At 44.3% G+C, this 141,721-nt stretch overlaps 3 protein-coding genes across 4 annotated transcripts; 1 reads left to right on the top strand and 2 right to left on the bottom strand.

Moving 5' to 3' along the window:
* Positions 1-8,761: 8,761 nt before the first annotated feature.
* ppp1r3da (protein phosphatase 1, regulatory subunit 3Da) lies at positions 8,762-9,856 on the bottom strand. The gene has a single exon (XM_063031537.1). The coding sequence runs from the start codon at positions 9,854-9,856 to the stop codon at positions 8,762-8,764; it is 1,095 nt and encodes a 364-aa protein (XP_062887607.1).
* A 27,715-nt stretch (positions 9,857-37,571) lies between these two features.
* On the bottom strand, positions 37,572-49,839 carry adtrp1 (androgen dependent TFPI regulating protein 1). Its single transcript, XM_063041543.1, has 6 exons — positions 49,618-49,839; positions 47,599-47,748; positions 47,402-47,503; positions 43,419-43,534; positions 42,627-42,778; positions 37,572-38,258 (listed from the first exon to the last, which is right to left on the bottom strand). Exons 1-6 carry the CDS (start codon positions 49,774-49,776, stop codon positions 38,227-38,229), a joined length of 711 nt encoding a protein of 236 aa, XP_062897613.1. The 5' UTR covers positions 49,777-49,839; the 3' UTR covers positions 37,572-38,226.
* A 27,002-nt stretch (positions 49,840-76,841) lies between these two features.
* edn3b (endothelin 3b) lies at positions 76,842-125,138 on the top strand. 2 transcript variants are annotated; one of them, XM_063041542.1, is made up of 4 exons: positions 100,556-100,940; positions 111,353-111,560; positions 115,438-115,615; positions 124,091-125,138. In XM_063041542.1, exons 1-3 carry the CDS (start codon positions 100,892-100,894, stop codon positions 115,601-115,603), a joined length of 423 nt encoding a protein of 140 aa, XP_062897612.1. In that variant the 5' UTR covers positions 100,556-100,891; the 3' UTR covers positions 115,604-115,615; positions 124,091-125,138. The 2 variants fall into 2 exon arrangements, with proteins under 2 accessions (XP_062897611.1, XP_062897612.1); XM_063041541.1 differs by lacking the exons at positions 100,556-100,940; positions 111,353-111,560; positions 124,091-125,138 and adding exons at positions 76,842-77,004; positions 79,300-83,899 and having other exon boundaries at positions 115,438-115,522.
* Positions 125,139-141,721: the final 16,583 nt, after the last annotated feature.

Below are 141,721 nucleotides of genomic sequence, written 5' to 3'. Positions count from 1 at the left end.
TATCTGAGGGACAGTGATCACTGCTCCCTGGCCTTTAGCATTATCATGGAAAAGGATAGAATCAGAGAGGACAGGAAAATTTTTAATTGGGGAAGGGAGAATTATAAGGCTAGAACTTGTGGGTGTGAATTGGGAAGATGTTTTTGCAGGGAAATGTACTATGGACATGTGGTTGATGTTTAGAGATCTCTTGCAGGATGTTGGGGATAAATTTGTCCTGGTGAGGAAGATGAAGAATGGTAGGGTGAAGGAACCACGGGTGACAAGTGAGGTGGAAAATCTAGTCAGGTAGAAGAAGGCAGCATACATGAGGTTTAGGAAGCAAGGATCAGATGGGTCTATTGAGGAATATAGGGAAGCAAGAAAGGAGCTTAAGAAGGGGCTGAGAAGAGCAAGAAGGGGGCATGAGAAGGCCTTGGCGAGTAGGGTAAAGGAAAACCCCAAGGCATTCTTCAATTATGTAAAGAAAAAAAGGATGACAGGAGTGAAGGTAGGACCGATTAGAGATAAAGGTGGGAAGATGTGCCTGGAGGCTGTGGAAGTAAGCGAGGTCCTCAATGAATACTTCTCTTCGGTATTCACCAATGAGAGGGAACTTGATGCTGGTGAAGACAATATGAGTGAGGTTGATGTTCTGGAGCATGTTGATATTAAGGAAGAGGAGGTGTTGGAGTTGTTAAAATACATTAGGACGGGTAAGTCCCCGGGGCCTGATGGAATATTCCCCAGGCTGCTCCACGAGGCGAGGGAAGAGATTGCTGAGCCTCTGGCTAGGATCTTTATGTCCTCGTTGTCCATGGGAATGGTACCGGAGGATTGAAGGGAGGCGAATGTTGTCCCCTTGTTCAAAAAAGGTAGTAGGGATAGTCCGGGTAATTATAGACCAGTCAGCCTTACGTCTGTGGTGGGAAAGCTGTTGGAAAAGATTCTTGTAGAGATAGGATCTCTGGACATTTAGAGAATCATGGTCTGATCAGGGACAGTCAGCATGGCTTTGTAAAGGGCAGATCATGCCTAACAAGTCTGATGGAGTTCTTTGAGGAAGTGACCAGGTATATAGATGAGGGTAGTGCAGTGGATGTGATCTGTATGGATTTTAGTAAGGGATTTGACAAGGTTCCACACGGTAGGCTTATTCAGAAAGTCAGAAGGCATGGGATCCAGGGAAGTTTGGCCATGTGGGTTCAGAATTGGCTTACCTGCAGAAGGCAGAGGGTGGTGGTGGAGGGAGTACATTCAGATTGGAGGATTGTGATTAGTGGTGTCCCACAAGGATCTGTTCTGGGAACTCTACTTTTCGTGATTTTTATTAACGACCTGAATGTGGGGGTAGAAAGGTGGGTTGGCAAGTTTGCAGACAACACAAAGGTTGGTGGTGTTGTTGATAGTGTAGAGGATTGTCAAAGATTGCAGAGAGACATTGATAGGATGCAGAAGTGGGCTGAGAAGTGGCAGATGGAGTTCAACCCGGAGAAGTGTGAGGTGGTACACTTTGGAAGGACAAACTCCAAGGCAGAGTACAAAGTAAATGGCAGGATACCTGGTAGTGTGGAGGAGCAGAGGGATCTGGGGGTACATGTCCACAGATCCCTGAAAGTTGCCTCACAGGTGGATAGGGTAGTTAAGAAAGCTTATGGGGTGTTAGCTTTCATAAGTTGAGGGATAGAGTTTAAGAGTCGCGATGTAATGATGCAGCTCTATAAAACTCTGGTTAGGCCACAGTTGGAGTACTGTGTCCAGTTCTGGTCGCCTCACTATAGGAAGGATGTGGAAGCATTGGAAAGGGTACAGAGGAGATTTACCAGGATGCTGCCTGGTTTAGAAAGTATGCATTATAATCAGAGGTTAAGGGAGCTAGGGCTTTACTCTTTGGAGAGGAGGATGAGAGGAGACATGATAGAGGTGTACAAGATAATAAGAGGAATAGACAGAGTGGATAGCCAGCGCCTCTTCCCCCAGGGCACCACTGCTCAATACAAGAGGACATGGCTTTAAGGTAAGGGGTGGGGAGTTCAAGGGGGATATTAGAGGAAAGTTTTTTACTTGGAGAGTGGTTGGTGCATGGAATGCACTGCCTGAGTCAGTGGTGGAGGCAGATACACTAGTGAAGTTTAAGTGACTACTGGACAGGTATATGGAGGAATTTGAGTTCGGGGCTTATATGAGAGGCAGGGTTTGAGGGTCGGCACAACATTGTGGGCCGAAGGGCCTGTACTGTGCTGTACTATTCTACGTTCTATGTTAAATGTAGCAATTCTGACGTGATTGTCCTCATTAATTATTGAATCATAAAGTTCAAAACTGTAGTTTCCAGTTGTGTTATCACAGGGATTTCACCAATGCAACTGAAACAAGCACTTAACATTTAAAAGACATTGTACAGATGTGTGCTCAACATATCGCAAATGAGTACCCTGTCTAACCTGTCTGTTTCCTCTTTCCATATTAGACATAGTTAATTAGCTGCCCATCTGGAAATTTGGTATTTTACTGTGTTTCTCTGACTTTGAGAAAATGCTTTTGCTGATTTGGGTCTGTGGGAGGGTCTGCAGAATGTACTTCCTTTCAGGACCACTAAGCAGTCTGCCTTTAAATTATTAAAGGATAGGAAGGGTCCTGACGAAGGGTCTCGGCCTGAAGTGTCGACTGCACCTCTTCCTCGAGATGCTGCCTGGCCTGCTGCGTTCACCAGCAACTTTTTATGTGTGTTGCAAAGGATAGGAAGAACCTGGATTGATGTAGATCACAGCACAATCTGATTTACTAGCAATTTTAAACCTCCTTAATCATTATTATTTCAGATTCGTTTATTTATACTGTATACTTCAAAACATACTGTACAGTGAAATGTGAGTTTATGTTAACAGCCAACACAACCAAAAAATACTTCACACATATTCTCACTATTATGTTAGCCCTGTACCATTTCCATCATTTTGTGAGAGTTTGTACTATGGAGTGGAACACTCATTTCCTGGAACAAAACAAAAATATGCAATAATAAATGAACGATAGAAGTAACACAGGGAAAATGTGGAAGTTGTTTGGGAAGCACTAACATGGGGTTCTGGATAGGATTGTCTCATTGAGGTAGGGAAGGAACCTTGGTTGACAAGAGATGAGGAGCATCTAGTTGAGAGGGAATTAAGGGTTATGGGGAAAAGGCAAGTAGGTAGAGATGAGTCCATGGTCAGATCAGCCATGATCTTACTGAATGGCTGAGCAGGCTTGACGGGCCAGGTTGTCTACTCCTGATCATATTTCTCAAGTAAGAGGAAGAAGGGAGCAAGGTTTAGGAAGCAAGGATCAGACAGGGCTCCTGAGAGTTCCGTGGTAGCCAGGAAGGAGTTTAAGAATGGACTTGGGAGCTAGAAAGGGGCGTGAGAGGCTTTGCTGACTAGGATTAAGGAAAGCCCCAACATATCTATACATGCATGAAAAACAATAGGGTATTGAAATAACAACAAGAGGGAAGGACTGATCAGGAACAGAAAAGAATTGTGGAAGTAGGTAATACTCATCAGTGAGAGGGACTTTGATGATGTGAGGACAGTGTAAAAGAGGCTGAAATGCTGGAACATGTTGACATTAGGAAAGAGGAAGTACTGGAACTTTTGAAAACAGGGTAGTCCCCAGGGCTGGATGGGATTTACCATGGGAACTGACACTCTTAGTAACAAAACATACCTAATTTAGCCCAACAAGCCAGAAATAAAACAAGTAAAAAAGAATATCAAGGCACACAAAAAACTCTAACCTTTAAAAGAAATTACAAAATGTATAGACTCAGCTATTACAAAAGTATTCTTCCTGATTGACAGACCATAAGAGATGGGAACAGAATTAAGCAATTTGGCCCATCAAGTCTGCTCTGCCATTTTATCATGGCTGATCCATTTTTCTTCTCAGCCCCAAAATGCTGCTTTCTCCCTGTATCCCTTCATGACCTGGCCATTCAAGACTCTATCATCCTCTGCCTTAAGTATACATACAGACTTGGCCTCCAAAGCTGCCTTTGGCAACAAATTTCACAGATTCACCACTCTGGCTAAAGAAATTCCTCCTCATCTCCATTCTAAAAGGGTGCTCCTTTATTCAGTGGCTGTGGCCTCTGATCTTAGACTATCACACCATAGGCAATATCCTCTCCACATCCACTTTATCAAGGCCTTTCACTATTGGATAGGTTTCAATGAGGTCACTTCATTTTTCTGAATTCCAGTAATTACAGGCCCAGAGCCATCAAATACTCTTCATATGACAAGCCATTTGAACCTGGAATCATTTTTGTGAACCTCCTTTGAACTCTCTCCAATTTCGGCAGATCCTTTCTAAGATAAGGGGCTCAAATCTGCTCACAATACTCCAGGTGAGACCTCACCAGTGCTTTATAAAGTCTCAACATTACATCCTTACTTTTATATTCTAGACTTCATATTCTCATAAACCAGAAAAAGAAAGTGGGAGGAGGGGTAGGAGCACAAGCTAGTAAGTGATAGGTGAGTGTAGGTGGGGGAGCAGGGATAAAAGGGAAGAATATGAAAACCTAGGAGGGGAAGAGACAATGAGCTGAAGAAGGAGGTATCTGATAGGAGAGGGCAGTAGGGCATAGAATAAAGGAAAGGATTCGTCAGGAAAGAAGTGGACCATGGAATAAAGGGCAGGGAGTGGGGAAACAGAGGAAGTGATGGGCAGATGAAGAGAAAGGGCAAGAGAGCCAGCAGAATGAGGGAAAACAAAGGGAGTAGTTCCCAGAAGTGCCGCCAAAGTGAGCAGAATAGAGCAGGTACAGTTTATTGAGTACCGTATCAGGCAATGACTGTCTCCAACAAGACCTGCTGTTGATGTTTGGTGAAGTTACCTTTGCTGAGTTCCACACTGTGAATATCCTGGGGAGTTACCATTAAACAAAGATCTGACCAAATCAGCCACATGAATACCATGGCTGCAAGAGCAGTTCCAAGTCTGGGTTTCCTGTGGTGTCTGACCCACCTCCTGACATCGCAAGTCTATTCTACAAGGCAGAAGTCTGGAGTGGAAGTTTTTAATCAAAATGAACTTTATTCATAATAAAACTTATTTCCAAACAGTGCAATGCCTTTTAATTCTTTACATTCATAGTCAATACTTTCAGTGCTTACCTACACACCAGTAGCATAGCTGCCTCTCATGTGGCCCCCTTGGGTGGTATTTACAACGGAGAGACTTCCTCACTCAACATGGCCCCTTCCTCTCTAATAGCAGAAGAACCATATATTGTGGCCCTTGCATTAGCTGCATCAAGCTTCCATGTGTATTCCTGCAGTCTAGAATGTGCCAGTTGGTGGCATTGCTCTATGGATATCTCAATTTGCTGGCAGACCAAAGGGTATTTTTGCTGAGTTGATCTGACAGCAGCACTTGACTATGTGTGTCTCTGGGAACAGCCCATAGATCAGAGCGTCCTTTGTCATGCAGCTGCTCAGGATGAAGTGCAACACAAGCCCTTGAGTCTTTCTCCATAATCTCTTTGCAAACCCATAGTCTGCAAAGAGCTGGGCAACCAACTCGTCCAGAGTGGAATAGAATACTCTTCATATGCCTGAACGAGCACAGCACCAACAAATCCCAACAAGCTCAGCACCATCCAGGATAAAGTTCACTTCACTGACATGGCATCTACCATCCTAAACATTCATTCCTGACACCAACTCCAACAGCACCTCCCTATCCCATGAGCTCCACTACCAAGTAGGGCACAGGCAGGAGGTGCACAGGAACACCACCCATATGTTGTCTTCCAAGCCACTAGGAAATGTAGCATGACTCAGTGAACCAAATCCTGAAACTCACTGCCCAATTTCAACGACAGAGTAATGGCTCAAGCTGGCAGATCACTGCTTCCCCTACTACAGAAATTATGGGTAAATATTATAGATTAGCTTTATTTGTCACATACATGGAAACATGCAATGAAATGCATGATTTTGTGTCAATGACCAACACAGTCCAAGGGTTGTACTGGGGGGGGGGGGGCAGCCTGCAAGTGTCAACACACTGCCGGTGCCAACGTAGTATGCCTATAATTCACTAACTCTAACTGTACATATTTGGAACATGGGAGGAACCCCGTGTGGTCACAGGGAAAGCGTACAAACTCCCTGCAGGCAGCAGCAGGAATTGAACCCTGACCGGTGAACACTGGCACTCTACAGCAATGTGCTAACCACTACATTACTGTGCCACCATAGGGGGCAGCACCATGGTATAGTGGTTAGCACAACGCTTTACAGTACAGCCGACCAGGGTTCAATTCCTGGAGTTTATATGTTCTCCCTGTAACCACTTGGATTTCCTCCAGGTGCTCCAGTTTCCTCCCACAGTCCAAAGACATACCAGTTGGTAGGTTAATGGGTCATTGTAAATTGTCCCATGATTAGGCTAGGATTAAATGGGGGAATGCTGGGCAGCATGGCTCAAGGGGCCAAAAGGGCCTACTCCATGCTGTATGTTAAAAAATAAATAAATGCATACCATGAATTTACTTGGACTATAAGTTCAGTTCTTGAAGGTGACACAGATGGTGAAAAATGTTGGGTAAGATAGAGATCAGATGGGAGGACTACTGGAACGTGTTGGATTGGACAATTGAGGGAGTTACTTGGTAGGACATTAGGGGGTGCTATTAAAGAGGACACTGTGGTAGCTTTTGGACAAGATGTTGGGGTAGAAGGTAAAGCTTTATATGTCACATGTACATCGAAACATACAGTGAAATGCATCAAATCAGCAAGGATTGTGCAGGGCAGCCTGCAAGTGTCCATGCTTCTAGCATTAACATAGCACACCCACAACTCACTAACATTAACCATGCAGCTGTGGAATGTGGGAGGAAACGGGAGCACCCAGAGGAACCCTACCTGGTCACAGGAAGAATGTACAAACTCCTTATACAGCAGTGGGAGTCAAACGCCAGTTGGTGATTGGTGGTCACTGGTGCTGCAATAGCGTTACACTTGAAACTGGAGAATCATTGGACAGATCAACAGGGCAGGTTTAGTCACGACAGTTGGTGTCTCAATACTGGGAAAGCTTTTTTCCATTAAGAATTCTGAGCTGTTGGCTTTGCACTCTCAGTGCGGAGAGCTCAAACAGTAATCTCAAGAATGCAGAGCAAGCTCTTCCCCAACAAACTGGAACTGCTGTTGGACAGAACAAAACAACAGGACAGGACAATGGTGGGATGCAATATTCATTCCTGATGGTTGTTCCAGCCCTGGTCCCATGAATAAATGAATACTGAAAACCACACACAGAAACTCAGAGATAGATCACAGCCACAGCGAATGAACAATGGTACATTGAACTTTCCATGAATACTAGTACTCTCCAACACTTTGCCATCAGGTATCAAACAGGAGGCACTTGGCTTCAATATTGTACAATTTTGGCCCACCAGCAATTAATTTCCATCACACTTGGATGTTCAAAGTGCACTGAAAACTGGCTGAAGTTCCACAAACCCTTGTAAATTTAATGTGTACACCCTTGAGATGGCAGCAGTCAGCAACATAAAAGCTGGGAGGCCTACAGTACATCAATCAAGGCTTGAATGGACACCCCAGGTCAGCGTTACCATCCTCACTTAACTCATTTAGAGAATCTTAACAGAGGTGGTGGGTCAATGTTCATCTTACATTGACCACAATAGAGGCATTACTGGCTGTGCAATGTCTGGGTATATTCAAGCGATTACAAACTCATATGTCAGTTAGAACATTTGCCAAGTCCTTTTCAAGTACTCCTCAAATAAATAAAAGTTGCCTGGATCATGGAAAGATTGTTGGCCACGATGAGGTTGTCGGCTGGACAACATGCACTATTGACTGTCCTGGGGAGAGTTGTTAACTAGGACATTGAAATACTTGTAAGGACATTTTAAGCCAGCACCCGTCCGAGTGTTTGTCATTATGATGGTTATGAGCCAACAAGCTACACAACTTTTCACAGAGCAAAACTGATTGTGCATTCGGTACATAAAAAAATTCCCCTCTTGACATGAAGGTGAAATCTGGTGAAAGCAAATGTTTCACAAGGAGAAGATATTTTGCATATCAGTCTGGATAAAACAGAACCCTAAATCTTTGCCTCACACACCTTACACATGTTTGCAGAACAATAATGATTGGTGACAGTCTCAAGTGCCAATTAACTGTTTAATCATCAGAACTTGATAGAGTTGGTTATTCATAAGGTGTTACCCCAACACAAAGAGGATTCGGTGAACTTCTCAACTTGATAAGTGCATAGAAATACTTCTAACATCCTTTCCTTAGATCCTGGAGTGTTACTCAGAGTACAGGAGAACAATTATATTATTCCAATACCAATGTCACTTGGTGAGACGGCTTACTTTTTTCCATGGCCAAACATGATGAGGTGTTAACTGAACCAGTACTAGGCACTCAATTGTTTGAGTGGTCTCATATTTTCTGCAGAAAGCAAGAGCAGGACCTTGCTGTGCTTCTCCCACTCCATTCCAGTCAATGTCAGCAGCCTATTCTGATTCTTGGGTCCCTCAATTAACTCCTGTGATTATCCGCTTGAATTCCCTGTGGAGTGGGGTGGGAGGACGACCACACCCAGTCTCTCATTAACTTTTGCACTGCCGGCAGTTCCTGAATCTCTGGAGCCTCTTGGCCCTAGGGTGATAAGCTTACCCCGATCATACTGCATGCTGCCTGGTTTTCCTCAATTTTTGGTTCTTGCCAATTGTTGGTGGTCAGTTGAAATCGACTGTCCTATCCTCGTTGTCATTGGGGACAGTGACCTGAAAGGACTGGTAGGTCATCTTGTAATTGCTACCACGGTTATTGTCCCAGAACTCTAATCCTTCAGCTTTGTACTTTATAGCAAACTGTAGAGAGCAGCCCGGCTGGAGCAAGTGGATCAATGGATTCAGTGTGAATGTGAAACGATCCATTTTGCCTTCAATGTTGCTTTCAAACAGAGCGGAGACATCAGTGAAGAATTTCCAGTCATTGCAGGTGTAACGGACTGTCACCTCCTTCTGATAGGCCAGGTTTATGACCAGGATGGTACCACTGATCACCAGCTCTGCCTCTGACACTGCCTCCAGGCACACTTTCTGACTGTTTAGTCGCTCACTGAAGTTTCCACCGTCCCGGGGATTCATGAATTCCATTCTGAAACGCTGTATCCATATCACTTGTGCTGTGGGCTGACTGGAACTGAAACTGGACAGTACATGTGCTGGTATAGCTGGCTCCTCTGATGAGTCAAAGCTTCGAACTTCTGCTAACTCCAAACCGACTGAGTCAGCAAATCTCACTCTGCTGCTGCTGCTGCTGCTGCTGCTGCTGCTACTTCTGATGCTCCCCTGCCTCTTTGTTAGGGAGCCCGGGCAGGATTTTGCTCGTCTCCGCACTTTTGGCCATGCCCACCAGTCCCTTTTACCCGGACCAAGGAGGTATCCCAGTCCATCCGTGAGTTGCACTCTAGCACACAGGCCCGAGAAGTGACCCAGGCTTTGAGAGAGAGTGATATATATTTGCTGTTCTAGCCCTACATCTGGAGTGAAGTCTGAGCAGCCCACATCCTGGCACTCGAGAGGCAGCAGCTGTTGACTAGATGCCCTGCTCCCAACCAAGGGCAGATGAAGACACTGTTCCAACTTCTTGTCCCATCCTGATCTCACATCCTGAAACTGGGCTAGCCTGACCCACTCCTTCAACCTTGTGGCTGACAGGTTGTGCTGTAAAGGTGGAAAACGTTTCTCTTTTCCCTGCACCCCTTCTTCCAATTCCAGTTTCAGTCTCATGACACTGCCAGTTCTTGGATCAGGTGCCAGGTTCATAGCTTTCGTCAGAAGGTTAGGCTGCTCTGGAACTACACTGTTACCCTGGGCATGGTGCAGATTGCTTACAATAAATTGGGTCTGTTCTTCTGATTCTGATCTGCAAGCATCTACAGGCTGAATACCTTGGTCCACCTCATCTCTCTGATCCAGCTTACACTCTGTGACCTGCTCTGACCCACAACACTTACTCAGTGCTGAATGCACAATCCAGCCTAAACCGCTGATCTCAGGCAGTGCAGACTGGGTGCCCTGCTCCAAGCTACCATTGTCACCCACAGTGGACTGGATAACCTGCTCTAAACTACCATTCTCATTCAGAGTAAACTGGATGACACTCATACCTAGTGCGGATTGGGTGGTCTGTTTCACACCGCCACCCACACCCGATGCAGTTTGGACGACCTGTTCTAAACCAGCAATCTCATTCCTGCTGGACAGGGTGACCTGCTCTGAGTCACCATCCTTACCCAGGCCTGACTGACTGCCCTGGGTCAGTTTTTTGCCCGGATCAAGCACAGAACTGGCCTTTTCAGTGATGGAATCAAGTACTTGCTGCCTGTTGGATGGCGAAACCAAATTCAGATCCACTGCTTTGACTCTTGGCTCCACCTCAGAAGTACTAACAAATATCATTTGGCCCCTCCCCGGTCTCATCACCTTGCCCAGAGCGAACTGAATTCCTCGGTCCGACCCGCCTCCTCTGACTGGGACAAGCTGGCTGACTTGCTCTAACCCAGGGCTACCCATGTTAGAGTGGATGCTCCTGCCGTGCTCGATAGGGGACTCCCCGGTTGCTGACAGCCGTTTAATTCCTTTCTTCCAGCCAAGCACTTGCTGGATTTGGTTCTTGAAGCCCGTGCAGCGGATTTCTGGCGCTGCCCGGGCTTCGGGCGCTGGCGCCAGCGCCGGGCGGCCCCGGACGGCGCCGGCTTCGCCCAGACTCGGGGAGGCTGTTGCCATTAGCGGGGCGGGCGGGCGGCAGCCAGCGACCCTCGGCGCGGCTCTGTCACCCCGCGCTTTGTGACCCACGGCCCACGTCAGTCGCCCCGGGCCAGCGGTCAGTCCGCACGGAGGGGGCAGCAGCGGCGGTCCGGTTCAGCGAGGCAGGCAGCCCCCACCCACGGGGGCGAGCTGTCGCACAGTACAGTAGTTCTCTGTCCTCCCCATCTCACCCCCCCCCCACACACTCCCTTGTGCTACTCCAGCGGTGATTATACTTCACTCGCCACGTAATGTTCAACTTTCATGATTTCTGGTATCCAGTCATGAATCTCCTAACCAGGATTTCTTGTCTTGCCTTCATTATTCAAAGATAAAGTTGATCTTATTGTCATATGCACAAGTACAGGTGCAGTGAAACTCTTTCTTACAGCAATATTACAGGTACATAGCATAATACTAGCAAAATTCACAAGTAAAACATAAAATAATTTTTGCAGGAAAGTGCACAGAATACAAAAAATGCTGAGGGTAGAGGTGGAGAGGTTCCAGTGCTGTGGGCTGGGAGTGCGCATTATCCTGTTCTGTGCTATTCTTTTAGCCCCACTCTAATTAGTCTATATTTTGTCTCACTTGTTCTGCTATTCCAGTGTCACAATTTTCTCTGTCAGCTGATTGGAGTCTTCACAGCCCATTCCTATCCTCACAAACATGAGAAAATCTGTAGATGCTGGAAATCAAAGTAACAGACACAAAATGCTGGAGGAACTCAGCAGGCCAGGCAGCATCTATGGAAAAGAGTAGACAATCAGCGTTTCGGGTCCTGATGAGGGATCTCGGCCCAGAACGTTGACTGTTTACTCTTTCCCATAGATGCTGCCTGGCCTGCTGAGTTCCTCCAGCATTTTGTGTCTGTTACCATTGCTCCCCTGTTCACATTAACCCCTATGTCAGCCACTAATGTAGAAGTTATAATTTGTCATCAGTTAGGTGTTGGCTTATATCAATAACTGGCATACATTAGGAGAGACGAGAACACAGATGTGGAGGAACACACAAAAGAAGAATTAGATGTGCAATGGTCCCAGCACTGATACCCTGGAAACACCATTCACCAGCCTTGTCAAACACTCAGTGAATGACCTGTTTATTCCATAGGTCACAACTTTCTCAACCAGCTTTTATTTGGGTCTATCACTAACAGCTGTATTTATTATTTTTATATGATCAGGGTAATCAAACATGTCTTGCTCTTAAGTGTGCTGGTTCTCTTTTATTGACTTAAACTTTGCTGGAAAGGACTCATGTCCTCGGGTTAGTGGATTATATTGAAGAGGGAGTAGGGACTTATCGCAGGATGAGAAATCGTATTGAATGGTGACTTTATATTTATGGGTCAGGGCTCTCTTATGGGTTATAGATTTTATACTGATGAGTGAGAAATTATAAACTCACAGTTCCTGGCAAAAGATTTGCTGAGATTTCTCTCACCACAAGGGTTTATACTGAGTGAACAGGTTTTAATAATAAATGTGAGGATTAATAATAATAAGATGCTGTTAAGGATTATACTGATGAGTCAAGTTGTTATATTAGAAGAGTGAAAGGTTGAGGTGAGCAAATTCAACACAAGGGATTATACTATATATTTATGGTTATTTTGATTATTCTAGTGTTTGTTTTGATAGTTAAGGGACATATTAGAAGCGATTTTGTTGATAATTGAAAAGGCTGTATTGATTTAGTGAGAATAACATTGATATTTGAGGGCTTATTATGTTAATGTGCAAGGCACTGTCATGTTGACTAAAAAGGTTTTATCATTATTCTGCTAATAAGCGAGGTGATTAAATCGTACAGAAGTTATATTGATGGGTAGTATGGGTGAAGGATCTTAAGAGAAGTAATTAAGAGAGGTTGTTTATATCATAAGATGTTTGATAAGTGAGGGGTTACATTGATGGGAAAGAATATTGGATCAATGGGAGAAGGGTCCATATTTTAAAGAGAGCGGTTACATTGGAGCAACACACATCAAAGTTGCTGGTGAACGCAGCAGGCCAGGCAGCATCTCTAGGAAGGGGTACAGTCGATGTTTCGGGCCGAGACCATTCGTCAGGACTAACTGAAGGAAGAACTAGTAAGAGATTTGAAAGTGGGAGGGGGAGGGGGAGATCCAAAATGATAGGAGAAGACAGGAGGGGGAGGGATGGAGCCAAGAGCTGGACAGGTGATTGGCAAAAGGGATATGAGAGGATCATGGGACAGGAGGCCCAGGGAGAAGGAAAAGGGGGGGGGGAAGAACTCAGAGGATAGGCAAGAGGTATAGTCAGAGGGACAGAGGGAGAAAAAGGAGAGAGAGAGAGAGAGAAAGAATGTGTGTATATAAATAAATAATGGATGGGGTACGAGGGGGAGGTGGGGCATTAGCGAAAGTTTGAGAAGTCAATGTTCATGCCATCAGGTTGGAGGCTACCCAGACGGAATATAAGGTGTTGTTCCTCCAACCTGAGTGTGGCTTCATCTTTACAGTAGAGGAGGCCATGGATAGACATGTCAGAATGGGAATGGGATGTGGAATTAAAATGTGTGGCCACTGGGAGATCCTGCTTTCTCTGGCGGACAGAGCATAGGTGTTCAGCAAAATAATCTCCCAGTCTGCGTCGGGTCTCGCCAATATACAGAAGGCCACATCGGGAGCACCGGACGCAGTATATCACCCCAGCCGACTCACAGGTGAAGTGTCGCCTCACCTGGAAGGACTGTTTGGGGCCCTGAATGGTGGTAAGGGAGGAAGTGTAAGGGCATGTGTAGCACTTGTTCCGCTTACAAGGACAAGTGCCAGGAGGGAGATCAGTGGGGAGGGATGGGAGGGACGAATGGACAAGGGAGTCGCGTAGGGAGCAATCCCTGCGGAAAGCGGGGGGGGGGGAAGATGTGCTTAGTGATGGGATCCCGTTGGAGGTGGCGGAAGTTACGGAGAATAATATGTTGGACTCGGAGGCTGGTGGGGTGGTAGGTGAGGACAAGGGGAACCCTATTCCTAGTGGGGTGGCGGGAGGATGGAGTGAGAGCAGATGTGCGTGAAATGGGGGAGATGCGTTTGAGAGCAGAGTTGATGGTGGAGGAAGAGAAGCCCCTTTCTTTAAAAAAGGAGGACATCTCCCTCGTCCTAGAATGAAAAGCCTCATCCTGAGAGCAGATGCGGCGGAGACAGAGGAATTGCGAGAAGGGGATGGCATTTTTGCAAGAGACAGGATGAGAAGAGGAATAGTCCTGATAGCTGTGAGAGTCAGTAGGCTTATAGTAGACATCAGTAGATAAGCTGTCTCCAGAGACAGAGACAGAAAGATCTAGAAAGGGGAGGGAGGTGTCGGAAATGGACCAGGTAAATTTGAGGGCAGGGTGAAAGTTGGAGGCAAAGTTAATAAAGTCAACGAGCTCAGCATGCATGCAGGAAGCAGCGCCAATGCAGTCGTCGATGTAGCGAAGGAAAATTAGGGGACGGATACCAGAACAGGTTTGGAACATAGATTGTTCCACAAAGCCAACAAAAAGACAGGCATAGCTAGGACCCTTATGGGTGCCCATAGCTACACCTTTAGTTTGGGGAAGTGGGAGGAGCCAAAGGAGAAATTATTAAGAGTAAGGACTAATTCCGCTAGACGGAGCAGAGTGGTGGTAGAGGGGAACTGATTAGGTCTGGAATCCAAAAAGAAGCGGAGAGCTTTGAGACCTTCCTGATGGGGGATGGAAGTATATAGGGACTGGACATCCATGGTGAAAATAAAGCAGTGGGGGCCAGGGAACTTAAAATCATCGAAAAGTTTAAGAGAGTGAGAAGTGTCATGAACATAGGTAGGAAGGGATTGAACAAGGGGGGATAAAGCCGTGTCGAGGTATGCAGAAACGAGTTCGGTGGGGCAGGAGTAAGCTGAAACAATAGGTCGGCCAGGTCAGGCAGGTTTGTGGATCTTGGGTAGGACGTAGAAACGGGAAGTGCGAGGTGTGGGAACTATAAGGTTGGTAGCAGTGGATGGGAGATCCCCTGAGCAGATAAAGTCGCTGATGGTGTGGGAGACAATGGCCTGGTGCTCCTTAGTGGGGTCACGATTGAGGGGTAAATAAGAGGAGGTATAGAGAGAGGCTAATTTTATTTGGGGTTTGTTGGTGACCGATTTATCCTGATGGATAATGATTGGATTAATTAAAGTCCAGATTGGGGGTGTTATCAATGAAAGTGTTATATTGATTGCTAAATCACTCATGTACATCACTTAATATGTGACACATCAGCTCATCAACCCAAAGCACCTAATCCCATAATGTATCCAAATGCAGATCCAAGTTCTTTTTAAGCGTAATGAGGGCTCTTCATCCACCTCCCCTTCAGGCTGTGAGCCCCTTCATCCATCAGGATAAATCGGTCACCAACAAACCCCAAATAAAATTAGCCTCTCTCCATTAATAAAAGAACATTGCACATCAAACTGACCACTTTAATCATCAAAGTAACCACAATTATCTAGATAACAAATGTTTTCCTCATCTCCCCACTAATTCTGATAATGTTCCTTTATGTCCATTCCTCTGGCTTTTATCATCTCTGTTGAGGAAAATAGCCCTTCCTTTCACAATGTTATGCACCTTTATTTGGTCTCCCCTTAGACTTCCCTGTCCTAGAGAAAACAAACCCATCCGATAAAAAGCTGCTAAATCAATTTCTGTCATCTTCACAAGCCACCTCTGTGCCCTCGCTACTAATGTGGTTACGTCAGTGGTTGAGGTAGGAGGCAGAGGACTTCAAATGGAAGGATCCTGAACCTTCTGGATAGATGTGGGGAGGATGGTTCCTCGTGTGGCAAAGTCAAGTACAAAAGGTCCCAGTTTAAAAATTAAAATGTTCCCCATTTAAAACAATGTAAAATAACATTTTTCTTCCCTCGGAGAATTGTGTGTCACTGGATCTCTCTTCCTTGAAGAATGTGGAAGGAGACACTTTGACGAATTTTGAGCCAGAGTTTGCTAGTTCTTGATAAATGGGAGGAGGGGGCAGTGGTGGGCATCAGGTCGGCTGTAAACTTATTGAATGCCAGAGTCAAATTGAGAGGCTGAGTGGCCCTCTGCTGGTCCTAACCTGAATGACTGACTCTGAAAAAGCAGGTTCGATTAATGGATGAGGTCATTATATTGAGTTTATTTCAGGATTATGGTGCGATGCTAACAGAAGAAGGATTAAACGGTGGTTAGGGCTACATGGATGGATTAAGTGAAGGGTGAGGGAGATTATATAAATGGTTGGGAATGTATCACACAGAGATATACTGATGAATCTCTCAGTGGAAGGTTAATGAGTGCGTGAATTCAGTGAGCGGTATCTTCTCCGAGAGCATCACCTTGTCATGGTGGGGAGCCTTGTAACTTCCTGAGATCCCAAGAGCGATGCCGTCTGGAGTTTAGCCATCTGGTGATTAGTTCTCGGTAGGGTCACCCATGGGAGTAGTGTCAAGGGTGGAAAAGACGAAGAGCGATCCAACCAGAACCTCAGCAGTGGAGCTGGCGAAGTTGATGACACTTCACAATGGTCGTGAAGGCCAAGGAAGGCTGTAGCAGTGAAGAGACCCCAGCCGTCTTGCATTCTATACCACTGAAACTTGACCTCGATTTATTGTAGACCGTGTGTGGCTGCCTCCCCACATTAAACAAAGTCACATGTTCTCCATTAAGGAAATGCACCCTAATACCCTGGATTCACCAATTGACAACCCCTTAGGAGAATACCATAATCAACTCAAGTGATAAGTGATTGCACTATTACTACTATAGGGTTTTATTTGTAGATCAGGGTTTATGTCAGAGTGTGAGGAAGTGATATTAATGAACAAAGTTATTGACAGAAGAATATATTTTATTGATTAAAAAGATTCTATTGATGGCAGGTATAATCAACACAGATGGATTATGTAAGATGTGCGAACAGACACAATTGTGAATAAAATGTTATCGATGAGTGATAGGTTATATTAATCCTTGAAGCTGATGGATAAGAGATTATATCGAAGGGTTAAGTGATTATATTAATGTTGAGGATTTATTTTAATGGCTGGGACCATTATATTAATGGCATAATTTACAACTTGTATAGAGTTTTAGAGTTCACTCTAGGGATTTATTACTGAGACATTATGCAATATGCTGCTTCACTCTTGTAAAAGGAAGAATAATAATTATTACTGCAGTGATAGTTCAGAAGCCAAGTTCAAAGATGACTTGAAGAATGTAAAACTGATTTCTCAAGGAAGACCCTGGGACCCACAACGACACAGAAGAAGCAATGGCATTAATTTTCAGAAAGTCTGCAAACTTTAAAGCTACAAACAGTTCCGACAGACAAAGAACAACAAATTAACAAGAAGACAGACACTGCGGAGGTCTACGTTTGATCGATGCTGTTGCCTGTGATTATGCTTTAGCCATCCTCAAGCTTCAAACACTGAAGCTTCGGTGTGAAAAAGGCTGTGAAAAAAATCACACTGGCAAAGAGAAAGGAAATGATTAAATATACAAGGATGGTAAAACATCTGCAGATGATGCCTTTGCCCTCAGTTCCCATTGGGAAAATAGTAGCATTCTAAAAACTGAAGGAAGCAAAGGTATAGAAATATTGGGGAGAACAACCAGTGCATGTATCAATGCTCAGTGCAGTTGCCAAGATGTACCTGGACAGCTTGAATAGATTCAGAGCAGTTTGTCCCAGATAGATATTTCCCTTACACTGCCCATGCTACAGGCTACAGGAGAGGACAAAAAAGCAATACCCAGCCTTTGAGGTAACGTCATCTGGAAAAGCATTCATGTCTAAAATAGGTAGTGCTGTACAAAGTTCTCTGACCTTTTCCCAATCTGATGAGGAAATCTCATTAGAGTTTATTATAGTAACAATACAAAGTAGGATTTCATTCTTGTGTCTTCCTTTTTGTGCTCGAATATCAGACAGTTTCAGTGTGTTAATGAAGAAAATTGACGCAAAATTAATGAGCCAAGAAGTCTAATAATCCCAATGGCCTGAATCTAGAGGTTCTAAAAAGTTAGTTGCAGATGCAGAGGATCTACGAGTATCGAAAGGCCTAGATAGAGTGGTCATGGAGAGGATACTTCCTATATTGGGAGAGTCTAGGACCAGAGGGCACAGCCTCAAAATCTGATATCCTTAATCATAGTCATAGTCATAGTCATACTTTATTGATCCTGGGGGAAATGGATTTTCATTACAGTTGCACCATAAATAATAAATAGTAATAAAACCATAAATAGTTAAATAGTAATATGTAAATTATGCCAGGAAATAAGTCCAGGACCAGCCTATTGGCTCAGGGTGTCTGACCCTCCAAGGGAGGAGTTATAAAGTTTGATGGCCACAGGCAGGAATGACTTCCTATGACGCTATGTGCTGCATCTTGGTGGAATGAGTCTCTGGCTGAATGTACTCCTGTGCCTACCCAGTACATTATGTAGTGGATGGGAGACATTGTCCAAGATGGCATGCAACTTAGACAACATCCTCTTTTCAGACACCACCGTGAGAGAGTCCAGTTCCATCCCCACAACATCACTGGCCTTATGAATGAGTTTGTTGATTCTGTTGGTGTCTGCTACCCTCAGCCTGCTGCCCCAGCACACAACAGCAAACATGATAGCACTGGCCACCACAGACTCGTAGAACATCCTCAGCATCGTCCGGCAGATGTTAAAGGACCTCAGTCTCCTCAGGAAATAGAGACGACTCTGACCCTTCTTGTAGACAGCCTCAGTGTTCTTTGACCAGTCCAGTTTATTGTCAATTCGTTTCCCCAGGTACTTGTAATCCTCCACCATGTCCACACTGACCCCTGGATGGAAACAGGGGTCACCAGTACCTTAGCTCTCCTCAGGTCTACCACCAGCTCCTGAGTCTTTTTCACATTAAGCTGCAGATAATTCTGCTCACATCATGTGACAAAGTTTCCTATCGTAGCCCTGTACTCAGCCTCATCTCTCTCGCTGATGCATCCAACTATGGCAGAGTCATCAGAGAACTCTGAAGATGACAAGACTCTGTGCAGTAGTTGAAGTCCGAGGTGTAAATGGTGAAGAGGAAGGGAGACAAGACAGTCCCCTGTGGAGCCCCAGTGCTGCTGACCACTCTGTCGGACACACAGTGTTGCAAGCACACATACTGTGGTCTGCCAGTCAGGTAATCAAGAATCCATGACACCAGGGAAGTATCCACCTGGATCGCTATCAGCTTCTCCCCCAGCAGAGCAGGGCGGATGGTGTTGAACGCACTGGAGAAGTCAAAAACATGACCCTCACAGTGCTTGCTGGCTTGTCCAGGTGGGCGTAGACACGGTTCAGCAGGTAGACGACGGCATCCTCAACTCCTAATCGGGGCTGGTAGGCGAACTGGAGGGGATCTAAGTGTGGCCTGACCATAGGTTGAAGCAGCTCCAGAACAAGTCTCTCCAGGGTCTTCATGATGTGGGAGGTCAATGTCACCGGTCTGTAGTCATTGAGGCTGCTGGGGCGCGGCGTCTTTGGCACAGGGATGAGGCAGGACGTCTTCCACAGTACAGGAACCCTCCGGAGCCTCAGGCTCAGGTTGAATACATGGCGAAGTACTCCACATAGCTGAGGGGCACAGGCTTTGAGCACCCTGGTACTGACACCATCCGGTCCTGCAGCCTTGCTTGGGTTGAGACGTTTCAGCTGTCTTCTCACCTGTTCAGCTGTGAAGCCCACCGTGGTGGTTTCATGTGGGAAAGGGGTATAGTCATGAGAGCAGGGTGGGGGACTGTGAGGAGGGGTAGGAGGGGAGAGTGGAATATGTGTTGGTTGGGGGCCAACAACAGATGACTCATGTGGGGGTTGGGCAGGGGCCACAATGTCAAATCTGTTAAAGAACAGGTTAAGTTCATTGGCCCTGTCCACACTGCCTTCAGCTCCTCTTTTGCTAGTTTGCCAGAACCCAGTGATGGTCCTCATCCCCTCCAGACCTCTCTCATGTTGTTCTGCTGGAGTTTCCACTCAAGCTTCCTCCTGTACCTGTCTTTACCCTCCCTGATCCTGGCTTTCAGGTCCCTCTGTCTTGCCTTCAGCTCCTCCCTATTTCCATCTCTAAACGCCCTCTTTTTAGCATTCAGGATGTCCTTAACGTCCTTTGCTACCCATGGCTTGTTATTTGAATAACAAAGGACAGTTCTTGTCGGAACATTGCAGTCCACACAGAAGTGATGTAATCAGTGATGCATTCTGAATAGAGATAAGAAGGAATTTCTTTACCCAGAGGTTGGTGAGTCTATGGAATTCATTGCCACAGACAATTGGAGAGACTAAGTCATTGGCTACATTTAAAACAGAGGTCAATAGGTTCTTGATTAGTCAGGACATCAAAGGTTATGTGGAGAAGGCACGAGAATGGGGTTGAGAGGGATAGAAAATCAGCAGTCATGGAATAGTGGAGCAGACTCAATGGGCCGAATGGCCTAATTCTGTTTGTGTCTCATGGCCTTACAGTCCTATGGATGGATGCTGCCTGAACTAGAGGGTCCGAGTTATAGGGAAACGTTGGCCACAATGGATCTTTATTTCTTGTAGCATAGAAGAGTGAGGGGTGACTTCACAGAAGTTTATAAAATTATGAGGGATATGGATAAGATGGACAGTTATAGTCTTTTCGCCAGAAACCTGAAAGGCAACTTCTTTACACCAAGAGTAATAAATCCCTGGATTAAGCTACTAGAGCAGGTGGTTGAGGTGGGTACAAATGCAACATTTAAGAGGCAATTGGATAGGTACATGAAGGGAAAGAGCTTTGACGATTATTGGCCAAATACAGGCAACTAGGATCTGCGGCGGGGGTGGGGGGGGGGAATGCTGTGGTCGGCATGGATAAGTAGGGCTGAAGGGCCTATTTCCATGCCATATTACTCTATGATGCTCTGACTCTAATTGAAGCAAAAAACAGTAAATCTAAGAGGTTGGAGGGCAGCAAAAGTCATCCTGTTGTTCATTAAAGAAGGGCGAATGAACATCAATTGTATTGGAATTTATTCAACATTAGTAATAGGGGAATTTTAAAGATTTATTTACTTGGTAAATCATAAAGTGATTAGTCATAATGAGCATGGCTTTACAAAAGTAATGCAGCCATTTAACCAGAAGAATATCAAGAGAGAGTTCAGCAAGTAGTGTGAGTCACTCTGCTAGTCGGTTAGAGTCTTTCCCCAGGTAACTGGTATTCCCAGCTGGTCTCCCATCCAAGTCCTGAGTAGACTTTAAACAAAAACAGAAAACATTGGAAGTACACTGCAAATCAGGCAGAATCTGTGGGGAGAGGAACACAGCTGAGGTTTCAGGTTGATGACCTTTCATCATTGAGCATGGAACATAAAACAATCCAGCACAGGAACAGGCACCTCAGACCACCATGTTGTGCCAAACTAACTAATCAGACACTTAATTGCTAGTTGAATTAGACCAGTACAGAAATGAGAAAAGTCAGAAATGAAATTTCTGAGTTCTTGAGCAGCGGCCAGTCAGTGACCAGAAAGTGAAAGAAGACGTAACTCACTCTGGTTCGCCAGTTGAGTTCCTAAGGCATTGAATTGCTGCAGTTTGGTGTTTGAGCAAGGGCTAATCAGTGATTGTGATTGATTGGCAAAAACAGATAAAAATAAGGCAGGGCAAACGGAGAGGGCCATTGTTGGAGTGGACAGTGTTAGAGTGCTTATTTGAGGCTTTAGCTCAACGAGGAGAGGCTCATGTAGAGAAGGCAAAAAAGCTGTAGGTAGATTTTTTTCCCAGTTTATTTATTGTTTCCTTCTTTATATTTGTACAGTTCGAAGGGATGCCAGGCTGGATAGTTGAATGCTCCACTTGCGGGGTGTAAGAAGGCAGGGTCTTCAGCATCCAGCGTCCCCGACAACTTCACCTGCAAGGTGCATCCAGCTGCAGATTCTAACACTCCACACTAAGGAGTTGAAGCTGGAAAAGGGTGAACTCCGGATCTGAGGGGGTGATAGATAGGACATACAGAGAAGTAGTTACATCTGAGGTACAGGACACAGGAGACAAGGTGGGGGTCAGGAAGGGATAAGGGGCTAAACAGCCAGTACCCTGTGGCCAACCCCCTCAACAACAGGTATGCCATTCTGGATATTGCTGGGGGTGTTGGGATGACCTGGCAGAGGAAAATCACAGCAGTCAGGTCTCTGGCACCTATTCTGCCTCTGTGACCAGAAGGGAAGGGGATTTGTTAGTTAGGGGAACAGACAGGAGGCTCTGTGTATGAGAACGAGATTCCCAGACAGAATGTTGCCTCCCAGATGCCAGGGTCTGAGTTATCTCAGATTGAGTCCTCAGCATTCTCAAGTGGGAGGGTGAGGAGACAGAGGTCATGATCCACATGGGTACCAATGACATAGATAGGAAGAGTGACGAGTTTCTACCAAGTGAGTTCGGGGAGTTAGGTGCTAAATTAAAGGACAGGACCTCCAGGTTGTGATCTCAGGATTCCTATCTGTGTCACATGCTAGTGAGGCCAGAAGTAGGAAGATCATACAGTTTAACATATGGTTAAGAAGTTGGTGTATGAGGGAGGACATCAAATTTTTAGATCATTGGGCTCTGTTTTAGGGAAGGTGGGACCTTTTCAGAAGAGATGGTTTGCACCTGAACTGGAGGGGAGCTGATATCCAAGCAAGAAGGCTTGCTAGAGCTGCGGGGGGGGGGGGGCGGGGGAGAGGGGGGGTTAAACTAGAGTTGCAGGGGAATGGGAACCAGAGTACTAGAACAGTTAGTGGAGAGGTTGTGGAGACAGATGTTGTTAAGACCTCAAACAACGTCAAAAATCCAAGAATCAGAAGGTCGAGCATGGTGCAACTAATGTTCTGACCTGTGTACATCTCAATGCAAGAAGTATTTCACATTCTACAACAGATGGGTCAGGCAGTACCCTATGTGATGGCTTATGAGCTGGTGTACTGGCCGCATACATTCAAGAATGAGATCCATACTTCTTTGGGCAATACACTTCAATGTGTGTATAAGGAGGTAATATGGTTTAGCCATGATCTTACTGAATGTTGATATATCTTACATTCTTGTACACCATCAACCACAGATCCTTCATCTGATAGTGGCACATCTATATGCGCACTTACTATCTCTATAATGAGAGACAAAGGTGGCGATAATTTATCTCAGATAAAGTCAGGATATCACTAGAGCAGTTCCCCAGGTCCAATCCCAGTGCTCTCACTTGTGCCGGATAAAATTCCAACCTGTGACGATTTCCCCATTCTTGAAAATTCAGCTTCTCCCGTCCCCTCAAAACTACACTTGGCAAAATGCTACATTGATTCAAGGGCGGCCACTCTCCAATGCAGTCCTGTCACCACATCCCATATCAGTACAACTACCTTCATCTATCTCTGATGCTGATGACTCTTTTGCCTGAATCACAAAATGTTCTTTACACTCAGCACCTTCTCGTCTGCACCCACAATTGCAGAAGCACAACAGTTGCTGGGATGGGGAAAGGACACTCCTTTTTCAATCTTATATAAACTTCTAAGAACAGTGAATGAATTAACTGTGATAGGCTCACCCTTCACATAAGACCGTAAGACACAGGAGCAGAATTAGTCCCTTTGGCACATCGAGTCTGCTCTGCCATTTCATCATGACTGATCGATTTCCCTCTCAATCCTATTCCACTACTTTCTCCATGTAACCTTTCACGCCCTGACTAATCAAGAACCTATCCACCCTAAATACACCCAATGACCTGGCCTCCATAGCCACCTATGGCAATGAATTACACAAATTCACCACCTTCTAGCTAAGAAATTCCTCCTCTTCACTGTTTTAAATGGACATCCCTTTATTCTGAGGTTATGCCCTCTGGTCCTAGCTGCCCCACCATAGGGAGCATTCTCTCCACATCCACTCTATCGAGGCCTTTCAACATTCAGTAGGTTTCATTGAGATCCCCTCTTATTCTTCTAAATTCCAATGAATACAGCCCCAGAGCTATCAATCGCTTCTCATATGATAAACCTTTCATACCTGGAATCATTCTTGTGAACCTTCTCTGAATCTTCTCCAGTGTCAGCACATTGTTTCTTCAATAAGCAGCCCAAAACTGCTCACAGTACTCTGTGAGGCCTCACCAGTGCCTTATAAAGCCTCAGCATTACATCCTTGCTTTTATATTCTAGAGGATATTTTATATCCTCTTGAAATGAATGCTAACATTGCATTTTTGCCTTCCTCATCACCAACTCAGCCTGCAAATTAACCTTTAGGGAAATACTGCATGAGGACTCACAAGTCCCTTTGCAGCTTGGATTTTTGAATTTTCTCCCAGTATACAAAAAAGTTTATGCTTTTATTTCTTCTAGCAGAGTGCATGATCAAACTCTTCCCAACACTGTATTACATCTGCCACTTCTTTGCCTATTCTCCTAATCTGTTTCAGTCCTTTTACAGCCTCCCTGCTTCCTGAACACTACCTGCTACTATCTTTATATCATCAACAAGCTTTGCAACAAAGCCATCAATTCCGTCATCCAAATCATTGACATATAACGTAAAAAGAAGTGGTCTCAGCACAGACCCTGTGAACCACCAACAAACTGGCAGCCAATCCAAAAAGGATCCCTCTATTCCCATTGTTTTCCTCCTGCAACCAGTCACTGATCTATCCATGCTAGTATCTTTCTGTAATTTCATGGACTCTTATCTTGTTGAACAGCCTTACGTGTGGCACCTTGTCAAAGGCCTTCTGCATATCAAAGTACACAACATACACCAATTCTCCTTTGTCTGTCCAGCTTGTTATTTTCTCAAAGAATTCCAACAGCTCTGCCAGGCAAGATTTTACTATACGGAAACAATGCTGACTTTGAACGATTTTATCATGTGCCTCCAATCATGTTTAATAATCACATCCTTAATAATCGACTCCAACCTCTTCCCAGCCACTGAGGTCAGACTAACTGACTAGTATTTTTTCTTCTGCCTCCCTCTTGAAGAGTGGAATGACATTTGCAATTTTTCAGTCATCCGGAACCATGCCAGAATCAATATATTGATTCTTGAAAGATCATTACTAATGCCTCCACAATCTCTTCAGCTACCTCTCTCATGCCTCTGTAATTCCATTACTTCACTGTAATACCGATACCTGGCTTTAGCTTCTCCCTCTCAAATTGCAGAGTGAATTGTATCATATTATGATTACTGGTTCCAAAGGGTTCCTTTACCTCAAGCTCCCCTAATCAAATTTGGTTCATTACACAAGACCCAATTCAGTAGCACTGATCCCCTAGTGGGCTTAGCCATTCTACTAATTCTCTCTTGGAATCCAGCACCAAATGAATTTTCCCAAGCTACTTGTATACAGTATTGAAATTCCCTATGACTATTGTAACATTGCCTTTATACATGCCTTTTCTATCACCTGTTGTAATTGGTAGCCCACATCCTGGCTACTGTTTGGAGACCTATATATAACTCCCATCAGGGTCTTTTTACCCTTGCAGTTTCTTAACTCTACCCACAAGAATTCTATATCTTCTGATCCTGTGTCACCTTTCTAAGTACTTGATTTCATTTTTTTAATCAATAGGGCCACTCCATCCCCTCAGCCTACCTGCTTATCCTTTTAATACAATGTGTATCCTTGAATGTTAAGCTCCTAAATATAATCTTCTTTCATCCATGACTCAGTGATGCTCAGAACATCATACCTGCCAATCTCTAACTCAGCTACAAGATCATTGACCTTATTCTGTATACTGCGTGCATTCAGATATAACACTAGTTCTGTATTCGTCACTCTTTTTGATTTTGTTTGAATGCGAATTTGCCCTCTCACCTGCCTGTCCTTCCTGACAGTCTCATTACACACTGCCTCTGCTTGTAAAACAACAGCCCTCTCACTCCAGTTCCCACCCCCCTGCCTAACTAGGCTAAACCCTCCCCAACTGCTCTTGTAAACCTGCCCATGAGGATATTGGTCCCCTCGGGTTCAGGTGTACAGGTCATACATTCCGCAGAAGAGATCCCAATGATCCAGCGACCTGAGACCCAGCCCCCACACCAATTTCTCAGCCACTCATTCATCTGCCAAATCATCCTATTCTTACCCTCAGTGGTTTATGGCACAGGCAGCAATCCAGGGGTTGCTACCCTGCAGGTCCTGCTTTTCAGCTTTCTACCTAGTTTCCCAAGTTCTCTTTTCAGGACCTCCTCACTTTTCCTACCTATGTCACTGGTGTCAATATGTACCAAGACTTCTGCTTGCTCTCCCTCCCCCTTTAGAATGTCAAGGACCCGATCTGTGAAGTCCCTAACCATGGGACCTGGGAAGGCAACGTACCATTGGGGTGTCTCTATTGTGTCTTCAGAATCCTGTGGTTATTCCTCTAATCATGGAATCTCCTATCACCACTGCAGTCCTCTCCTCGCCCATTCCCTCAGTGCCAGAGACCTGGTTGCTATGTCACCCCCCCACCCCGACCCATGGGTCATCAAAACGGTATACTTATTGAGGGGAACAGCCACAGGGTACTGGCTGCCCTTTTTCCTTCCCTTTCTCGATAGTCACCCAGTCACCTGTCTCCTGCAACCTAGGGGTTACTATCTCCCTGTAGCTCCTATCTATCATCTCTTCAGTTTCCCACACAAGCTTAAGGTCATTGAGTTGCATCTCCAGTTCCTTAGCACGTTCTCTGAGGAGCTGCAGTGTGGGGCTCTAGGCTACGTAACTTGAGACCAGAGACCAGACATGTCCCAGAAAATGTTTGACATTCTCAGCTCAGATTTATTGTTTTATTTAATGTCACTAAACAAATGTCTGTTTTGTTGTTTTGGTTCCCACAGGGAAGATAAATTCAGATTGTCAGGACATGACTGATGATTTGCTGTGGCAGATAAACTACAAAAATCGATAAAGGTAAGGGCCAGCATTTAAAGGAATACAAGGCTTGCAACTCATTTACAGTCCTTTAAGGTACAAAGTAACAACAGGAAAAGTGGTTCAATCATGAATTACAGGGAAAATTAAAGATAGCACTGAAGGTTTATAGATTTGCCAGGAAAACACATAAACCTGAGTAAAACACATACAAAATGCTGGAGGAACTGAGCAAGCCAGGTAGCGAGGAATAAACTGTCGACATTTCGAGGCTATGGAAAGGAATAAACACCAGCTATTTATTCCTCTCCACAGATGCTGCCTGACCTACTGAGTTTCTCCAGCATTTTGTATGCGTTACTCTGGAGCATTAATGAATTGAACAAAAGAAAAAAAGACATTGATTTTGAAAAAAGGGAAAACAGGATGTAAGGGAATTGAACTAATGAGGGCTAGTAAAACCTGAGGACCGGAGCAATAGTGAATTGAACAAAGGATAACCACAAAATTGTTAAAGAAAGGGAAAACAGGATGTGAGGGAATAGAATAGTGAAAGAATTAAACAGGTATGTAAATAGCATAGGACAAATGTATTCCCTTTACTAAAAGAGATGGGAGAATTTACACTGGGGAATAGGGAATGTCAGGACCATTAAACAAATGCTTTGCATCTACCTTCACAAAGGATTTTTTAAATTCTTCCCAGAAACACTGGAGAACCAAGGATTCAGTACAAAGGAGTAAATAAAATAAATTAGTAAAGAAAGACTTAGAGCAAAGTTTTAAAAGAGGTCACTCTAAAGAGTGGATTTTTATAGGCGAATATATTTTATTAATTAAAAATTCAGAAGTACGTAATACAAAAAATTTAAATCAAGATTTTTATTAAAGCAGAGTGAATGAACATTTTTTGGAATTGGTCCAACATTAGTAATAGATCCCACTGGATTTGTTATCTCCTACTCTTGCTGGTCTATGTGTTGAGCAATACCTGACTGCTTTATGGATACCTCAATTATCATCTTTTGAAATTCTGCAGGTTCTGGAGATGGAATTAGGGTTCCTGCAGTTTGGAAGGTAGCAAATATGACACCATAATTTAACAAAGGACAGAGAAAGAAAACTGAGAACTACTGACCAGTTGGGAAAACGCTGGAATTGATAATGAAGTATGCAACGTCAAAGCACTCCACTAAAGTGGTGAGTATGTGGAATGGGCTGAAGGCGATGGTGGTGGAGGTGGATATTCTTTTGAGAGACTCCTGGATAGGTACATGGAGCTTAGAAAGATAGAGGGCTATGGGTAACCTTAGGTAATTTCTAAAGTAAGTACATGTTTGGCACAGCATTGTGGGCCAAAGGGCCTGTATTGTGCTGTAGCTTTTCCATGTTTCTAAATTCCAATAACCTGTTATCCAGAATTCCTGATGGTTTGGCATTGGGTTCAGCAAATGTTTGCTGTGCTCCCTTTCATCTCACTGGTTCCCTTCAAATGTGAAAAATACTGTGGAACATCTACGAAAATTGAGCCATGGGTGTTAAGATTACTAACAGGAAAAATCTTCCACCCTAGCATAATTAAAGTCCCAAGCATGCCAGATTAACAAAGCTGTACTGCAATATGATTCTGGAGAGGCCACATAACTTTACGAAAAGGGACTAAAATCTGACTAATTTTACTGGAGTTCTTTGAGGAATTTATTGGTAAGAGTAGATGAAGGGAAAACTGGTGGAAGTAGTGTATTTTAATTTTCAGAAGGCTAAACAAAACTAGAAGGAATGAAATTGAGGTATTAAAGCAGATAGGGTAATAAATGGACTGAGAGTTAGTTAACAGATAGAAGACTAAGAATAAAGTCCTTCCAAGGTTACAAGCTGTGGCTGGTGGGTGCATCAAGGAGCAGTGGTCAGACGTCATTTATTCACAATCTGTATTGATAAGGAGACCAAATGAAATGTTTCCAATCTTGCTGCGGACACAAAACTGCGTGGTGATGTGGGCAGTGATAAGCATACAAAGAGGCTTCAAGGGGATATTGTTGACTGAAGTGAGGTGCTCCATTTGTCATATTATTGCTCAACTTCAAAAACAGGTTAAAGACAGTAAAATGTTGATATTCAGAGGTAGCTGGGGTTACATATGCAAAACACCAAAAGCTGACATGCAGGTCCAGTAGACACTTAGGAAGGAAAATATTATGCTAGCCTCTATTGTATAAGGACTTGAGCACAAGTGTAAAGTTTTACTACTTGGACCACTGTGTACAATGTTGGTCTCCTTACTGAAAGAAGAATGTATTTGTTGTAGGGAGAGTGCAGGAAAAGATCACCATTTTAGTTCCTGGGATGGCAAGTGTTGTGACATAAAGAGATTGTGTTGACCAGGTGTTTATTCTCTATCACCTGGAAAACTGAGCAGTGATGTCATTCATACAAAGAACTTGAAGGACCGAACAGGATGGATGTGGGCATAACATTTCCTCTGACTAAGAAACTGAAAACTTGAAGGTCAAGTGGGTGAAGGCAATTTATGATTGAAATAAGGAGAAATTTCTTCATCCAGAGGTCAATAAATCCTTTGAATTCTCCACTCAAAGAGGCACATTCACTATATTCAAGACAGATATTGATAGATTTCCTAATATTAAGATGGAGAAATTGTGACAATAGGTGTGCCATGATCTGACTGAAAGGCACAGCAGGCTTCAGGGGCTAAATAGCATATTTCTCCTCTTATTTCACTTCTTCTGTTTTGTGTGTCCCCAGGGATCTGCATATAAACTTGTTTTCACTCCATTTATCAGTAATTTAGATGAGGAAAAGAGATGTGATATACTCAATTTTCCAGAAAAGATAAAAACTGAGAGGTGACATGGTAAAGATATTTTGGGGATTATGGCTGTTTACTGACAGGAAATGAGTGGACAGAAAATGATCCAAGCATCAGTGGGAAGGCCACCATTTACTGCCAATCCCCAATGCCCTTTAGACAGTGCCAGCTTTAAACTACAACACACAATGATGGTACAACTGAATATTGTGCTGGGACATTTCAGAGGACACTGTCACATACCAGTGAGACTTGATAGGTATTTTCTTAAAACTCCAGGTTACTATATCCGAATTAGATTCCACACCTGTTACGGTAGGACTTGAACTCAGACCTTGGATTATTAGTTCTGCAATGTAACCGTAGCACCACCATCAGAGAAGTGGGCTAAACTTGACAGGGGAGATACTTCGTTGGGACTGTTACTTTTTACGTTACGGTCAATGATTTGGAGGACTGAATTGATACTTTGTGGGCAAGTTTGTGGACGATATGAAGACAAGTGGACAGGTAGTTTTGAGGAAGTAGAGAGGCTGCAGAAGGATTTACACAGATTAGGAGAATGGGCAAGGAAGAGGCAGATGAAATACTGTTGAGAAGTATATGGTCATGCACTTTGGTAGAAGAAATAAAAGCGAAGACTATTTTCTAAGTGGAGAGAAAATACAAAAAAAAACTGAGGCATAAAGGAACTTGGGAGTCCTTGTGCAAAATTCCCTTAAATTTAATTTACAGCTTGAGTTTGTGGTGAGGAAGGCAATTGTGATGTTAGCATTTTTTTGAGATAATAAAATAATGGAGTTGATGGCTCTATGGCAAAGTTTGCAGATGATAAGAAGGTAGGTGGAGGGGTAGGTAGTGCTGAGGAAACAATGTGATTGCAGAGGGATTTAGGCAAATTGGAAGAATTGGCAAAAAAATGGCAGATGGAATAGTGTTGGGGAATGTGTGATAATGTATTTTGGTAAAAGGAACAAAAGTGGAGACAATAAGGAGAAAACTCAAAGACCAGAGGTGCAAAGGGACTTAGGAGTCCTCGTGCAAGACTCCCAGGAGGTTAAGTTACAGATAGATCCTGTGGTAAAGTTGGCAAATGCAATGTTGGCATGTATTTCAAGGGGGAATAGATTATAAAAACAAGGAGATAATACTGAGGCTTTATAAGACACTAGCCGGGCCACATGTGGAGTATTGTCAACAGTCTTGGGCCCCATATCTCAGAAAGGATGTTTTAGTCATTGGAGAGAATCCAGAGGAGGTTCACAAAGATGATTCCGGGAATGAAGAGGTTAACATATGAGGAGCCTTTGGCAGCTTTGGGCATGCACTCACTGGAAGTTAGAAGAATGCATGGGGATCTCATTGAAACCTACCGAATGTTGAAAGGACTAGATAAGGTGGATGTGGAGAGGATGTTTCCTATGGTGGGAAACACCATAGGAACTTGAGGGCACAGACTCAAGATTGAGGCGTGACCCATTAGAACAGAGGTAAGGAGGAATTTTTTTTAGCTAGAGAGTAGTGAATCTTATGGAATGTTCTGAAACAGACTGCTATGGTGGCCAAGACTGTGGGTATATTTAAAACAAAAATTGATAGTTTCCTGATTGATAGGGCATCAAATGTTATGGCAAGGTGGCAGGTATATGGGGTTGAGTGGGATCCCGGATCAGCCATGTTGGAATGGCAGAGAAGACTCAATGGGCTGAATGGCCTAATTCTGCCTGTGTCTTATGGACTAGAATATAAAAGCAAGGATGTAATATTGAGCAATATTAATATAAAGCACTGGTGATAGACAGATTGATACTTTATTGATCTCAAAGGAAATTACAGTGTCACCGTAGCATTACAAGTGCACAGATATACAAATACGCAAATAAATAGAGGGGGAGGAGAAGATGGCTGCGCAACGCAGCACGCACTGTCGCTCCGGAATGATATCGTATGTGTTAACTAGGGGTCGTGCACAATCCTGATTTGATGGAGACAGATGTGAGAAGCACGGAGGAACATCTGGAGAAACTTTTGAAATGCCTGTTTCGCTGCCGCTGCTCCTGTGCAATGGAGAATCTCCAGAGGGGAAGGCCCCAAATCCTCGACTTTGTCTATTGCCTGTTGCCGGGTCCGGGGTCAAAACGCTCAGCAGAGGTGGTGCTCGGTGCTCGCTGTCAGAGGGCTGGTCGGAGGCTCAAAGTTTTTGGACGGACTCAAGAGTTGGCTGTGGTCGGGTGCTTCCAGGATGCTGCATCGGCAAACTTGCAGCGCTGGAAGCTCATGGCAGGAAGAGTTTTTTCCCTTCCTTCTACCGTCTGCGTGAGATGATGGGACTTTCAAGAGACTTTGAGACTTTTTTTTACCGTGCCCATGGTCTGTTCTTCATCAAATTACGGTATTGCTTTGCACTGTTGTAACTATATGTTATAATTATGTGGTTTTTGTCAGTTTTTCAGTCAGTTTGTCTTGTATTTCTGTGATATCATTCTGGAGAAACATGGTATCATTTCTAAATGCATGCATTACTAAATGACAATAAAAGAGGACTGTGTGTCCTCATAATCATAATCTAATCTAATTAATAGAGAAGTAAGAAAGAATAAAAAGCAAGTTACCTCAAACAGTCTAACAGGAGGGGGTCATCACTTCCCCGGCTATAGATTGACTCATTGTAGAGCCTAATGGCCAAGAGTAAGAATGACCTCATATAGTGCTCCTTGGAGCAGCGCAGTTGTCTTTGTCTATTCCTAAAAGTCCTTCTCTGTTCAGCCAAGGTGGCATGCAGCGGGTGAGAAACATTGTCTAGGATTGCCAAGATTTTCCATAGGGTCCTTTGTTCTACCACAGCATCCAGTGTGTCCAGTTTGACTCCTACAACAGAGGTAGCCTTTCTAATTAGTTTACTGAACCTGTTGGCATCACCTGTGTTGATGCCATTGCCCCAGGACACCACCACATTGAAGATTGTATTGGTGACAACAGACTGGTAGAACATGTGATTCCTCACTTGGAGTATTGTGAGCAGGTTTGGGCCCTTCATCGAAGAAACAATGTGCTGACATTGGAGAGGGTTCAAAGGAGGTTTACAAAAATGATTCTGGGATTGAAAGGCTTGTCATATGAAGAGCATTTGATGGATCTAGGACTCTACTCACTAGAGTTCAGAAGAATGGGGGGTGACCTCATTGAAACCTATCGAATGGTGAAAGGCCTTGGTAGAGTGGATGTGGAGAGGATGTTTCCTATGGTGGTGAGAGGGAGGGGTCTAAGACCAGAGGTGACAGTCTCAGAATAGGGGGACGTTCTTTTATAACACAGGTGAGGAAGAATTTTTTTAGCCAGAGTGCTGAATCTTTGGAATACGTTGCCACAGGCAGCTGTGGCGGCCAAGTCATTGGGTATTTATTTAAGGCATAGGTTGAGACATTCTTAATAAATCAGTGTGGAAATTGTTGCGGGAAAAAGGCAGGAGAATGAGGCTGAAAGAAAAAAATAATCAGCAATGAAGAAATGGTAAAGCAGACTCAATGGACCAAATGGCCCAATTTTGCTCCTATATCTTACGGTCTTAACGGGCAAACAAGAGACAGGAGGGTACCAACTGCAGTTGCAAGAAAAAGTTTGTGAACCCTTTGCAGTTACCTGGTTTTCTGCATTAATTACTCATAAAATGTGGTCTGATCTTATCCAAGTCACAATAACAGACAACACAATCTGCCCAAACTAATAATACAATTGTACCACTTCTCATCAATACTGAGTACACTATCTAAACAATCACAGGCTAGGTTCAAAAAAAGTATGTAATTCCTTCTGAAAATCTATCTGGAGTCAAGTGTTCCAATTAATGAGATAAGATTGTAAGTGTGGGTTGTAGAGGTGCCATGCTCTATATAAAAAAAGACACAAAGTCAGGTCACTGACAGAGCCTGCACTTTTCAAGGAAGATCTGTTTATGTACATATGTCTCAATCAAAACAACTTTCAGAGGACTTTAGAAGGATTGTAGAGATGCATGAAGCTGGAAAAGACTTCATTTCTAAAGACTCGAGTGTTCATCTGACCACAGTAAGAAAAATTGTCTTCAAATTCAGTACTGTTGCTACTCTCCCTAGGAGTGCAAAAATCACACCAAGAGCACAACGTGCAATGCTGAAGGAGGTGAGTGCGTGGAATGGGCTGCTGGCGGCGGTGCTGGAGGCAGAAACGATAGGGTCTTTTAAGAGACTCCTGGATAGATACATAGCGCTTAGAAAAATAGACGGCTACAGGTAAGCCTAGGTAGTTCTAAGGTAAGGACATGTTCAGCACAGCTTTGTGGGCTGAAGGGCCTGTATTGTGCTGCAGGTTTTCTATGTTTCTATGAACCCAAGGGTAACAGCAAAAGACCTGTAGAAATCTCTAGAACTTGCTAAAGTCTCTGTTCATGTGTCACTCTAAGAAAAACACTAAGCAAGAACGGTGTTCATGGAAGAACACCACGGAGGAAACCACTGCTCTCCAAAAATACATTTTGCTGCATGTTTGCAAAAGACTGCCTGGATGTTCCATGATGCTTTTGAGAACATATTCTGTGGACAGATGAGCCAAAAGTTGAACTTTTTGGCAGAAATGCACACTGCTATGTTTGGAGGAAAAAGGCACACCAACACCAAAACCTCTTAACAACTGTTAAGCATGGTGGAAGGAGCATCATGGTTTGGAGCTGCTTTGCTGCCTCAGGGCCTGGAGAGCTTGCAACTGTTGATGGAACAATGAATTCAAAGTTGTATCAAGGCATTTTACAGAAGAATGTCAGGGTAGCAGTCCGTCACCTGCAGCTTAATAAAGTTGGATAATGCAACAAAATAATGATCCAAAACACAAAGAGTAAATAAACACAAATGAGATGCTGTGGCATGACCTGAAGAGGGCTGGTCATGCAAGGTATCACAGAAATATTGATGAACTCAAACAGTTTTTGTATGGAGGAATGGTCTAAGATTCCTCCTTGCTGTTGTCTAGGTCTGATCAGCAGCTCAGGAAATGCTTGGTGGAGGTTACTGCTGCTAAAAGAGATTCTACCAGTTACTAACAAAGGTACACATATTTTTTCCAGCCTGGACTGTGAATGATTAAACAATATGTTCAATAAAGACACGGGAAGTACAATTGTTTGTGTGTTATTAGTTTAGGCTGATTGTGCTTGTCTATTGTTCTGACTTGGATGAAGATCAGACCACGTTTTATGGGTAATTAATGCAGAAAACCAGGTAATTGCAGAGTTCACAAACTCTTCCTTGCAACTGTAAAATGAGATGACAGTAAAGATGAAAAGTGCAGAAAGCAAATTAACTTGGGAGAGCTTTCAGCATGTAAATCATATGAGCTTATAGTAGCGTAGGAAAAGAAAATTGCCTTACTATGCACGTCTCGTGTTCTCAGGATCACAAATCAGCACTCTACAGTCATGTTTATAGCACTGAAAAAAGTGCAAGAGAGCTTCTGTGTAGCAATCTCTCACAAACAGCAATGTAATGTTGGTTGGTTGAGTGATAAATTTTGGGTAGGATCTGGGATAATTTCCCATTCTTCCTCAGTATAGTGCAGAGGGATCCTATACATTAACTTCAGAAGGCAGATAAATCAATTCAATATCTCAACAGTGGTCTGGGGAGGAAATGGAAGTGATAACCTGACAGATGAGGTTTCAGTTGAGTGTAGTCGTGTGCTGGAGGTCTGGAAAAATATCATTAATTCTATTCATATAAGGGGAGTCTATGCTGGATGGATAATTAAAGGACAGTTTGCAATTCAGAATGAATGCCAGTAAATATAGTTATTTTTATAAGGGGAGACTACAAGATGGGTAATTAAAGGCTTTGTAATGCACAATCTATTTTAATAAAGTAATATAGGGTAGTTGAGCAAATGCTGTACTTCCAAAGATGATGTGCTTTTACCAAGCTCCCTGAGTCTATACAAAATGAGTGAGTGTGAAGCCCATACTTCTAAAAGCCTTGTTACTGTCTCAGAAGGGATTGCTATTCAGTAGGATTCAGTGCTGCCTCTCAGCGATAGGAAGCCAACACAAAGTATACCGAAAGTCAGCCGTGCTCCCTGAAGAATACTAAACAACGGAAACACAAAGGCAGAGCCTGAGAGTTCAGAAGGAGTGTTATGTCTGGTGCTGAAGTTTATGAAGTGGGAATCAATGATCCTGTGGGAAAGAGAACAACTTTCCACACTAATATCTTTCAAACACACACACACAGAAGTCTGGAACTGGTATCAGACCATAGTGGCAGGAAAATGAACCACAGACCAAGGTCATCAAACAGCACCACCTTACACAACAGAACAACATCCACATAGTAAAACCTTTCCTTTTGCCAAATGAATTACAGATCCCTTATTTAAAAAAACATTTTACTGAAAAAGTACCCATTACAGAACGGGGCAATTCTAATCTTGCATCAAAAGTTAAAGAGATGTAGATCACAGCAGTATTCACAATCACCAATATGATCATTTTTAAAATTTAAATATATTAATATTTTGTGATCTGGGCATCACTGGCAAGGCCAGCATTTATCGTCTATCCCTAATTGCCCTGGAGAAGAGGTTGTGAGCTGCTTTTTTGAACTGCTACCGTCGTTCTGGTGAAAGCACAGGTGTTGTTGGGTAGGACACTATAGTAGTTAGACCAGGCTACACTGAAGAACCATTAATATATTTCTAAACCTGAAAGGGGCACTACTTGGCAGATCGTGGTGTTTCTTTGGCTCCTTACCACCTTCTTGCCAATAGAGGCGGTGGGTTTGCAAGGTACTATCAAAAAGGTTAATGACAGAATTCTTAGTGGTGTGGAGGAACAGAGGGATCTTGGGGTCCACATCCACAGATCCCTCAAAGTTGCTGCACAAGAAGGGTGGTTAAGAAGCCGTATGATAGGTTGGCTATCATCAGCCGGGGATTGAATTCAAGGGCTGCGAGGTAATTTTGCAGCTCTATAAAACTCTGGTTAGACCACACATGGGAGTATTGTGTTCAGTTCTGGTTGCCTCATTATATGAAGGATGTGGAAGCTCTAGAGAGGGTGCAAAGATTTACCAGGATGCTGCATACTTTAGAGAGCATGTCTTATGAGGAAAGGCTGAGCGAGCTGAGGCTTTTCTTCTTGGAGAAAAGGAGAATGAGAGGTGACTTGACAGAGGTGTACAAGATTATAAGTATAGATAGAGTGGACAGCCAGAGACCTTTTACCCAAGAGAACAATGGCTAATATAAGAGGTCATAATTTTAAGGTGATTCAAGGAAAGTATAGGGGGAATATCAGAGGTTAGTTATTGATTTTTTTTAAACAGAGCATGGTAGTGGTAGGGGCAATCAACATCGAATCTCTTTGGTTTCACTTCTACCAGGATGCCCCACAACTACCTGGTGTTAGACCAGAACTTCAAATGGAGCAACACTAGTGCCCACTACAACTTGTCTCCAGGAATGAAAGGGTTGGAGCAAGAAACCTGAAGTCAATGTGATATGTATCCAGATTAAACACATTTACTCCTCCCAAGCATGAGGAACCTCTAGCATCATGCATTATCCAATCTCAACGTGACTAATCCTCTCTATTAAACACGTCCCTTCCTTCACTATGAGGAATCTCTGCCATCAAATAATCCCCTCCATCACTCACCCCCTTCAGTATTAGGAGTCCCTTCCATGAAATGCTCTCCTCCATCACTACAAAGTTCCCTCTTCATCACACACTTACATGAGGAATCCCTAAAACTAAACACATCTCTCCAGTGGATTTTCCAGCATTAACCCTTCCCTCTCCTCAATGTGACCAATCTTCTGCGTTGTGGCACGTTAAACTCATTGTGAGGACTGATACAGGACAACATTCTAAGTTTCTCGCCATCAGCCTGAACAACAGGTGTCTCGTGGTACCAGCCACACACCCTGATCACTTCCTCATTTGGATGAATAAGTCCAAGTCATTGTGGAGCAGATATTTTCTGTTTATTAACAAAGACTAGATTAAAACCCACGTTAAAATTACATTAAGAAGATCAGCTGCTACTTCGTGTGGATACGTGATAGTACACAAGGGTCCCAGGTTGAGTCAGTGCATGACGTCAATGGGTCAGGAGTTAGCTGTGACATGAGGCTCAGGTCCACCAGTGGTCAGTGCACAGCATGCGATAGAGTTTAGGGTGCAGAGTGGCTGAAGATCATCCTTCTGTGAGATTATGGATAGTTCAGAATGCGGAATATGAAGAACTGGGCCCTCTCACTCCCCCATGAAATGGAATATAGTCTACCACGTCCTTCTTGCCAGAGTTAAACACCAACTATAAAGGCTAGGTCAGAGGATGGGGGTATCACTAAAGGCAATAACCGGTATCCGTGCCTCATCCCTGATTCTAGTGGCACCAGGTATTACCTCGCTGACTGTTGCAGAGAACAAGTCAGTAGTTGGAGACCAACGTCACCACAGGAAGTGCTAATGGAATTCCATCTTTTCTAGATCAAATAAAATATGACAGAAAGAGAGAAGTATCAGGCTAATGTCAGCCCGTCTTGTAATTGTTCAGTGAGATGGCAGCAATCACCCGGATATCTGCCATCCTCAGATTCTGAATTCTGAGCTGTTCAGTCCAGCTTGTTCATCGACCCCACGGAACCTGCAACAAAACCAAAGAGTCAGAGCAACAGAAAACAGCTTCCGGAACACTAATTGCAACTTAATCAAGATCACCGGAAAACTAGTAAGCATAATCTAAGAAATGCTAATGACGATTATCAGCTATTCACTTAAAGGTGGAAATCCCCAGTAATGTCCTAAAAATGTTGTGGGATATATTACAAATCAGATACATATACAGCATCTCTTAAAATTTAACTATTCCCAGTCCAACACCATACACCTCAGCCACTGTCTGAATATCTACTCTCTGCACGCAATATTACATAGAATCCTAACAGCAAAAATTCAGGGGTTTAGATTTGGTGGTAGCAAGAGACACAAGTTGCATCTAACTTATCTAGGGACGGTGGGCGAGAAGGTACTGAAGGAAGTAGATCGAACTCAGATAAGGGTAGCAGTAAGCTGGTACTGTAGGATGTGTGTCTATCCAAGGACAAAGACTCCGGGGTGAGTTGATGCCACAGAAGGCAGTCCAGACCAGGTATGGAGGGTTATTGTCCAGGTGCAGATCAATGGGATTAGGTAGAACAGTAGTTTGGCGTGGACTAGATGGTCCAAAAGTTCTGATTCTGCTCTGTAGTACTCGAGGATTCTGTTTGCTGAGCAGGTGCTTAAGGAGAGTTCTCCATCCCGTTCTCTGACTGGGCAAGTTGGGCCAAGGAGTCGGGTTTAAAGAAGACCGAAGGGGTAGAGTGAGCTGAGAGGGGTCAAGGGTGAGGGAATGCCAGGGCAAGGTAAGATGAAAGAAGGGCTGGGGTGGGGGGTTTGTGGGCAGGTGTGGAAGGGTCTGTGTGGCATTTATGTTCCACTCTGGGCTCCTCAGATATCTATTCAGCCTCTTTTTAAAGGCATCTTTCCTGTACCCCTGGGGAATGTTTAAATGATATATGGACAGGTACCTGAATACGACCAAAAGACAAAGCAGGAGAATTAGGCCATTTGGCCCATCAAGTCTGTTCCACCATTCAATCATGGCTGATCTTTTTTTCCCTCCTCAGCCCCACCCGACCTTCTCCCCATAACCTTTGATGCCATGGCCAATCAAGAACCTATCAAGCCTTGCTTTAAATACACCCATCAACCTCCACAGCTGCCTGTGGAAACACATTCCAAAACTTCACCATCCACTGGCTAAGGAAATTTCTCTGCATCTGTTTTAAATGGATGACCCTCTATCCTGAGGCTGTGTCCTCCTGTTCTCAACTCCCCCATCATGGGAAACATCCTTTCCACATCTACTCTGTATAGGCCTTTCAACATTCAACAGATTTCAATGAGATCCCCGCACCCCCCCCCCCATCCTTCTAATTTCCGGTGAGTACAGACCCAGAGCCATCAAACGTTCCTCGTATGATAACTCTTCCATTCCCAGAATCATTCTTGTGAATGTCCTCTGAACCCTTTCCAATGCCAGCACATCTTTTCTCAGATAAGGAGCCCAAAACTGTTCACAATACTCAAGGTGAGGCCTCGCCAGTGCCTTCTAAAGCCTCAGCATCACACCCCTGCTCTTGTGGAGTGGCGTCACAGCAAATACCTTGCACTCAATGGCAGTAAGATGAAAGAGCTGATTGCGGACTTCAGAAAAGGTGGAACACATACCAACCCTCAGAGGGATCAGAAGTGGACAGAGTGAGCAGTTTTAAGTTCCAAGGTATCAAGATCTCTGAGAATCTAACCTGGTACCAACATATCGATGCAGTTATAAAGAAGGCAAGACAGTGACTATACTTCATTAGGAGTTTGAAAAGACTTCGTATGTCAACAAATACACTCAAAACCTTCTATAGATGTACCGTGGGGAGCATTCTGACAGGCTGCATCATTGTCTGGTATGGGGGAGGGGCTGCTGCACAGGACGGAAAGAAGCTGCAGAGGGTTGTAAACTTAGTCGGCTCCATCTTGGGTACTAGCCTACAAAGTACCCAGGGCATCTTCAGGGAGCGTGTCTTTGAAAGTCAGTGTCCATTATTAAGGACCTCCAGCACCCAGGGCATGCCCTTTTCTTACTGTTACCATCAGGCAGGAGGTACAGAAGCCTGAAGGCACACACTCAGCGATTCAGGAACAGTTTCTTCCCCTCTGCCATCCAATTCCTAAATGGACATTGAATCCTTGGATACTACCTCACTTTTTTAATATCTGTTGTTTGTTTTTTGCATGATTTTTAATCTATTCAGTATCCATATATTGTAATTGTTTTACTTTTTTATTATTACTTTTTTTTCTTCTTCTATACTGTATAATGTATTGCATTGAACTGTTGCTGCTGAGTTAACAAATTTCATGACACATGCCGGTGATAATAAAACTGATTCTGATATTCTAGACCTCTTGAAATGAATGCTAACACTGCATTTGCCTTCCTCACCACCGACTCAACCTGCAAGTTAACCTTAGGGTGTTGTGCACAAGTCTCTTTGCATCTCAGATTTTTGGATTTTCTTCCTGTTTATATAGTAGTCTGCAGATTTATTTCTACTACCAAAGTGCATGACCATGCATTTTCCAATATTGTATTTCATTTGCCACTCTCTTGCCCATTCTCCTAATCTAAGTGCTTCTACACCTTACCTGTTTTCTCAACTCTAACTGCCCCTCCATCAATCTTTATATCATATGCAAACTTGACAACAAAGTAATCTATTCCATCATCTAAATCTTTGATATACCGCATAAAAAGAAGCGGTCCCAACTCCGACCCCTGCAGGACACCACTAGTTGCTGGCAGCCAACCAGAAAAGGATCCTTTTATTCCCACTCGCTGCCTCCTACCAATCAGCCAATGATCTAACCATGCCAGTAACTTTCCTGTAATACCACAGGCTCTTAACTTGGTAAGCAGCCTCATGTATAGCACTTATCAAAGGCCTTCTGAAAATCCAAATATACAACATCTACTGCGTCCGCTTTATCTGTCCTACATGTAATCTCCTCAAAGAATTTCAACAGGTTCACCAGGCAAGATTTTCCCTTAAGGAAACAATGCCGACTTTGTCCTATCTTGTACTGTGTCACCAAGTACTCCATCACCTCATCCTTAACAATTGACTCCATCATCTTCCCAACCACTGAGGTCAGTCTAATTGGTCTAAAATTTCCTTTCTGCAGCCTTCCTCCTTTTTTAAAGAGTGGAGTGACATTTGTAATTTTCCAGTCCTCCGGCACCATGCCAGAGTTCAACAATTTTTGAAAGATTATTACTAATGCTCCCACAATCTCTTCCACTACCACCGTAGCATGCAGTTCATCTGGTTCAGGTAATTTAAGTACCCTTAGGTCTTTCAGCTTTTTGAGCACCTTCTCCCTTGTAATAGTAACTTCACTCACTTCTCTTCCCTCCCACCCTTCAACATCTGGCCCTCTGCTGGTGTCTCAGGGTTAGGGTTATGAGGGTTACGGACTGAGTGCAGGCAAATGGGATTGGCATAGATGGGCAGCACCGTGAGTAGAGACAGAGTGGGCCAAAAGGGTCTGCTTCTGTGCGTTATGTTTCTGTGATCCTATTTTCATTGGGCTCTGGGAAAAGCAGTTTATTCTGAATTACCCCTTAGATTTCTCTGTGACCTCTAGTTATGACTCTCACCGCAGGCAGAAACATATTCCCCACAGCCATTAAAGAGCTCTGTTAGCCACCACCACCCCCACCACCCCACCACCAGCCATTTCTCAAGGGATAAAAAGGCCCAAGTCTGATCATCCTTGCGGCAATCTGTAGATAATTGAACGCAAGTACCAACAACCTGCCAACACCAGAGAGTGACAGAGCGGAACTAAGAGGTGGGTGGGAGACAGAGAGGAGAGCAGGGAGACACCTACCAAAGCTGTGAAGAATGAGCAGCCAAGGACAAATGTAAGCTGTAGAGGTAGACACAGAAATGTGGAATGAAGTTGTTACAGATATCCAGAGCGATGCATCCTGGCTAAGTTGTAAAATTGCCCACTATACAACTATTAACTTTTCCTGGAGGTACAAGGTAAAACACGTCCTTCAGGTCAGCAGGAACAGGAACCTGATCACAAAGTGGAAGAGCAGCTAACAATGTCAAGTAATAATTGGCTCAGAGGTGTTGGATGATGAACCATTTTCTAAGCACAGGACGATGGATCTCATGAACAAGATTTGTTCGAAAACCACATAAATGTAAGATGAACAACCACTGTGCACAGTGTGATCTACACACCCATTCTGAAGACAAGGAATGTAATGGAGGTTCAACAATAGATCAGCAGGTCAGTGACTGGAAATGACCTTGTACTGTAATGTGATGAAAGGTATAACCTGAATAGACCTCCTCCTGAGACTGAGAACATGCAGAACCTACCTCTGGTCAGTGTAACTTACCCCATCTCCAGTGATGCAGTTTCTCCCCCACAATATATAGTGAGACAGTTATAAGGACAGCAATGGTGAGAAAGACTCCCATGGCAAACGGACTCAGCACCTCCAGAATGGGGTACACCCAGATGGCTGCTATGTGGTGAATCCACAGCACCCTGAGAAGGGGGAATGACAGTATGGTTCATATCAACAAGATCAATCCTTTCCCACACAGTCACAGTCCACTGCTGACACACGAGTGTGTACCACCGACCCGTGGCCAACAACTCCACAGGCCTACAACCCCAAACCTCACCTGTACATGCTCACCAGCCAACTGATCCACAGGAGGGTGGGCGGAGGGGGTGCCGTAAGAGGAGGGGGCAGGAAATGGATTGGAATGGTAGGGGAGAAGGAGAGGGGGGAAGGGGGAGGGAGGGGACGGGGAAAGGGAGTCGGGGGGAAAAGGAGGAGCAATTAGATGCAAGGAGACAGATCAAGAGAGGGAAACAGTGAGTTGATGAGCTGGAGATAATGTGTGCAAGTGAGAATTGGGAGGAAGGGAGGAACAGAAAGGGGATGGAACAAGATAAATATGGGATAGGTTGAGAAGAGCGTGGGTGGAAAAGAGGGTACATAAAAGATTATTTATTCCCCTCCAAAAATGCTGCCCTCTCATCAACTCATGGTTTCTCTCTCTTCCTCTATCTCCTTGCATCTAATTGTCCCACCCCTCCTCCCTCCCTCCCCCATTCACCACTTCGCCCTGTATGAAGTCAGAGCAGTCATAATATACCATGCAAACTAATTACTCACCACAGTAGGTAGCAGCTACAGAACATAACAAGAACAGCAATGCCTCCCTTGCGATTGGGACAGTGATGCGGCACAGTGATTAGCTCCACCATCAATAGCAGCAGAACCAGTGTGTGCTGTAAAGGTAAAACAGGATCAGAGGTTGGGAGTCGACATTGCCTCTGAGGAGGGGTAAATCGTATTACTGTGTTAGGTGAGATAAAAATGGGGCCACATCTCCCCACCCAAACATTACCACCAAGCCAAACTCCAACCATGCTGCAAGAAGTCAAGACCGATTACTCAAAATGTTTGCCACATTCAATCTACCTTTTCTGTGACTGTAAGGAACTCAGCAGGTCAGGCAGCATCTATGGAGTTCCTCCAGCATTTTGTGTATTGCTCTGAATTTCCAACATCTGCAGAATTTCGTGCTTAAGGTATTTTCTCAAACTCCCTTCTCTCTTTCTACCAGTACATGCTCTGATGCTTCAGATCCCTCTCCTGAGGGGAACTATTTATTCCAATTCAGAATTTTATCCATCTTTATTAACTCTTCACCTAGTTTCCTCCACCCAAATGAAAACAACCCCAGTGGAACCGAACCTACCTCAAAGCATCAGTTTCCCAACTTCTGAAATCCCCATTCCCCTTGCTTGCAACTTCTCCAGAGTAATTGTAACTTGCTCAATTGTAACTTGCAGGCAGTGATCAAGCTGTGGTTGAACCAGTGCTTTATATAGCTCTACGAAGCCTCTCAATTTTATACATACTCTACACCAAGGCTATTATTTTACACCACCTTTCTCTCCTGCCCGTAATGTCACCGTTGTTTCCCAGTCACTCATGTATGAGGAAGACCTTCCCCCCGCCCACTTCCAACAGCTTCTAGCCCCATAATCTCCCGATGCTATACACCCCCAAATCAACAAGCAAGACTGTATATTGTTTCAGCCTGTCCATTTGCTCACTGAACCTGTCACCTCCTCCCTTGTACCTGATCTTTCTCTCATAGTTCAGTCCTTTTTCAATTGCATCCTCTGATGTTCATTGGCACTTTAAGTTTCCATTTTCACCATGGACAAGTCTCTCAATTCCACATCAGCACGGTCTGAGAACCTTTCCTTCCTCTGAAACGAGGCCCAACCAATTCTTCTTCCAACTGCTTCACCTGATTGAATATGTCTCACAACAGAGAACTTCACCTTCAATTCCACTCACTTTCTCCAAGTGAATTGGGAGAGCTGTTGGGATAGTTCTCATTCCAGTCATATTCAAGCTCCCTCTCTCAATTCACTCTGTTATATTGATGTTGTGTGCTGCTTTCTTAGCACAGAACTTTTACTGCCCTGCTATCACTTTCACATTATCAGTATTTGACTTTTCCCTACCTTTTTTTGAGCTCTCTACCTCCACCTCAGGTTATAGCCGAGCAACCACTTTAAGGTCACTGACTCCCACAGTTGTCTTGGAGTCACTTTCTTCCACCCTACAACCTGGAAGGACACCAGCTTATTCTACTAGTTTCTCTATATTTATGGTATCTGTTCTGATAACATAACTTTCTACACCCGTGTTTAAGAAGTTTTCTGTTTTCCTGAACAATGGGATCTCCTCTGCCAGAGGTTGCAGTGCTCTCAACAACATCTCCTCAACCAGCCCACTCCTGCTCTCACTCCACCTCCCCCATCAGAACACACAGAGAATTGTCTTTACGTTCACCTTTTACTGTGACAGCCATCACTCATTCAAAGTAATATCCTCTATAATTTTGGTTACCTGTAACAGGATGCCAACATCAGGCACATAGACCATAAATCCATTATACAGGAGCAGAATTAGACCATTTGGCCCATCGAGTCTGCTCTGCCACTTCCTCATTGCTGATCCAATTCCCTCTCAACCCCAATCTTCTGCCGTCTCCCCGTATCCCTTTATGCCCTGACTAATCAGGAATGTATCAACCTCTGCCTTAAATATATTCAATGACCTGACCTCCACAGCCACCTGTGGCAAAGAAATTCCACAGGTTCACATCTATCCTTCCCCTCCTTTTCAGTAGTCTGAAGAGGTTGCTTCCCTTGTTACTCCCTTCTCTACCCTTCAATTACCACCAACATTTACCCATCATGTTCCCACACAAGCAAAGTCGATGCAATATCAAGCACATTTGCTTCATCTGAAACAGGGAGGATTTCCCAGTGGACAGCTATATTAATTCCACTCCCCATTCCCATTCCAATATGTTGGTCCTAGGCCCCGATGAGGCCACTTTCAGGTTGGAAAAGTAACACCTTAGATGATGTTAGGATGGCCTCCAACCTGACGGCATGGACACTGCTTCTTCCAATTTCCAGTAATTTCTTCCCCCTCCCCTTCTCTCCTTCTCCATTCTGGCTCCCCTCTTACTCCTCTTCTCCTCACCTGCCCATCACCTCCCTCTGGTGCCCCTCTTCCTTCCCTTTCTATGGTCCACTCTCCTCTCCTAACAGATTCCCTCTTCAGCCCTTTACCTTTCCCATCTATCACCTCCCAGCTTCTCACTTCATCCTTCCTCCTCTGCCCACATACCTACCTTCCCCCTCACCTTCCAACTTGTAGTCCATTCCCTCCCCCTTCCTTTCCTGTCCTGAAGAAGGGTCTTGGCCCGAAACACCACCTGTTCAAATCCCTCTAAGGACAGTGCCTGACCTGCTGAGTTCCTCCAGTATTTTGTATGTGTTACTCTGGATTTCCTGCATCTGCAAAGTCACTTGAGTCAATGAAATACATGTCCTTTTACATTTTCCCTTTCCACCAACCAGAAATCCATAGTCATTCCAGGTGAAGAAGCAATTCACCACATTTCTACCTATAGTGTTTTTATATGACCCTTGGAGTCAGAGTCATGCAATATTTAATGTTAACTATTTCAAATAACCACTCCTTTATCTCTTTACTGATGTGTCTGCACACTTTTGTTCAATTAAGCATGCACATTCTCTTACTTTTCCAGGTCTGATGAAGGGTCCTTGATCTGAAATACCAACTTTCTCTCTCTCCCCACTGAAGTTGCTTGGCCTATTGAGTGGATCCAGCATTTTCTGTTCTTGTGTTAGATTTTATGCCAGTCTGACAAGTTAATGCTTTCAGAAGCTGTTAGGTGCTTACTGTTCCTTTGTCATCAACACCAGTCCATGTAGGTTTGATCCTACCAAAGGAAATTCATTAAGATCCTTACCCACATCTTCCTCTTCCTCCTCCTCCTCCTCACTCTGATAGGCCCTGCTCTTCACTCTACTCTTGCGCTTTTCACACTTATAATACCTATGACATAGGGGTACAATTACTCCATTCGGCAAGCTGGAAGTTTCCTGCCAGTATTCTTTCATCAAGCAAGACACATCAAAGTTGCTGGTGAACGCAGTGGGCCAGGTAGCAACTTTGATGTGTGTTGCTTGAATTTTCAGCATCTGCAGAATTCCTCGTGTTTGAGTATTCTCTCATACCTTTTTTGCTTTCCCAGTTTCTCTTCACCTGATTCTTTTTGTACTCTGTCAGGATCTTTGTTATATTAAGCTCTTGATGGTCCCACAAACTTTCCAGTATTGCCTTATTTGATGCTCCCGCACCTTGTTCTCTGAGGAAGGGTGACTTGATTTGCCACCTCCACCGTTTTTATTTATTTGTGGGAACATGTTTACACTGAAAGCTCTTAAACGTTCCATTGTTCTGACACTTATTCCAGCAGCTATCTCAGGTACTTTGGTTAAGTACCTTCCCATCTTAGTCAAATTAGACTTGTCCTAATTTTTAAAGTTAGGGTAATCTTTGTCCTTTCCACATCTATTCTAAATTAAACCAAAATATGATCTCTACTATTATAATGTTCCCCCACTAATAGATTTGCAAAGCTCCATTCTCTAAAATCAAATCCAAAATTGTGCAACACCCCCACAACAGCTTTTCCCTTTTTGGCTTGTTATACACAGGTATAAAAATGACTACTCCAGCACACTACTCACCATGGCATGGTTCAGCCACCTTGGGATTATTTGGTCAAGAAACTTCGGGTAAACGAGCTCACGGTCATAGGCGTAAATCAACCAGAAACTCATGACGACAAACTGAAAGACAGAGAAAAGGATCAGCTCCCCATCTCCATATCCAGTGTCTGGATCAGACCCCCATGGAACTGTGCTGATGGCATGCATACACTTACAAAGCCCACGGGGAATGCCAGAGCCGAGAAGATCCAGTCCTGTAGGACAGTCATGTGGCAGGTGATGCGCTGCATTCTTTTACCAGGCTGAGGAAGAAGCCTCAGGAGATCTGTGAGGACACACATTCCAAAAAAACTGGTCTGTAGAACCTGGAGGGAGAATCATATGTATCAGAGAGAGATGTGGAATTGGAATATAATTGTCACATGTACCAGGGTACAGTGAAAAGCTTGTCTCACATACTTATTCATACAGATCAAATTATTACACACTGCATCAAGGTAGAACACAATAAAGTAATAACCATGCAAAATCACAAGTGTAATAAACTCTGCAGATGCTGTAAATCCAGAACACACACAAAATGCCTGAGGAACTCAGCAAGTTAGACAGCATCTACGCAAGGGAATAAAGAGTTGATGTTTCAGGCCAAGGTCCTTGGAAAGGAAGGAGGCAGAAATCAGAACAAGATGGTGGGGGAGGAATACAAGTTGATAGATGAGGAATAAGGTGGGTGAATGGAGAAGGGGAGGATGAAATGAGAGGGCAAAGGACCAAAGAAGAAGTCTCATAAGAGAGGAGAGTGGACCATGGGAAAAGGGAAGGAGGAGCGGCACCAGAGGCAGGTGATGGACAGGTGAGGAGAAGAGAAGGGGTAAGAGGGGAGCCAGAATGGGGAACATTAAAGGAGCGTAGAGGGTGGAGGGAGAAATTACTAGAAGTTGGAGAAATTGATGTTCATGCCAACAGGTTGAATGCCACCCAGACTGGAGAGGGTTCAAAGCAGGTTCATGAAAATGATTCCAGGATTGAATGGCTTGTCATATGAAGAGCATTTGATGGCTCTGGGCCTGTATTCACTGAAATTCAGAAGAATGAGGGGTGACCTCATTGAAACCTATCAAATGGTGAAAGGCCTTGATAGAATGGATGTGAAGAGGATGTTTCCTATGGTGGGAGAGTCTAAGGCCAGAGGACACAGCCTCACAACAGAGATGAGGAAGAATTTCTTTAGCCAGAGTGTGGCGAACCTGTGGAAATCTTTGCTACAGGCAGCTGTGGAGGCCAAGTCTAGGTCTATTTAAGGCAGAGGTTGATAGATACTTGATTAGTCAAGCATGAAGGGATATGGGGAGAAGACAGGAGATTGGGGCTGATTAGAAAATTGGATCGGCCATGATGAAATGGCACAGCAGACTCGACGGGCCGAATGGCCTAATTCTGCTCCTGTATCTTATGGTCTTACAAAATGAAGTATTGCTCCTCCAACCTCGAGAGTGGCCTCATCAGAGCAGTAGAGGGGGCCATGGACCGACATGCCAGAATGAGAAAGATTAAAATAGGTGGCCACCGGGAAAATCCCGCCTGCGGTAGTGGATGGAGTGAAGGTGATTGACAAAGTGGTCCAATCTACGTTGGGTCACACAAATATACTGGAGGCCACACAGGAAGTGAAAGTGCTCCACCTGCCATAAAAGACGGAGAATAACACCGCAAAATAAAGTGCAACAGCTAGTTGGAGTGCAAGTACAGTGACACTTTAGATTGGGAGGTCTAGAGTCCACCTTGCTGTACTAGGAAGACATTCCAAAGTCAAAAGAGCAGACATCGAACTCGAGGGAATCATAATGAGAATTGGAAAACAAAACAGAGCAAGTCACATATATCAATTTTAAAAAAAGGTCAAACACAGATGCTGGAAATTCAAGCAACACACATCGAAGTTGCTGGTGAACGCAGCAGGCCAGGCAGCAACTTTGATGTGTGTTGCTCAAACACAATGCAGCCTTACAAACTGGTCAGTGAGGATGGGAGCAGTGAAGAGGACAGTTGGATAGACGGGGAAGGGATGGCAGGGAGGAAGGTAACTGAGATAGGGGAGATCAGATGGTGGGACACCCATGGAAGGACGGCGGTAAGGCCAGAATGGTCACAAGCGGGACGGCTGGGAGTCAGGAGGGGAGCAGGTGCCAGAAGGGTAAAGTATAGAGGAGAGCGGGGGCAGGAGACTAGCTCACCATGTTGATGAAGGTGAGGTATTTCCAGTGGCCTCCGTAAGAGCTGACACCGAGGTGCCGGCCGCCGGAGGTGACCTGCAAATTCTGATGGACGGCCGCCAGGTACCAGAGCAGCGCCGCCAAGTGCAGGCCCAAGCCGGCAACGCGCTCAAGCGCCATGATCCCGGCCCAGCTTGTCCCTGGGACGGTGTGGGGTGGAGCGGAGCGGGGCCGGGGCGTGTGCCTGGGGCGGGGCCTGAACCGGGTCACGTCGGGGCGAGACTTGAGCGCAGGCCCGCCCGGTGGTTGAGGGCGGGACCACCCGCGTCTGTACAGACTGAGCTCGCACTTCCCGGCTCTCAGTCACACTCAGCGAGAGTCCCAGCCACGATTCCTCCCTCCCCATTCACTAGTGGCGCTGCATTTCCTATTTGTTCTTGCTGTGACCTCCTCCTCAAACAAGAGGAGTAAAACTGTAAACTGTGCTCTAGGTTTGGTCTCACCAAAGAACATTTCCTGACACTTCTCTCCGTCATGCCGACAACAGCCCCCAGCATCCAATTTGCCTTCCTAATAACTTGCTATATTTGCAAATTAACTTACTGTGTTTCCCGTAGGACGGTAGCTCTTGCTAGCACTCATATCCACCTATCACCTGCTAGCTCTTGCTTTTCAAATTTCCCATAACAGGTTTTCCCTGTCTTAGTCCCCCCTTTCCTTTATTTTCTCGCACTTCCTGATCTAACTAACCCCCGTCATCCTATACCTACAAGTGTATCTCCATCTGCCCATCACCCACGCACTCTTCCTATTGGTTCCCCTTCCCACCTCCTACCCTTTATTCCATGTCCCACCCAGAGCATCTCCTATCATATTCCATCATCTTCAGCCCTTTTGTCACCTCCATCTACTCACTTCCACTTCTGATATTATTTCCAACCCATCTGCCTATCCGCTCCTGGATCTACTTATCACCATTATTGTTGTTCTACCCCTTCCCCACCACTTTTGCTTTATATAATTGCTAAATACCCCTTTCTTTCCAGCCCAGATGAAGGGTCTTCATCCGAAATGTCAACTGTACATTTGATGCTGCCTGCTCTGCTGAGATCTTCCAGATCTTTTTGTGTTGCTTCAGATTCCAATCTCTTGTGTCTTCAAACATCAACGTTTCATAATCTAACCTCATTTAAATGTAATTTCGCTTTTTTATACTTCTTACTAAAATGGATAATCTCATTTCCTCATTTTGTTTTTTTTTTATTTGCCACTTTTAAGTCCATGTCCATGATATCTGTATCTCATCACTTACCAGATTTTACCATTAAGCTGGGGAAAGGTGCTGTAAAGAGACATGGACTGGACTCCTAAGAATGTTTCTTGTGTTACTGAATGATAACTCTTGCAAATAATTATAATAGAGTTGACTAAAATAACAAATGGCATAATCTGCTTTATACATGACAAATTCCCAAGTACAAAGTAATTATACATAAAATAACAAAGATTTGCATTTCTGTGGTCTTATTACCTTGGAGAAACATCCCAAGTGGTTTGTAGATGTCAGTACATTCAGATACTAAGCATTCACAGTGTAAATGAATTTTTACTTATCATTTTTTCTAAGAACATTATTCCTACGTCATATCACTAAATACATTATATACTGTCTTTACTGTCTTGTATCAGCTTTCTTTTATTTTTATCAGTTTTCTAGTCTTTAATTTCTAAAATTATTATTGTGTATTGTTTCTATTCTCTGTTTTCAGTTTAATGCCATCTGTAACTTCTTTAGCTAAACGTGATTCCAGTAGAGTCTGCTTCTCGATGGAATGAGTGTCTATTGAGAATCATGACACTTCTCTTCCATGACAGCCACAGTTTTTCTAACCTTTATTTCCATCTGCTGCCATAGTGGAGTTTGGCTTGTGTTTCCATCTCATTAACCAAGTCATGATTGTGCCAAGGTACGATGCCTGTTGAGGTTGTGACTCTGATTCAGTTATTGCTTAAGTTCGTAGGGATGGGAGTTAGACGGTTAGGATGGGGTTTAGGGACGGGTATGAGGGAGAGTTACGGGTCAGGCTGGAGTCCAAGTCGAAGTACTCCACAGACAAAGGTCAGTGATCCCTGTGGATGGATGTTGGGTCAGCAAGTGCTGTGAATGAAGACCAGTGATTCCATCATCAATTGCCAAAATTTGTAGGCCCCATGTACAAGAGCTAGCAACACCCCTCTCAAGCCAACAAATCCCCTCAGGTTGGCAGGTCCGCGACCTAAGTTAGCGAGTTCTGGGATCAGAGGTCAACGCGAGTTCAGAGTTCGTGGCCTGGAGTTTGAGGTCTTGTGATGTGTGAGTCCTGGAGGTGATACCAAAAGTTGAAGCTCAAAGATTGAACTCTGAAGTAAGGCTTGATGACCAATCCCTGGGGCGGTGTTTCCAGAAGTTGAAGGTTTAAACGAGAAGACTAAAGTGAGGATAAATACGTCTGTGGTATAGGTGCTGAAAAGAGTGGAATCTGAATTGCTGAACCCAATATTGAACCTTGAAGGCAAGAATGTGCCTATTAAGATAAATTGGGACTTGTTTCCTGAGATTATGATGGTTTTACTTTGGAGCAGTGTATGAGGGTGTGAATAGGATTGAGTGTGAATCTGCTGGAGGCTTGAGGCCTGAGGCCTGGCCTGGGGCTGTGTGTCTGCGTGGGTGGGAGGAAGGAACAGGCCTTGTTTTGCTGTTGTTGTTTTTGTTGCTTGCTTGTTAGATCATAAGATATAGGAGCAGAATTAACCCATTTAACCATTTGAGTCTGCACTCCCATTACATCATGGCTGATTTATTATCCCTCTCAATCCCATTCTCCTGCCTTCTCCACATAACCTTTAATGTCCTGACTAAACAAGAACCTATCAACCTCCGTTTTAGATATACTTAATGACTTGGCCTCAACAGCTGTCGGTGACAATGAATTTCACAGGTTCACCACCCTCTGGCTAAATAAATTCCTCCGCACCAATGTTCCAAGTGGATGTCCCTCTATTCTGATACCGTGCCCTATCATCCTAGACTTACCTACTATAAGAAACATCTTCTCCATTGCCACTCTATCTCGGCGTTTCAATATTTGATAGGTTTCAATGAAATCCCACCTCATTCTTCTGAATTCCAATGAGTATAGGCCCAGAGCTATCAAACACTCCTCATACATTAACCCTTTCAATCCTGTCTCCAATGCCAACACATCTTTTCTTAGATAAGGGGCACTTATCCACTGGGACTTTCTACAGGGGCACAATGGAGAGCATCCTGACTGGCTGCATCACTGCCTGGTATGGAAACTGTACCTCCCTTAATCGCAGGACTCTGCAGAGAGTGGTGCGGACAGCCCAGCGCATCTGTGGATGTGAACTTGCCACTATTCAGGGTATTTACGAGGGCAGGTGTGTAAAAAGGGCCTGTAGGATCACTGGGGACCCAAGCCATCCCAACCACAATCTATTCCAGCTGCTACCATCTGGGAATCAGTACCACAGCATAAAAGCCAGGACCAACAGGCTGAGGGACAGCTTCTTCCACCAGGCCATCAGACTGATGAACTCACACTGACTTGAGTGTACTCTATATTACATTGACTGTTCTATTTATTATAAATTACTATGATTGCACATTTAGCTGGAGATGTAACGTAAAGATTTTTACTCCTCATGTATGCGAAGGATGTAAGCAATAAAATCAATTCAATTCAAAACTGCTCACAACACTCCAAGTGCAGTCTGTCCAATGTCTTATAAATCCTCAGCATTATATCCTTGCTCTTATATTCCAGTCCTTTCAAGCAGAATGCTAACATTGCATTTGCCTTCCTTTCCACCAACTCAATGTTAACCTTTAGGGAATCCTGCACAAGGACTTACAAATCCTTACACCTCTAATTTTTAAATATTCTCTCCATTTAGAAAACAGACTCTATCTTTATTCCATCTATCGAAGTGCATGACCATACACATCTCTAACACTGCATTCCATCTTCCATTTCTTTGCTCATTCTTCCAATTTGTCTAAGTCCTTCTGCAGACTTTCAGCTTCCTCAACACTAACAGCCCCTCTACCTATTTTTGTATCATCTGCAAGCTTGGCCACAAAGCCATCAATTCCATCATCCAAATCATTGACATATAATATGAAAAGCGAGAGTTACTAATATGGACCACTGTGGAACATCACTGGTCACCGGCAGCCAACCCAAATAGGCCGCCTTTATTCTCACTCTTTGCCTCCTGCTAGTTAATCAATCTTCTATCCATAATAGTATCCTTACTGTATTACCATTGGCTCTTATGTTGCTGATCAGCCTTAAGTCCAGCACCTTGTCAACGGCCTTCTGAAAATCCAAATAAACAACATCCACTGACTCTCCTTTGCCTATCCTGCCTGATATTTCCTCAAAGCATTCTAACAGATCTGTCAGGCAAGATTTCCCCTGAAGGAAACAATGCTGACTTTGGCCTACTTTGTCATGTGACTCCAGATACCCTGAAACCTCATTCTTAAAAATAGAATCCAACATTTTCCCGACAATTAACGTCAGGCTAGCTGACTTATAAATTCCTTTCTTCTGCCTCCCTCTCTTCTGAAGGAGTGGAGTGACATTTGCAACCTTCAAGTACTCTGGAACCATTACAGAATCTAATGATTCTTGAAAGATCATAACTAATGCAATTTCTTTGGGTACCTCATTCAGAACCCTGGAATGTAGTCTATCTAGTCCACATGACTTATCTTCCACAATGAAGACTGACACAAAATATTTATCAACTTCATCTGCCATTCTTTTATTCCCCCTCCCATTACTACCTCTCCTATGTCATTGTCCATCAGTTTAATATCTATTCTCACCTCTCTTTTTCTTGTCATATATCTAAAAACTATTTTGGTATCCTTTTTGATATTATTGGCTAGTTTACCTTCATATTTCATCTTTTTCCTCCTTATAGCTTTTTTGGTTGTCTTCTGTTGGTTTATAAATACTACCCAATCTTCTAACTTCCCACTAATTTTTGCAATATTATACGCCTTCTCTTTTGCTTTTTGCCGTCTTTGACATCCCTTTTCAGCCACAGTTGCCTCATCCTCCCTTTAGAATACTTCTTCATCTTAGGGATGTATCTATGCTGTGTCTTCCAAATTGTCCCCAGAAACTCCAGCCATTTTTGTTCTGCCGTCTTTCCTGGTAGTGTCCCCTTCCAATCAACTTTGGCCAACTCCTCTCTCATGCCTCTGTAATTCCCTTTACTCCACTGTAATGCTGATACATCTGAGTTTTTCTTCTCCCTCTCAAAATGCAGGGTGATTTTCATCATATATTATGGCCACTGTTTCCTAAGAGTTCCTTTACCTTAAGCTCCCTAATCTAATCTGGTTCATTACATAAAACAATCCGGAATTGCCTTTACACTAGTGGGTTCAACCACGAGCTGCTTTAAAAAAACCATCTCATAGGCATTCTACAAATTCCCTCTCTTGGGATCCAACATCAACCTGATTTTCCCAATCTACCTGCATATTGAAATCCTGCATGACTATTGTAATAACACACATCAAAGTTGCTGGTGAACACAGCAGGCCAGGCAGCATCTGTAGGAAGAGGTGCAGTCGACGTTTCAGGCCGTGACCCTTCGTCAGGACTAACTGAAGGAAGAGTGAGTATTGGTCACACATTTTAATTCCACATCCCATTCCCATTCTGACATGTCTATCCACAGCCTCCTCTACTGTAAAGATGAAGCCACACTCAGGTTGGAGGAACAACACCTTATATTCCGTCTGGGTAGCCTCCAACCTGATGGCATGAACATCGACTTCTCTAACTTCCGCTAATGCCCCACCTCCCCCTTGTACCCCATCTGTTACTTATTTTTATACACACATTCTTTCTCTCACTCTCCTTTTTCTCCCTCTGTCCCTCTGAATATACCCCTTGCCCATCCTCTGGGTCCCCCTCCCCCCCTTGTCTTTCTTCCCGGACCTCCTGTCCCATGATCCTCTCGTATCCCTTTTGCCAATCACCTGTCCAGCTCTTGACTCTATCCCTCCCCCTCCTGTCTTCTCCTATCATTTTGGATCTCCCCCTCCCCCTCCAACTTTCAAATCCCTTACTCACTCTTCCTTCAGTTAGTCCTGACGAAGGGTCTCGGCCTGAAACGTCGACTGCACCTCTTCCTATAGATGCTGCCTGGCCTGCTGCATTCACCAGCAACTTTGATATGTGTTGCTTGAATTTCCAGCATCTGCAGAATTCCTGTTGTTGACTGTTGTAATATGGCCCTTTCTACATGCCTTTTCTATCTCCTGATGCAATTTATATCCCATATCCTGGCTACTGGTTGGAGGCCTATATATATATAACTCCCATTGTGGTCTTTTTACCCTTGCAGTTTCTTAACTCTACTCTCAAGGATTTTACATCTTCCATTCCTATGCTACCTCTTTCTAAGAATTTGATTTCATTTTTACCAACAGACCCATGCTGCCCCCTCTGTCTACCTGCTTGTCATTTCGATACAATGTGTCTTTGGATGTTAAACTCCCAACTATGATTTTCTTTCAGCCACAACTTGTCGATGCTTACAAAGCATCAGTCTCTAATATGCATTCAAATATAACACTCCCAGTCTTGTATTCATCACCCTTTTCAATTTTGTCCCCATGTTGCACTTCAACTTATCCCACAGCCTGTAATTTTGCCCTATCTTCTGTCTGTCCTTCCTCACAGTCTCACTACACAATGCATCAACTTGTATATCAACTGCCCCATCGTCAGACTTATTACTCTGGCTTTAATCCCCCTGCCAAATTAGTTTAAACCCTCCCCAATTGCTTTGGCAAACCAGCCCGCAAGGGTATTGGTCCCCGTTGGGTTCAGGTGTAACCCGTCCTTTTCGTACAGGCCAAACCTTCCCCAGAAGAGATCGCAATGATCCTGAGATCTGAAACCCCGCTCCCTGCAACACTTCCTCAGCCACTCATTCATCTTATTCCTGCCCCGGCACTGGGAGTTACCAGGAGATTACTACCTTGGAGGTCCTGCTCATCAGCCTCATCCCTCACTCCCTATTCTCAGTGCGCAGGACCTCTTCCCCTTTCCTATCTACGTGCTCTGTGTTGTTCTGCCGAGCTGTGTTGGTGACACTTGCTTTGGTTGGTTGGTTGGGTGTGTTGATTGTTAATGCAAATAACGCACTTCACTGTGTGTTTCAATGGCCACATGAGAAGTAAACTTGAATCGTCAGATTTAAAATGATCCAGTCTCACATGTGAACTCAACAGAAGAAACACCCAAAGTGGTGATGCTGCCTGGGTTTGGTGGAAGAAGTAAGTCAGTGTGTTCCCTGGAAAGTGTGCTTACACTCCTGGACACCGGGAGTGGGGAAGGAGAAAGATATCTTCTCTACTTGCATGGAAGGTGCTCTGAAAAGAAGATGATCCAGGACAGGGGTGCTGAGCAAAAGGGAAAGTGAAGCTATATTTGGTGGTAGTTGGGGAGACTGATTTCCCTTTATATCTGACCAGTGAACTGCATCAGGAGCCTGAGCTGGTTCCAGTGTTCCCAATCTTAGAGTCGCTGTCAACCCATCAGGTACAAGAACCCTGAGGAATTAATTACTCTACTCTCCAACCCAGAGATTACCAGTGATCAGAAGCAAGAACACGGGCAGACGAGCCTTCTCCACCCAGAGCAGGAAACATGTCTGATGTCCTCCCTACATACCGGTGGGTCGCCCAGTGATCAGGGTCAGGATCCCCGGCTGGTGAATCCTTCTTATTCAGGAATCCTCGGCTTACAGGTTTCTTCATGATTTTTCCTATCTCTCATAAAGACAGGGCTTATGACAGAAGCAAGAACCCTGCCTGACTTCTGGCTGACTGTTTTAGACAGCAGATTTAATTGACCATATCCTTCATTCCTGAGTGAACAGCATTAAACAATATCTTACTAATGCTAACATGCTATTCTTTTTAACTTTAATTACCACATTCCAAGCTTTTTACCATGGAATCATAGAATGACAAGAAAAACAATGCAGTGACAACAGAATAACAAACAAGTCTGTGGAGTAAACTGTTACTCCTGTCTGTAACCCCAATGTCACAGCAGGGTTACCAAGTGAATGATTTCCAGCTTGTTTTCCTCTCTTTTTCCTGTGTATCACTGCTTGGTGGTCAGGAAGAGGAATTTTGACTGTTTCTCTCCTTCTCCAACCCAAGGATAATTGCCAATTAACAGGAGCTAAAAATAAAGATAATGATTAGCTTTATTTGTCACATGTACATTGAAACATACAGTGAAATGCATTGTTTGCGTCAAATCAAATCAGCGGGGATTTACTGGGCAGCCTGCAAGTGTCATCATGCTTCCAGTGCTAACGTAGCATGCCCACAACTCACTAATCTTAACCCTTACGTCTTTGGATTGTGGGAAGAAACTGGAGCACCTGGAGGAAACCCAACCCGCTCGGTCATGGGGAGAATGTAGAAACTCCTTACAGGCAGCTGCGCAATCTGAACCCCAATTGGCAATCGCAGGCGCTGTAACGGTGTAAAGCTAACCCCGGAAACCTTCTTCAACCCCGGCAGAATCCTCACAAGTCCTTCCACGCTCTCTGCCATCACGCCCTCACTGCTGTGTGGCACCCAGAGCGGTTCTCACACAAGGTCCAGCTCATTTTTCATAACATATTTCATAACTTCTTATGGTCTTGGGCAATAGACAATAAAGAATATATTCTGCTAGAATCACTCAACCACATAGTCTACCTGCCCTGTGACCTTACAAGGATCTTAGAAGGAAACAAGCCAGGTATAATCTATTGAGTACCCATATACACTACTCCTATTTTACTCTCCCCACATTCCCATCACCCCCCCGAGATTTTACCAGTTACCTGCACGTGAGAGGAGATCTACAGTAGTCAATTAATCTACCAAATGCGCAGATCTCTGGGATGTGGGAGTAGGCACAGGAAAGCCACATGGTTACAGAGAGAATGTGTCCACTCTACACAGACATCCCTACGGATCAGGATCACTACAGGTGAGGCTGTGGCACGGTGTCACCCTGTGGTACTGACTCGATCGTGCCAAAAGTTTTGCTAAGATCCATGTGGACAACACTAAATATGATATTCTTAGTCAGAAACTGATCATTACTGTTCCTTTAATTGGTAAATTAGTGAATTGGTTTATTATTGTCAAATGTACTGAGGTACAGTGAAAAACTTTATTTGCATGTTACCCATATAGATCATTTCATTCCAACAGTGCATTAAGACTAAACAATAATAGAATGTGGAATAAAGTTTTACAGTTATACAGAAAGTACAGCACAGGCAGACAATAAGGTGCGAGGCCTTGACAAGGTAAATTGTGTGATCAAGAGTCTAACTTTTTGTACTAGGAGACCATTCAATAGTCTCATAACAGTAGAGTAAGAGGCTGTCTTTAAGGCTAGTGGTACATACATTCAGGCTTTCAGTGTTATGATACCATGGACTAGTCTCTCTGTCTCGTTCCTACACTCTGACTCATCTTTATTTGAGATTTGGCCCACTACAGTGATGTCATCTGTAAACTAGTAAATAGAGTTAGAGCAGAGTCTGGCCACACAGTTGTGTATGCACAGGGCTGACGATGCAGGCTTGTGGGGCACCAGTGTTTCAAATAATTGTGGCAGAGGTGCTGCTGTTAGTCCTTCCTGATTGCGATCTGTTGGTCAGGAGTCAAAGTACAAAGTAAATTTATTATCAAAGTACATATATGTCACAACACACTACCCTGAGATACATTTCCTTGGGGACATTCACAGTAAATACAAAAACACATTAGAATCAATGAAGAACTGTACACAACAAACAACCAATGTGCAAAAGACAACAAAATATGCGAATAAAAGAAACAATATGAGAGAGAGAAAGAGAGAGAGAAAGAGAGAGAGAAAGAGAGAGAAAGAAAGAGAGAGAAAGAAAGAGAGAGAAAGAGAGAGAAAGAGATAGAGAGATAGAGAGAGAGATAGAGAGAGAGAGAGAAAGAGAGAGAGAGATAGAGAGATAGAGAGAGAGAGAGAGAGAGAGAGAGAGAGAAACATGAATTGTAGAGTCCTTGAAAGTGAGTCCATAGGTTGCAGAATCAGTTCAGTGTTGGGGTGAGTAAAGTTATCCACAACCGTACAGGAACCTAATGGTTGAGCGGTAATAAATGTTCCTGATCCTGGTGGTGTGAGCCCTGAGGCTTCGGAAGCTCCTTCCTGATGCCAGCAGTGAGAAGACAGCATGGCCTGAATGGTGGGGGTCCCTGATGAAGAATGCTGCTTTCCTGCGATAGCGCTTCTTGTAGATGTGCTTAATGTTGGGGAGGACCTTACCCGTGATAGACTGGGCTGTACTCACAATGTTTTATTCAGCGGGATTGGTGTTTCCATACCAGACTGTGATGCAACCAATCAGTACTATCGCACATCCTTAGCCGTCTGTCAAAATTTTAGATGACATGCGGAATCTTCACAAACTTCTAAGAAAGTAGAGTCAGTGCTGAGCCTTCTTTGAAATGGCACTTACATTGTGGGCCCAGGACAAATCCTCTGAAATAGTAAAACCAAGGAATTTAAAGTTGCTGACCCTTTCCACTTCTAATCCCCCGATGAGGACTGGCTCTTGGGCCTTCGGTTTCCTCCTCCTGTCATCAACAATCAGTTCTTTTGTTTTGCTGACATTGAGTGAAAGGTTGGTGTTGTGGCACTACTCAGCCAGATTTTCAGTCTCCCTCCTATATGCTGATTCATCACCACCTTTGATCCAGCTGACAACAGTGTGTCAACAGCAAACTTAAGGATTTGCAAAGATCTACTTGCAAAGGGAGTTATTGACTCCGACGTCTAGGAATTTGGTGATGAGTTTGGTTGGAATGATAGAACTGAAGACAGAGCTATAATCAATTTTTAAAAAGTCTAATGTGGGTTTCTTTACTGGCCAATGCTCCAGAGATGTGTATAGGTCCACTGTGGACCTTTTTCACTAGTTGGCAAATTGCAGTGGGTCGAAGTTGTCTGGGATACAGGAGCTGACGAGTGCCATAACCATCCTCTCAAAGCACTTCATGATGTGGACATCATAATAAGGTAATGTGCTTTGTATAGTATTCAGGAACGCTACCTTTTTTCCATAGATACCAGGATGACAGTGGGCTTCTTAAAGCAGGTGGAATGTCACATGAAGCAGGGTAGTGTTAAAAATGTTTGTATTTACTCCGGCCAGCTGATCTGCTCAGGATCTAAGGGACAAATGCTTACCGTGGGCTCACTCTTTGGAAGACTGACTTGGTGTCTGTAGCAGTGACTGCTCGAATGCATTGAAGCTGTTGTTGCCGGTGGTAACGTTCCAATCTCATTCTGTTCAAAATGTGCATAGAGCACATTTAGCTCAACAGGAATGGATGTGCTGTTTCAGTGATGCTGTCTGTAATAGTATGTCAGCCCTGCCACAACTGGTGGTTGGTCTAGGGCTCGGTTTTAGACTGACATTGCCTGTAGGCATCCCTAACAGCTTTACGGAGTTCAAATCTCCATTTCTTATGAAGGTCTGATCAGAACGCAGCAGTCCTGGACTTTCGTAGAAAGTGGATCTCTCAGTTCTACCACAGTTTCCGGTTTGGGAACACCCAGAATGACTTCACTGGTACACAGTCCTATACACACTTACTGATCGTGCTGTGATGCTGCTGACATACTCATCGAGGGTAAGCACTGTGTATTGGAACACAGTCCAGTCTACCAACTGAAAGCAGCTGTACAGAAGCTCATCTATTTCCTCAGACTAGCACAGTATGATTTTCTGTAACAGATTCCCATGTTTTAATTTTGGTTTGTACACAGGAAGAAGGAGCAGAGCCTGGGAGTCTGAATTACCAAAGTGTGGCCCAGAGGGGTGGGGAGACTGGGCGGCTCAGTGGTGTCTTTGATTGTTGTGTAGCAATGGTCAAGGCTGCTTGGGCCCCTGGTGGTACAGGAGACATAATCTTGAAGCCATCATTGCATCTAAGTCATGGCTCTCTCTCTCTCCAACAGCCCAAAGGAACCACCTTTCTGGGGACTGCAGCAGGACAACAAGGTGGCTCTGCATCATCTTTCCAGTACGGATTGAGTAAAACTCCGGTAGTCCAACGCCCACGGCAGTTTGGTGGTTTTCTGGACTATTGGACGTTACTCCAATTAACACTTGAACACACGTTTAATGTGTTTCTTTTTCTGATGTTTTATGATACTGATGTTACAGTGAACTCAGGGACCTTAGAGGCAGACTAGGAAACTGAAACCCAGTGAGGCACTTGCTGAACCCCTGCTGGCATTGGGGAGGGTCAGAGGAGGTTCACTACAATGATCCCAGGAATGAATGGGTTAATGTTTGTGGAGCATTTGATGGTTCTGGGCCTATACTTGATGGAATTTAGAGGAACGAGAGGAGATCTAATAGAGACCTATTGAATATTGTGAGGCCTAGATAGACCAATGAGTCTTACATCAGTGGTTGGTAAGTTGATGGAGAAGATCCTGAGAGGCAGGATTTATGAACATTTGGAGAAGCATAATATGATTAGGAATAGTCAGCACGGCTTTGTCAAAAGTAGGTCGTGCCTTACAAGCCTGATTGAATTTTTTGAGGATGTGACTAAACACATTTATGAAGGTAGAGTAGTAGATGTAGTGTATATGGATTTCAGAAGGCATTTGATATGGTACCCTATGCAAGGCTTATTGAGAAAGTAAGGAGGCATGGGATCCAAGGGGACCTTGCTTTGTGGATCCAGAATTGACTTGCTCACAGAAGGCAAAGAGTGGTTGTTGACAGGTCATATTCTGCATGGAGGTTGGTGACCAGTGGTGTGCCTCAGGGATCTGTTCTGGGACCCCTTCTCTTCGTGATTTTTATAAATGACCTGGATGAGGAAGTGGAGGGATGGGTTAGTAAATTTGCTGATGACACAAAGGTCGGGGGTGTTGTGGATAGTGTGGAGAGTTGTCAGAGGTTATAGTGGGACATTGATAGGATGCAAAACTGGGCTGACAAGTGGCAGATGGAGTTCAACCCAGATAAGTGTGAGGTGGTTCATTTTGGGAGGTCAAATAAGATGGCAGAATATAGTATTAATGATAAAACTCTTTGCAATGTGGAGGTTCAGAGGGATCTTGGGGTCTGAGTCCATAGGACACTCAATGCTGCTGCGCAGGTTGACAGTGTAATTAAGAAGACATAGGGTGTATTGGCCTTCATCAACCATGGGACTGAGTTCAAGAGCTGAGAGGTAATGTTGCAGCTATATAGGACCTTGGTCAGAGCCCACTTGGAGTACTGTGCTCAATTCTGGTCACCTCACTACAGGAAGGATGTGGAAACTATAGATAGGGTGCAGAGGAGATTTACAAGGATGTTGCCTGGATTGGGGAGCATACCTTATGAGGATAGGTTGAGTGAACTTGGCCTTTTCTCCTTGGAGTGATGGAGAATGAGAGGTGACCTGATAGAAGTGTATAAGATGTTAAGAGGCATTGATCGTGTGGATAGTCAGAGGCTTTTTCCCAGGGCTGAAATGGCTATCACAAGAGTGCACAGTTTTACGGTGCTTAGAAGTAGGTTAGAGGAGATGTTGGGGTAAGTTTTTTACACGAGAGTGGTGAGTGCATGGAATGGGGTGCCGGCGACGGTGGTGGAGGCGGATATGATAGGGTCTTTTAAGGAACTCCTGGATAGGAATATAGAGCTTAGAGAAACAGAGGGCTTTGAGTAACCCTAGGTAATTTCTAAAGTAAGTACATGTTCAGCACAGCTTTGTGGGCCATAGGGCCTGTATTGTGCTGTAGGATTTCCATGTTTCTATCTAGAGTAGCTTCTAAGAGGACCACAAACTTGTGAGTTTGGAGACCCGTGCCTCAATAACCCGCTTAGCTATGCTGGCTGGAGTTGGGGCTTTATGCTTTTGCTAGGGTCACCCATGCCAAACAGGTCAAAGGGTAGAGGCTGGACTAAGAGTGGTCCACTGATCCTGCAGGTTCAGGGGTTTAGCTCAGGGCTAACAACTCTGACTGGTAAAACAAAACTGTAATGGAAACAGCAATGAAGAATCCTTCTGCATCTATGTGTGACGGTATTCCTGAGTCTCCACCCGGGACTTGTATGATTGACAGTAAACCAAGAGGAAGCCACTGACACGATGAAAGACGCCGTGAATGCTGCCAGAGGTGGCAGACCTTCACTGCTGTGTGAAACGCCAGTGGCCTAATGGGCAAAAAAAGAAGATAGGGTGGACTTTGGAGAGGATGTTTCCTATAGTGGGGGAGTCTAGGACCGGAGGGCACAGGGTCAGAATAGAAGGACTCCCTTTAGAACAGAGATGAGGAGAAATTTCTTTAGTCAGAGGGTGGTGAATCTGTGGAATTCATTGTCACATAGGGCTAGTGGAGGCCTAATCACTTGGTATATTTAAAGCGGAGATTGATAGGTTCTTGATTAGTTAAGGGTGTCAAAGGTTACTGGGAGAATGCAGGAGAATGGGGTTGAGAGGGATAATAAATTAGCCATGATGGGATGGCGAAGCAGACTCAGAGCAGGGCCGAATATTCTAATTCTGCTCCTACATTTTACGTCTTATGGAACCATTGGGATTTCTGAAAACAGGTTATTGGAATTTTAATGTATAGGTCGGGTAGTAAATGCCGGGCTTTCCAGTGATGTCCACATACCTTAAATCATATGAAGAAAAATATTCGCCCTCGTCAGCTTTCTCAACAATTCCATGCACTCATCAATTTTTCCACTAATACTTTTTGGTCGAATCTCCTCTATTTGCTTCTTTTTGAGAGAACAAGGCTTCTGCTTCTGATCACTAATCAGTTCCCTCTGGTCCAAAGAGAAAAGTAATCAGCCAGGATTATTGGTTTTGATCTCTGTCTCCAGGGTTGATGAGAGAAGGAGTCAGTCACGGTCCTTGCTCCTGATCAATGCCGGTTCAAATTTATTTATCACATGTATGTGGAAACGCAGTGACATGTGTTGGTTTGCATTCACAACCGACGCAACACAAGGATGTGCAGGGGGCAGCCCACAAGTGCTACCACACATCCCGGCATAGTCACAGTGCTCAGCAGAACAACACAGAATACAACAAGCAACAAAACAAGCACCATTCCTAAATCCCACCCACCCATGTGGGCAGAGATTGGTGGAGGATCAATGCAAATTGCTTCTCCTGGATCTGCAAGAATGGAGACTACGAACTGGTATTGGAATTGGTTTATTATTGTCACTCGTACCGAGATACAGGGAAAAGCTTGTCTTGTATACTGTTCATACAGAAAAAGGTCATCACACAGAGCACTGAGGTAGAACAAGGTAAAGGTGCATCAGGGTGTCATTGCAGAATACACAGAGGTTGGTGGTGTTGTGGTCAGTGTATAAGGTTATTGTGAGTTACAATGGGACATTGATAGGGTGCAGAGCTGGGCTGAGAAGTAGCAGATGGTGTTCCATTCGGAGAACTGTGAAGTGATTCACTTTGGAATGTTATATTGACATCTGCCAAGCCCCCAGTACCATAGAACAGGTTCTGTTCTATGTTCAAAGAATAACAGAGTGCAGAATAAAGTACAACAGCTACAGAGAAAGTGCAGTGCAGGTAGACAATACAGTGCAAGGTCATACCAAGGTAGATTGTGAGGTCAAGAATCCTTCTCATTCAAGGGAGTCATTCAATAGTCTTATAACAGCTGGATAGAAACCCTGGCCAGTAAACCTTCCCTTCTTAGCTGTCTGTTGAATCCCTACTTACGGTTGTAAGGAACTTGCCATGTTCACAGCTTCTATTGACCTGAAGTGTTATATATATTACTCTCCCCCACCTTCACCCCCCTCCCTCCCCCTCACCCCTTCCTCTCACCCTATCTCCTTCTCTCCACCTCTCCCTCAACTCTCTCTCTCCCTCTCTCCCCCTCTCTTTGCCTCCCCAAATGCTGCCTAGCTTGCTAAATATTTCTGACATTTTCTGATTTACTTCAGATTTTAAACATCAGCAGCACTGACACTCCCTGGTTGGTAGAAATGGTTTGATAATCTCCTCAGTGGTGACCCTGCCATTGACGTGAGTGCCCTTGACTCCACCCCGCAACACAATTTAGCTTTGCTGCTATCCCATACTGACAAGAAAGCCATGAACCATCTGTCAAGGTCTTGGCAATGGATGGCATTCCTGCTAAAGTTCTCAAATTTGGTAAAGAGAAATTTCAATGACTTAGTTATATCTTGGAGCTTGGTGGAAGTATTTGTTTGCTGTGGAAATATGGCTTTGGGACAATCAGATGATGAGGACTACCTCTGGAAGCAACAGTTAAAGGATGTTCTCAGCATCTCCTTGAGAAAGTTTAACTAGTTATCAATTTGTGGGACTCCACAACCCATGACTGGTCAGAATGGAGGAGTACGTGGAACAGTGTTCCATACTCCAGCTGTTGCTAGAACTCACGATGCCCACAGACACCGCTGAATTACCGACCTGTCTGTTTTACATTTCCCTCCACCTTTATTACCTTGAGCACTTCCTGAAATGTTTTGACCACTAAACATCAAGTCTCATGTGTGGACTACAGCTGGCTGCTGTCAGGTCCACAACCAGGAGCTCGAGCCCTTGTATCTGATGCTTCTTCGTGCACCCGAGGGTTTCTGTGCTACAGATATACTTCTGAGTTCTGAGAAGCCCGATCATGCTCTTCAGCGTATTAAATCAACGCATTCAACAAACAAAGGGCTTGAAATACTATTACTGTTAAGTTAATGACCACTTTACTTATAACAATTATAACAATTAAACTTTATTAATTTTCTGACTGTTAAACCAAAGAGATGGAGGAATTCAGCAGGTCAGGCAGCATCAGGGTGACCTGATGAAGGATGTCGGCTCAAAACATTGGCTCTTTATTCCTCCCCATAGATGCTGCCTAACCTGCAGACTTCCTCCAATATTTTGTTTGTGTTGGATTTCCATCACCTGCAGAATCTCTTGTGTTTATAAACCCATCAAAGTTTCTTTTAAACTGTTTCCCTTCTCATGAATTAAGAGGTTCAGGGTCTGTGATCAGGAAACTGGAACCTCCGCAGATTGCTCCCCGCCCTCCCCATCTATCCCAAGGATCACAGGACAGTGATAAGGACAGGGACCCTGTCTGCTTTCCCCTCTCTGCATGAGTGGTCATCACTCAGTAGTGATGAGTAGGATAACCACCATGTCTCCTCGCTCTTGTCCTAGCATTTGACGTCTGGCTCTGCGCTGTACAAGCCAAGCAGTAATGAAGCTGATACTCCAATCCACACCCTGACAGGACCAGGAACATACAACAATACAACAGACAATGGGTCTTCCGGCCCACGATGTGGTGCCAATCTCGTAAAATCTACTCTATGATCAGTTTAACCCCTCCCTCCTACACAGCCCATAACCCTCCATTTTCTTTTATCCTCGTGCCTATCCAAGACGCTCATAAACATCCATAATGTATCAGCCTTAACCATCTGTCCCATCTGTGCATTCCAGCTCCTGCCCTCTGTGTAAAAACACCCACCCCTGACATCTCCCCTACACTTTCCTCCTTTCACTCTGGTGTTAGCCATTGCCGTCTGGGAGAATGGCCTCTGGCTGTCCACGCTATCTTGTTATCTTATATACCTCTATCAAGTCACCTCTCATCCTCCTTCACCCCGGACAGAAAAGCCCTAAGTCGCTCAACCTAAGACACGTTCTCTGATCCAGGCGGCATCCTGAAGGGTTTCCCTGTGTTGGTTTGTCCACGGTTCAGAGTGACATCCTGTCCTACTCTCCGTTGGTAACGTCCAGCCCTTTGGGAGGGGGCAGGGTGTGAAGAGGGTCCTCAGGATTTGACTGTGTTACAGCACAGCTCCAATGCAGCCAGGAAGCCTGAGCCCAGCGCAGGCTGACTGACGCCGTGCTGTGTAGCTGCCTGTGTCATGTCGATTCCTTCACCAGGCCTATCATTGTAAACACCCACACAGTGCTGCTGAAGAACTACTCTCCTGTCTGCTCAGCTTGGCTCTGCAAACACTTCCCACACGTGTGTGGGCAGCCGAGTCGAGGGAATTGAAATAGATGAAGCCGTCAACAACATGAAGCGTGTGATGGAGGCACACAGGGACACGCTGGTTCCTCACCGCGGCAACCGCTAACAAGGCCACTCCTGGCGCCAGGTTAGAGGTGTTGTCTCCTGGTTCCCCTCAACTTCTGGTTTAAACTGTTGCTCTCTGCCAGCCTTCATTGTCTTGTTCTAATTGTGGGTTGCGAATTCATAGGAGCAGACTTAGGTGTGGGAGGGGAAGGTGGAGGGTTACTGAGTGGCAGGTGGGAGGGTAAGTGTGATGGAAGGTAGGAGGAAGCTTGGAGCAAGGAGGGCTAAGTGGAGGTGAAAGGGGAGGGGGTGGGGTGGGAGGGAGAGCAGAGGGGAGGTGGGAAGGGAGGTTGGAGGAAAGGCAGAGGAATGGGGAGAAGAGGTGGGAGGGAGACTGGATTAGAGGTGGGACTGGGAGTTGGGAGAGAGGACAGAGGGGAGGTGGGAGGGAGAGGAGAGGAGAGATGGGAGAGGAGAGATGGGAAAGGAGGTGAGAGTAATGGTGGAGGGGAGGCTGGAGGGGTGAGGAGAGTAATTGTGGAGGGGAGGTTGGGGGAGTTGGGAGGGAGGATGGAGGGGAGGTGGGAGGGAGAGTGGAGGAAATGTTAGGGGAGGTGGGAGGGAGGATGGAGAGGAGGGGAGGTGGAGGGAATGTTAGGGGGAGGTGGGAAGGAGGATGGAGAGGAGGGGAGGTGGGAGGGAGGATGGAGGGGAGGGGAGGTGGGAGGAATTGAATAGGAGCTCAGAGCTCCAGTGGAATTGATTAACAGAACTGACTGCAGAAACCTTGGTTGGTTTCAGTTTGTCACTGAGTGTTTCTCCTGTTAAACAGCTCATAGACTTCAGCTATAAGCAACCTGCAGTGAAACTGCTTAAAGATACTGAGAAAGCAGATAATCGATGGGAGAGAGAACACAGGCAGAGGCAGCAAGATTCAAAGAAGGGCAATGAAAATGATGAAAGGATATGTGAGAGAGAGGGAGGGGGAATAGATAGATAGATATGGATAGATGTTCCGACTGGGAAACAGAGAGATGCAGTTTAAAAAGCAGTGAGGGTAGAATGATAGAGCAAGACAAAGAAAGTAATTGAGAGACAGAGCAAGAGATAGAGAGAGAGAAAAAAAACAAGAGAGGGGTGAGGGGAAAGAATACAGAGAGAGAGTGTGAGAAAGAGAGAATTGGAGACAAATCCAGGGAGAGTGAAGGACTAAGAAAGAAAGGAAGTGATGGTGGATAGAAAATGTCTCAGAGAGACTTTGTAGAGGTGGATTACCAATAAAATATTTCAAAACTAAGGGAGAATTCTCTCAACATCTGCCCACTGCTGTCAATGTTCCTGTTTCCAATAAGTACCATTACTGAACTACCTTTGACAAGGGTATTTTGTGGTGCTTTTTGTACTGAGCAACTCATAATCCTCTTATGCAGAAATTTAAAAAATGCTTGAGAGGGGCTGCTGGTTTATATGGATATCCCTTGTTATACAGGACCTAAATTTCCACTTTGTGAGGCCTTAGACCTAAAGGCTTAGACCATAAGACATAGGAGCAGAATTAGGCCATTCAGCCCATTGAGTCTCCTCCGCCATTCCAACATGGCTGATCCCAGATCCCACTCAACCCCATACACCTGCCTTCTCGCCATATCCTTTGATGCCCTGACCGATCAGGAAACGATCAACTTACACCTTAAATATACCCACAAGCTTGACCTCCACCACAGTCTGTGGCAGAGTATTTCACAAATTCACTACTCTCTGGCTAAAAAAATTCCTCCTTACCTCTGTTCTAAAGGGTTGCCCCTCAATTTTGAGGCTGTATGCTCTAGTTCTGGATACCCCCACCATAGGAAACATCCTCTCCACATCCACCCTATCTAGTCCTTTCAACATTTGATAGGTTTCGATGAGATCCCCCTCATATTCTTCTAAATTCCAGTGAGTACAGGCCCAAGCTGTGAACTTCTCCTCTATGTTAACCCTTTCATTCTTGGAATCATCCTCGTGAATCTTCTGTGGACTCTCTCCAATGGCAATACGTCCTTTCTGAGATATGGGGCCCAGAACTGTTGACAATACTCCAAGTACAGCCCAACTAGTGTCTTATAAAGGCTCACCATTATCTCCTCGCTTTTATGTTCTATTCCCTTTGAAATTGCATTTGCCTTCTTTATCATGGATTCAACCTATAAATTAACCTTCTGGGAACCTTGCACAAGAACTTCTAAGTCCCTCTGTACTTCTGATTTTGAACCTTCTCCCCATTTAGATAATAGTGCGCTCTAGTGTCTCTTTTACCAAAATGCATTATCGTACATTCCCTAACACTGTATTCCATCTGCCACTTTTTTGTCCATTCTTCCAATTTGTCCAAGTCCTGCTGCAATCATATTGCTTCCTCAGCACTACCTACCCCTCCACCTATCTTTGTATCATCCACAAACTTTGCCACAAAACTATCAATTCCATTATCTAAATCATTGACAAGCAATGTGAAAAGTAGCAGTCCCACTACTGACCCCTGAGGAACACCACTAGTCACTGGCAGCCAACCAGAAAAGGCTTCTTTTATTCCCACTTACTGCCTCCTACTTGTCAACCATTCCTCTATCTATGCCAGTATCTTTCCTGTAACGCCATAGGATTTTATCTTGTTAAGCAGCCTCATGTGTGGCACCTTATCAAATGCCTTCTGAAAATCCAAGTAAATGACACCCATTGCCTCTCCTTTGTCCACCCTGCTTGTTACTTCCTCAAAGAATTCTAACAGATTTGTCAGGCAAGATTTCCCTTTACAGAACCCATGTTGATTTGACCTATTTTATCATTTGACTCCAAGTATCCCAAAACCTCATCCTTAATAATAGACTCAAACACTTTCCCGACTAACTGGCCTATAATTTCCTTCCTTTTGCCTTCCTCCCTTCTTAAAGAGTGGAGTGACATTTGCAATCTTCCAGTCCTCCAGGACCATGCCAGAATCAAGTGATTCTTGAAAGATCATTTGATTTGTGTTTTCAGATCCCATAATATTCTCATATCTGCCAGCCTTTTGATCCCCTCTCTGCCTGACAGTACCTCTTAAGAAGTTACACAAGACCACATGTGTGAGTGAGGGAGGGAGGAAAGGAGATACAGAGAGAGTGGGGGTACTTCCCTGGGCTAGACTTTCTGAGATATTACACTTGCTCTTTCATCTCTCCTCATTGTCCAATAACCTAAATGGTCCTTCCATCTGAAGCAGTTTATAACTTGCCACTCTTCCAATTTGGTTTACTGCATTCATTCCTCACAATGTGGTCTCCTCTAAATTAGAGAGGAACTAAATGCAGATTAGGACCATGGGATATAGGAACAGGATTAGGCCATTTGGCCCATTGAGTCTGCTCCAGTCATGTGCCTCCAAGTAGCCTGAGACCTCATCCTTTGTAAAGATCATGATAAAATAGACCATTGGAATTCTTTGAGGAACTAACAGGCAGGATAGACAAGGAAGAGTCAGTGATGTTGTTTACTTGGATTTTCCAAAAGGCCTTTGATAAGGTGCCACACATGAGACTGCTAAACATGAGCCCTTGGTTTTACAGGGAAGACCCTAGCATGGACAGAAGGCAAAGAAGGGGCCTTTTCTGGTTGGTTGCTGGTGACTAGTTGTGTTTCACTGGGGTGGGTGTTGAGTCTACTATTTTTCATGTTATACGTTAATGTTCTGGATGATGACTTTGTGGCCAAGTTTGTGACGATACAAAGATTGGTGGAGGAGCAGGTAGGGCTGAGGAAGCAGGGAGTCTGCAGAAGAACTTGGACAGATTTGGAGAATGGGCAAAGAAGTGGCAGATGGAATATCGTGTATGGAAGTGTATAGTCATGCACTTTGGTAGAATGAATAAACCCATACAATATTTTCTCAATGGGGAGCAAATTCAGAAATTAGAGATTCAAAATGATTTGGGAGTCATTGTGCAGGGTCCCCTAAAGGTTAACTTGCAGGGTGAGTCAGCGGTAAGGAAGGAAAATTCAATGTTAGCATTCGTTTCAAGAGGAGTACAATATAAAAGGAAGGATGCAATACTGAGGTTTTGTACGGCATTGGTCAGACCTCACTTGGAGTATCGTGTGATCACAGTTATGGAAGGATTAACACATGAGGAGCATTTGATGGCTCTGGGTCTGTACTTGAAGGAGTTTCAAAAGGTCAAAGTTCAAAGCAAATTTATTATCAAAGTATATATGTCACCATATACTTCCCTGAGATTCATTTTCTTTCAGACTTTCACAGCAGAACAAAGAAATACAATAGAAGCGATGAAAAACTACAGTGCAAAAGACAAAATGTGCGAACAAAGATAATTTATCTACTGTATGTATTCATTTAATTAATAATACTGAGAACATGAGTTGTCAAGTCCTTGAAAGTGATTCCATAGATTGTCCATCAGTTCAGTGTTGAGGTGAGTGGAGTTATCCACGCTGGTTCAGGAGCCTGGTAGTTGGAGGGTAATTACTGTTTTTGAACCTGGTGGTGTAGGACCCAAGGCTTCAGTACCTCCTTCCCAATGGCAGCAGTGAGAAAAGAACACGGCCTGGATGGTGTGTGCCCTTGATGATGGATGCTGCTTTCTTGTGGCAGGGTTCCTTATAGATGTGCTCAATGGTGGGGAGGACTTTTCCTGGGATGGACTGGGCTGTATTCACTACTTTTTGGAGGCTTTTCCATTGCTGAGCATTGGTGTTTCCATGCTGGGCCATGATGCCATTAGTCAGGATACTTTCTACTGTGGACAGTATCTATAGAAGTTTGTCAAAGTTTTAGATGACATGCCAATTGAGTAGAGCAGAGGTCTAGGCACATAGCCTTGTGGTGCACCTCTGCTGCTGGTGATTGTGGAAGAGATGTTGTTGCCAATCACATTTGGCTGGAGTCCACAAGTGAGGAAATCAAGTATCCATTGCACGAGGAGTTTAATGATTAGTTTCAAAGGGATGATAGTGTTGAATGCTGAGCTGCAGTCAATGAAGAGCATCTTGATTCACTGTCTAGCAGTTCCAAAGTGAAGAGCCAATGAAATAGCACCTTCTGTTGACATGTTGTGATGGCAGGCAAACTGGAGCAGATCCAAGTTGCTCGTCTGGCAGGAGTTGATATGTTTCATCACAAGTGTCTCAAAGCACCTTCGTCACAGTGGATGTAAATGCCACTGAACAATAGTCACTGAGGCAGGTTGCCACAGTTTTCTTCGGCACTGGTATAATTGAAGCCTGCTTGAAGCAGGTGGATACCTCAGACTGGCAAAGTGAGAGTTAAAGATATCAGTAAACACTCCAACCAGCATTGGCACAGGATCAGAAGTGGAGAGAGTGAGCAGTTTCAAGTTCCTGGATGTCAAGATCTCTGAGGATCTAACCTGGTCCCAACAACAGATGCAGTTATAAAGAAGGCAAGGCGTGGCTATACTTCATTAGGAGTTTGAAGAGATTTGGCATGTCAACAAATACACTCAAAAACTTCTATAGATGTACTGTGGAGAGCATTCTGACAGGCTGTTCCACTGTCTAGTATGGGGGGCTACTGCACAGGACTGAAAAAAGCTGCAGAGGGTTGTAAATCTAGTCATCTCCATCTTGGGTACTAGCCTTCAAAGTACCCAGGACATCTTGAAGGAGCAGTGTCTCAGAAAGGCAGCATCCATTATTAAGGACCTCCGGCACCCAGGGCATGCCCTTTTCTCACTGTTACCATCAGGTAGGAGGTACAGAAGCCTGAAGGCACACACTCAGTGATTCAGGAACAGCTTCTTCCCCTCTGCCATCCGATTCCTAAATGGACATTGAACCTGTGAACACTACCTCACTTTTTTTAATATACAGTATTTCTGGGGTTTTTTTGCACATTTTAAAATCTATTCTATATATTATATATATATATAGTAATTGATTTACATATTTTCTATTTTATTTATTAATAGTTTTTCTCTCTTCTATATTGCATTGAAGTGCTGCTGCTAAGTTAACAAATTTCACGTCACAGGCCAGTAATATAAACCTGATTCTGATTCTGGCCAGGTAAACTGTCTGGGCTGTAGGTTCACACTCTTGAAGGATGCTCTTACAGCAGCCTCAGAGACGGAAGTCAAAGGGTGGTCGGGAGCTGTGTGGGTTCATGAAGGTTTCTCCATGTGTCAGCTCATCTGAGACTGAATTCAGGTCAGGTAGCATCAATAGAGAGGAATAAGAAATCAATATACCCTGATACCCTTTTATCCAGGACTCAGAATGGTCTACAGGTTGTGAAAGTGCCCACTTCTACTGCTGCTAATGGACCATAATACCTTGTGGGTTGTTCTGATGAAGGTTCTCGGCCTGAATCGTTGACTCTGGGTGCAGCTTGTCTTGCTGAGTTCCACTAGCATATTGGTTGATTTTTGTCAGTTTGGGGCAATCAGTGACAGATGTTTAGCATCTGCATCGTCAGTACAGTCCACATCCCACAGGTGTGTATTTTTAAAGAAATTAATATTTTAGGGTAGCAGAATAGACTAACAGACTTGGTAATAGTGGTAGAGCAAGAGAAATGGCAAACCTTGCAGCAACAGGCTACAACAGTGCCTATTTCTGCCATAATGCCTCACAGCCCCCGGGACCAGGCTCTGTTTCCGACCTCAGTGCACCATGTAACTTCTCTGGTGCTCTGGTATATTCCTGTGTGACCGTCGGTACGTAAATTGCACTCTGTAAATTGCCCCACAGAAGGTTGGATGGAAGGTGAGTTGAAGGGATTTCATGGCGATGCAAGAGGCAATAAGCTGCAGGGAAGTAAGTGGAGGAATAGGACTGATGGGATTGTTCTGAAAGCCAACATAATCTCGATGGGCCAAGTGGCCTCTTGTCAAGCCATGAGAAATTATGAGAAAAAGTATAACTCACCGCACTCCAAATATGCTCAATTGCTCAAGAGATGCTATCCCAGGGTTGTTTTAGGTGCAATAGAAATTCAAGATTCAAGATTGTTTAGTGTCATTCTCCAATACGTACAAAAATGAAATGATTGTTACCCCGGATCTGATGCAGCATTAAAGAAAATAAGCATAAAGAACACAATAGAAAACACAACAAATATGAAAGCAATTCTACAAAACACAATGCATAAGTAACTTATATACATAGACTGATTGTACATACTGTACATAAAGTGACACTAGGTGATGTGGATGTAGTGGTGGTGGAGAAACGTAGGGTGTTGAACAGCTTTACTGCTAAGGGGAAGTAACTATTTCTGAGTCTAGTATACATGGTGTGGATGCTACGTGGCCTCTTCCCTGATGAGAGTGGGACAAACAGTTCATAAGCAGGGTGGGTAGGATCCTTCGTAGTACTGTTGGACTTTTCCCGGCATCGTTCTGTATATAGGTCCTTGTTAGTGGATCTGCAGGGCCAGTGATACACTGAGCAGTTTTAGCTGCCCATTGTAGAACGTTCCTGTCTGCCACAGTACAGTGTCCACACCAACGGTGATGAGCATGTTAGGATGCTCTCCACCGCACATCTGTAGAAGGTCATGAGTATTGGACTGCATAGACCAGCTCTCTTCTGTTTCCTCATAAAGTATAGGCGTTGGTGAGCTTTCTTGACTGTGGAGGTTGTGTTCTGGGACCATGGGAGAGTGTGTGAGATGTGCACTCTCAGGAGTCTGAAACTGCTTGCAGCTTCCGCTACTGTGCCATCGGTGTGAAGAGAGGAGTGAGTAGTGCAGGTTTTCCTGAGGTCGATAACCATCTCCTTTGTCTTGTTGCCATTGAGGAAGAGATGAGCGAGTGATCACTAGGTTCATGACGCACAGGGATCGCTGAATGACTGAGTGAAAGCCATCTGCATCAGGAGCTGTACCACCCTGCCTGAGGACTGACATCTGACGCCAGGCTCAGTTACAGGTTCAGCTCCAGTGTTTCTGCTGTCAGCTGGCTGCAATAGTCAGGGGCTGGCTGCACGGCTGGGACGTCATCCTTTGGAGTAGACAATGAACTCTGATTGCCATGGGCATGGATATAATGAACACAGGACAATGAAGATCCTGGGGGTGGGGAGGTGGGAAGAGATTTGTAGTTCTACAGCTCAGAACATCACAGAAACCAGTTTCCGGTCTGCAGACTCTATCTATACTTCTTGTTGCCTCAGTAAAGCAGCCAGCGTAGTCAAAGACCCACCTAACCCAGAAATTCTCCCTTCTCCCACTGGGCAGAAGATAGAAAAGACTAAAAGTACATACCACTAGGTTCAAGGACAGGTTCTACCCCTCTGTAATAAGCCATTAAATGGTTCCCTAGTTCAATAAGTTGGACTCTTCACCTCACAATCTACCTTGTTATAATCTTGCACTTTATTCCTTACCTGCACGGCACTTCCTCTGTAGCATCTGCACTTCATTCTGCATTGTCATTGTTTGGGGTACCCGGTTTACTTCCGTGAACTGTGTAATGTTCTGATCTGAATGAACAGCATGCAAGACGAGCTTTTCACTGTATCTCAGTGCATCATATTAAACAAATCCCAATACAGTACCAGTGTGCTATTGACTGGTAACGGTTGGATATTATCGCAGCTTGGTGTGAGGGAGCCTTCCAGCAGCCTGAGGCAGCTTGTGCTTTCACCAGACATACACAGGCCAGTGACAGCTGTGTCTGAACAGTATTTTGGCCTGGGAGTTTGTTGGTTTTTATTTATTTGGTCCCCATATGTGGGTGTCACATTGTAGACCCTGTTGCTTTTGAGAGATTACGATTTCCTCTTTAAAAGCTGGGGACAGAAGATTGAGTTGATGCCTCATGCGTGGCTACCCAGGACTTTACAGTGCAACTTTTGGGTGAGAAACCTGCTCTTTGATACATCCGCAATTTCGGCAACAGTTTACATTCAATCAAGCTGAGGTTAGCTCACTTCCTCCATATCTCATGTCACTTCTGCTCACCGCCCACACAATACTGTTTCACAGGACCAGGCAGTAAACACTTTTCAGAAATAATCTTGCTGCCAGAATTTGCATGGAGACCTTTGGAGGCTCTGCTTGCAGCTCAGCAGTCCCTCAGTACTTCTCCTTCACAGCGTCTACAAAGGGTCGAGGAGGGAGCCTTGCTTGAAGACTGCTTTTCCCAAGGCCTGGATCACCAGAGGGCTCTCACTGGCTTTGGAAGAGCAAGCAAAGGTTGGTGCTGCTCTGTTGTTACTGGGTTGCCTTGTGGAGGAAACACTCATTTGCTCTGCACAGGAGATAGGATCTGGGGGTACCGGGCTCAGCAGTAGAACTTCCTCAGGTAAGTAACCATTAAAGATCACAAAGGAATCTGGGCAAAGCTCTGATTAAAAAAAAATACCACTATAGATAAAGTTAACTATGGGGAACAATGTGTGTGTAGTCGTATTGCAAACTTCATGTGTGTCTATAGTAATTATGCTGCATGTGTGCTGTAAAAAGATTTAACACTTTTCATGTCTTTGGGAATCAAGTGTTCGATCCAATATTAATTCATTTGACTGCAGTTCAGATGTTGTCAGATATTGGGTCCACCCAATGATTGTCAATCTAAGTACCCAAGGAGTGTTTTCTAACAACTGTAGACAACTACTCCATTATCAGACTTGAGAAAGTTAAACGAGCCCATCCTCCATTAACGGAGTTCATCAATCACACCATAACTCTACCCATAGTACATAGGCATCAAGGCAAGCTGAACATAGATGAGAAAAAAAATGCACACCAAATGGACAATTATTATACAATTGTACACAATGACAATTAAAACCAAATGCACAGAGTGTACGAATTGGTATTTGTTTATTATTGTCACAGTACTGAGATATAGTGAAAAGCCTGTCTTGCATTCTGATCGTACATACCAGGTCACTACACAGTGCATTAAGGTAGAAAAAGGTAAAACAATAACAATGTGGAATAAAATGTAACAGCTACAGAGACAGTGCAGTGTGGGTGGACAATAGGGTGCAAGACCATAACAGGATAGTTTGTGAGGTCAAGAGTCTATCTTATCATACTAGAGTGTGACACCTGTTACATATATGAAACCTAAAAAAGGAAAATAAAATTGAGGTATTTAAGAAGCTCTTCGATAGACACAAGAATGTGCAGAGAATGGAGGGATATGGTAATTGCGTAGGCAGAAGAGGTTCGTTTATTTAGGTGCTGAAGTACTAAGTTAATTATTCAGCACAACATCATGGGCCAAAGGGCCTATTCCTGAGCTGTTTTGTTCTATGTTCTATACAAACCCATTATTTAATGGAGTGGATTCAGTGCTAATGAAGATCTAGGAGGGATTGAGGTGGACTCACTCCACTAACAGGGAGGACCCCTGAGAGCAATGGAAACTGGACTAGATGTTGAATAAACAATTATATCAATGAAAGAGGGATGTAGGATGTTCCACAAATAAAAGTCTGAAGGATAGATTATGCCAAATGCAAGATTGTTTATTAAAACTTGATTAAGATAAACTGATGTTGAGAGGAACAACATACTCAAAGTCTGCGTGACCTTGGGCGTTGCCTCATTTCTGCTTCAGCGTCAGTGATTCCCTGCTTCTCCTGTGATCCACCCATGAATTTACACAATATACCACACGACAGATATACAGAGGGAGGCCAGTCAGCCCATTAGCCCAATAACAGCTCAAAGCAGAACAATCCCATCAGCCCTGCTTCCCTCTCCTTATTCTGCTGAGGCCTGCATCATATATTCTCTCTCTCCCTCTCTCACACACACACACCAACTCCTTCTTCATTCTTTTTTACCATTTACCAACACTATGGGATAATTTTACAGTAGACAACTAACTTGCCTTTACAGTAGTCAGAACACTACAACACAGAAACGGGCCATTCAGCCCATCTATCCATGCCTATTATTCTCCCTAATACCTTCAACCCTCATCTCAACCCTCCCATCCTTGAACTTATCCAAATTTCCCTTAAATATTGCATCCACCACTTCTGTTGGCAGTTCATTCCACACTCACACCACCTCCTGTAAAAAAGTTCCCTCTCAGGTTCCCCTTAAATATTTCACCTTTCACCCTTAACCTATGACTTGTAGTTCTAGTTTCACCCAACCTTAGTGGGGGAAAAAAACCTGCTTGCATTTCCACTATCCATACCCCTCATAATTTTGTACACCTGCATTAAATCTCCCCTCATTCTTCTAAACTCCAGGGAGTAAAGTCTTAACCTTTTCAACCTCTCCCTATAACTCGATTCCTTGGCAATATGCTTGTACATCTTCTCTGCATTCTTTCAGTCTTACTGATGTGGGATGAAACTCACTCATTGACAGGGAAAACATTGCACTCACTGCACCTGAGCTCAGGGTTGGACTTGGGTCCCTGGAGCAGTGAGGCTGCAAGATGAAAGGACAAGGGGTCTCTTCTGCAATGGTGTAAATCTCTCGGATTCTCTACTAAATGATAAATATTTGTACTGTACACAGGTAACCCAAGAATACTTCCTGAGACCGGACAGCTTCTGAATGGGAGATGAAAGATGATGGCTGCAGGGACCTGGATGTCGAGGGAGATAGCCAAGGGTCAACATCTCCACCTCAGAGCTCCCTTCCACGGTCTCGCGGACGTGACCAGCCGGGGTCAAGTGAAACACCACCCTCCTCGACAGTTATTGTTCAAGCTGCAAAATCAGTTCACACCCTCTCACCTTCTCGACTGACCTCCCTGCAGATGTGTAGTTATCCTCCGTCTGCTCAGCAGGGGGCTCTCCAGAACTCCTCGGTCCGCCCGCAGGGATCTTCCCAGTTCTGTTACGTTCCTCCAGTCAGCAGCGCATTTCACCTCCAAGCATCACAGTCGGAGAGAATGGACCAGATAGGAAAGGAACCATCTCCAGTTCCTCCCTGTCAGAGGGGATCCAGACTCGACTGTCAAACCACTGTGCTCCAACCTTCCCCCTGCTCACCCAGGGCAAGCCCTATGTCCAACTCCCTTGGACTTGATCCAACCCCTACACCCCCCAGGTTCCAGTCACCTTCCAAAACCACTAACTTCCAGCCTAGCCCTCCTGCCCCCATTCCCCAATCCCCCCTCCATACAATTGGGCTCCAAGTCCCAGCAGTCCAGCCTCCACCCCCTACCTCAGGGTTCTGCCCTCCCCTTCAAACGCACAGGCTCAGCTCTGCCCCCAAAACCCTCGGCCTACAAATTCCCCCCTACAACCCCCGCCCCCAATCTCACCTCCGTCCATCGAGGTTCCACCTCCTCTCCCTACCCGCTGCTATCCAACCTTCCACATTTGCACTCAGGCTCCAAACCGTAGGGCCCCCACCCACCCCTCATCTCCCGGAGCTTCGGCCTCCTCCGGGTGTCCATAGGCTTCAACCTTCCCCACAGACCTCAGTGGCACAAATTGGCACCCGCACTCCAGGGCTTCCAACCCCCCGTAAACCCGGGGTCCAGCCTCCGCTCCAAGCGCCATCGTATGGGGAAGAGCTTCATATAGTCCAACTTTCGAAGAGTATTCAGCAAGTCAGAGCTAAAGGACAGAGAAAGTATGTGTGCGGCGAATGCGGGAGGGACTGTGCAAAGCGCAGCGCCCTGGAGAAGCACCTCCGCTCTCACACTGGGGTGCGTCCCTTTCCGTGTACGACCTGCGGGATTTCTTTCAAAACGCAGAGCAACCTGTACAAGCACAATAGGACACAAAGTCACCTGCACAACTGCCAGGTTTCTGCCGAGTTGCAGAGAAGCAACAGGCCGGAGCCGAGCGCTACCAACTCATCAGGAAGCCTGGTGAAGGACAGGGGCCCTTGTGAAAGGACCGAACAGGAAGCCAGAGGGAATGGCCACTCTCGCCTATGTGTGGCCAGCTCCAGGGGTAATACAAAGCACCAGAACTTGGCACATCGGGATACAAGCTGGTGCGTGGTCGGTGCTACTGAGAAAAGTGAAGATAGCACCATGGATGGAGAGAAACAAGACAAAGTCCAGACGCAACCTGGCCATATTGGTAACAGGCATTTGGTTCTGCAGAGACAGCAAGCAACTTATTTTGCCAAACGATGGGTGAACAAGTCTTCGAGTTCCAGTGTACAAACTAACGAAAGCACAGACTCGGGGTACCTTTCCCACTCGGACAGTCCCGACCAGCCACTGCTGGCGTCGGGCTCGCTACAGAGTCTCCAACGACAGAACACCGAAAGCGAATCAGAGAGGAGCTCTCAGCCGGTCCGGCCGCTGTCCAGCGTCGGGCGGAGTGCCCTGGGATCTGCGGCGGCGGAGGAGCAGCGCACAACCCGCGGGTCGCAGGAACTTGGGGAGTGGATCTCCAAGCTTATCTCCGACAACAAGGCGGTGGTTGATGACAAACACCTGGAAACCGTCAGGCCAAGAAGGACACTTAACTCAAAGCAGGGAAGCATCGATTTACCAATGCCGTACACGTTTAAGGATTCCTTTCACTTTGACATGAAGTCGGTTCAAGTCAATAAGAAACCAAGAGGCGCCTCCAGTTTACCGGCATTCTCAAACCAATTAAAGTTCCATTCCTTACCTGAGCAGATTTCCTCCACTGCTGATTGTTTGCCAGTTATAAGGAGTAATTCTGTGCCTCTCAGTAAGGGGGGCTTGATATGCGGTAACGTGACCAGCAGTTCAAGCTGTCGCCCATATGAGTTACAAAGGGATCCCACCTCGCTGCTGCTCGTCACAAACTCACAATCACATTCGTTGGAATTCCGCCCCCTGCACCATCGGACCCTGGTGAGACAGGCTGCTCTGGAGGGCTTGCCGGCCGGCAATCTCACTGCAGAGCGGGCCGCCCCTGCGCTCGGCAATAAGCTGTGTGATTCCAAGGCCGGAATCCCAAAGCCCAACTGCAAGTCTTCAGGAAAGAACAATGGTCAGAAAAGGCGGAAGAAATTTTCACACGAGCGGTGGTCAATGTATGGAGAGGAAACCTTCCGGAAGAAATACCTAGAGACTAAGGGAGCCACGCACTCGGCACTCACAGCATCTAACAGTGACACTTCAGCGCTCCCAGAGAAACCACATGACATCCCTCTGGTAGCACCTTCTGCGCACAAAATTCCCGTCAAAAAACACTTCTCAGACCCACTTCCGTTAGGGTCGGTGAAGGTCACAACCTTCAACTCCCCAGTGTGCGAGGTAGGGTTTTCACAAATAAATGTGGACCGACGTTCACCGCTACGGAGACATCCAGATCCCTGCGATGTTGCTACGGAGACAAAGACTGCACCAATCCCGGGCCGCGTCGTGGAAGCGCCTGCAGTCACCACACCCAGCTCAGCGGAGATGCTCCCTACCGCGGAAAGGACGGGCAAGGTGACTGCACCGTGCGCAGCCCGAGAAACTGCCGGGGATACGTCGAAGGAACCTCCGCTCCATCAACGGTCAGCCACAGCCAGCAGCCATATAGAAAAGGATGTCACAAGGCCTTTCTCACATCCAAAGCTAGTGAGGCAGCTCAGCGTCCTTGTCCCAGAGAGCAAAGCCAAGCAAGAAGCAAGCAGTCAACAAAAGAGCAAATCTAATGAATTTAGTTTGCAGCAAGGTGAAAATGATATCACAGACATTCCAGCAGGCCATCCTCCCAGGAAGAAACAGAGGCTGCAGTTAGCAGGCGCTGGACAGCTTGCTGAGAGGATAGAGTTTGGTCGTGGTTTGTCAGCTGGGGCTGCTCTTGGCAAGTCACTTGGGTCAGGCCATGTCTTTGACCCAGACACCAGCCACCAACAGTGCCAAATAATCAGAGAGGAAGGAAGCTCTGACCAACAACCTGTGCCACCAGCTGCATCAGGTAGTTCTACTGCCTCTCCTGTCTGCTCTGGATCTTTGCCAGAACACGAGGCTGCGACTTCTACCTCCCTCCCTCTTTATTTCCGGCCACTTTCAGAGAGCAGGAGTAAAGAGAGAGAAGTAATTAGTCATAGGGGGTTTCCAACACAATTACAAACATCAGGAAATGAGATATACCACACTGACAGCAACTTGCACCTGGGACCAACTGTGGGCCAATCGTCAGCACTAGTTTCTCCCCGAGCAGGAGCTCTCCACTTGCAGAAGCAAGATTTTCTTCCTAAGTACCAACTCAAATGGACAAAGAAAGAACCGAGTATGTCGAGCCACCCACCACCCTGAGCCACAAATATATTGGCAGTCCTTCATAATCACTGGGCCTCACTCCCGGTTCTCCCTCCCAACTGCCGTGGAAGTAGTACCTTCACCTGGGGGGCTGCAGCAATTCAAGAAGGTGACTCGCCACCAGCCTTGCAAGGTCATCTCGGATGGGCAATGAATGCCAGCCTTGCCACTAATGCACAGATCATTGACAATGAATACTGTAATTGGGAAGAGAAATGCTCCTCATTGACTGCACACACTGTGGCCGATGAGAGGACAACCACACATCCCAGAGCCCGATGTCCAAGATGTCTCATAATGATCAGCAACACTGGAAGAAAAAAAAACAGAACTATTGTTTGTTTCTTACGTGTGTACCAGGGGAGTGTGGTGGACCGAAATCTGAGGGATACTTGCAAGTCAGTCACCACCAGGCTAGCAACCATTTCCACCAGACAGTTACTGAAATAAACCACCTCTGCAGCCTTTCAGATGCTATTCATTCTGCCTGTACATCTCTGGTGGGACACAGCAGCAGATAGCAGGTTGGCTCCAGTTTGTAATATTACTAATTTATTGGTGAGCCAATGCCAACAAGGTGTTGGCAATGTCAAAAGAAATGGAGAGCCCGTGTAAGCAGGGCATCTAGTATCTCACCTGTCCGATGACTAGGTGCTGTTTAGGAAATGGAACAGTTCTAACCCACTGCAGACATAAGGCTTGGCTGTGAGAGACTCGGAATATTTCTTATTCCCAAGGGTGAATGCTCAGTCTGAGTTTCTGTGGTGTTACCTAGGAAATAGCGTGTTCCTATCTTCTCTGGAGAAAGGCAGAATAGAACATGGGCATTCATGAAGAAACATCTGATGCATCATCCTGATACTGAAGGACACTAGCTTGCAGAGATCACAGCAGGAAGGCCGTGACATTTGTGCTCAGACCGTGAGTATACCTCCAAATTATTCCTTGTACATTTGTATTACTGTATATTCCTCCTTTCTGTTGGTTACCGAAACCATGTTAGAGTAGAGGTTGTAGATTCCACCCTCCCTCAGTTTCTTTCCTCTTCATGGATGTTGCCTGACCTGCTGAGTTCTCCCAGCATTTTGTGTGTGTTGCTCTGGATTTACAGCATCTGCAGAATCTCTTCTGTGTATGTTGGAAGAAATGTTTTCAGGAAGGAAAACAGTAATATGGCAGGGAGACTAGGGAAGAGAATACTAGAGATTACAACCTTGGCTGTTGATGTTACGGAGGACTTTGAGCCTGTCCATCTGATGAACGTGGAGAGGCAGGTGGTGTGAAGCTATGCAGAGAGCTATGAGCCATCCATTCTCTTTCTCATGTCCATATGAGAGTGGCACAAAGATCCATTAGAGTCATCTGGATAAGGAGTCCAAGGACAGATGGGCATGAGTTCAAGAAGCTAAAGATATTCAAGCAATTTCAATAATTCCATTTAATACTAGGGAATGCATATCGTATACATTTGGAGAAGAGATTGGAGATGGGTATGGCAATTTGCAAGTGAGACTTTAGCAACTAATATGAGGGTTAGAGAGGGAAGTTACTTAGTAGAAATAGGAACAAAGGCGCATGATATGGGTCTCATGTGCTTGGGGGCACCCAGGGAGGTTGGAGAGGAAGTGGGAAAAATGTGAATGGGGGCCTAGGGTTGGGTCTGGAGTTTCTCAGGGGTTTAGCCCAGTGGGTGAGTGAACAGGATGAAAGTTCCCCCAGTGGAAACTTTAATGCAGAGACCCTGCCCATGGACGTTGGGGACCTGGGGTGGAAAGAGTTACACAGAACAGTGCCGTGCAATAGATTTAGAGTTGGTTCATTGACTCCAGAGTCACCTGTCACTTCTGTGGCCTTTGGTGAATCATGTGTATATGGAATGCAAGAGGTTGCAGCCTCTACTTGGATATCAGAAGGGGCTATTTGTCAAGTTCTGATTACACTTCAGCCCCACTGTCCTGATCTAAGGTAACCCGGTTTGGAGGGGAGTGGGTTGCTCAGGGGATCTTCTGGTCAGTTTGTTTCTGGGCCTGGTCAAGCCGACCATTCAGGGGTCTGAGCAGTGGGCAGTCAAGGGTCCTGCCTGTCTTCTTGCAGGGTTATGTCTGTGCGTGCAGTATCCATGGGCACAGTGGGTCCTTCGGGGCCTAGAATGTGTTGTAGATAGCAATAATCAGATTTTAATTTAGACCATTGGACATAGGAGTAGAATTTGGCCATTCGGCCCATCAAGTCTGCTCTGCCATTTCATCACAGCTCACCCATTTCCTTCTCAATCCCATTCTTCTGCTTCTCCCCATAACCTTTCACACCCCTGCCTAATCAAGAACCTATCAATCTCCACCTGAAATGCACCTATGACCTGCACAGTCACCTGTGGCAAAGAATTCCACAGATTCACCACCCTCTGACTAAAGAGATTTCTCCTCACCTCCGTTCTAAATAGAAATCCCTCTATTCTGAGGTTTTGCCCCCTGGTCCTAGATTCTTCCACTGTAGGAAACATCCTCTCTACATGCACACTATCTAGGCCTTTCATCATTCAACATGAGTCCTGATGAAGGGTCTCGGCCTGAAACGTCGACTGTACCTCTTCCTAGAGATGCTGCCTGGCCTGCTGCGTTCACCAGCAACTTTGATGTGTGTTGCTTGAACTTCCAGCATCTGCAGAATTCCTGTTATTTGCCTTTCAACATTCGATAGGTTTCAATGAGATTCCACCTCATTCTTCTAAACTCCAGCGAGTACAGGACCAGAGCCATCAATCACTCCTCATATGATAAGCCTTTCTTTCAGAATCATTCTCGTGAACCTTCTTTGAACCCTCTCCAATGTCAGTACATGCTTTCTTGGATAAGAAGCCCAAAACTGCTCACAATACTCCAAGTGAGACCTCACCGGCATCTTCCAAAGCCTCAGCATTACATCCTTGTTTTTATATTCTAGTCATCTTGAAATGAATGCTAATATTGCATTTGCCTTCCTCACCACTGACTCAACTTGCAAGTTAACCTTTAGGGAATCCTTCATGAGGACTCCCAAATCCCTTTGAACCTCAGATTTTTGAATTTTCTCCCTCTTTAGAAAATTCTATGCTTTTGTTTCTTCTACCAAAGTGCATGACCACACACTTCCCGATACTATATTCCATCTACAGTACCACTTCTTTGCCCATTTTCCGAATCTAAGTCCTTATGCAGCTTCCCCCCTTCCTCAACACTACCTGCCCCCAAACTATCTTTGTATCGTCCACAAACATGACTACAAAGCCATCAATTCTGTCTTCTAATCACAAACAAGAGAACGTAAAAAGAAACGGTCCCAACACCAACCCCTGCAGAGCACCACTAGTCACTGGCAGCTAATCAGAAAAGGTTCCCTTTATTCTCACTCTTTGCTTCATGCTAATCAGCCAATGCTCTATCCATGCTAGTATCTTTCCAGTAATACCATGGGTTTTTATCTTGCTAAGCAGCTACATGTGCAGCACCTTGTCAAAGGCCTTCCAAAAATCCAAGTACACAATATCCACCAATTTTCCTTTGTCTATCTAGTTTGTTATTTCTTCAAAGAATTCCAACAGATTTGTCAGGCAAGATTTTCCCTTAAGGAAACCATGTTGACTTTGGCCTATTTTATCATAGAAACATAGAAACATAGAAACATAGAAAATAGGTGCAGGAGTAGGCCATTCGGCCCTTCGAGCCTGCACCGCCATTTATTATGATCATGGCTGATCATCCAACTCAGAACCCAGCCTTCCCTCCATACCCCCTGACCCCTGTAGCCACAAGGGCCATATCTAACTTCCTTTTAAACATAGCTAATGAACTGGCCTCAACAGTTTGCTGTGGCAGAGAATTCCACAGATTCACCACTCTCTGTGTGAAGAAGTTTTTCCTAACCTCGGTCCTAAAAGGCTTCCCCTCTATCCTCAAACTGTGACCCCTCGTTCTAGACCTCCCCAACATCGGGAACAATCTTCCTGCATCTAGCCTGTCCAATCCCTTTAGGATCTTATACGTTTCAATCAGATCCCCCCTCAATCTTCTAAATTCCAACGAGTACAAGCCCAGTTCATCCAGTCTTTCTTCATATGAAAGACCTGCCATCCCAGGAATCAATCTGGTGAACCTTCTTTGTACTCCCTCTATGGCAAAGATGTCTTTCCTCAGATTAGGGGACCAAAACTGCACACAATACTCCAGGTGTGGTCTCACCAAGGCCTTGTACAACTGCAGTAGTACCTCCCTGCTCCTGTACTCGAATCCTCTCGCTATAAATGCCAGCATACCGTTCGCCTTTTTCACCGCCTGCTGTACCTGCATGCCCACTTTCAATGACTGGTGTATAATGACACCCAGGTCTCGTTGCACCTCCCCTTTTCCTAATCGGCCACCATTCAGATAATAATCTGTTTTCCTATTTTTGCCACCAAAGTGGATAACTTCACATTTATCCACATTAAATTGCATCTGCCATGAGTTTGCCCACTCACCCAACCTATCCAAGTCACCCTGCATCCTCTTAGCATCCTCCTCACTGCTAACACTGCCACCCAGCTTCGTGTCATCCGCAAACTTGGAGATGCTGCATTTAATTCCCTCATCCAAGTCATTAATATATATTGTAAACAACTGGGGTCCCAGCACTGAGCCTTGCGGTACCCCACTAGTCACCGCCTGCCATTCTGAAAAGGTCCCGTTTATTCCCACTCTTTGCTTCCTGTCTGCTAACCAATTCTCCACCCACACCAATACCTTACCCCCAATACCGTGTGCTTTAAGTTTGCACACTAATCTCCTATGTGGGACCTTGTCAAAAGCCTTTTGAAAATCCAAATATACCACATCCACTGGTTCTCCCCTATCCACTCTACTAGTTACATCCTCAAAAAATTCTATGAGATTCGTCAGACATGATTTTCCTTTCACAAATCCATGCTGACTTTGTCCGATCATTTCACCGCTTTCCAAATGTGCTGTTATCACATCCTTGATAACTGACTCCAGCAGTTTCCCCACCACCGACGTTAGGCTAACCGGCCTATAATTCCCCGGTTTCTCTCTCCCTCCTTTTTTAAAAAGTGGGGTTACATTAGCCACCCTCCAATCCTCAGGAACTAGTCCAGAATCTAACGAGTTTTGAAAAATTATCACTAATGCATCCACTATTTCTTGGGCCACTTCCTTAAGCACTCTGGGATGCAGACCATCTGGCCCTGGGGATTTATCTGCCTTCAATCCCTTCAATTTACCTAACACCACTTCCCTACTAACATGTATTTCGCTCAGTTCCTCCATCTCACTGGACCCTCTGTCCCTTACTATTTCTGGAAGATTATTTATGTCCTCCTTAGTGAAGACAGAACCAAAGTAATTATTCAATTGGTCTGCCATGTCCTTGCTCCCCATAATCAATTCACCTGTTTCTGTTTGCAGGGGACCTACATTTGTCTTTATCAGTCTTTTCCTTTTTACATATCTATAAAAGCTTTTACAGTCCGTTTTTATGTTCTCTGCCAGTTTTCTCTCATAATCTTTTTTCCCCTTCCTAATTAAGCCCTTTGTCCTCCTCTGCTGAACTCTGAATTTCTCCCAGTCCTCAGGTGAGCCACTTTCTCTGGCTAATTTGTATGCTACTTCTTTGGAATTGATACTATCCCTAATTTCTCTTGTCAGCCACGGGTGCACTACCTTCCTTGATTTATTCTTTTGCCAAACTGGGATGAACAATTGTTGTAGTTCATCCATGCAACCTTTAAATGCCTGCCATTGCATATCCACCGTCAATCCTTGAAGTGTCATTTGCCAGTCTATCTTAGCTAATTCATGTCTCATACCTTCAAAGTTACCCCTCTTTAAGTTCAGAACCTTTGTTTCTGAATTAACTACGTCACTCTCCATGTTAATGAAGAATTCCACCATATTATGGTCACTCTTACCCAAGGGGCCTCTCACGACAAGATCGCTAATTAACCCTTCCTCATTGCTCAAAACCCAGTCCAGAATAGCCTGCTCTCTAGTCGGTTCCTCGACATGTTGGTTCAAAAAACCATCCCGCATACATTCCAAGAAATCCTCTTCCTCAGCACCTTTACCAATTTGGTTCACCCAGTCTACATGTAGATTGAAGTCACCCATTATAACTGCTGTTCCTTTATTGCACACATTTCTAATTTCCTGTTTAATACCATCTCCGACCTCACTACTACTGTTAGGTGGCCTGTACACAACTCCCACCAGCGTCTTCTGCCCCTTAGTGTTACGCAGCTCTACCCATATCGATTCCACATCTTCCCGGCTTATGTCCTTCCTTTCTATTGCGTTAATCTCTTTTTTAACCAGCAACGCCACCCCACCTCCCCTTCCTTCGTGTCTATCCCTCCTGAATATTGAATATCCCTGAACGTTGAGCTCCCATCCCTGGTCACCCTGGAGCCATGTCTCTGTGATCCCAACTATATCATAATCATTAATAACAATCTGCACTTTCAATTCATCCACCTTATTACGAATGCTCCTTGCATTGACACATAAAGCCTTCAGGCACTCTTTTACAACTCTCTTAGCCCTTTTTAATGCTTGCCCTGGATTTGTCGGCCTGCCACTTTTACTTTTCCCCTTTGTACTTTTTGCTTCTACGCTCACTTTACACCCCTCTGTCTCTCTGCACTGGTTCCCATCCCTCTGTTGTGAACTAACCTCCTCACACCTAGCCGCTTTAATTTGATTCCCACCCCCCAACCATTCATGTGCCTCCAAGTACCACAAAACCTCATCCTTAACAATCAGCTCTAACATTTTCCCACCCACTGAGTTCAGGCTAACTGGCCTATGATTTTCTTTCTTCTACCTCCCTCTGTTCTTGAGGAGTGGTGTGACCTTTGCAATTTTCCAGTCCTCCGGATCCATGTCAGAATCGATGGACTCTTGAAACATTATTACTAATGCCTCTGTAATCTCTTCAGCTATCTTTCAGAACCCTGGAGTATGGTCTTTCTGGTCCAGATGACTTACCTAACTTCAGAACTTTCAGCTTCTCAAGTACCTTTACCCTAGTAATATCACTGCACTCACTTCTGCCCCCTGACAGTTTCAAATCTCCCATATGCTGTTAGTGTCTTCCACGGTGAAGACTGATGCAAAATACTTCTTCAGTTCATCCACCATTTCCTTGTTCCCCATTACTATCTCTCCAATGTCATTATCCCCTGGTCTGATATCTACTCTCACCTCTCTTACATTCTTTATGTATCTGAAAAAAACTCTTGGATTCCTTTTTGTTATTGTTGGCTGGCTTACCTTGATATTTTATCTTTTCCCTCCTTATGGCCTTTTAGTTGCCTTCTGTTGGTTTTTAAAAGCTTCCCAATGCTCCAAATTAAACTAATTTTTGCTCCATATATGTCCTCTCTTTGGCTTTTATGTTGCCTTTGACTTCTCTTGTCAGCCATGGTTGCATCATCCTGCCTTTAGAATACTTCTTCTTTGGGATGTATCTATCCTGCGCCTTTTGAATTACTCCCAGAAACTCCAGCTGTTGTTGCTCTACCATCATCGTTGCTTAGTGTCCCCTTCCAATCAACTTTAGCCAGTTCCTCTCTCATGCCCGTGTATTCACTGTAATACTGATACATCTGAATTCAGCTTCTCCCCCTCAAATTGCAGGGTGAATTCTACCATATTGTGATCACTGTTTCTTAAGTGTTCCTTTATCTCAAGCTCCCTAATCAAATCCAGTTCATTAAACAACACCCAGTCCAGAACAGCTGATCCCCTAGAACACTCAACCACAAGCTGCTCTAAAAAGCCACATCCTGGCCTGTATATTGCTCCCATCAGGGCCTTTGTACTCTGCAGTTTCTTAACTCTACCACAAGGATTCTACATCTTCCACCTGTTACCAACAGAGCCACGCCAGCCCCCTGCCTGACTGAATATCCTTACAATACAATGCGTATCCTTGGATGTTAAGCTCCCAACAACAATCTTCTTCCAGCCACGACTCAGCGATACCCACAACATCATACCTGTCAATCTCTAACTGTGCGACAAGATTATCTATCTTATTCCATATTCAGCGTGCATTCAAATATAACACCTTCAGTCCTGCATTCGTCACTCTTTTCAGTTTTGTCCCCCTGTTACACTACAACTCATCCACTGACTTCAATTTTGCCCCATCATCTTCTTGTCCTACCTGACAGTCTCACTACACACTGCCTTTGCTAGTATACCAACTGGCTCATCTTCATCTCCATCACTCCGGTCCCACCCACCTGACAAGTTAGATTAAACACTCCCCAACATTACTAGCACACTTGCCTGCAAGGATATTGGTTCCCCTCTGATTCAGCTGTAACCTGTCTGTTTGCACAGGTTATACCTTCCCCAGAAGAGATCCCAATGATCCAGAAATGTGAAGCCCTGCCTCCCTGTACCAGCTCCTCAGCCACACATTCATCTGCCAAATCATCCTATTCTTGCCCGCACTGGCATGTGGCACAGGCAGCAATCTGGAGATTATTAGCCCCTGAGGTCCTGTTTTTCACCTTTCTACCTGTCTCCCTAAATTCTCTCCTCAGGACCCCCTCCCTTTTCCTACCTATGCCATTGGTGCCAATTTGAAACTGTAATTAGTTTATGAAGCCCTGATTATTGTATAGTGTCTTGCTGTATTATTATAGTCATTGAATAAACATTTGTTTAAAAAAACAGGATGAAAGTGGCAGGAAATGCAGATAAAATCATTTCAGTCTTAACAGCAAAGAAGTTTTTAATGGAGGTGAGGAGAGGCTCACCAGAACTCAGAGTGCACTAGGAAATGGAATATGGCGACAGTGCTCACGAGGGAAGACAATAACAGCCAGCATCGCCAGTGAATGAATGAGAAACAGTGAGGGCAGAGCCTGCTGGACCTTTATGATTTGAAATCTGACCTGCCAGACAGTGCTGAACCATTTCTCTGTCAAATTCCTTCCATGTTATATCCAGGACACATAAAAATGCTGATATGAGGATTGCATTGTATGCCGATTGATTGGGTCAAGGCGGATAGGAGGCCGTGGTTCAGCAGATCAATGCCACAAGATTGTGCTGATCAGTAAAAGGCCAGGCAACTGAGGCTCTGAATTGGAGATGCGACTGAGTCTGGAGGCAGCTTTTCCCAGGAGCGGAAACAAAAAGAGTGTAGGAGGATGTGAAAGCGATTCAAGGAAGTGTTCTGAGCTGGTATTGCGTTTGAGACACTGGGAGCAAAGACGCCACGTGAAATGACTAAGTTAAAGTCAAGCAGGAGCCTGTGAATGCAGATTGGAGTTTTCACAGGGGGAGAATGGGAATAAGTGACAGCGAGCACAGTAAATTAAGATGGTGGTTGAATTTACCGAAGATGAGATGCTGTTTGGTGTAGAAGGAGAAAAACCATGATGGCTTTGAGTTTGAGAAAAGGCTTGCGATTCTTGGGTGGAGATAGTGCCCACATGCAGACACACACAGAGCTATGACTGAAACGTGTCTCTTCTGGGCTGACTCAGATTTGGAAGACACTGTATGTCTTTCAGGCTTGATAAGGTTTTCTACACAATCACAACCCTGTTCATTGAGTTAGTGATTATGGTGCATAATGAAAACATTTTTAAAAAACCAGAAAAGCTAAGCTTATTAACTGTGACTGCAAGACTAGAATACTGGCTCACAAATGTCCTGCAAGTGAGAAGATTCGCCTCAGCTGCCCTATTTGTGCCAGAAAGATAAATCCAGAGCAGTGTAGAACATATGAGTGAGAGCTGATCCTCTATCTTAATTCCACTCTCCAATTCTTTCCCCACACCCCTGGGTTCCTTTAGTGTCTGTAATCCTATCTGTCCTCTTTTTAACTACACTCTGTGGAGCTATATAATTGTTTGGTAGATCAAGAGATTGAAGGTGGTGGGGATTTGACAAGGTGGAGGAGCTGAGGCCTGGGGTGGATTGGTCATGATCTGACTGACTGGCAGGGAGAGGCTTGAGGAGTTAAGTGGCCTCCCACCACTCCACCACTCCACCACTCCTATTTCTTGTGTATCCCTTTTCAATTTTTTACACTCTGATGAAGACAGCTTTGTTGACTCAGTATCGATATAGAGGATATAAAGGAGGACTACACACCCTTACATCTCTTACAAGTAAGCACCTCAGCCAAATGTAGGAGCCGTTTTACACTCTGTTTCATCTGTTTCAGTCTCATTTTCATTGAAAAGTCTCAAGTTCAGAAATCCGCTCTCTGTCTGTTCTCGCATCACAAACCGTTTTGTTTGTTCCCCATCTACTGGCTTCAACAATGAAAATCTTGCCCAGGGCTGCCCTTTGAGAAGTGGTTCAGGTAGTACCTTGCCAGCAGGAGAGGAGGGTGGTCTGGGGAGTGGTGAGGAGGCAGATACCAGCCCTAATGCAGCGAGGGCTGTGGCATGAGGAAGGGGTGGCGTGACGAGCTGTGTGTATGGTATCACTACCTGCAGTGCTGTGAGGGTTGAGGTGCTGGAGTCGTGTAAGGAGACTTTTACCATGAGCTGCATGAGGGGTATTTCTCTAATTAATGTGAAAAATTGGCCATGAAATAAGTTCAATGGTAAGTGACCTTTCCCTGAGACAGCGTCTAGGATTTTCTTGGTTAAGGTATTGGATTACTGGTAGAATCTTTCTCAGACACATCGGTGATGTAAGCTTCTTAATAACTGAAGTGTTGTATTCCTTTGGAATTTTCCTGTAGTATTCTCATATCCTACAAATCTATCAATATCTAGAAACCTACCAATCTCTGTTCTGAATGCCGTAGCCATCAGGGTTAGAGTGATCCAAAGATTCACTTCTCTGTGAATCCCTGATCCTTGTAGTGTCCCATTAGTTCACAGCTTCGCAACTCGAGAAGGATCGCTTTATTTCTATTTTTGCTTTCTATATGTTAACACACTATCATTAATCCCAGCTCTCTGTGTTCTAACTTCATTTACCGATTTCTTGCGTGGGACATAGAGTAATAGGGTCATAGAGCACTGCAGCACAGAAACAGACCCTTCTGCCCACCTAGTCCATGCTGAACTGTTATTCTGCCGAGCCTCATCAACCTGCACTTGGACTGTAGCCCTCCATACCTCTCCCATCCAAGTACTTATCCAAATTTCTCCTAAAGGTTGAAATCGAACCAATATCCACCACTTCCACTGGCAGCTCATTCCACACTCTCACCACCCTCTGAGTGAAGTTCCCCTTAATTATTTCACCTTTCACATTTAACCTATGAACTCTAGTTCTAGTCTCAACTTCAGTGGAAAAAGCCTACTATACCCCTATCTATACCCCTCATATGTAATCTTATGTACCTCTATCAAATCTCCCTTCATTCTCCGATGCTTGTTGAATACCAATACACCACATCCACCAGCTGCCCCTCACCTATGTTACTGGCTGTATACTTTAAGGCATGTAGACGCAGTGGGGAAAGTGCTCCAATAATGGATTACGGAAGACAATATAGTAATTGTTTGTACAGTTGTCAGTAAAGGCAGTAAATATGAGAAAGATGAAGGGCCTCAGTCCAAAACATCAACTGTATTCTTTTCTGCAGATGCTGCCTGGCCTGCTGAGTTCTTCCAGCATTTTGCGTGTCTTGCTTGGGTTTCCAGCATCTGCAGATTTTCTCTTGTTTGTAAACATGAGAGTACCCAGTCACAATCATTCATTTAATTCTGGGCCACTTTTTAACTCAAGCAGCTCTTTCAGCAGATGCAACAACCCTGCCAAATTTGGAATGAATTTACCACACTGGATCATCACTCTCTCAATTGATCTGAGCTCTAAGATGTTATCGAGGGTGGGCATATTCTTGACGGCATCAGCAATAATCAGATAAGAAAGTTCCCCAGTCTATCAAATCAATTACCCAAGTAAATTCTATATCCTTATGAAACAACTGGTTTATTCATTTCCAAACATTGGAGCACTTCATTCAGACTGCTTGGAGCTGAAATTAATTAAGGCTTCTGTTAATCTTGTGAGACCATGGATCTGCACCTGGAAAGTCTTCACTCTCCAGGGTGCAGGCCTGGGCAAGGTTGTATGGAAGACCGGCAGTTGCCCATGCTGCAAGTCTCCCCTCTCCACGACACTGATGTTGTCCAAGGGAAGGGCATTAGGGCCGATACAGCTTGGCACCGGTGTCATCACAGATCACTGTGTGGTTAAGTGCCTTGCTCAAGGCACAACACACTGCCTCAGCTGGGGCTCGAACTCACGACCTTCGGGTCACTAGTTGAGTGCCTTAACCACTTGGCCACGTGCCCATGTGAAATTTGATTCAGTGTTCCCCAAATGGCTCCACAAGTGGAAGAAACATCAAATGGCAAAGGACCCACTCAGTGACTACTTTATTAGATACAGGAGTATACCTAATAAGTGACCACAGGAATGGAACTTCTGCTGCCGTAGCCCATCCACTTTAAGGTTCAACGTGTTGTTCATCCAGAAACGCTCTTCTGCACACCACTGCTGTAAAACATGGTTGAGTTAGTGTTTTGTTCCTGTCAGTTTGAACCAGTGTGGATATTCTCCTCTGACCTTTCTCATTAACAAGGCATTTCACCCACAGAACTGCCACTCACTGGATTTTTTGTTTGCACACCATTCTCTATAAACTCTGGAGATTGTTCTGCATGAAAATGCCAGGAAATCTGCAGTTTCTGAGATACTCAAACCATCCTGTCTAGCAGCAACAATCATTCCACAATCAAAGTCACTTAGATCTCATTTCTTCCCCATTCTGATGTTTGATCTGAACAACAACAGAACCTCTTGACCATGTCTGCATGCTTTTATGCACTGAGTTGCTGCTACATGATCATTGATTAGATATTTGCATTAACGAGCAGGTGTACAGGTATATCTAAAAGTGTGGCCATTGAGTGTATATCAATGGTTAAATAAATTGGTCTCTTCATCACACACCAAGCATGGCTTATCCAATCTAACTTTGAAGATTTGGCCTCCTGCCAAGGTTGTGAACAGTTGGTGAAGTACCACATAGATTATATTTAGCAATAGCTACATTGTTTGTAAGTTATGATTCTGTGTGATTGCCTGTGACAGGTTGTTGCTTGACCAACATGTGTCTCCCAATTTCAATACCAGATACTCACAATGTTTACAAGTGTATATTGTCTATTGTTTTTTGGGCCTTCTTTCATCTTCTCTAAAGAACATGTTCATGGAATTCAGTTGAACTTTGTGATGTTTCCACCTGGAATACATTAATAATTGCATAACTCTCCAGTTTTCCCTTGCAGAAATTAAATGTGTTCATGTACACTTTTAATCCTCTTTTCTATTTTCAGAGCTAGCTCTCTGTGCAGTAGATTCTCACTGAAACGACATGACTCACATCAAATGGTAGTGACTCACAGACTCTGTCATCTTATTGAAAATATTTTTGAATGATTTGAGTCATATTTTGTATCGCTTCCATCGCACTCCTCCAGTCTTCCCTCAATGGCTGAGTGAACCAAGTTTAACCACAGTCTCAGTCTTCTCTGCAGTGCTCTCTCAGGAGTATGGCCACTGTGGAACATGGACTCTTCTTGCAGTTTGTCATTTAAAGTCTCAGCCAATCTTTTAATCTTTGTTCCTTCAGAGCATTTTCAACAACTCCCACTAACCTCTCAGCCTGCATAGGTAATATGGTTTGTGCTTAATGACATTTTGTTTTATTTTATTTAGAGATAATGCATGGCAAGAGTTCCCTTCAAACCCAACAAGCCCGTGCTGCCCAGTTACACCCGTGTGACCAATTAACCCTACTAACCCGTACATCTTTGGAATGTGGGAGGAAACTGGAGCCCTGGGAGGAAGCCCACATGGTCATGGGAAGAATGTGCCAACTCCTTACAGTTAGTACAGACCTTTGCACTACCCGACCCATCATGTTTCACCTCAAAGCATTTTGTGTGACAGTTTACAAGTCCCCAATGTCTTTCTCACAGTAACTAATATACTGTATACATCTCATTAGTCATTTCTTATTCTGTGAATTTGTCTTCGCTGGCTTGGCCCTACAATCAGAATCAAATTCAGGTTTATTATCATTGACATATGTTGTGAATTTTTTTTTGTTCTGTAGCAGCAGCAGAATGCAAAAGATGAAACATTGCTATAAGTCACATGGATAAATAAATAAATAAATAGATAAATAGTGCAAAAGAGAAATAGCAAGGTAGTGCTCATGGGTTCACGGACCATTCAGAAATCTGATGGCGGAGGGAAAGAAGCTGTTTCTAATATGTGGGCTGCTTCAGACTCCTTTATCTCCTCCCTGAAGCTAGTAATGAAGAGTGGGCATGTCCCGTGTGGCAAGGGACCTGAATGTCCTTGATGGTGTAGAGGGTTGTGTCCGTGACAGAACTGGCCGAATCTGCAGCCCTCTTAACTCGCCTTTCAATTCTGTGCATTGGAACCTCCATTCCAGTCAGAATGCTCTCCTTGATACACCTGCAGAAATTTGCACTGGTGACATGCCAAATCTCCTCAAACTCCTAATGAAGTATAGCTGCTGGTGTGCCTTTGTCGTGATTGCATCGATATGTTGAGCCCAGAATAGATCCTCTGAGATGCTGAAGCCCGGGAATATGAAGCTACTCATCCTCTGCACTGCCACTACTTTGTAAATCAACCAGGGTTAATGGAAGAGGACAGGGGTAAGAGTGATTATCGTATGATGAGTTTCAGATTAATAATGGAGGGGAGCACAGAACAATCTAAATGAGTTCCTAAGTGGAAAGAGAGCTAATTTCAGGGGGATTTAGGAGATCTAGTCAGGATGAAATAGATCCAAAGGCTGACAGGAGAAACTGTAACAGAAGAGTGGGTATGGTTTCAGGAGGTCCTGTCTCAGGTACGTATTGAATGCATTCCTACAAGAGAAAAGGGTAATGAACCAAAGCCAAGGTCCTGAGATAATAAGATTGGTGGAGAATGTGATGAAACACAAAAGGGTGTAAAGATCATGTTAGGAGAATTCTTCAAGCAAGAAACAGATTGGATTGAATAAATTGAAAAATAAAATGGGGAACTAAAGCTGATAGAGAAAGGGAACAGATTAGCAGTTTACGTATGAAGGAATTCAAAAATCATTTGCTGTCCTGTAAGAAGTAACCAGGGAGCAAAAGCCAAGGCAGGGGCCAATGAAAGTGAAGTTGCTCATATGGTCAATGAATAAATATTTTTATCAGTGTTCACTAAGGAAGAGGTTAATGATCAAGGGTCAACTTTATTCACCATAGACATTTACATGTATTAGAAATTTGCTATAGTGTGTTGGTATGACATACAATAAAATCAAAAACATTCAACAATTATAAAGAATATATATATATAAAATACAGTTAATGGCAAAATATTGGTGGGGTGCAGATAGTGGAGGTAATGAGTGAGGTGAAATTTGTGTGGCAGGGTTGGTTAGGGTTAGAGTAGATGTCGTCCGGCTCAGGTACTTACACCCCAGGTTGTTAAGAGAAGTGGGGTGCAGAGTGAAAGGACTCACTATAATCTTCCCTTCTCTTCTACATAAGGGAAATGACAGATGATTGAAAAGTAGCAAATGTTGACATCTTTGTTCAGGAAAGTATATAAGGACATTCCTTGTAAGTACAGACCTGGTGAGAAATTAAAAGTAATCTGGGAGAAATGTATCCGGTACATAGATTTAATTAAGGAAAGCTCACAAAAGGCACAATGTGTTTGATTAACTTGATATAATTTTTTGATGCATTAACAGAGTGTTGAAGGAACACAGCAAATGTTCTCTCTAAGGATTTTTAGAGAATTTTGGCAATGTTCCACATATAAGACTGGTTAATAAAATGTAGACTCATAAAATTGGAGAGTGGTAGTGTCAGTTTGGATAAAATAATGGCCGAAGGATAGACAGACAGCAGTGAGTAATGGTAAGTGGTTGTTCTTTTGGACTGGAGGATAATGGACAGTGGTGTTCGCTGGGTGTCAGTGCCAGCACCACAGTTTGTTTTCTGATACATATTGGATATTGGATGACAAGATATGCTGATGAAACCAAACTTTGGGTGTGGTAAACAGTGCAGAGGATCTGAGTTGACTGCAACAGAACATTGGTAGGTGGACAGAGTGAGCAGGCTAGTGAAATCTGAATGGAAGCAGGAAGTGATGCATCTTGACAGAGGCAGCATACTTACCATCACAGTTCTTTAGTGTGCAGAACAATAGGGACAAGGAGGATGTGGGGTTTCATGGGCATAGGTCTTTCAACATGTTGAGTGAACAGTTAGCAAAACCCAGATCTTGGGCTACATAAATAGGGTGCAAAGTAAGGGAAGATATAAAGTTCAGTTTGGGGTAGAAGATTTTGCATTAATTTTTGGTCAACAAACTTTAGGAAGATTGTACAGGATGTTGAGAGGGTGGTGGAGGAGATTTAACAGAGTGGTTCTGGGAACAAGATACTTCAGCCACAGGATGAAGCTGGAATTGAGGGAACGTTTAATGGAAGGGTCAGATACACTAAACAGAGAGAAAGCTGCCAATGGTTCAAGGACTGGTGTGAGTGAGCATGTGTGAGTGTGTGTGTGTGGGTGTGAGTGTGCACATGTGTGTGTATATATGTGTGTAAGTGTGTGTGTGTGTATGTGAGTGAGTGTATTTGTTCTTAATGGAACAATGGTAACAACCTGGATCTTTCTCCTCTGGATGGTGGAAACAGATACAATTAATAAATCAATGGAGGAAATTGGAATGGCACTTGAGGGAACTAATTTGTTGGGAGATTGTAGGAAAATGGGACTGACTGGACACTTCCACAGAGAGCTGACACAAAGCTGATGGGGTGAATGTCTTCTTTCCATATACCATACTGACTTTATTACCTGTGAAACCTTTAAAAATTCCCCAGCATATCTTCATGGTTACCCTGATTGGCGAATATTGCCTCTGGACTCCTGGAAGGTCAGCAAAGGCAGCTCACACCACTTGACTTCTTTGCTGTAGGGATGGAAGATGTCATCCTGAAAGTGTGGGATTATCTTCTCTTGGATCACAAGAGTTCATCCCATTTGTTCCTGAAGGACAACTCCTTATGTTTTAACGGATGGTTCCTATAGACGGGATCCGGGGCCCAGGAAGTCTCCAAGATAGATCACTGGGTGTTTGGTGCATTTTTCCCTCGATCCCAGTCTCAAATGTTCACCACACTGTTGCTGGGGTGATCAGCCGGGGAAAAACGTCCACGCACGCTCTCATCACTGACTCTTTCATCTGGTCTTCATCAGAACCTCTATTACAGGTTGGGCGTTACCCCTGCACCTCCTTTCCCCAAACCCCTGTAAATCCCGGCACCTCCGCCCTAGCGATCCGAGGTGCCCTCCTCCCTCCACCCGCGCCCCCCCCCACCTTCAACTGTGCCTGGGGTTCTCTGCTCTGAGCGTGTGGGCGGGTTCTCCCGACCGACTCGAGTTTGGGAGGCGCGTTCCGAGCCCAGCGCGGCATAAAGGGCAGGAGGGCGTCCATAGGGAAACCAAATGAAAGGGTGGGATCATCGGGATACCGCGCGCGGGAGTTCAGGAAAACAGACTCAGGACATAGAACACCTGGATCGCGGGACAATGACCGGAATAAAGTAACCGGAAGATTCCGGGATACAGAACTCCGAGAAATTCTGGAATACGGGGACAGGGAGACTCGGGAGATTACAGAGACCAGTATACGGACTCTAGGAGTAAGAGACCACGACACAGACTCCGGAACAGAGTGACCGGGTTACAATTTGGTATACGCGGATACTCTGCGCCAGAGAGACCGGGATACAACCCAAGACAGTCCGGGAAAGAGACGGTAGTTCGGAGAGCAAGGCACTGGTTCAATGTGGGTCCTGGCACTTGTGCTACTGGTCGGAATTCTCCCGGGTGCAGGTAGGGAGAACCCAAAGCGAGTAAGGTCGCCGCAGCAGAGGGACAGCGCGGGGGATGAGACGAGCGAACGTGGGACGCGAGAGGCGCCATGCAAAGGTGGATTGAACAGTGTTGAGAGCTGGAAAAGAGCGAGGGCCGGAGAAAGGGAGTGTCAGTAAGTGGAAGAGAGACAGAAAGGAAACATAGAAGGGATGGAATTCACAGGGAGAGAGGTGTACGGGGGGGGGTAGATTGAGAATGTAATACACATAAACAAACTAGAAAGGAGGAGCTAGAAAACGAAGGGGAAAGGGGGGGGTGAAAGGGAAAGCAGGTAATTGGAGATCGACAGCGCGAGGGACCGAGAAAGGAGCTGGGTAGACGGAACGCGGGAACGGGAAGACAGAGAGAGAGAGAGGCAGCGCATAAACAGAAGAGATTATTCAGATGCTGGAAATCCAGAGAATGTTGGAGGACCTCAGCAGGTCAGTCCCCGTCTTGGCCCGAGAGGCCGACTGCTTATTCTCCTCCGTAGACGCCTCGCCCTCACCTGCTGCGTCCTACCGGCATTTTGGAAGAGAGACTGCGCAGGGAGAAGTTGGTAATGATAGAGGACCCTGGTGAGACGCACAAACTGACAAACTTAAGGGAGACACAGAGAGGAAAGACGTTGGGAAACGATTCCCAGAGGCATGGATGTGTAAAACCAGGGTGCTTAGGTTAGAGGGAGGGGTGCGAGTTTTAGAAAGGGTCTGATTTTGCGTACACTAATTGGGTTCGGGAATGTACTGCCCGAGGGTTTCGGTGGAGGCATTTAGAAAGCAGCTTCAGGGGGATTTGAAGCCCCCAATGCACAGAGAGCTGCGGTTCAAGTGGTGGAATATGGGACTTGTATCGGTGGGGACTCCAGCATCACTATGGACCAGGTGGGCTAAAGGTTAGAGTTAGTAAACTGTGGGCATGCCGTGTGGCGCCGAAAGCGTGGCGACAGTCGGGGGTTGCCCAGCGCAGTCCTCGCGGATTTGACGCAAACGGCGCATTTCGCTGTCTGTTTCGATGTACATGTGACAAATAAAACTAAACTTTAATCTGTGCTGTACGACACTATGATTTCTCGCCGAGTGGCCTTGAAATACCGAGAGAGCATCAGATAAAAATGACAGCGATTGTGAGGCAGAGAAAGAGAGCGGAGAGCGTGAGGCAGAGAATTAGGTTTGAGAGTATGCTGGAAAATGGGGGTGCAGAGAGGGAGAAAGGGGACCGAGAGAGAATGTGACGCGGAGAAAAGAAATTGCGAGGGTGACCAGATAAAGGGGACCAAATGTCACGAGACAGAGAAAGGGAGTGGGGGAAAGCCGGAGAAAGTGGTCTGAGAGAGTTAAAGCGGGTTCAGAAAGGAGAAGAGGGTCTGGGAGGACGCATGAGTCACAGCCCAAGGTACATCGAAACATGTCAGGAGCGGGAGTAATTTATCAGCCTTGGATCAGGCCCCACCCTTCAATAAGGTGGTGGATGATCTGACTCTAACCTGTCCACTCGGGTGACCTTTCGCCCCTTTGTTTCTACTAATTCTATCTTAAAGGCACTCCTTTCAGTATTTCAGAGTTATAAGTGACGTTATTGTCAAAATACACGTAGCACGATTCATTTTTTGCAGGCATTTACCGTAGATACAAATAGAATAGAATCGACTCAAAACTGTACAGAAACAAAAACTGACAAATAACCAAAGTGCAAATAACAATAAGTTGTGCAAATACAAAATAAATCAATAAATAAATACATAAATAATATTGAGAACGTAAGTTGAAGAGTCCTGGAAAGTGCGTCCATAGATTGGGGAATCAGTTCAGTGTTGAGGTGAGTGAAATTTTGCACTCTCATTCAGAGCCTGATGCCTGAGGGATAATAACTATTCCTGAATCTGGCAGTGAAGGTCCTGTGAGGCTCCTGTACCTCCTCTCTGATGGCAGCAGTGAGAAGAGATCCTGACCTGAGTGGTGGGGATACCTGATGATGTTGTTGCTTTCCTGCAGAGGTACTTGTAGATGTACTCAATGGCGGGGAGGGTGTACCTGTGTTGGACTGGGCTATATCGACTACTTTTTGTGGAGTTTTCCATTCAAGGGCATTGGCGACCGGGCTGAGATGCAACAAGTCAATATACTCTCCACTGTGTATCTATAGAAGTTTGGTCAAAATTTTAGATGATGCCGAATCTTCACAAACTTCTTTAAAAAAAAAAGTAAAGGTGCTGCCATGTCTTCTTTGTAATGGCACCTATGTGCTGAACCCAGGACAGGTCCTCTGAAATGATTATGCTAAGGAATTTAAAGTTACTGACCCTCTCCACCCCTGATACCCTGATCAGGATTGGCTCGTGGACCTCAGGTTTCGTTCTCCTGTAGTCAGCTCCTTGGTCTTGCTAACGTTGAGTGAGAGATTCAGCCAGATTTTCTATTTCCCTCCTACTGTATATGCCAACTCATCTTCAGCTTTGATTTGGCTAACAGCAGTGATGTTCTCAGCAAATGTAAGTATGGCATCAGAGCTGAACTTAGCCTCACAGTCATGAGTACAAAGCAAGTAGAGCGGTCTAAGTACAGAGCCTTGAGGTGTGCCTGTACTGGTGGAGATTGTAGAGGAGATGTTGTTGCCAGTACAAACTGACTGGAGTCTGCAAGTGAGGTAATTGAGGATCCAGTTGCACAAGGAGTTATTGAGGCCCAAGTTTCTGAAGTTTATTGATTAGTTTTGATGGGATGATAGTGTTTGAATGCAGCACTGTAGTCAATGAAGAGCACCCTGACTTAGACATCTTCATTATCCAGATGTTCGAGGGTTGATTGAAGAGCCAATGAAATGGCATCTGCTGTTGACCTGTTGTGACAGTAGGCAAATTGGAGAGGACCCAGGTTGCTCTTTGAACAGGAGTTGATATGCTTCATCACCAACCTCTCAAAGCTGTACATCAATGTGGAAGTAAGCGGTACAGGATGATTGTCACTGAGGCAGGTTCTTCTTCGGCACTGGTGTAACTGAAGCATCCTTGAAGCAGATTGGTACCTCAAACTGCTGAAGTGCGAAATTAAAGAAACGCTCCAGCTAGTCGATTAGCACAGGTCTTCAGTACTATGTGTTTTCTGTGGGTTCACTCTCCTGAAGGATGCTGTCACATCAGCGTTAGAGACTGAAGTCACAGGGTCATTGAGGGCTGTGGGATTTTGTGAAGGTATCTCCATGTTCTTTTGGTCAAAGTGAACATAAACAGCATTGAGCTTATCTGGGAGTGAAAGCTTGTTGTCACGTATGTATATCACTTGGTTTACTTTGTGGGAGGTAATAGTATTCAAGCTTGCCTTTGAGGAAGATTCACAAGTCTTTGAGAGAAAAACGTTCAGCTCATCTCTTGTGACCACTGAGGTTGAGATTTTCTCACAAGAAAAAAATATCCTTTCAATGCTTACCCTGCCAAGAATGATTGAGATCTTCTACATCTGGATCAAGTCATTTCTCACACTTCTAAACTCTTAATGGATACAAAACTAGCCTACCTGATCATTCTTCATTGAAGGAAACATGCCCATTGCAGGGATTTGTCTGGTAAACCTTCTCCAAACTTTTTCCAATGCAGTTGCATCCTTTCTTGATTAAGGAGACCAATGACCAATGCAGTGCACGATATTCCAGTGAGGCCTCACCTGTGCCCTGCAGATCTGTCACTCAGCCTCTATCCTAATATTGTGGGGTGGAGTGGAGTGTGAAGGTGGTGGGGAGACAGCAGTTTCCATCACATACAACAGGAAGTAATGAAGGAGACTAGTAGGATCTGTGTAGTCTGTTGACTCCTGGAAAAAATGCTTCCAGTGCCAGCAGTGCCCACATTTACTGTGGCAGTCAGGGAGCAGCACAATTCACAGCAGCCCACGAAACCCCAGGCTCTCCACACTAACACAATGTTGGCTTCACCCCTGGTTTATGTATATGCATGCATAATGCTGCATTGTCACCTGTTAGCACAGAATCCATAAGACATTTATTCCTGAGAACATGTGTTAAGAAGCATGTTAAGTACTAGTTCAGTGACCCAATGGACATAAATAGGGTTAGGGGTATATGTAGTGAATCAATGTTTAGAGACGAGGGTTGGGGCTGTCTGTAATGAATCGCTGTATAGAGATGTTGACAAGTTGTGACCTGATGTGTAGAAATGGAGGGTGGGATTATGTGTATATAGTGAATCAATATAAAGAGCTGGGCCCCTAGGACCTAAATGCCCAAGACCCCTACACCTCTGTCCTCGTTTTGTCCACCTCCTCTTGGTTGTCATTAGGGTGTGGCATGGTTGTTTGGGCCATAGGTGACCTTGACAGAGGTGAAGCACTTCATGAAGCACTATATGCAGTGAATCAATGTATGGAAATAGAAAAGGGTTACAGTACTGTGCAGAAATGTTAGGCACATCAATACATAGCTGAGGTGCCTAAGACTTTTGCACAGTACTGTTTTTGTCAACATGGAGCTGAGAGCAAGTTTGTAAATCTGGCAGGAGCAAAAGGTGTTGGGAATGGCGAGGGTGGAGTGCTGCAGGAGGGGTGTGGGACAAGTGGCAGAGAAGGAGTGCCAGGGTGGGGTTTGGTGTGGGTGCAGGCACACCCAGCCCTGAGACACCAGGCAAGGAAATTTGATTCCATACAATTGGTTTATTGATCATTACAAAATGTCTCTCTGGGTGCTTTCTCCCCTTTACCTTCCCCTTTTCCCAATGATGATTCCCTCTCCCTGCTCCCTTCCCACTCTCAGTCTACAATAGAGAGCCATATCAGAATTAGGTTTATCACCACTCACGTATGTCATGAAATTAGTTTTTTTTTTGCAGCAGTATAGTGCAATACATAAAATTACTACAGTGCTGTGCAAAATTCTTAGGTATCATAGCTATATATATGCACCTAAGACTCTTGCATAGTACTGTAAATATATTAATGTATAGACTAAGGGACCATTAATATATATATTAAATTGAAACAGAGAGATGGGTATAGTTATATATATTTAATTGACCTTTAGAGATCAGGGTTGGTTTGTATATAGTAACTGTAGAGAAAAAGCATGAGATGGTTTAAAGTGGATCAAGGTATAGAAATGGGATGGGGTTGTATATCATAAATTGATGAATGGAGATGTTTTACACTCTGTTGCTTCGCCCACTTCTCTCCTTGCATTGGGTACCGCTCCCACTCTCTTCCTCAGTGCCTCTACCCTCTGCTCTCCCTTGCCTTACCTTCCTCAACCTTGGAGGCATCATTTGTGGCTGAGGCAGACCTCCACTCCAACTTCGTAAAAAAAATCTTGGCCTGCATCATCGAGGAACTCAAAGCGATCTGTTTGGGAAAACCCAGTGCAAGAGACGGGAAGGATACAATCCTCTGGCGAAGTGGGATCATCGAGGGAATAGGGAAAGCTAACTCCAATTGAATTCTATCTCTTGACAAGATGCTTGAAGCACAGTTAGCATCCTGTTTTGCCAGAGAAATGAACAAAAGATGCCATGGCTATATCTCTCATCTGGGCACTGGTACCCATTGGTTTCTGTCTTTGTCAAATTAGCGATTCACAAGGATGCCTGCATTGCCCCGGGATAGGGACAGATGACTGTTGCCTGACCACTATCTAATCACCATCAATGTGCGAACTGGGAAGGAGAACAGCCAGAGATCGTGGTAGATATTGGTACCAACAACATGGGTAGGAAAAGGGATGAGGTCCTGCAAACAGATTACAGGGAATTAGGAAAGAAGTTGAGAAACAGCACCTCAAAGGTAGTAATCTCGGGATTACTGCCTGTGCCATGTGATAGTGCGTATAGGAATAGAATGAGGTGGAGGATAAACGCGTGGCTGAGGGATTGGAGCAGGGGACAGGGATTCAGATTTCTGGATCAGTGGGACCTCTTTTGGGGCAGGTGTGACCTGTACAAAAAGGATGGGTTGCACTTGAATCTGAGGGGACCAATATCCTGGTGGGAAGGTTTGCTAAGGCTGTTGGGGAGAGTTTAAACGAGAATTGCTGGAGGGTGGGAACTGAACTGAAGTGACGGAGGAAAGGGAGGTTGACACACAAATAGAGAAAGTTTGGAGACAGTGCGAAAGGGAGGATAGACAGGTGATAGAGAAGGGATGTGCTCAGATCGATGGTTTGAGTTGTGTCTATTTTAATGCGAGGAGTATTATAAGTAAAGTGGATAAGCTTAGAGTGTGGATCAGCACTTGGAGCTATGATGTTGTGGCCATTACAGAGACTTGGACGGTGCAGGGGCAGGAATGGCTACTTCAAGTGCCGGGCTTTAGATGTTTCAGAAAGGACAGGGAGGGAGGTGAAAGAGGTGGGGGCGCGGCGCTGTTGCTCAAAGATAGTGTCAAGCTGCAGAAAAGGAGGAAGTCATGGAGGGGTTGTCTACGGAGTCTCTGTGGGTGGAAGTTAGGAATAGGAAAGGGTCAATAACTCTGCTGGGTGTTTTCTATGGATCACCCAATAGTAACAGGGACTTTGAGGAGGAGATAGGGAGACAGATTCTGGAAAGGAGTAATAATAACAGAGTTGTGGTGGTGGGAGATTTTAATTTCCCAAATATTGATTGGTATCTCCCTTGAGTGAGGGCTTTAGATGGGGTGGAGTTTGTTAGGTGTGTTTAGGAAGGTTTCCTGACACAATATGTAGACAAGCCTACAAGAGGAGAGGCTGTACTTGATCTGGTATTGGGAAATGAACCTGGTCAGGTGTCAGGTCTTTCAGTGGGAGAGCATTTTGGAGATAGTGATCACAATTCTATCTCCTTTACCATAACATTGGAGAGGGATAGGAACAGACAAGTTAGGGAAACGTTTTATTGGAGTGAGGGGAAATAAGAGGCAGGAACTTGGAAGCATAAATTGGAAACAGATGTTCTCAGGGAAACATATGGAAGAAATGTGCAAATGTTCAGGCGATATTTGTACTGGATTCTGAGTAGGTACATTCCAATGAGACAGGGAAAGGATGGTAGGGTACGAGATCCATGGTGTACAAAGGCTGTTGTAAATCTAGTCAAGAAGAAAAGAGGAGCTTACGAAAGGTTCAAAAAATTAGGTAATGATGGAAATCTAGAAGATTATAAGGCTAGCAGGAAGGAGCTTAAGAATGAAATTAGGAGAGCCAGAAGGGGCCATGAAAAGGCCTTGGTGGACAGGATTAAAGAAAAACCCAAGGCATTCTACAAGTATGTGAAGAGCAAGAGGGTAAGACATGAGAGATAGGACCAATCAAGTGTGACAGTGGAAATGTGTGTATGGAACTGGAGGAAATAGCGGAGGTACTTAATGAATACTTTGCTTCAGTATTCACTACGGAAAAAGATCTTGGCGATTGTAGGGATGACTTGCAGTGGACTGAAAAGCTTGAGCATGTAGATATTAAGGAAGAGGATGTGCTGGAGCTTTTGGAAAGCATCAGGTTGGATAAGTCACTGGGACCAGACGGGATACACCCCAGGCTACTGTGGGAAGTGAGGGAGGAGATTGCTGAGCCTCTGGCAATGATCGTTGCATCATCAATGGGAACGGGAGAGGTTCTGGTGGATTGGAGGGTTGTGGATGTTGTCCCCTTATTCAAGAAAGGGAGTAGAGATAGCCCAGGAAATTATAGACCAATGAGTTGTACTTCAGTGGTTGGTAAGTTGATGGAGAAGATCCTGAGAGGCAGGATTTATGAACATTTGGAGAGACATAATATGATTAGGAATAGTCAGCATGGCTTTGTCAAAGGCAGTTCGTGTCTTACGAGCCTGATTGAATTTTTTGAGGATGTGACTAAGCACATTGATGAAAGTAGAGCTGTAGATGTAGTGTATATGGATTTTAGCAAGCATTTGATAAGGTGCCCCATGCAAGGCCTATTGAGAAAGTAAGGAGGCTTGGGATTCAAGGGGACATTGCTTTGTGGATCCAGAACTGGCTTGCTCACAGAAGGCAAAGAGTGGATGTAGACGAGTCATATTCTGCATGGAGGCCGGTGACCAGTGGTGTGCCTCAGGGATCTGTTCTGGGACCCATACTCTGTGATTTTTATAAATGACCTGGATGAGGAAGTGGAGGGATGGGTTATTAAATTTGCTGATAACACAAAGGTTGGGGGTGTTGTGGATGGTGTGGAGGGCTGTCAGAGGTTACAGCGGGACATTGATAGGATGCAAAACTGGGCTGAGAAGTGGCAGATGGAGTGTAAGCCAGATAAGTTTGAGGTGGTTCAGTTTGGTAGGTCAAATATGATGACAGAATATAGTATTAATGGTAAGACTCTTGACAGTGTGGCGGATCAGAGGGATCTTGGGGTCCGAGTCTATAGGACACTCAAAGCTGCTACACAGGTTGACTCTGTGGATAAGAAGGCATCTGGTGCATTTGCCTTCATCAATCATGGGATTGAGTTTTTAAGAGCTGAGAGGTAACGTTGCAGCTATATAGGACCCTGGTCAGACCCCACTTGGAGTACTGTGCTCAATTCTGGTTGCCTCACTACAGGAAGGATGTGGAAACCATAGAAAGAGTTCAGAGAAGATTTACAAGGATATCGCCTGGATTGGGGAGAATGCCTTATAAGAATAGGTTGACTGAAGAAGGCCTTTTCTCCTTGGAGCGACAGAGGATGAGAGGTGACCTGATAGAGGTGTTCGAGATAATGAGAGGCATTGATCATGTGGATAGTCAGAGGCTATTCCCCAGGGCTGAAATGGCTAGCACGCGAGGGCATAGTTTTAAGGTGCTTGGAAATAGGTACAGAGGAGATGTCAGGGGGAAGTTTTTTTACGCAGAGAGTGGTGAGTGTGTGGAATGGGTTGCTGGCGACGGTGTTAGAGGCGGAAATGATAGGGTCTTTTAAGAGACTCTTGGATGGCTACATGGAGCTTAGAAAAGTAGAGGACTATGGGTAAAGCCTCGGTATCTCTAAGGTAGGGACGTGCTCGGCACAGCTTTGTGGACTGAAGGGCCTGTATTGTGTTGTAGGTTTTCTATGTTTCTTTGTCTGTGTTTCTAATGTGTCTCCATCACAAGTTTGGCAACAGAAGCTTTCAATGCAGATGGTTTCATGGACCTTGCAGCTTAAGCTCTTCTGAGCCGGCTCCTTACAGTCTCATTCACATCAGTAAGAGTGTTCAAAGTCCATCATCAAGGAGACACCTTACTTATCCTTCATGTAGTATCTGGTCTGGTTTGATAAGAGTGACCAGGAGATCAGGGGGCTAACTGCACATGCCTCGTGTTCTAAAAGTGACAGCTCCACCATTCCTCAAGGGAAAATTAACACCTCTTCAGGTATTTGAATGCTGAACCTCACAGAAAATCCAGGACCCTATAAGTGGATGGTGGGTGGAAAACACAGGAATTCCTGCAACCTGCCCCTGGGACATGGCCCCCATGAAGTGCTTCACCTCTGTCAAGGTCACCTATGGCCCAAGCAACCATGCCGCACTCTACTGACAACCAAGATGAGGTGGACAAAACGAGGAAGGAGGGGTACGGGTCTTGGGCATTTGGGTCCTAGGGGCCTCGGGAGGCATTGGAGTAGCTTAAGAACACATGCATGTCATGGGGCACCTGCAGGTTGCTGGAATCACCGCTCTTTTCCACCCTCCATCCAAGACTCTATCCTTGTCATTTGCAATCTTGACTTCATTACAAGCTTTCCTGTCCAGACTTGCTACCACTTTTGGCCGACAAGAGGGCGAGGGGCCATATGCCAACTGAAAAACTCTGCTGGGGTTAAGAACTGAAATCTTAAAAGTTAGAGTGGAACCTCCATCAAAGCATCATACATCTCCCACATCTGGCAAGACAAGTCAGCACTTCTCAGGGATGCTATTATTGTGAGCCTCTTCAAGGAGTAATAAAAATCTGACTACAGACTTCTCACAGAGAATCATTTTCAGGGTCATTCTCAATCATCTCCTCCTAGAGGCTAGAGAACTGCTGCCAAAATTCTAGTGTGGATTATCCCAGGAGCAGCACCAAACCCTAGACACGGGCTTTGACTTCCCGAAAACTTTTGACACCCATCAGTTGGGAGAGGTTGTATAATATACTCCTTAAATCTGGCAGTTCACAGAAATGCTATGTCTCTTCTGTGATCCTGTGCGAACTGTGGTTGTATACAGTGTGTGTAATGTATAAAGGTGTATAGCTGTTGTGCTGGGTGTGTATGAAGTGAGTCAAGGTGTGGTGATGTAAAGTAGGGGTATACATTAATAAATTAATGTAAAGAAGTGTAGAGTAGGGCTGTACAGTATATACTAATCAATAAGCAGAGATGTTGTGATCTTAATTGCTGATGCCTGGGAGACAATGAGCTAATGTTGATTGCTTTTGGGATTGACACCCTGACCCGTGGTCCATCTGTAGGTGATCCTGGACAGGCATCTTTGCCTGGTGCTGACCCCAGTGAGATGGAACTGCGAAGCCCTGATGGTCTGAGGGTGACTGCAATGGAGGCGGCTGCTGCGGAGGTTCACTCCATGCCGCGAACTAAGCGTTGTACCTGCTTCTCATTCAAGGACAAGGAGTGCGTGTACTACTGTCACCTGGATGTGATCTGGATTAACACTCCAGAGTAAGTACTCCAGAGCAGACCTTATTTACACGAAGGCTAACCACAGGTTCTTAAAGTTAAACTGTTCCCCTTTCTCAAGGGAAGACACTAAAAGGTTGGCACTGAAAATGGAAGCTCCATGCATAGGGAACATCTAAACCTTTCCACTTCCTGGAGTCTTGTGTGACCCACTTGTTCACGAAATTCTATTTCGCTAAGTTTTTGGATTTGTTTTTTGCATATTTCAGGCACCAGTTCAATATTCGATATGTTAAGCATCATTATAAAACTGTATTGAAGACATACTTTAATATATTTAAGTGCAATTTAAATGAAAACACTTTTTTAAAGATAAAGATTGGGTTAATTTATCACTTGTACAGTATATCAAAACGTACAGTGAAATGCAGTGTTTGCGTCAGTGACCAACACAGTCCAAGGGCACACTGCAAGTGCTGCATGCTTCTGGCTTGAACATCGCATGCCCACAACTTACTAACCTAACCTGTATGTCTTTGGAATGTAAGAGGAAACCAGAGCACCTGGAAGAAATCCATGTTCAATTGTTCCATTTAATATCAGAGAATGTATACAATACACAACCTGAAATTCTTACTCTGTACAGACAAACAGAAGGAACCTCCCCCCCCCACAAAGAATGAATGACAGAAAACATACAAGAACCCCAAAGTCCCTTGCCCCCTCCCACACGCAGGCAGCAGCAAGCAGCATCAGCCCTCCCCTTCCCCCAAATTATTCCTGAGTGGTCATGGCGAAATTGTCTAAACTCCTTACAGACAATGGCAGGAGTTGAACCCTAATCATTAGCACTGTAATTAGCTGCTATGCTACCGCTAGTACTGAGCTTGTCACAACATTGGCCGATTTAATCAGTCTGATGCACTACTCTAACTGTTTCTAAATCACCGGTTATGCTTATAAAAACTATACAGAAGGATCTTTTCTCTTTCAGAGTGCTCAACAATAAATTTATTCTATTTATCAATAATGTTATTTTTATTTTAGAGTCCTTTAATGTAGCCGTTTAGTATCGTTGCCTGAAAAAGGAGAGCAACTTAACTTTAAGTACCTGTTTGAAGACCCACAAACAAATTAAGCTGGTAGTAAGTCTCGAGGGCTCTCTCCTCGTATGGCCATTTTGTATCCAGTGTGTTGTAGGAGATGGTGAAATGACCAGCACTTAATTTGTATCACAAAGTGCTGGGAGAACTTAGCAAATCAGGTAGCATCTATAGAGCTGAATAAATAATCAATGTTTTGGGCTGAGACTCTTCATTAGGACTGGAAAGGAAGGGGAAAGAAGCCAGAATAAGAAGGTCATGGGGGGCGGGGTTATGAAGGAGTACAAGATGGCAGGTCTACTACTAGGCAAGGGAATGAAGTGAGGAGATGGGAAGACATTGATGGAAGAGATAAAGGGCTAAAGAAGATATTGGATAGGAGAGGAGAGTGGACCATGCGACAAAGGGCTTCTTCTTCAGCCTTTTATCTCTTTATTCTAGCTTCTGTTCCCTTTCTTTCCACTGCTGATTAAAAGTCAACTGTTTATTTGTTTGTTTGCCTCCATAGATGCTGCCTAACTTGCTGAGTTCCTCCAGCATTTTGTGTGTTGCTCAAATATAGCATCTGTAGAATCTGTTGTGTTTATGAAATAACTAGTGTAACTGATTTCCTTAAAGAACAAATTCTTATTTCCCCACCCTCTAAAAAGTACTGCCCCATTTTCAACCTCTCCTTTCTCTCAGATCCTTGAACACATACCCACTGATTTTGTGATCTGCCTGTATTCCCTGAATCCCTCTAATCTGGCTTTATCCTCTGTGTGGTGCTGAATGAGCCCTGATCAAACTCATCTTGCATTACGGTACTCATGGTAATCCCTCTTTCTTACTGCCCTCCGTTTTTAACATGGTTGCACCATCCTTCTCCAAAGCCTCACACAGCTGAGTGAGACTACACCCATCAGGTCATCCCTACTAATCAGATCCTCTCCAGGAGATCAACTTCAGAAGGAGCTTCTCCTGCCCCAGGACTTCTTGATTTTCCAAGGGTTAGTATGGCTTGTCCTCATGACAACACACAAATATCCAGATCGTCAGCCATAGGCTGAAGACACCGAGCACAACCTCACTACCATTTCCTGACAATTCTGCTTTATTACACTGTCTGTCTGGACAACTAAAGACTATTTGTTGGTGTCTGATTCTGTCCCTTTTCCTGGCCACTAGGCTTTGCTTATAAAGTTCAATGTTCAAAATAAATTTATTATCAAAGTATGTATATGTCACCATATACCACCCTGAGATTCATTTTCCAGTAGGGATTCACAGTAGAAAAAAGAAATACAACAGAATCGAAAAACTACACACAAAGACTGACAAACAACCAACGTGCAAAAGAAGTCAAGCTGTGTAAACACAAAAAAATAAACAAACAAACAAACAAACAAGTAAATAAATACCACCAAGAACATGACATGTAAGAACTCAATGCAAAGCTCACTTCTTTCTCTGTGCACCTGGTGAAACCCACACTCTTGCATTTTCTATGTCTTGGTTGGACAGCTCTAATGATATCCTGCCCAATCTTCTATTTTCCACCCTCTCGAAACATCAGCCTCCCAAAATTTCTGTTGCACTGCTCTATCTGTTTAGGGCTTGCTGCTCTACCAACTCGTAAATTCTTTTAAGCCCTCGTTTAGTTTACAGATCCTTCCATAGCCTTGCTTTGTCCTAACTCTGTGTCCTTTTGCAGGACAGTAATCTTAAGGATAACCACATTCCTCCAATTCTGATCCCCTGAGATCTACTAATTTTAATCAGTCTGCCGTTGGCCATGTAACCATCATGTGCAAAGGCCCAGAATCTGGAAGTTCTATCTAATTTTCTCTGCCACTCCCCCCTCTATTATTATTTCAGTTATTGCACTGCACTTCACACCACTTTTTATAATGTTTACATGGTAAATATATGCTGGAATTTATGTGTTTGTGCACATTTTATTTGATATGTAATTTTTATATGTAATTTTAATTTAATCTTTATAATTGTTGAATGACGTTTTTTGTTGTCAGCACACCACAGCAAATTCCTAATACATGTATATGACAAACAGAGCTGATCCTTTCTCCTTGATCCTTGATCAAAAAGTGATCCCTTAAAATCTATCTCTCTCATTCCAACTCCAGCACCACCTCACTGGTCGACATGGTTTGCTCTTGACATTTGTTTGATAAGTACTTTGGAGAGCATGACGGTGCTTTTGCTGCACTGTAGCAAGAAAAAAAGATTTCTGGGCTTTCTGTAAACAACTGATACCTGATGGTGGGGAAGTGGGAAACTGAGGAATGTGAAAGAGGGGAAAGGAGAGTGAAAAAGAGAGAAGTAGAAAAGGGAGATGGGGGAAAGAATGGAGGAGGAGTGGACAGGGAACATAGTCAATTGAGAAGAGGGGAGAGGGAGAGGAGGAAAGGAACAGAAAGCAAGAAAGGAACTGGGGAGGACAGGAGGAATGTGGGGAGGATGTGAGGGCAAGATGAATGGAGAGAAAAGTGACTGAAGTGGAGTTGTGAAGAGCTTGGACAGAAGAAGTAAGGCGGAGCTGGAAGGCGGTAATAGGGTGGAGCAAGAATGGTGGGGAGAGAGGGCGAGAAGAGGAGGAGCGAGGGGAGAAGGGAAACTGGGATGGTAGAGGGGAAAAGGGAATGAAAATTCATTGTTTAATTGTGGGTCAGAGAAGCATTTAAATGTTTCCGTCAGTGATCTGACCACATCTTCCAACAAGCAATCTTTAGGATGGTACCTGATTGAGTCTGGGTGAACTTTTGTTTCCATGTTTTTTATTTTCTTCAGAGTTAACACTGTTTTCTTCATTCCAGGAGGATTGTGCCTTATGGACTGTCTAATGTGCGAAGGCATAGGCGTTCAAACAAAAAGGAGATGGGTTGGCTCGTGAAATCTCGGAGACCTCGGTGTATCTGCAGAGAGGATGATGATAGACTGTGTGGCCTGTTCTGCAGGCCGAGGCAAAGGGACATGAAGTAGTCACCAAATGAGGTATAATTGTGAGATCAGAGAGAAGAAATAAGATAGCCAAATATGTTGCTTGGCTGATGAAAACTTGCTCAATTGCTGAACTGCTTTGTTAAGGATCAATTCCTGATATTTCTGAGCAGTGAGTCAGTCCTAGGCTGATCAAAGTTAACTTGTGTAACTAGGAAAAAAATGGGGAATAACAACCCTCTGTGAATTCAGAATCTAGCTTTATTATCCAGGTAATCCTCTCCTCCATGATGCATCACAGAGCTGACGATCAGACTCCAATTCAACAACCCTGAACAAAATTCTGTCCGGCTGCCGACTTTCCCTGCAATCATGGTTCTAGGGGCTCAGTGGTCTCAGTCGACTCCCACATATTGCAGACCGAGCACATCACCTGTCCTGTCATTCCTATTAAATCTTGTCTTACACATAAAATTTAGAGCAACACACACAAAATGCTGGAGGAACTCAGCAGGACAGGCAGCATCTAAGAGGGAAATAAACAGTCGATGTTTCGGCCCAAAATGTCAACTGTTTATTTCTCTCCATAGGTGCTGCCTGACCTGCTGACAACGTTCCCTCGGTTTTTTTTTTACAGCTGTGCAGACCAACCATTGCTCTGAGCAGGAAATTTTTTTTTTACACAGTCTGAAAACTGCGGGACACCTTAAATGTTCTTTCTTGTAATATGCATTCTGTGAATATTTAGAATGAAAATTGCAAAATCACATACTTTTGATTTTGTTCATTTATTAAAGGGTACATTGCAATACAGTATAGCATTCATCGGGCTGGTGGTTTATTAACATTGAGCTACCCACTTCCATTCTGTGTTTATTATTGCAATTTGTAACAGTGTTGTAACTGACAATGTAAATGAGTTGAAGCTCTAAAATGTTTCAAAGTTAAGGGTTGGTACAGTTTTTTTTAGAAAATTATGGATTACAGTATATTCATTAACACGAGGGCATTTCACAATTATAGTAACATAGATTTCAAAATTTAATTAGCATAATTTCAAAATTATATTAACACTATATAAAAGAAAATTCCAGCTGTGTGGTAGCAAAGGCTATGTGCACGGAAGCATTTCAGTTACTATGCGGCCGCACACCCACCTGGCTTAGAAGGAGCAGTGCCTGCTGAGTTCCTCCACCACTTGTATGTGTTGCTCTGAGTTTCCAGCATCTACAGAATCGCTTGTGCTTAAATCTTGTTTTAAATATTCAGTAAGCTGAGATACTACTCAAATGTTCTTTAGTTTATTTCAACTGGTTTAACATCCCCAACTGTGGAAACTTCACTTTGCACAGCATGTTTAAGTTATTAATATGCATGTAAAATAAGCAGAATACTGCTGTCTGCCATTCTGTAGTTTGTAAGACCATTCAATACAATGATCTGATTTCTGTCTATAAGCCAGTTTCCCACCCATGACTACATTTAATTCCATGGACCTTGAGTTTGTTCATCAGTCTTTTCTGTGGATTGTTTCTTATCAAATACATTCTGAAAATTCACACATATTATGAACTTTTATCAAATTCCTTTATCAGTCCATTTTCATCCAGACCAAATCCAATTTCCCTTGGATATATCTGTCAATAGGTTCAATAGAAATGTATACAGTATACATCTTGAAATTCTTTTTCTTTGCAAACATTCAGGAAAACAGAGGAGTGCCCCAAAGAATGAATGACAGTTAAATGTTAGAACCCCAAAGCCCCCGCAACTCCCCCCCACGCATAAGCAGCAGCAAAGCAATGACCCCCTCCCCCACCTGCAAAATGCATCGGCGCCCCCCACCGAGCACTCAAGCATGAAGCAAAGTATCAATAAAGACACAGACTTGCAGTACCCCAAAGACTACTCGTTCACCCAGTATTCGACATACCACAGGCTCTCTCTCTCCCTAATAAGGGAAATAGAGGCGTTCCTGTTTCACACTGAGAGGGGAGACATAACAAAACAACTCTCTAATTTATGGTGTTAAAAGTCTGTTGCATCGCTTTTTCAGAGCTCTGTGCCCAAAGAACTCGTGTCTCTGGGCATATAGAGAGCAGCCAGCTCGCTGCTTTCAATCTTCTGTGTACTCCCACGACACATCAGTCTGTGGCGGCAACACCAGCCTTGGATCAACCCGTCTCCAGAGCCACAAAAATCTGGCACCCTGAAGGCACGCGTCCTTTGTTAACATTGCTTTGTTAAATTTCTCCAAGTGACTATTTACTTAACCCCTGAATCTTGTTTCTAAAACCTACACCATAACTGAAATTAAGGTGATTGGCCTGACATTTTGTCACATTCTTTTTGAACAAGGGTGATACATTCGCCTTTTTCCAGTCCTCTGGCACTTTGTATCTAAGTAAGATGGGAAGGTTACAGCAAATCCTTCTGCAGTCTCCAGCTTCACTCCAGTTACCATCCAGTTCTGGTAACTTACTCAGTTTAAGCAAAGCTGGTCTTTGTAGTGCTTTCTCTGCTTCAGTTTACACCCCACCCATTATTTCTTCTATTTCTCCTTCCACTGAATTTTGGAATCATTCTCTTTCTTCATAAACACCAATACCAGATACTTACTTAGTATTTTAACCATGCTCCTTCCTCTGTGCAAAAATTACCTTCTTCATCCTCATTAAGCCCCATAGCTCCTGTCACTAATATTTGTATATTTATGAAAGACTCCTGAAATCCCTTTCATAACAATTACCACTCTTTTCACACTCTGTCTTTTTAAATGCAGTATTTTGAGTTTAACTTTTCTTCTCAGCTATTGTTATTTAGCCTGATTTTGTTCACCTTACGCATCAGCTTACTTCCTTTCATTGTGTTCGCCATCTTCTTTTGTCATGAAGAAAGCTTTGTCGTTTGTTTCCTACCTTTCCCCCTTGTGAAAATGGACTGAGCTTGTACCTGGAACATTCATCCAATTAAAGATAGTTGTTCTATTGTTGTTAACAATGAGCAGATATTGATAATTGTTCTATTTTGGATTTACCTGCTGTTGTGGGAGTTCAGTTAGATTCCATACCCACAGTCATCAGAAAGGATTCAAGTTCCTTCGTTCACCAGTAAATGAAATTACCCAGAAAATTAGCCCAGGATGACATAAATTAAAACTCATACAGTGATTATAAAGCCCTAAGCCTAGTTACACATATCCTGCATCATTCAATGATTAGAAAATAAGGCTTTTGAATTAATGACAGAAAACAAAGAAATGACAAATCATTTTTTTGCATTAGTCTTCACTATGAAGGACATTGGAAATATCACAAAGGTAACAGATGGGTAATTCCAAATAACTGGGAGGAACCTGTAAAGATCCTAATAAGTGATGAAGTATTAAAGAAGCTCACTGGGATAAATAGTCATAGTCATAGTCATACTTTATTGATCCCGGGGGAAATTGGTTTTCGTTACAGTTGCACCATAAATAATAAATAGTAATAGAACCATAAATAGTAATATGTAAAGTTATGCCAGTAAATTATGAAAAAAGTCCAGGACCAGCCTATTGGCTCAGGGTGTCTGACCCTCCAAGGGAGGAGTTGTAAAGTTTGATGGCCACGGGCAGGAATGACTTCCTATGACGCTCTGTATTGCATCTCAGTGGAATGAGTCTCTGACTGAATGTACTCCTGTGCCCACCCAGTACATTATGTAGTGGATGGGAAACATTGTCCAAGATGGCATGCAACTTGGACAGCATCCTCTTTTCAGACACCACCGTCAGAGAGTCCAGTTCCATCCCCACAACATCACTGGCCTTACGAATGAGTTTGTTGATTCTGTTGATGTCTGCTACCCTCAGCCTGCTGCCCCAGCACACAACAGCAAACATGATAGCACTGGCCACCACAGACTCGCAGAACATCCTCAGCATCATCCGGCAGATGTTAAAGGACATCAGTCTCCTCAGGAAATAGAGACGGCTCTGTCCGTTCTTGTAGACAGCCTCAGTGTTCTTTGACCAGTCCAGTTTATTGTCAATTCATATTCCCAGGTATTTGTAATCCTCCACCATGTCCACACTGACCCCCTGGATGAAAACAGGGGTCACTGGTACCTTAGCTCTCCTCAGGTCTACCACCAGCTCCTTAGTCTTTTTCACATTAAGCTGCAGATAATTCTGCTCACACCATGTGACAAAGTTTCCTACCGTAGCCCTGTACTCAGCCTCATCTCCCTTGCTGATGCATCCAACTATGGCAGAGTCATCAGAAAACTTTTGAAGATGACAAGACTCTGTGCAGTAGTTGAAGTCCGATGTGTAAATGGTGAAGAGAAAGGGAGACAAGACAGTCCCCTGTGGAGCCCCAGTGCTGCTGATCACTCCGTCGGACACACAGTGTTGCAAGCACACGTACTGTGGTCTGCCAGTCAGGTAATCAAGAATCCATGACACCAGGGAAGCATCCACCTGCATCACTGTCAGGATATATGGACATATCACTGGGACCTGATGTCGTGAACCTAAGGGTTTTAAAGGAAATGGTTACAAAGTTAATAGACCCTTAGGTTGAAATTTTTCAAAACTTGCTAAGTTCCCAGAGGGTACCAGAAGTTCGGAAAACAGACAATGTGACTCCTTTGTTCAGAAAAGAAGGAAGACAGAAGGTGTTGAACCACAGGCCAGTTAGTTTAACATCTATTATTGGCATGATGTTAGGAAAATGAATCATTTAGCAAAGCTGAATATAATCAAATCCATCAAAATGATTTTATGTAATGTAAAGCATATTTGACAAATCTGCTTGAATTCATTGAGGATGGATAGAGGGCTGTCTGTAGATGTTATGTATTTAGATTTCCAAAAGGCTTTTAAAAAGATGCTACATTCAAAGCTGCTGCATAAATTAAGAGCCCAAGGTATTAGAAGAAGTGTTATCATGGATTAAAAGCTAGCTGTCATGGAGAGAACAGAGAGATGGGAAACAATATTTTAGGCTGGAGGGATGTAACTAGTGGAGAATCTCAGGGTCTTTGGCCCTCATTTGTCTCATGAGGAATGGTTGAGCGAACAAGGGCTTTTCTCTTCTGAGTGAAGGAGGATAAGTGACAACTTTATACAAGTGAACAAAATTTTAAGAGGCATAGACAGAGTGGACAACCAGTGCCTTTTTCCTATGGTGGTTATGGCCAACACCAGATGACATCCAGTTAAGGTGAATGGAGCAACGTTTAAGTAAGAAGTCAGAGGTAGTTTTTATCCACACAGAAAGTGGTTGGTGCCTGGAATGCACTGATAGGAGTGATGGTAGAGGTTAATAAAAGACACTCTTGGATAGGCACATGGATGTAAGAAAAATGGAAGGTTATGTACTGTATTGGAAGGAAGGGTTAGATTGATTATGAAGTAGGTTTACATAGGTTGGCACAACATTGTGGACCAATGCCATGTACTTTACTGTACTATTCTATGCTGTTTGTTTACTATTTATATTAATGACCTGGAAGGGGAGGCACAAAATGTAAGCTTTTCTAGTTTGCCCATGATTCGAAAATAGGCGGAAAGGCACATAGTGATGGGAACAGTGTGATTCTGCAAAGGGATATAAATAGATTGAGTGACAGGCAAATCCCGGCAAATGAGGTTTGATATGCGGAGGGGAATATGAGGTCATGCACTTCAGCAAAAGGAATCGGAAGCACTGTTGCGTGGGTGTGCAGCCATGCAACTGAAATGCTCCTGCACCCATAACCTTTGTTGCCACGCATCTGGAATTTTCTTTTGTACAACGCTAATATAATTTTGAAATCCATGTTAATATAATTATAAAATATCCTGTACTTAGTTATGAGTTAATGAATATAATCCATAAATTTTTAAAATAATAAACATACTGCAACCTTTACTTTGAAACAACTTAGGGCTTCAGCGTAGTTACATTTACTTCCGGTTTAAGATGGCACTGGTGATGCCCAGTGATTATTTATTGGTGGCAAAAAACCAAAACAAAGAAACGTACAAAATACCTTATTAATAATGATCAAATTAACAATGAAGGGGTGAACGGTGGCAGAGGCGCAGGGAAGGCATGGTCGAAGCAAGTGAAGGCAGGCTCAAGGCAGAGTCATGATGCCCATGAGAATGAGGGAAGTCCTGATGTATGACCTACAGTATTTAAGCGCCGGGCTGAATTGGAAAGATCAGGTACATGGTGGTGGGGTCTGGGCTCCAGAGCTGTTCAAGAGCGAGGAATGATCCAATGTTTGGATGACTTAAGCGCTGGGCCAGGTTGAAAAGGTCAGGGTGCTGGGACTGGAGGCGAAGTGAGAGGCAGTTCTCCCTGGTTGAGCTCGATTCTGCTTGCTTCTCTGCAACATTTACTCAGTTCTGCACTGAACTGAGGCTATGGTCTACTTCGGCTGCAGTGATGCCTGGCTTCGTGTCTGTCGTAAAACCTCACTTCTAAGGCTATGTGCTTACTTTTATTGTTTGCAAAATTTGTTTTTTTTCTCTCTCTCTCTCTCTGCATTGCGTGTTTGACAGTTTTTTTAGTACGTTCTTTTGAGGTTTCATTGTTTAGTCGCTGCCTGTAAGGAGGCAAATCTCAAGGTTGTATAATGTATACATACCTTGATAATAAATGTACTTTGACATTTGAATTTTTCAGTGTTTCAAGTTACAACACTTACAAATTGTAACAACAAACACAGAATGGAAACTGATAGGGTTTGAAGATGCTGTTTATTACAATGACAAAGTAAGTCCTGACATCGATACTGTGCCTATTGTCTGATTCATTCAATGTGTGTGTAATCACTTGGATAATAGATTTCCTGATGATAAGTTAAACTTTTGAACTTGTTGCTGTTGCAAACACAGCCAATTTTGAATTTGGAAAAGAGAATGTTGTATGACTGACAAAAAAACTCAGTGTTGCCTCAAAAATATCACAGCAATACTATGATTACTGTGTTGACATAGTTGGAACATTTTAAGCTTCTAGGGCTGACGCAAACGTGGATTCAGTCATATGAATTCAATGAAATGTAAATCCAGAAACAGACTAGAAGTGGTACATTTGGATGATCTAATGAGGATTAAGATCTTTCGCCCGGATGCAAAATTAATACAGACAGTGTTTATAGACAATGAATTTGTAATAAAAACAGATGAGAAAACGTTTGCTGTACTGTATTTCATTATACCTTTCGATTAATAAATAAAATCAAAAGTATGTGATTTTTCAATTTTCATTCTAAATATTCATAGCGTGCATATTACAAAAAAAACATTTAAAGTGCAAACAACAGGAATTCTGCAGATGCTGGAAACGCAAACAACAGGAATTCTGCAGATGCTGGAAACGCAAACAACAGGAATTCTGCAGATGCTGGAAGGCCATGTAAAAATTTCCTACTTAGAGCCTTGGTTGATCCACGCAGCAGTAAAGAAAAACTTGAGTGAACGTTGATCAGAAGGTAAGTGTAGAATGCAGCGAGATTGCAGAGGAGTGAAGTTCAGTAGGATCTAGGTGTTTCAGTGCACGAATCACAAAAAAGTTAATCAGAAGGTCCAACAAGTAATTGAGAAGACAAATGGCATGTTGGCTTTGACAGAAAAGGGGTTGGAGTTTAAGAATTGGCAGGTTTTGTTGGTTTTACTAAGTGCTGGTGAGGACGGACCTGGAAAACTGCATAGTTTTGATCCCCTTATCTAAAAATGGATATAGTAGCATTGAAGGCAGTGTAAAAGAGAATATCATGCTAATTTCTGGGATGAGAGTAATGTCTTACCAAGAGTGGATAGATAGTTTAGTCTGTATTCCTTGAAGTTTAAAAGAATGAAGGATAATCCTATTCAAACATATAAGATCCTAAGGGGGCTTGACAAGGCATTCACTAGTGGGAGAGTCACAAACAAGGGGACAGAGTTACAAAATAAGGGGCAAATCATTAAAATGGAGGTGAGCAGGAATTTCTTCTCTTAGATGGTAGTGAATTTCATGAATTCGCTATTGCTGAGGGTGGTGAAATTAGATTATTAGATACATTTAAGGTGGATTATTAGATATATTTAAGATAAATGAGGGTTATGGAGAACTGGCACAGAAGAGCAACCATGTTCAGTTGGAAATGTTTGAGGGGCCTGGTGATCTACTCCTATTTCCTTCTGTTCAACCCACCTGGTGTTAATAGCCCCATTTCCTCTGGTGCCCATCTGTTTTCACACACCTACTGTCCATCCCTGAAATCTTCCAGGGGTTAATTACATTAGAAACAAGCATGTTATTGTCATGGTCCGGTCCATGAAGTCTGTATTCTGGTTCACTGTCCGGTCCATCGACCCTTGCTCCAGGTTTTCCTGTCTACCCTGTTTCTGTTCCTGTTGAGCTCTAGTTCAGCTGATGGTCATTGGGATTGGCTGCATAAATACCTTCAGAGACCAGGCTGTGGTTGCTGGATTGTTCTTGTCCTTACTCCTTGTATCCCTTCCTCTGCCTTCTGTTTCCTCGCCTGAAACCCTGCCTTGTCTTGCAGGTAACTCTCACCTCGCCTGACGTTCTCGTCTCGCCTTGCTTTGCCAGAAGCCTTGCCTTGTCTTGCCGGTAACTCTCGCCTCACCTGAAGTTCTCGTCTCACCTTGCATTGCCTGAAGCCTTGCCTTGTTTTGCTGGTAACCCTCGCCTAATCTCGCCTGCAGTCTTGTCCTGGAGCCACCCTGTACCTAGCTCCTTTCCTGTCCCTTGCCTCTGCCCAGGTAAGCCAGGCCGTCTTGCCATTACCTGCGGTTGGTTCTGTACCTTCCTGTCCCATGCCTCCGTCGGATGGTGATCCGCGCCCTGCCCAGGTGAACCGTACCCTGCCCAGGAGGAGCCCGCCTAGCCTCAAGCCTGAAGACTCCAGCCTCCTGCCTAGCCTCAGGCCTGAAGACTCCAGCCTCCTGCCTAGCCTCAAGCCTGAAGACTCCAGCCTCCTGCCTCCTGCCAAGCCTGAAAACTCCAGCCTCAAGCCTGAAAACTCCAGCCTCCTGCCTCCTGCCAAGCCTCGCCTCTAGCCTCAAGCCTGAAGACTCCAGCCTCGTCCTGCCTGCCTGCCAAGCCTCGTCCTTGCCTAGTTCTGGGGTCCGAGCCAGAGGCAAGACCCAGGTACTGGGTCCTTGTCCAGTCTCTGGCTCAGAGTCCAAGCCCAGGCTCCTAGCTCTCTGGTCCAATCCTGTTCCGGGTTCCCGGTTTTCGTGTCCATGTCCTTGCTCTCACCCTGTATCCTAGTCCTTCAGTGTCTGTGTCTTGCACTTGGGTCCATTCCCAGCCACCGTCCCTATGACAGATATTTGCTTTTATTTGTTTTAAACACACCCTGCTATTCCATAACCTGACTACCTGGATATAACTGGTCAATTAGGTCTTTCCTATGCATCAGCCTCCATATTGTGCTGCTTGACCTTCTTGCTATGTCTTTGTTATGACCCATGCCCCTAATTATCATGGACATTACCTTAAATTATGCTGTAATCAAAGAAATGCTTCCTTCAGGAGAAAAGTGATTATTTACACTGCCAAGTTTGCTAACGTAATTAATAAACTAAGCCTGACCTGTTTCATTGCTGTTGTTTCTTTTTGCATCGGGTGGAATTTTTTGTAATTTCTGTAGCATTTGACTGTTTTTTATGAGGCCAAGATGCTAGCTCGACGCTCAACCCAGCACAAATGGGAAGTGTGCAAGGAGCCAGTCAAATTCAAACTCAGGATTACTTGCCTCGAAATCTGGTGCTGACGCCACTACACCACCACTCTCCAACACACTTGGGGTAACGTACAGTAGTCAAATATCAGCCTGGACATCTTTGGAACGTGAGAGGAAGCTCATGTACCCAGAGGAAACCACTGTGGTTTCAGGGGGAACATGCAGTCTCCACAAAGAAAGCACGGGCGGCTAGGACTTCATCTAGGTCACTGAGGCAGAGACTAACCGCATCACAGTCCCTTCCGAAACTTGACACTTCTTCAAAGCATGCGGAGTTCTAGCCCCACTACCCTTTCAAGAAGTGACTTCAAAATTATGTCTTTAATTTCTCTTAACAATTCCTCTCCTATGATTCTAATGTGATCTCATTGTATTCCAACTCCTGGTCTGAAACCTTCAACCTTTACCCAAAACTTCTCTAAGCACCTTAGGGTGCTGTTAAAACAGAGAGTGTTGGATACATCCACCACATTGGGGTTAATGTTTTGGGCTGATTGAGAAATTGAACTTGTTTTAAGCTGCACAGTAAGAGAGAGGATGTAAAAGGAACAAAGGGTGATGATCAGGAGAGACTGAATGACATTTGGTGCTTGTGGGGTCTGCTGAGAGAAAATGGTCACAGAGTTATAGAGAAATACTTCCTGGAAACAGGCCTTTTGGCCGAACTTGTTCATGCTGAGCATAACATCCCCCCACTAGTCATAGAGTCATAGTGCACTACAGCAAAGCCCTTTGGCCCATCTACCTGCACCTGGGCCGTAGTCCCTGTTGTCTGTGTTTGACCATAACCCACCAAGCTCTTCACCTCCTTGTACCTATCCAAATGCCTCTTAAATGTTCAATTGTGAAGGCTTGTTAATCATAGCTGATCCATCTAGACGAGGTAAATGAAAACAGAGTAGGAAAGACAGAACATGTAAAACTGAAGAATTGCCTAAAACATAAGATACAAACCAGTGAAGTAAAGCACTAAAAATGCTAGAAATCTAAAATTAAAAAAACAGAAAATGCTGGAAATATTCAGCACACCACACAGTGCAGATAGGAACATTAATATTTCAGGACCTTTTATCAGAAGAGACCACTTTAGATACAGACTAGAAAAGCTGGTTATGTGAAATTGTTGATTTGAATGTCAAATCCTAAGAATTGAACATGCACAGTCAGAAGATGAAGTGCTATTGTTTGAACCTCGGATATCATTGGGAAAGTGTAGAAGGTTAAAAACAGAGTGATCAGAGTGGGGGTGAGGTCAAGAATTAAAGTCACAGGTAGTTGGAAGCTCAGGGTTACCTTTGCAGAGGTATTCTGGAAAGTGATCACCCAGTATGTTCCTGTAGAGCCCATGCTGTGAGTACTAAACGTAATACACTAAATTGAAAAAGGTGGTGGTGGTAGTAGTCATAAGCTATTTGGTCATCAACCTGAAGTGTTCATTGTTTTCCTCTTCATTGATGCTGCCCAATTTGTTCACCATGTTTTCACCGTTGGGCTAACTGTGGCATTGCTTCAGGTTTAAGACTTCAGTTTTGCTCATTTCAGACACCCTACCTCTCCCGGAAGTTCCGGGAGTCTCCCACATATCGATAGTGGCTCCCTGATGCCCGGAGATTATATACAATATCCCGGAAATAGATTTTTTTGAGTGGGAGAGGGAGTGGGAGAGCGAGCATCCTGATTGGTCTCTCTTCGTGCTAAGAGTGGTCCCCAACCACCAGGCCGCAAGGAAACAATATGATTTGGCGATACGAAATGATATGAGTCAGCTGCACCTTTTCTCATTCCCTGTCATGCGCTGTTGAATTTTAACGCACGTGAGGTCATCAGTGACCCAAGACGTGCAAAGGAATGGGTCCGTGACCCATTTGTGAATGTCCCCGGTGAATCATCCATGTCAGCAGGGGATAAAGATCAACTCCTCGAGCTTGCAAATGACGGCAGGCTGAAAAGTATGTTTGACATAACATCTCTGCCGGCATTCTGGATCAAAGTCAAGGCTGAATATTCTGAGATAGCAACAAAAGCACTGAAAACATTCCTTCCATTTCCAACATATTTCTGCGAAGCGGAGTTTTCTGCCATGAATGCAACGAAAACTAAACTGTGGAATAGACTGGACAGAAGGAACCCCCTTCGAGTATCGCTGTCTCCCATCACCCCTCGATGGGACCGTGTTCTTGCAGGAAAACAAGTCCAGGGCTCCCACTGAGTCAACGATATCGGTGTGCTGCAATGATTTTATATGTTCATACGGGGAAAATATGCGCTGTGTGTTTAATATCCAAACATTACTTAAAATGTTATGATGCTATTGACTTATAAGTGACTTATAATTCAGTGGTCCCCAACCTCCAGCTTGCAAAGAATACAGCAGTGGCTGGAACGCACCCAGCTCATCTTTAAGAAAAAAGCCAAAATTAACAAGTTAATTAATTAGGTGCTGCCTGGCATGTAAATGTCGGCCCAGATCAGAGGCGATTGCTGATTGCGTCTGACGTGTTGGGTGCATTCTGGCCACTGCTGTACCGTTGCATTCTTTGTGTCCTGGAGGTTTGGGACCACAGTTATAATTGACTTATCACTCCATTCATGTGAGGAAAATATGTGCTGATAAACCCCTTTAGAAACGAAATTGAGTGTATTAGCCACTTACAAGTGACTTATACTTGACTTATTACCTATATTCCGGTCGCATTTAACACCCACTCCGCACCCCGCCCCCCCCGGGGTCGGTCGGTCTGCAAGAATATTGTCAATATTAAACTGGTCCGCGGTGCAGAGAAGGTTGGGGACCCCTGATTTAAACTAGCTGCCTAGCTGCCAAGGAGCTACGCTATTGATGTCCTAAGTGATGAGGCCAAACTCCTTGTAGACTTGCTTAAAGTTGTAATAGAATAAACATGATAATATAATATAAGTACATAGTTTAATGTCACATTTGCTGCATATACCGAACTTGGTTTACAGATTAGACAAAATCACTAAACAAAGTATTACATACGCCCTTGGAGGTCAACTGGAGGGAGGAGGGTATGGGGTTGCAGGGGGCGAGGGTGCTACCTCCCTGAAATGAGTTTTTGCAGGGTGGGATGTCTGTCATTTGCCATGGATTGAAATTCTGGGTTAAACTGCATCCTGGTTCTTTCTCTCGAAAGATGTTGTGAAATCAGTGGCAGTGTTGAAAATGGCTAACCTTGACCATTTTTCCCTAAGGTGTAAACTCTGTTTCTCCCCAAGGAATATTTCCAACATTTTTGTTTTTTTTTAAATCTCAGCAAGTGCAGGTTTTTACTTTTATAATACTGGGCTGCATCTCATTTGGATCAAATGGCTTACTAATCTTAAGCATATAGCCAGCTTTTTGAGTCCTTCTTCTTATAAATTGTTACCAATGGTTCCTTAGTGATTTAATATTTTAGCTATGTCCTCTGGCTCTCTGCATAGATTACTCTCTCTATACCTAATTGTATCCACTTCTCTTATTATTTACAAGCCTATAGAAGTCTTCTGATTCCTTTCGTGCTGATGGCCATCCTCCTCTTGAATTCTTCCTTTGCTGATCTTATCTTCAGGTGTTCTTCTACTGATGCCATGTTCTCCAGAACCAGGCCAAACAAAGCTCCCTTTCTCATTGGTCTAGAAACAGACTCAAAGAGTATTCTTGTGACCACATCTCAGAAGATCTTCCCTTAACTCTGTTGTCATCTGTTAGGGCAACTGCTCAATATACCATTCTATCATTCTTGCACAGAACTGAATTTCCTGGTAGATTTACTCCTGTGCCTTCACTTCATTACTTAATAATCTATAGAACATCCGAGTAGCCGACTAGTGTGACAACTGCCTTCTTGTTTCTTAATTCTAAAGTGTTAGGACTCTGAGTTGGACGATCCACGTAGTGCGTAAAAAGGGGTACATTTTAAATCAGGACGGCAATGGAGATTTCGAAGGCAGTTTCGTGGCAGTTTCAGGAGTGACCAGTCAGCAGGAGGCAGAACGTAATAAGAGTTACCTTTCAGTCAGGTCTGCGTTCAAGATTTAAAAAGTGGAGCTTCCAGCCGGTTTTGTTTGAGTTGGACAAACCACACCAGGGGTGCGTAAAAAGAGTTACTTTTTAATCAGGATGGCGATCGAGATTTTGAAGGCAGTGTTTCGCCACAGTTTCTTTGAGCTGAGGAGCGATCTATCAACAAGAGGGATTCATTAGCAAGGGCCAATAAAAATAACTCAAGTGCAAGCTATTCTTGTGAGTATGCCAGTCTTTAGAGTAACCAGCTATCAGGCTTAAGAGAGATCAGGCTTGTGTGAGTTGAATTGCCTCGTAAGTTACTCTCTGTGATCTTATTGTTCATTCCTCATCTATTAGGGCATGTAGTTTAGTGAGAATGGCTCTAAGGGCAGTGTTTTGTACTCTGTGTAGGATGCGGGAAGTCTGGGAGACCTGCAGCCTCCCTGATAAACACATCTGCACCAGGCTTGGGACAGACTTTAACTTTTAACCAGGTGCACCGAGTTGCAGCTTCTGAGAGAACGTGTGAAGGAACTGGAGCTGCAGCTCGATGACCTTTGACTCAAAAGGGAGAATGAGGAGGTGAAAGACAGGAGCTACAAGGAGCTAGTTACCCCTAGGTTGCAGGAGACAAGTAACTGGGTGACTATCAGGAGAAGGAGGGGGGCAACACACACAAAATGTCGGAGGAACTCAGCAGGCCAGGCAGCATGTAGAAAAAGAGTACAGTCGATGTTTTGAGCAGAAACCCTTCTGTTGGATGGGAAATGCACAGCGAGTTCAGAGTACACCTGTGGCCACGGCCCTCAATAATAAGTATACAACTTTGGGTACTACTGAGGGGGATGACCTACCCGGAGGGGTGGGGGGGGAGATGCACAGTGAACGGCTCTCTGCCACTGAGCCTGGTGCCGTGGCTCAGAAGAGTGAAGAGAACTGCAGTGTTGATAGGAGACTCTTTAGTCAGAGGAACAGAGATAAGATTATATGGGTGTGATAGCAACACCCAGATGTTATGTTGCCATCCAGGGTCAGTGACGTCTCGGATTGTGTGCATTGCATTCTTAAGGGCGAGGGTGAGCAGCCAGAAGCCTTTATACATATTGGTACCAATGACATAGGCAGAAAAGGTGAGAAGGCCCTGAAGAGAGATTTTAGGGAGCTAGGTAGAAAGTTGAGAAACAGGAACTCCAGGGTAGTAATCTCTGGATTGCTGTCTGTGCCACGTGCCAGTGAGGGTAAGAACAGGATGATTTGGCAGGTAAATGTGTAGTTTAGGAGCTGGTGCAGGACAGATTGGCTGAGTTGTTTGGGGGAGGGGGTTAAACTAATTTGGCAGGGGGATGGGAATTGAAGTGATAGTGCTGAAGATGAGGTAGTTGATTTACAAACAGGGGCAATGTGTAGTAGTCTCCTAGCAAGGAGAGGCTGATGATAGGGCTACTTTGCAGTCAAAAGGACGAGTTGCAATGTAAATGGTGGGCAAGAAGGGTGAATACAGGACTGAAGGTGTGAAATTTGAATGTGTGCAGCATACAGCATAAAGTCAATGAACTTCTAGCACAGTTACAGACTGATAAGTATGATGTTGTAGGCATCACCGAATCATGGCTAAAAGAAGATTATAGCTGGGAGCTTAATGCCCAAGGATACACACTGTATCAAAAGGACAGGCAGGAAAGCAGGGTGTGGTTCTGTTGGGAAAAATGAAATTAAATCATTAGAAAGTGGTGACATAGGGTCAGAAGGTGTTGAATCATTATTGATAGAGCTAAGGAACTGCAAGGGTACAAACTCCCTGATGGGAGTGATATACAGACCTCCAAACAGTAGTAAGGATGTGGTCTACAAGTTACAATGGGAGATAGAAAATACATGCCAAGAAGGCAACGTTACATTAGTCATGGGGAGATTTCAATATACTGTACAGGTAAATTGGGAAAATCAGGTTGGTGCTATATTTCAAGAGGGGTAATTTCCAGAAGGCCTACGAGATGCCGTTTTAGAACAGCTAGTGGTTGGGCCCATGAGGGGATCAGCTATTTTGGTTTAAAAGTTGTGCAATAAACCAGAATTGATTAGAGATCTTAAGGTAAAAGAACCATTAGGGGTAAGTGATCATAATATGTTTGAATTCACCCTGAAATTTGAGAAGAGGCTAAAGTCATATGTATGAGTATTACAGTGGAGTAAAGGCAATTACAGAGATATGAGAGAGGAGTTGGCCAGAATTGATTAGAAAAGAACACTGGCAGGGATGACAACAGAACTGCAATGCCTTGAGTTTCTGGAAGCAATTTGGAAGAATTCAGAGGCACAGGATGTATACATCCCAAAGAGAAAGAAGTATTTTGAAGGCAAGATGACACAACTGTGGCTAAGAAGAGAAGCCAAAGAGAGGGCATATAATAGAGCAAAAATTAGTGGGAAGTTAGAGGATTGGGAAGCTTTTAAATACCAATAGAAGGAATCTTAAAAAAATCATTAAGAAGATAAAGATGGAATACAAAAACAAGCTAGCCAATAATATTGAAGTAGACACCAGAAGTTTCTTCAGATACATAGTGTAAAAGAGAGGCGAGAGTGGTTATCAGACCACTGGCAGACAATGCTGCAGAGGAAATAATGTGGGACGAAGAAATGGTGGGTGAGCTGAAAAAGTGTTTTGCATCAGTCTTCACTGTGGAAGACACAAATAGTATTGTGGAACTTCCAGGTGTCAAGGGTCATGAAGTGTGTGAAGTTACTATTGCTTGGGAACAAGGTTCTTGGGAGGTACTGGAGGTAGATAAGTCACTTAGACCAGATGGTGTACACCTCATGGTTCAGAAGGAGTTGGCTGAAGAGATCATGGAGGCATTAGTAATGCTCTTTTAAGAATCTTTAGATTCTGGAATGGTTCCAGAAGACTTGAAAATTGCAAATATCACTCCACTCTTCAAGAAGAAAAGCAGAAGAAAGGAAATTATAGGCCAGTCAGCCTGACTTCAGTGGTGGGGTAGATGTGGAGTCAATTGTTAAGGATATGGTTTCAAGGTTCTTGGAGGCACATGATAAAATAGGCCATAGTCAGTATGGTTTCCTCAAGGGAAAATCTTGCCTGACATATCTGTTGGAATTCTTTGAAGAAACAACAAGCAGGATAGACAAAGGAGAATTGGTTGATGTTGTGTACTTGGATTTTCAGAAGGCCTTTGTCAAGCTGCCTCACATAAGGTTGCTTAGCACGTTACGAGTCCATGGTATTACAGGAAAGATTCCAGCGTGGATAAAACAGTGGCTGATTGGCAGGAGGCAAAGAGTGGGAATAAAGAGAGCCTTTCCTGGTAGACTGCTGGTGAGTAATGGTGTTCCACAGGGGCCTTTGTTGGGACTGATTCTTTATCATTATGTCATTGGATGATGGAATTGATAGCTTTGTTGCAAAGTTTGCAGATGATATGAAGATAAGTGGAGATGCAGGTATTTTTGAGGAAGTAGAAAGGCTACAGAAGGACTTGGACAGATTAGGAGAATGGGCAAAGAAGTGGCAGATAGAATACAGTGTCAAGAAGTGTATGGTCATGCATTTTGGTAGAAGAAATGAAAGGGTTGACTATTTTCTAAATGGAGAGAAAATACAAAAATCTGCGGAGCAAAGGGATTTGGGAGGCTTTGTGCAGGATTCCCTAAAGGTTAATTTGCAAGTTGAGTCTGCGGTGAGGAAGGCAAATGCACTGTTAGCACTCATTTCAAGAGGACTAGAATATAAAAGTAAGAATGTAATGCTGAGGCTTTATAAGGCACTGGTGAGGCCTCACTTCGAGTATTGTGAGCAGTTTTGGGCCCCTTCTCTTAGAAAGTGTTGTAATGTGAGCATTATTAAAAGTAAGTTAATACTAATTAGGATAATGGGGGGGTTTTACTTCCATTGTTTTTCCTTCCGGTGTGCTTTGTATATAGTGTTCCCGCCATGCCGTACAGTTTGTGAAAGCCTCTGTATATACATAACGATTTTGACGTTCGAGATAAAGTTGTTTCTTTGGGCATGAAGTTGTCGAGTGTGCCTTTTTCAAAGTAGAAGTTACCATATATTTTTGGTGACGAGGTAAACTGGTTTATGGACGTGTCGGCGCGTTTTGAACAGGAGCAGCAGCGCTGATAAGGGGCCTCACATTCAGATGGCTACATTTGGGACTATCGTTGAATTTGTGGAGTTAATGGAGGACTGGCCAGAGTATGAGGAAAGGTTAGGACACTTTTTCTGTGCTAATGGAATTACTGAGGAGGCTAAGAAGCGCTCTATTCTCCTGAGTGTGTGTGGGGCAAAGACTTGCAAACTAATAAGGAATTTAGCCACACCGCGGAAAACGGGGGACATTCCACATGACGAACTGGTCAAGCTCGTGGGGAACCACTACAATCCGAAACCTTCTGTGATAGTCCAACGGTGTAAGTTTCACAGCCGTTACAGGAAGCCAGGTCAGTCTGTGGTCAATTTCATGGCCGAACCGGCAACTGTTGGAGCATTGTGATTCCGGAGCGGTGTTGGAAGACATGCTCCGTGATCGATTGGTATGCGGCATTAATAATGACGACATACAATGCCGCCTGTCAGGGGAAACCCCACCACTGACTTTCAAGAAAGCCTTAGAGATTGCCCAAGGCATGGAGATGGCTGCTAATAATGTCAAGGATATCCAGAAAGGACATGGGTTGGGTGGGGTGGGGGGGGGGGTCGCAGTCGGCAGCAGTGCACCAAGTCAGGAGGGAGACTGGTAAACAGGGAAAAGCGCATTCCAGTTTTGAAGGCAGACAAAACTGTGAGGATATGTGGGGATTATAAACTTACGGTGAATCAGGTCTCTAGGCTGGAGGAGTACCCATTGCCACGGGTGGATGACCTGTTTGCCACCCTGTCAGGGGGTAAGCTGTTCACAAAGCTGGACATGAGCCATGCCTACCAACAGCTGCTGCTCGACGAGGATTCCAAGGAGTACGTCACAATTAATTTGCACAAGGGATTATTCAAGTACAATCACCTGGTGTTTGGAGTGGCGTCCAGCCCTGCCATTTTCCAAAGGACAATGGAGACTTTGCTGCAGGGGATTCCACATGTAGCAGTGTACCTTGATGATATTTTGATCACGGGGGCTACGGAGGTGGAGCATCTGGCTAATTTAGAACGGGTGCTGAAGAGGCTCTTAGACGCAGAGCTGCGGTTGAAATGCGAAAAATTTGTGTTTCCTGGCATCGAGTGTGACTTAACTGGGACATAAGATCACAGACGAGGGGCTTTGCCCTGTGGAGGACAAAGTGAGAGCTATTACGGAGGCCCCAAGCCCCAAGACTGTCACGGAATTCAGATCATTTTTGGGCATGGTGAGTTATTATGGCAAGTTTCTTCCTGACCTCTCAAGGGTTTTGACCCCACTGTATAAGCTGCTTCACAATGACACTAAGTGGCAGTGGGGCGAAGAGCAGGAGAAAGCTTTCAAGGAAGTGAAAGAACTCCTCCACTCAGCGAAGCTGCTTGTTCACTATGACCCAGACAAGGAGATCACCCTTGCATGCAATGCCTCGCCCTATGGAGTCGGGGCAGTTCTCTCACATGTAATGGAGGACTGTTCAGAGAAGCCTATTGGTTTTGCTTCACGTACCCTGATAGCTGCTGAGAAGGGATATTCACAGCTAGACAAAGAAGGTCTGGCCATTGTTTTTGCGGTTAAACGCTTTCATCAGTACCTTTATGGACGCGTATTTACAATTTATACGGACCATAAACCACTGATGAGCCTGTTCAGTGAGACTAGATGCATCCCACCGCTAGCCTCAGCCAGGATACAGCATTGGGCTCTTACATTGTCAGCCTACCGGTACACTATAGTGTACAGAGCGGGTGAGGATAATGCAAATGCTGATGCACTGAGTCGACTACCTTTACCTGAGACACCTGTTACTACAAATGTGCCTCCAGAGACTGTGTTTTCATTGGAGAGGCTGTCAGAGACACCTGTAAAGGCGACCCAGATCAAGCAGTGGACAGGGAGGGACCCAGTCCTGTCCCAAGTCAAGACTTTTCTTTTACAAGGTTGGCCCAGAGTCGTGGAAGGAGAGGAACTGAGGCCTTATGCCAAACGCAAGACAGAACTCAGTCTGCAGGATGGCTGCATTTTCCGGGGGGCAAGGGTCATCGTGCCTCCCCCTGACCGTTCACAGATTGTGGAGGAAATTCATGAGGCTCACCTAAGGGTGTCTCGAATGAAAAGCCTTGCAGGATCCTACGTTTGGTGGCCAAGAATGGATCAGGATCTGGAGAACAAGGTAAAATCATGCACGCAATGTCAGAATAATCAGAATATGCCACCACCAACTCCTTTGCATCCATGGGAGTTGCCAGACCACCCGTGGTCTAGGCTACATTTGGACTTTGCTGGCCCTTTTATGGGGCAGATGTTTCTTGTAATAGTAGATACGCATTCTACATGGATCGAAGCTCACATCATGAGCAACATCACAGCCCCCTCAACCACAGACAAACTCAGGCAAGTGTTTGCAGTCCACGGGTTGCCTGACACTCTGGCCACTGATAATAGCCCAACGTTCACCAGTGAGCTGATCAGTGAGTTCATGCAGCAGAATGGCATTCATCACATTCGGTCAGCCCCTTTCCACCCAGCCTCCAACGGTTTGGCTGAGCGGGCTGTTCAGACAGTGAAGCAAGGCCTGAAGCGGATGACAGGGGACTCTCTTAGCATTTGGCTTTCACGTTTCCTGTTTAAATACCACCTCACTCCACAGACTATGACTGCCCGCACTCCAGCAGAAATGCTGATGGGGTGTAGGCCCAAGTCAAGATTGGACCTGCTGTGCCCGGACATGAAGGCAAAAGTGAGACAGACTACGGTGGAAGCATGTCCACCAGTGACTTTGCCAGAGGGTGAGACGCTGGCAGAGGGGTCGGGGTCCCCTGAGGAGGATGAACATTCTCACGCAGACACACAGCCCCCTCTCATGCCCCCAAAACCAGATCCACCCAAAACACCATCACCAGCGGTGCCTGCTGGGTCACCGGGGTAGTGTGCAGATCACAGCGCACTCGTAAACCTCCTGACAGACTGATTCTTTGATGGAACAGTTCTTTTTTGTTGTTGTTAGATTGAATGTTGAATCTGTCATGTTTTCCAGATGTTTTGTATTGATAAACTGTTGCTGAGATACTAGCATAAGTTTTCAGGGGTACACAACTTAATAGCACCACCGTTTTTCTTTCCTAGTTTTTTACATTTGGGAATTGTTGGATTTTAAAGGGGGAGAAGTGTTGTAATGTGAGCATCATTAAAAGTAAGTTAATACTAATTAGGATAATGGGGGGGGTTTTACTTCCGTTCTTTTTACTTCCCGTGGGCTTTGTCTATAGTGTCCCTGCCATGCCGTACGGGTTGTGAAAGCCTCTGTATATACATAAGGGTTTTGAAGTTCGAGATAAAGTTGTTTCTTTGGGCATGAAGTTGTCGAGTGTGCCTTTTTCAAAGTAGAAGTTACCACATAAAGGATATGCTGAAACTGGAGGGGGTTCAAAGGAGGTTTACAAAAATGATTCCAGGATTAAACTGCTAGTTATATGAACAACGTTTGTTGGCTTTGGGCCTGTATTCACTGGAATTCAGAAGAATGAGGGGTGACTTAATCAAAACCTATCGAATGCAGATAGGCCTTAATAGAGTGGATGTGGAGGAGATGTTTCCTATGGTGGGCGTGTCTAAGATCAGAGAACAAAGCCTCAGACAAGGGGGTCATCTTTTAAGAACAGAGATGAGGAATTTCTTCAGCCAGAGAGTGGTGAATCTGTGGAATTTGTTGCTACAGGCAACAAATTCCACAGATTCTTGCATTTGACAAGGTTCCACACGGTAGGTTTATTCAGAAAGTTAGAAGGCATGGGATCCTGGGAAGTTTGGCCAGGTGGATTCAGAATTGGCTTGCCTGCAGAAGGCAGAGGATGGTGGTGGAGGGAGTACATTCAGATTGGAGGATTGTGACTAGTGGTGTCCCACAAGGATCTGTTCTGGGACCTCTACTTTTCGTGATTTTTATTAACGACCTGGATGTGGGGGTAGAAGGGTAGGTTGGCAAGTTTGCAGACGACACAAAGGTTGGTGGTGTTGTAGATAGTGTAGAGGATTGTCAAAGATTGCAGAGAGACATTGATAGGATGCAGGAGTGGGCTGAGAAGTGGCAGATGGAGTTCAACCCGGAGAAGTGTGAGGTGGTACACTTTGGAAGGACGAACTCCAAGGCAGAATACAAAGTAAATGGCAGGATACTTGATAGTGTGGAGGAGCAGAAGGATCTCGGGGTACATGTCCACAGATCCCTGAAAGTTGCCTCACAGGTGGATAGGGTAGTTAAGAAAGCTTATGGGGTGTTAGCTTTCATAAGTCGAGGGATAGAGTTTAAGAGTCGCGATGTAATGATGCAGCTCTATAAAACTCTGGTTAGGCCACACTTGGAGTACTGTGTCCAGTTCTGGTCACTTCACTATAGGAAGGATGTGGAAGCATTGGAAAGGGTACAGAGGAGATTTACCAGGATGCTGCCTGGTTTAGAAAGTATGCATTATGATCAGAGATTAAGGGAGCTGGGGCTTTACTCTTTGGAGAGAAGGAGGATGAGAGGAGACATGATAGAGGTGCACAAGATAATAAGAGGAATAGATAGAGTGGACAGCCAGTGCCTCTTCCCCAGGGCACCACTGCTCAACACAAGAGGACATGGCTTTAAGGTGAGGGGTGGGAAGTTCAAGGGGGATATCAGAGGAAGATTTTTTACTCAGAGAGTTGTTGATGCGTGGAACGCACTGCCTGAGTCAGTGGTGAAGGCAGATACACTAGTGAACTTTAAGAGACTACTGGACAGGTATATGGAGGAATTTAAGGTGGGGGCTTATATGGGAGGCAGGGTTTGAGGGTCGGCACAACATTGTGGGCTGAAGGGCCTGTACTGCGCTGTACTATTCTATGTTCTACATATACGTAAGGCAGAAGTTGATAATTTCGTGATTGGTCAGGGTGTGAAAGGATACAGGGGTGGGGGGGGGATGGAAGAGAGGCAAGAGATTGGGGCTGAAAGGAAAAATGGATCAGCCATGATGAAATGGCAGAGTAGACCCCATGGGTCAAATGGCCGAGTTCTGCTCCTATATCTTATGGTCTTGTGGTTTTATGTGTGTGTATGAAAGAGTGACGGAGAAGGGATTTTGGCAGAGCATGTGTCCGTATGTGAGGAGACACTATGTGCATGGGGAGTGTACTGCATGCCAGAGTCTAATTCCTAGCTGACAATGTGCCAAGGACTATTATCAAGACTTATGGCTGTTATTGCATGCCTGAAGACATCAGCTTATGAGCATGTGCATGCCAGAAGCCCTTGTCTGCGTGCTGTCTCGTGATGTTTCATGCATTTTCGTTTGTGCTGGCTCTTGTTTGTGTGCATGAATATGTGTGAACGTGTATGCGTGCAGACACACAGGCACTGACACCTCTTGGAAGAGCGGTTGTGTGTGTTTTCCGTTGTTCGCTCATGGGATGTCAACATACGAGCATTTTTAACATGTCATCCAGACCTGATTATACACAAACTGAGGTGTTATTTAAGAGTTGGCAAGAATCAACACCCATAGGTCAGATGCAAATTTCCTTCCTGAAAGGGCATATTTCATTAATGTTCTGAGAGGTTAGTGCTACTGAAACATTTTAGTCCAGGTTTATTTACTTAAATTTAGGTTCCCCTGCCGCCATGGAGGACTAGTGTTTCTGGATGACTGGCAGCTGGTTCAGTTACTACATCCCTCTGTGTTATTGAGTATGTACACAGATAGTGTGCCATATCCCTGTGTGTTATTGAGTATGTACACAGATAGAGTGCCACATCCCTGTGTGTTATTGAATATGTACGCAGATAGAGTGCCATATCCCTGTGTGTTATTGAGTATGTACACAGATAGAGTGCCATATCCCTGTGTGTTATTGAAATGTACACAGATTAGAGTGTCACATCCCTGTGTGTTATCGAGCATGTACACAGATAGAGTGCCATATCCCTGTGTGTTATCGAGCATGTACACAGATAGAGTGTCACATCCCTGTGTGTTATCGAGCATGTACACAGATAGAGTGTCACATCCCTCTGTGTTATTGAGTATGTACACAGATAGAGTGTAACATCCCTGTGTGTTATTCAGTATGTACACATATAGAGTGCCATATCCCTGTGTGTTATTGAGGATGTACACAGATAGAGTGTCATATCCCTGTGTGTTATTTAGTATGTACACAGATAGAGTGCCATATCCCTCTGTGTTATTGAGCATGTACACAGATAGAGTGCCATATCCCTGTGTGTTATTGAGCATGTACACAGATAGAGTGTCACATCCCTGTGTGTTATCGAGCTTGTACACAGATAGAGTGTTACATCCCTGTGTGTTATCGAGCATGTACTCAGCTAGAGTGCCATATCCCTCTGTGTTATTGACCATGTACACAGATAGAGTGCCATATCCCTGTGTGTTATCGAGCATGTACACATATAGAGTATCACATGCCTGTGTGTTACTGAGTGTGGGTGTACACAGATAGAGTGCCATATTCCTGTGTGTTACTGAGCATGTACACAGATATAGTGTCATATCCCTGTGTGTTCTCGAGCATGTACACAGAAAGAGTGTCACATCCCTGTGTATTATTGAGTATGTACACAGATAGAGTGCCATATCCCTGTGTGTTATTGAGTATATACACATGTAGAGTGTCACATCCCTGTGTGTTATTGTGCATGTCCACAGATAGAATGCCATATCCCTGTGTGTTATCGAGCATGTACGCATATAGAGTGTCACATGCCTGTGTGTTACTGAGTGTGGGTGTGCACAGATCGAGTGCCATAACGCTGTGTGTTATTGAAATGTACACAGATAGAGTGTCACATCCCTGTGTGTTTTTGAGTATGTACACAGATAGAGTGTCACATCCCTGTGTGTTATTGAGTATGTGCACAGATAGAGTGCCATATCCCTGTGTGTTATTGAGTATGTACGCAGATAGAGTGTCATATCCCTGTGTGTTATTGAGCATGCACACAGATAGAGTGTCATATCCCTGTGTGTTATTGAGTATGTACACAGATAGAGTGTCACATCCCTGTGTGTTATTGAGTATGTACACAGATAGAGTGCCATATCCCTGTGTGTTATCAAGCATGTACACAGATAGAGTGTCACATCCCTGTGTGTTATCGAGCTTGTACACAGATAGAGTGTTACATCCCTGTGTGTTATCGAGAATGTACTCAGCTAGAGTGCCATATCCCTGTGTGTTATTGACCATGTACACAGATAGAGTGCCATATCCCTGTGTGTTATCGAGCATGTACACATATAGAGTGTCACATGCCTGTGTGTTACTGAGTGTGGGTGTACACAGATCGAGTGCCATATCCCTGTGTGTTATTGAGTATGTACACAGATAGAGTGCCATATCCCTGTGTGTTATTGAATATGTACACAGATAGAGTGCCATATCCCTGTGTGTTATTGAGTATGTGCACAGATAGAGTGCCATATCCCTGTGTGTTATTGAGTATGTACACAGATAGAGTGCCATATCCCTGTGTGTTATTGAGTATGTACACAGATAGAGTGGCATATCCCTGTGTGTTATTGAGTATGTACACAGATAGAGTGCCATATCCCTGTGTGTTATTGAGAATGTACACAGATAGAGTGCCATATCCTTATGTGTTACTGAGTATGTACACAGATAGAGTGCCATATCCCTCTGTGTTATTGAGTTTGGGCGTACGCAGATAGAGTGCCATATCCCTGTGTGTTATTGAGTATGTACACAGATAGAGTGCCATATCCCTGTGTGTTATTGAGTATGTACACTGATAGAGTATCACATCCCTGTGTGTTATTGAGTATGTACGCAGATAGAGTGTCATATCCCTGTGTGTTATTGAGTATGTACAGAGATAGAGTGGCATATCCCTGTGTGTTATTGAGTATGTACACAGATAGAGTGCCATATCCCTGTGTGTTATTGAGTATGTACACAGATAGAGTGCCATATCCCTGTGTGTTATTGAGTATGTACACAGATAGAGTGCCATATCCCTGTGTATTATCGAGCATGGACACAGATAGAGTGCCATATCCCTGTGTGTTATTGAGGATGTACACAGATAGAGTGCCATATTCCTGTCTGCTATCGAGCATGTACACAGATAAAGTGTCACATCCCCATCTGTTATCGAGCATGTACACAGATAGAGTGTCACATCCCTGTGTGTTATCGAGCATGTACTCAGCTATAGTGTCACATCCCTGTGTGTTGAGTATGTACAGAGATAGAGTGCCATATCCCTGTGTGTCATTG

Source organism: Mobula hypostoma, chromosome 2 (genome assembly GCF_963921235.1).
Source record: "Mobula hypostoma chromosome 2, sMobHyp1.1, whole genome shotgun sequence".
NCBI lineage: Eukaryota > Metazoa > Chordata > Chondrichthyes > Myliobatiformes > Myliobatidae > Mobula > Mobula hypostoma.
Note: the sequence above shows the minus strand (reverse complement) of the source record. Positions and strands in the feature narration are given on the sequence as shown.

Bases quoted from the DNA above. Each gene is read 5' to 3' on its own strand.
- ppp1r3da (XM_063031537.1), bottom strand. From the start codon at position 9,856: ATGAACCTGGCACCTGATCCAAGAACTGGCAGTGTCATGAGACTGAAA.
- adtrp1 (XM_063041543.1), bottom strand. From the start codon at position 49,776: ATGGCGCTTGAGCGCGTTGCCGGCTTGGGCCTGCACTTGGCGGCGCTG. The intron at 47,504-47,598 runs GTAAGTGTATGC...TCTGTCTTTCAG, and splicing joins TGGCATTCCCCGTGGGCTTT to TTTGTCGTCATGAGTTTCTG. The intron at 42,779-43,418 runs GTGAGTAATTAG...CCCCCTTCTCAG, and splicing joins TGTAGCTGCTACCTACTGTG to GGTGCTGTGGATTCACCACA.
- edn3b (XM_063041541.1), top strand. From the start codon at position 79,346: ATGAAAGATGATGGCTGCAGGGACCTGGATGTCGAGGGAGATAGCCAA.